This window comes from Ischnura elegans, chromosome 8, assembly GCF_921293095.1.
Source record: "Ischnura elegans chromosome 8, ioIscEleg1.1, whole genome shotgun sequence".
In the NCBI taxonomy this organism is placed as follows: Eukaryota; Metazoa; Arthropoda; class Insecta; order Odonata; family Coenagrionidae; genus Ischnura; species Ischnura elegans.
Window position 1 is genome coordinate 18,738,297 of NC_060253.1, and position 130,432 is coordinate 18,868,728.

A 130,432-nucleotide genomic window follows, 5' to 3' on the forward strand; every position below is an offset into this window, starting at 1 on the left:
GAAAGTTTGTCATTATATGTAAGAAAAAGGTGCGTACGGGCCAAATTAATTAATTGTAATTTTCTTTTCATGCTCTTTCGCGCATACCCAGCAGGCGACGATGTAAATACCTTGGCCTGGACAAGAGGAGAATGGATTACGGAAAAAAACGACGAAGCAAAGCCAGAAGACCAGGTGGAATTGTTAATACCGAGGTAAGCTTTGAGGGAAAATTTTTTTTTAACCATAATGGAGAGGTTTCTTAAAGTTAAGCCTGAAATTATCTATTATGTATGAAATTTATTTGTTTGAAAATTTGATATCACAAGTTTATATTTTTTCTGTGTGAGTCATCCGCTACTAAATCATGGTACTAATATATTAGTATCATGTACTAAATAAGCATACCAATGGATTCACGTTTTCCTAGTTAATTTATATTTAAAAGTAGTCATATGATCTTTTCTCATATTTCTCATTCTTCTTAAGAGAAAGGCTATTCATTTTGTAAAATGAAAGCATTTCCCCAAAATATATGATTTCTCAAAGGACAAGGTCAAATCTGTGCTAGCTGGGACCTCGACATAATTGGTAAATGAAAAAATTTAAAACTTATGTCTGGAATCTAGCAGAGAAGCCAAACTTTCATTTGCATTCAGAATACAGAATTAGTACTAAAATTACAGACCTCACAGAATACTGACTGCCTATATGAATTGAAAAAAAAAATAAAATTGAAAGGCCTTGAGCTCCTATTCAGATCTTACAAAAAGATATATTTTTGCATGACTTTTAAACTTGACTTCTTTTTTTCTCCTTTCAGAAAGTGGCTAATTGTGCAGAGTTGGTTTCCTGAATTCAGGTTTCTTCTTGTGCAATGGGTTACAACGCTTGTTCCGTGCTAACATTTTTTTCTATTTTCCAACTCAAACCATTGTTTGTACTTGTGCCATTTGTTTTAACTAAGTTTCACCTACTGTTTGCTGGCCCTTAATGCTTGTTAGCAATATTCATGGCCACACTTGTTATTTGTGTGTATTATTTTATTTTTCTCTTTGAATAAATGTTTTATTATCTGTATGTTCTGGTTTCCTTATTCATCCGTTTGATCCATATTGATATTAAGTGGATGTGGGTCAGAAAATCAATATGTATAATTCGTGTACGAGGGCCTGCAGATACATATGTATATTACATGTAAGGATATTCAGATATCTAATTTGTAATACGCATGTATACATACATCCTGAGGGACTTTTGAGCCACTTTTACGTGAAATATACAGACGTAATACGATTGTATTCCATTGTATACATATGTATAATTCATGTATGGGTATTCAGATTTCCAATTTGTAATACGCACGAATACATACATCCATAGGGACTTTTGAACCACTTCTACGTGAAATATACCGATGTAATACGATCGTATTCCATCTTATACATATGTATTTGGGCACGTATTTTTTGTGTATTATTGATGTAATACAGATGTAATACAAATGCCGTGTTATCTGGGTTTATGGTATCGAATATTATTTCTTAGCTTGCCCTTTGGTGTGTTATGCGTCTGAAACTCAGTACTCAGTTAAAAATACTTATTTAACTTAGATTTGAAAAGCTGTTTGAATTATTTACGCCCTAAGTTATATACTAGGGTATTTTTGATGAGGCTTCCTGAGTCATTGTATTTTTGGCGTAGTACCGTATATTACGGGGGAAAGCACATACCTTTTAAGGTATTCATGCTTTCGAATTAATTTGAGCTTATGTATCATTTCGCAAGACCAGTGATACTCAATTAATAAGTTGCATGGAAAGCAATGCTGAGACATTCATTGAGTCTCGTCAGAAACTTCTATACTATTAGTGTGTATGAACCGCCGTGAATGGAAATATGCGTTTTTCTCTTACAATCGTGAGTGGTGCAATGAACCGGAATTTAACTGTGTCCGGCTTTTATCAGCTCAAATTATCTTATGCTTATATCTAGTTTTTTATAAAAAAATCATTGAGGTATATAGTTATCTCCTGTATTTACCAGCCAAGTCATTAGATATATTTCTCATTCAGAAATGCCTTAAATTGAAAATGAAATGACTAAGTAATTTACTTGGTATTTTCTCATTTATTAATTTTAGGTGTGTGAGCTGCACTTCACATCGATTGATATCAGAAAAGAATCTGTGGCCTTGCACGAGAAGATGGGGAGATAATTCGTGTTGAATTAAAGGTGCCGAGACTGGAGGAAGGTGCCATTTCTTCAGTTACCAAACTATCATTCAGAAGACAGAAAGACAGTGGTATTAGTGACGTATAGAACTATGGTGGATGTGGATTTTTTTTTAAGTGGATGATGTGACAATAGACATTCGTTGGAGAAACTATTGAAGATAGTATGGCTTCTGTCAATGCACTTAAAAATAATTTTTGTTCAAAGAGAATGACAGTATTTGTTTCAGCAAAGTATTTCATGGTAACAAGAGAGGATTGCAGCTATTATTGTGATTGAATAATGAAAATAAAAAATATATATTTTAATTGTTTTTTTCTTTCCTGCCACTAAAATTCATTATGGTGATGTCCTCATGCATGCTAAGAGCTGAGATGTGATTTAAGAGATATCATATTCTTTATACATATTTTTATGCTGGTGGTTTGGCAGGACTTTCAAATTTTTATTAGATTGATACATCTACTGAAGTGACATTGAAACTTTTGCTCATCCCATACAATATTTCAAATACATATCCGCCTGGGACTGGTACGTTTTAGTAGCTGAGGTTGGACTAGTAGTTGAGGTTTGGATTGATCTATGCTTTTGCTGGCATAGTGGAAGTACAATCCTTTCAGACATATTTAGTTGAAAATATTATTTTTCTCGCGAATTTTACATTGTCAATAGTTCTTTGTGGCAAGTATAGTCTCTCTCTATTATCTCGTAGGTATATGGAGGGTTAATATATATTGTAACCAGACTCCTCTCTCTCTCTCTCGGGTTGGGTTCGTGGGTTGCCTGCCGGTCGTTGGTGAGAAAATTGTGGAATGAAAGAGACTCCTTTTCAATTTGGATATATTAAATTGAACACTGAATACAAGCAACCAGACTTATAAGCCTGAAAAAACGAAAGACAAGAACAAAATCCCGGGATGTGGTTCCCCAGGTGAGGCCGACTCTTCCGTGAAAAAAAGCCTCTTCTCCGTCTGTCCGCGTGCACCTTCCCCGTCCGCCGGCGTGCACCTCCTCCGTCTGACTGCGTGCACCTTCTCCGTCCGCCTTCGTGCACCTCCTCCGTCTGACTGCCCGTTCTCTCCGTCCGCCCTCTCTTGGTTTTCTGAACTGCTCTTAGTTCCGATCCCGGCCGCTGGCGCTAGCAGTACCGGGGCGAACACCGGATTGGTCACATGGCTCCCTCAACAAAAGGGAAATTTCTAGACCAAAATAAATTTACTCTTTTGTTGACCACTGGAATTAAAGAAAAATGCTTTAACATGAGGGTAATAGCAAAAAAAAAATAAACTTCTCGTTTTATTTTTCTTCGACGATGTACGGTTTCAAATTGTAGAAATTAAAAATCCCTATTTTATCCCCTTCTTCATTTGTAAGTTCACTTGCATTCCCACCAACAATGCGCGCAATTCTGTATAGCCCAGTGTATAGGTGAAAGAACTTGTGAAATAGCTTCAACTTCGTGTCAGAGGCTCTTGGGCATCGCAATAAAACGCGATCACCCTCACGAAAACGGTGTGTCCTCCCTCTTTGACCGTTTCTCCTTTTCGAACCGGCGGCCTTCAATTTTCGGAAAGCACACGCGACTAATGCCTCGTGGGTAAAAACATTTGTTTCTGGAATGACTAACAGTTCGCTGAAATCGCGCCGCGGTTGCCTGCCAAAATGCAAGGCAAACGGGGTTGTACCCGTGCTCTCATGAGTTACTTCATTAAACCATTTGTTTATGAACGGGACCACTGCTTGCCAATTCACATGATTATCACTGCAATACGTTCTAAAAACTCTCGACAGCTCCCTCATTATCCGCTCACACGGGTTCGATATCGGGTGGCGTATAGACGAAAAGGCAACATCTACTCCCACGACCTTCAACTCGTCCTTCCATTTGGCACTTGTGAACTGCGTCCCATGGTCGCTAAGAACACACTTAGGCCGACCACACAATGCAAAGTACTTATCTTTAAGGCACCTTAAACAAGAGTTGGTATTGGGCTTATTGATGGGATACACCTGAACATATTTCGAAAAAACATCAACTACCACAAATGCAAATTTATTTCCACGTTCACCATTGGGAACCAACCCCGGTTTTTCTGAAAATAGATTTTCGAACTCCTCGAGGAGTTCATTGAGCGTTCCTTCAACACGGCCGTCCCAGCTAGGCTTCGGATTTTTTGTATTCAACGGCATCCCTTCGTCTTGAATGACGTTGAGCTTTTCCTTAAATGATTCGACAGTTTTTACGGCGCATGCCTCTGCGAACTCGTCAGACGGGATTTTAATGTCTACCCCATTATCCTGGAAATCAATTCCAACGCGAAACTTGGACAAAAAATCTACTCCCAAAATTAAAGGTCGTATCAAGTGATTGATTACTAAACAAACAACTTCGATTTCTCGGTTTTCAACCCGCAATGGGAGTAACACCTGTTTTCGAATCGGCATCGATTTTTTACCGTTCGCGCAAATTATGTGCGACTTACACATGGGAAAGAGAGGAATGTCGTTTCTTTTTGACGAGAGTTCCACCCATAACTCCTCTGATATTGCGGAGATCGAACTACCCGTGTCTAACAAAGCTTCTACGTTCGTTCCATCGCATTCAACTTCCATCGTAGGACATTTAAGCACTTCAGGTTCGCGTTCTCTCTCCCATATTAAATCATCGTAGGGGTCTCCCTCCAGCTGAAAAGATAGCACGGTTGGTAGATCCGCCTTTAAGTCATCGTTTGGCATTGGGGATCTGGGCAATCCAAACGGGTTAAGTTTAAATCTACAGGGTCCCTCACGCCACTACCCCGTGTTGAAATGTCATTCTGCCGAGGAACACACCCAATTTCACCGCGCGGGCGGTTTGGGTCGTCCTCGCGAGCGGTGAAACGGTTGTTTCCCCTCGCACCCTCGCCCATTCGCGTATTATACCAATTGCGGGATGGATTTGAATGAGCCTCGCTCGTTTGAAGTGATCCACGATATGGCTGATGGCCGTCCGACCCACGTGGCCCCTCGCGTTGCATTGCACTTGTGGTATCATAATAGCTTAAGAGATCCCTCATTTTATTAATGGTCAACTCTCCTGCCGTGTATATCAAATTTTGAATTGTGGGGTGGAAATGCCTTGCGACAGAATAAATGATTTCGTCGTCCTCCATCGGCGGTTCACAAAGTTTAGCAGCTCTAACCTGTTCCATAAAATAATCAGACATTCGGCCATGTCGATGTATGTCGAATGATCCAGTTAACAGCTTTAATTTATGCTGAAATTGAGCTTCCCGATTCCAAAATCGTTCCAAAAACCTCGTTTTGAAATCATGAAAATCTTCTAGCGGAGGATATAGCGTATCTACCCAGTCTTTCGCGGCTCCCTCAAGCATATTTGTTGCCAGAATCACACTTTGCCGCGTAGGAATGGAATAAAAACATATGTATTCCTCAACTTTGCGAATAAAACTTACGGGATGCTCAAAATGCCGGGCTCGAAACGTGGGTCTAGAGAGACAGTTCGGTGGAGGCACAAATAAGGGCTGATTCAAATTCCGTCCTATCTCGTTCCTATTCTCTCCCTCTACTACATTCCCACGGTCCGTCTCATTCAATCGCATGCTAATACCGTGCAACCTCTCACTTTGCGAGACCATTTCGGACGTGACTCTATCAGAACTTCTTATCACTTCATCCCTGATACCCCGGATTAATGTGGTCTGATTATTCAATATACTTACGAGTAAATCTTTTAGTTCGCGGTCTACGCCTTGTGCGTGGATGGCCTGTTGCCCGTCCTCGACGCGCGTGCCCGTGACCACGGGGGTAGACACGTGGTCTTCAAGTGACATCTTTTTTAACGCCGTACTGATTTGGTGCGGTGAACTAAAAGTATCATCGTCCGATGATTCCTCCCTTCTTCCCCGATACGTGGCCATTGCCAGCACTGAATAACACTAACGGAACGGCACGACTACGCACGAATCTCAGCCTAATCTAATTTACCCCACCAAAATAAAAAGGATAGGTAAAACAATTACTTCACTCCCAGAGGCCCGTCAGGGAGACTTCACTACAGGTTATGGGTTTGGGCCGTGGAAAAAGGTAGCATTTGGATGGGACATTCAAATCCTATGCTAATTGGTGCCTACACCACCGATGAGCCAAAATTTCGTGCCGTTTTCACAGTAAATTAAAGAAGATTTCACAAAATAAAGATTTAGAAACGTACCGGTTTCGGCCGCGAGTTGGGCGCCAAATGTAACCAGACTCCTCTCTCTCTCTCTCGGGTTGGGTTCGTGGGTTGCCTGCCGGTCGTTGGTGAGAAAATTGTGGAATGAAAGAGACTCCTTTTCAATTTGGATATATTAAATTGAACACTGAATACAAGCAACCAGACTTATAAGCCTGAAAAAACGAAAGACAAGAACAAAATCCCGGGATGTGGTTCCCCAGGTGAGGCCGACTCTTCCGTGAAAAAAAGCCTCTTCTCCGTCTGTCCGCGTGCACCTTCCCCGTCCGCCGGCGTGCACCTCCTCCGTCTGACTGCGTGCACCTTCTCCGTCCGCCTTCGTGCACCTCCTCCGTCTGACTGCCCGTTCTCTCCGTCCGCCCTCTCTTGGTTTTCTGAACTGCTCTTAGTTCCGATCCCGGCCGCTGGCGCTAGCAGTACCGGGGCGAACACCGGATTGGTCACAATATTATCTTATTATATTATGGATTATATTTTGAATATATATTATGGAGGGTTATATTATGTCACATATTTAATCTGTATAAAATCCATATTATTGCAGCAGATATAATACGTATAATATCTAGATATTATATGCGTGGTAGAGGACATTTGCATGGATTTTATACAGATATAATCTGTATACAGTGTATACAATGATACGTATTATATCTAGATATAATCCTTTTTGTGCTACTAGGGAAAAGCCTTCAATAAAAACTTCATAATAATAGGACCTCAGGTCGCAGGCCCTTTAATAGCAAAGTTTTTTTCTCCTTCACTTCGATTATTATGGCCTGTTTTCAATTAATATAGTTGAAAGTATTTTCAAGTAGTATAGTTTCAAATTCAATGATAGCACGCCTAGGAATAAGGAATGTTTGTACGAAAGATGTCGCGTTGCGAACCAGGGCCATATGAAAGTGGGAGGATAAGGGCTCCGGGCCACTCACCAAGCATGAGCCTACCTCAAATATAGAGATAACACTGAAAATCAGAAAAAAAAACAAAAAACATCATGTATGAGGGAATTTGAAGCGAAGCTGGGTTGTTTATTGGTTAACACATAGTCGTCCATAATGATTTTTCCACGATAAATAGGATATATTATAACGGCAGCGTTGGAACTCACAAGTAGATTGTATGACTTGTAGTGTAGCCTACTAACTTATGTATGATTTAATGTATGTTACTGAAATTTATTATTATCTCTAACATGTGGAGGTTTAATTGGTTAGTGTGCGTGACATTTTTTTTACCGTGTGGAGTGCATGAGGGAGTCCAATTGTATGCTGCATGCTGGTGATTGACAACCCCCTGCAAAACACCCTATAGGTAGCTCGCAGGGTACATCTATATCTACATAATACCCCACAAGCCGCCTAAAAGACGTGTGGTAGGGGGTGTTAGGACACCAGCCGTTTACAGCTAAAAAACACAAAATGAAGTGCTCTAACGAAGTTGGGACTAGTGTTTATTAAAGTCCTTTATGGTTCGGGGGAAAAACGAATTCCCAAATCTATTCGCTCGGCAAAATATCTCTCTTAATTTATCGCTTCTATCGGACCTGGAAATATGTATAGTGTGGCTATATTATTATGTTCTCTGTGTCGCTCTTAAAGAAATCCATCCTCAATTGTTCAAGCAATTTAAGCCAATCGCGCAGCCTCCGAGTCTCCAACGGCTCCCAGCCTAATTCTCTTAACATCTGAATAACACTGTCTGTACGCCCGTAGCAGTTTTTGACGAAACGCGCAGCCTTCCTTTGTATTTTATTCAGTTCGCGGATTAAGTCTTTCTGCACCGGATCCCATACGCTCGCTGCATATTCAAGGTGCGGTCGGACGAGAGCGAAATAGCACCTTTCTTTCACTTTCTCATCCGAAAATCTTCCCACAATACGCTTGACGAATCCCAATTTCTTCAGGGCTATGCCGCATACATTCTTTATATGTGCTCCCCACGTGAGGTTCGAGGTTATCGTAACTCCCAGTTATTTCACTTCGTCTGTTGCCTTTATGTTAATACCATCCACTGCATAAACATGGTTAGAGTTAGACGAATTCCGCAAGAAATGTACCGCCATGTATTTGCTTAGATTAAGTTCGAGTCCCCGTTCTTGGCTCCACAAATGAACGTTAAGTCAGATGATAGAATTTCATAGTCAGAGTGATCATTAATTTCGCGATAGATGACAACGTCGTCAGCAAATAAACGTATTTTACTCCTAATGCGGGAGCATAGATCATTAATGTATATAATGAACAACAGGGGGTTGATTACGCTTCCTTGTAGAACACCTGATGTAACTTTTAAAATATCAGAGCTAATTCCGTCAAGAACTACTTTTGGTTTACGATCTCTGAGGAAGTCGCGTATCCAGTTTACAACTGTTTCGTTTAATCCGCATGACTGTAATTTGTATAAAAGTTTGTTGTGAGGTACAGTGTCGAAAGCTTTCTTAAAATCTAGAAATAGTGCGTCAACTTGTCTTTTCGATTCACCAGATTTTATTACGTCGTGAAGAAAGACCGCGAGCTGTATTTCGCATGATTCACATTTTCGGAATCCGTGCTGACAGTCATGGAGGAGGTTACGTCTGACTAAGAAAGTCATGATATTGCTAACGATGATATGCTCAAGTATCTTGCCTATAATCGATGTTAATGAAATCGGACGGTAGTTGCCTGGGTCATGTCTGTTTCCCTTTTTGAATATGGGTGTAACGCTTGCAATTTTCCAGTCTGGCGGTAACTTCCCTTCGGAGAGTGACTTCTTGAATATGATCTCTAAATAAGGTGCGATCTGTGGAGCTAACCCCTTGAGGACACGCGCGGGTATTCCCTCCGGACCCGGAGATTTACTATTCTTAATCGATTGTAGTTGTTTAGTTATCCCATCACGTTGTATAGATATTTCTTCCATCGATTCGTCAGTATATTGGGTGTCTAAATTGAAATAAGTATCGTCACTAGTGTATACACTTTCGAAGTGGTAATTTAAAGTGTTAGCTTTATCAATATTTTCGGTGACAAGATTACCATCTTTATCAAATAACGAATCTATGGTTGAATGGTTTCCCTGAAGCTCTCTCGCGTACGACCAAAAGGAATTCGGAATTTCTTCGAGTAATTCACCGAGTACTTTTTTCTTAAACTTTCGCATTGATTTCTTGGTTAATGAGGGTTGTGCAGCGTAAATTTCTTTAGCTTCAAGTTCCTTTGATTTATTACGTGACGTAACGGACTTTCTGTACAAGTTGTATAGTTTTCTCTGTTTCCTAAGTTCCCTTCTGACATCGTTGTTGTACCAGCGAGGTTCCTTATTATCACATTTCAGTTTCTTCGGAATATGTTCGTTGATTCCCTGGCGCAGAATTTCTAAGAAATGTGTCCATGTTACATTTGTGCTTTGATCCTTTGATGTAACTTCGAATATTTTGTAGGAGTCATTAAGCATCTCGCCAAATTTAGTGAAGTTACATTTATCAAATAAGTAAATATTGCGTTTTGGTTTTAAGGCTGACACTACATCAATTTTTAACGTTGCAAGGATTGCTCTGTGATCGCTTATACCGTCAATAATATCGACTTGTTTTATCAACTCAGGATGGCTTACTGCTAAAAGGTCTAATATCATTTTTCCTCTCGTACGCTTATCAACTAATTGTGCGACAGAGTAATTTGCAAGAATAATGAGTAATACCGCGCTGATTTCTCTATTCCTTTAATTCGGTTTTACAGCGTAAGTATCCCAGTTTATGGATGGAAGATTAAAATCTCCCCCGATTACTATTACACTTTTACTGTCTCTCTGAGTAAATGCAGATATTTGATTTTCTAGAACGTACATAATATGGACTTCGGAGTTCGGCGGTCTATAAAAAGAGCAAACATCAATACTCCTTTTGTTTCGTTGTTTAATTGTACACCATACGCTTTCTACTTCGTTGTCAATTATTTCGTGGGCGGCGCTGTGTAAATGTGATTTAATGGCTATAAAAACTCCACCACCAGTTCTATTGCGAAGATCGCATCTGTAAATTTTATATTCTGGAGGAAAAACTTCGCTGTCGCTTATATCTTCCGTAAGCCACCTCTGTCCCCACGACCACGTCTGCGTCATGAAATATATATGCTCCATTTCGGCGCGCTTGTTTTTTTTTACGCTACGGCAATCAACTATATATGCACAAAGAGTGAGAATATTATATTAATTATTTTTGATGCGATTAGATCAATCCATTCCTGTTTAATTCTCTACAAAAACGATATCACGATTCATGAAAACACTTACGATGTAAAAAAATTGTGTATTTAAAATTTGATAAACCAAGTCAGTTATTGCAAATTGCCAGAAAAATGATGCAGTAGACCACTGAATCAAATGGAAAAACAATATGAAATGATTTAAATAGTACAATCTTCGAAGTACTAAAACTCAGATTTACTTCCAACCATTAAGACGATGAATGTTCGTCTTTCCGCTGTGATTTTCCATATGGCTTCACGGATTTCGACCACAGGTAGTGAGTATATGCATTTCATGCTCCCAAAACCCGCAGTGCTACTTTTGGTTGGGCCTGGCGCTTCCTTTGCATTGTTTACTCATTAGCATTAGTTACGTCACATCATACAACTTCTGCGATTGGACATCCTGATGGGTAGTCACACCTCTTCACATGTCAAAGGGAAAACGTAACTCAAACGATTCGACACATAGTTCTCAATCCTCTCAGTGCAAACCTTTCTCCTGGGGAATGCGTTCACTCAACGCTTTAGGCCTAAGTACGTACGGTTACACATAATGTTGTGGAGTGGGGTATAATCTGATCCCGTGCGTGGTATACAGTTTTCTCCATTTTTTGCTGTTTCATTTATTTACCAGTATCATACTTGCTTCGTTCCTTTACCTAAAAATCCTTCAATATGACCTTAAATAGCTTGCTTTCCTATTTTCCTATTACTTTTTTATTGCCTTAATTGAAAGATTGTTACTCCTGGAGTTCATATTTCATACTTCTAGATTTTTAAATGACGATATCTATTTTTCCCGATTAAATGAAAAGTGAAAATTTTACAAGCATGCGAAAACATGATGGTTAAGTATGAATGCTGGGAAAAGCCCATGTGAGCTCTGGCTGCTGCTGTGTGAGGCCACCTGGATGCAAGGCTATGAGCACGGCTACGATGCAGGCATCTTGCTGCCCAGCATAGTGGTAGCGCAGAGTACCCTGTTAGCAGGTAGTGCTCGGCTTGAATAAGGATTATTTTTGCCTTATCAAATGAAGGAAACTTTCCGACCATAGGCACTTTTAATAGGTGATTATTAAGAAATGATTCCCTGAGCTCTGTGCCTCATGCATGCATTGGTAATCTCAGACGATGTAAAACTCCTGACTACTCGTTTAGAATCTAGGTGATGTGATGTCACATGGAGTGGCATCGCATGGCCTTTTTTCAAATGGGGTTAAAATTGACAATTAACATTCATCTAAACTAGGATTTGTAAAATCAAATAACTAGTATATTATGAATACACTTATGGTGGGTAATGAATCGCAATTAAGCCTTTCGTTTTCTTTGATGAAGGAAACTATCCTATTCTAATTTCCAAATTTCCCAATTATCTGGGTACTATCCTTCCCGAGCAATGCCAGGTGGCCTGCTAGTAAACTAATTAGTTACTAATTAATCAATTAATATAAGGGACGTTAGCCAAAATTTATATGTATTCAAGTTGGTATCAACATCAAATTCATTTCCTATGCAAACTATTCACCCTGAAGGTGGAAAAAGTAGAGCCATAGCTGGCTTTCTAAAACAGAATTTCCTCTGATATTAAATACAATTTATTGGGTACAGAAGAAAATCATTGAAATAACTAGCCTGCAGAGGATGAGCTATACAATTTGACTATTTATTTCAAGAACAGAATGGTATGTACAATAGAAAAAATATATAAAGTATGAAGACTAAATCATAAAGAAAATGAAAATTGTAGGACTTTCAAAGCTAACCTTTTGGCTTCTTAATATTCACTCCTTGAATGACATTTGTTGAACTATTTTTATTGAACCCATATTTTATGTTTAAATTTAACCGATCACATAATTTTTATGAAGAGAAGATAATTCGCTCTAAAATGGAATTTTTTAAAAATATTTTAAATAATAAACACTATATGTACAGTAATAAAATTTATTGTTTTGTTAAAGCTATGCAATTAGGTCAAGACCATAAACTTTTATATGGTCCCCGAACAGTGGGTGAATGTGAGGAATTGGTGGCCAAAGAGAAATTTGCATTCCGCCCCCATATATCTCTAGGCAACCCATCAAAAAGGAATGCTAGATTTAAAAAAAAACTTTGAAAAGTAGGAATGGCTTAAACCAGTATGAAACTTGAGCCTAGTAAGCAAGGTGTATGACTAGAGAGCTAAAATACCAAACACTGTCGGTGAGTTCTGATATATGTGCAACAGAGTTCATTTTTTTGATCTTGAAAAAAAATTGATTTTTATCAACCCTGATTGGTGTTTGTAGTGGTATCGAGGGAAAGACAAATGGTATCAGAATCAATAGTAACAATTTCTGGGAATTCTTCTTTCCTGAATAAAAAGTTAATAACTTCAGAGTTTTCTCTTTCATGAATTCTCCCCCGGGGAAAAATCTCAAAACACATTACAATTCAGGATCATTTGCTGGATCAAGGAGACTGTTTCTTCAGCATTAGAAAATTTTATATAATTTTTTTCAATTCATAATACTGAGTCTCTAACGAATCAAAACTCCCACACTACCATAGCTCCTTCCACGACTAGGATGTCCTTGGAGGAAAATGCTGGTGGTAAAACCAGTGACGGAAATCACTCAAAAGAGGCATGTTCTATTTCTTGCTCCTGATCTTCATGGGCCGTTGTTGCACATTCCGCTAAAGTCTGGAAAGAGAGAGAAAAAATTTACATTTTGCTTCCTTTGCTGATTACAAAAGTCATAATATAGCTATAGAGTCAACAATAATACAGTCAACCAATACAGTCATAGTCAAAAGAATCATAATAAAGTCACATAATGAGGAATGACTTGCATAGAAATGAATTTGATGTATGATACCATCTCGAATAAAATTTTGGCTACATACGATGAAAAATAAAATTTCAAGGAATAAATGGCTTGTCAAACAGAACTACCTTCAAAAATTGAAATATCTATTCACACGATATGTAGTGATTTTACTATGCTAACAGATTTAAATTCCTCACAAAAACAATTTTTTCACCATGGCTCAAATATGAAACCCAAGAAGAGTTGCAATCACTTTTAAAATGCCAAACTCTATTCTTTTAGACTCTGCCTTTGACTGGCGTGGATTTTTCAAAATCTTTTTCTTTGTTATTAGATGCAAGTTACCAACCTTTCTCTTCAGTGACTTCAATTCTTGCTTCTTTTTTCTTTCAAAGAATCCAGCCTGAAAAAAATCACAATAAATTTACTCTTTTTCAATGATTAAATATGGCTTACTATTGACATATTTGAAAAGGAATACTCCTAAGTATGTACCACATTTACAAATTTGACAAATACAGGCATCCCCCGAGTTACGTATGTCTCGACTTACGTAAATCCGTACTTACGTAAGCGATAACCGTATTTCAAATGATTACGTTAATTTTCGAATGCGAGCGCGAAGAAGTATATATTTGCTTGTACAACCTATGGTAGAAAAAATATCGAATAGTTATAGAGTTTTTTACGTGCTAAAAATAACAAAGTGACCCGTTTCTGTCATTCCTCGAAGGAAATTTCATTAATTTCTGTAGAAAAATCGCTTATAAATCCCAAGTCAATGATCAACGTGAAAATTTGCAGTTCTAGCGATGGATGTGGTGGCGTATGTGGTTGCGCTCATTCCTGTACGATACAACTTGTTATGCAGCAATCTCTGAAGCGCCAACGCAAAGGTTCGACTTACGTAAATTTCGACTTACGCATAGTCTGCCGGAACGCATCTCTTACGTAACTCGGGGGATGCCTGTATCCTCCAACCAGACTTAAACCCATATTACACCCTCATGCAACCACAAATCAAATTTATAAGGTCAATATCAGCTCACTCCATTCCCAAAGTTATTTAGATAATCTTTCCAAGCATTTTCACTCAATATTTATGCTAAAAAATTAGTAGCATTGATAAGAATGTACAGAATTTATATCTGAATCATTTTGTCATGCTTTTTACCGAACTAATGTGCATGCATGCTATTTAAAGAGTAAAATGAGGTAATAACTCACCTTGTGCATGGCCATTGCTACAAAAGCAAAGAGCATGATACCTCCTCCAATAGCTAATGCCAAAACCCAGGATTCGACCGGCTTTTTAGGAATATCTCCGATAAAACGTGTGGATGCCCATGATATATCTGGCCTGGAGAATGAAATTAAAGAGTTTCACCTAGATACAATAGCAATTGCCACTATTCAAATGTGGGCTTAGCATGTCTTTCATACATTACGCTGACAATCTATTAAATATGGCAATTTTTTAACAATAGTATATGTAACCCAAGAAAGCCAAATGTTTCATCTCCTCAACGGCCATAAATTTGAAATCAACAAATACGGCAACTTCTAAGGGGATTTCATTTTAATCACTTATTCCATCAATCACTCACTCTAGACTATTTAGAGTGATTAAGACTTAAAGTATTCATCAACATAAGTATGACAAATCTGGGCATGTTTTGTTCCCAAATTCGTGTTCAATATGGCACCCATAAGAGTACTCCAGTTTAATACTCGATCTAAAATTTTGCATAAGCTATGTTTTATAGGCAGACTGAGAGGCATTGCACACCAACAAGGAGCCGTAGAAAGTAATGGAACCCCCTCTCAAAAACAACAACCTTCATGGGCCCCTGTCCTTTCCCTGCCCTTTGTCTTGCATTTAAAACTGTTTTGGGGGGTCTGAAGGCTTCTCTCCCAAGACTCTGTGGTCGCAAGCAGGGGAGGTCTGAGGGGAATAGGGGCCCTCGGCTGGGGCTCATGAAGGGATCCATCTTACAGGGAGATTTAGGGGCTTTCCTAACTAGGGAATCTGGGGTCTATCCCGGAAAAATTTTAGAAATTGGCATGCCCAGATATAGATTTTGATGCTATTCTGGCTGTTAAAAACCAGGTAAAAGTTAATAAAAAAAGCAATTGGCAAAAAATACTACGAATCGATATAATTTCACAGCTTATAAAATTTAATTATGTATTGAATTTAATTATGTAGTGAATTTTCTCTTTGACACTGGACTGAAATCTAAAAAAAATGTACTTCTAAAATAACCTTCCCTGATAACCCTTTCAGAAAAGCATCAGGTTCTCTTTCATCTTCTAACAACTTTAATTTATTTATTTTCATATATTCAATTTTAACACTGAGTATGTAGTAAATAATGCAACTGATGAAAATTTAGAATTTTCTAATTGCAAAAGATATTTGGTCCAAGTAATCTGAGTCTATTTTTATTCCAAATTTCATGTACACTTCGCGATAGATGCGAGCGTTGTTGGGGCCCCCTCGTGGCCCTTGACAATTGCCGACCAGCAGACCTAGCCAGACCGCCCCTGGTAAGAAGCCAAAGGCTACATGCACTGGTCTACCATGCTCACCCTTCCCCTAAAAGGCCACCGATATTCAACTGGGCAATCACTACATTTCAAAAGCCTCCAACTTTGATTTCTCCCTTGCTGCCACTGCCCATGCCTCACTTCCATACAGAAGCATACTCCAAATGTAAGTTCTGTCAAATTGTTTCCTTAATTCTATGATAAAATTCCCAATGAAAGTAGATCTTCCTATAAAAAGAATACTCTGATATACTTTGCATTCATTCAGGAATAGCAGTTTAAAGTTGTATTTCATATCTTGCGCTGAAACAAATGATTGCAATCATTCTCATTTCGTGATGTAAGCAATCCTTGTCTGCACTCACTGTTATCTGTGTTGACATTAGTTTGTACATAAGTTAAAGTATTGAGTGCTTTCAAAATTAAAGTAGTATTCTGCAATCACGTTACTACATGCAATTTGGAAAGCTCTGATAGCCTACAACACCAAATTAAGATAATTAAGATGAGCCTGAAGGAAAACTTTCTCCTGGAGATTGAGCAGACAGACCAAGACCTAAAGATATTGGGTGAATTTCATTAAACAAAGAAGTTGTTTTGAAAGAAATTTTCATGTTTCAAGCATCTGCATTTGCAATAGGTGGTGGGCTAAGTGATCCTTTGTTCTATGACTGGTGAAAACTAGTATGAAAAAATAACATCATCAAAGTCGTAGGCAGAACAGAAAAGTAACATAAAATATGAAAAAGGCAGACAAAGAAAAAATAAGGTGAGCATAAATTTCTGGTTAAAAAAAACTTTTTATAGAGAAAGTCTAAAGGCCATTGTAGAATGTCATTTCATTGAAAAAAATTATTTTTCTGTCCATTGTGTATGACAGCTTACATTTAGTCTCTCCCATATCAATGTACAGCTTTTTAAAAGTTGCTTTACTGACTGCGATTACATTGCATTGCGTTATAAAAGAATGTACTCCATCATGCAAAAGTTACTTATATCTTACCTCCCATGTATAGGTTGTATCAAAGTCTTTGGCTCAACAACCTCAATGAAACCTTGGGATTCCAGTAAAATGATGTCACGGAGTCCCATTATCTTTTCTGAAAGAGAAATTCACCATTACTCATGATAACTATATTTATCATTTATTTCACCACTTCCCCAACAACACACATTTGGATATACATATGTATATATATTGTATTTTCATGGGTCACATACATATATATTTTTGTTATGTATTACATCTGTAGTACATATGTATTATTGAATGTATTTCCTTTGTATTCATACATATGTAAAAGTGGCACTTGTTACACGATAAATACATTTGTATTTTTTGTGTATTTTGAAATTTGGATACTTATGTAAATGTGGTCAAAAATACACAAAAATACAAATGTATTTATCGTGTAACACGTACCACTTTTACATATGTATGAATACAGAGGAAATACATATGTAAATGTGGCCAAAAATACACAAAATATACATTATGTATATTTCCTGTAATACTTGGGAGGTAGATTTTCGTGGCGTCTTGCGAAACGTTCATAAACATTTTTTCCAGAAATAATATGTTCACAGCAAACGCCAGATTTCCCTATTTTAATGATCATTCATCCATTCGAATTTATACCCAGAAAGCTTAAAAATAAATCATATACTAGTCGATGTGAGCAAGGGTAGTAAATATGGCGGCTATTTATGTTAATTTGTAAATGCACGCGAAATACAGACGTATTACATATGTAAAATTCAGTTTCTATCCGCGAAATATACACATGGAAAAATGGTTCACAATACATGAAAAATACAAAACATAGTACTTGCACAGATCAAAAGTAAAAGCGAAGTTTGATTTTTTAAACAATATTTTAATGTAACTGTTTAGACAAAAAATTAAATTCTCAATTCCGCGGCTCACTGTCGCTAGGGAAGTGAGTGGGAGTGATACAGTTATAATCTCGTTGACAGTAAACCTCGGCCTCGGCATTTCGTTCGAGACTACGAGAACGTGCTGTAGGAGGAACTCCGGCATCTACGCTAATAAACAAAAGGAAATCCGTTATTAACTAGCTACTGATGTATAGTTAATTTTATATTTGTTTGTATTATTATACTAATTGGAAGAATTGACATAGTGTTTTAATCCTCGATAACCGGTGCGTGTGGATGGTGTGCTCAACCCGAAGCTATGTTTTGCTGGAAATGTGCTTCAATCCCACACGTTATTGCGATTCGTGCAAGCCAGCTCCAGCAGTTTCCTGTCACTGGATTATTAAGGTAAGGTATGATTTATCTTTTATTGTATTGTACGCCTACATAGACTACATTAATTATGTTATTTGAGTATATTTGGATACAACTATTGGCGCAATGTGTTGACCACATTGCGCCAATAGAGGTAATTATATTGTTTATGTTTGGCTATTGTTTTCCTTTTTTGTTGAGTTATGTATCGAGGAGACTGGTCTCCATTGAAGTTATATGGTAAAACATAGTAATGTCAATCTTGTACGTATAAATTAATAGATTATGCGTCGTATAGTAATTCCGTGCTTCGCGGCTGAAGTTAAATTTCTTCTTCTCTTAATTAAGAGCAGAAAAAATTGTTTAAGGAATGTTTTCGTTCACGTGTAAGTTGTTTTATCGCTGTTTATTACCACAACCTACTGTATTGTAGTTCTTGCATTCCTAGTTATCCTATGCTTTAGTCGTAACATCTTTGACCGTAGACTTATCAACGTAGCCTTGTCACTAATAGATTCCTAGAGGTTCCGAGCGGTTTTGCCCTCTACTTCTAATTATTTAACGAACAAGAAGTATTGGTCGTGTAATATCGGTTCCCTTAAAGCAAAATGTAATATTTCTTTCATCTTGAAATGCAGTCAATCAAGGTGCATTTCGTCATTATTATTAACACAAGATAAATACGTAATTTTCATGCGAAAGTTTGTCATTATATGTAAGAAAAAGGTGCGTACGGGCCAAATTAATTACTTATAATTTTCTTTTCGTGCTCTTTCGCGCATACCCAGCAGGCGACGATGTAAATAGCTTGGCCTGGACAAGAGGAGAATGGATTACGGAAAAGACGACGAAGCAAAGCCAGAAGACCAGGTGGAATTGTTAATACCGAGGTAAGCTTTGAGGGAAATTTTTTTTTTACCATAATGGAGAGGTTTCTTAAAGTTAAGCCTGAAATTATCGGTTATGTATGAAATTTATTTGTTTGAAAATTTGATATCACAAGTTTATATTTTTTCTGTGTGAGTCATCCGCTACTAAATCATGGTAGTAATATATTAGTATCATGTAATAAATAAGCATACCAATGGATTCACGTTTTCCTAGTTAATTTATATTTAAAAGTAGTCATATGATCTTTTCTCATATTTCTCATTCTTCTTAAGAGAAAGGCTATTAATTTTGTAAAATGAAAGCATATCCCCAAAATATATGACTTCTCAAAGGACAAGGTCAAATCTGTGCTAGTTGGGACCTCGACATAATTGGTAAATGAAGAAATTTAAAACTTATGTCTGGAATCTATCAGAGAAGCCAAACTTTCATTTGCATTCAGAATACAGAATTAGTACTAAAATTACAGACTTCACAGAATACTGACTGCCTATATGAATTGATAAAAATAAAATTGAAAGGCCTTGAGCTCCTATTCAGATCTTACAAAAAGATATATTTTTGCATGACTTTTAAACTTGACTTCTTCTTTTCTCCTTTCAGAAAGTGGCTAATTGTGCAGAGTTGGTTTCCTGAATTCAGGTTTCTTCTTGTGCAATGGGTTACAACGCTTGTTCCGTGCTAACATTTTTTTCTATTTTCCAACTCAAACCATTGTTTGTACTTGATTTATCTTTGTGCCATTTTTTTTTAACTAAGTTTCACCTACTGTTTGCTGGCCCTTAATTCTTGTTAGCTATATTCATGGCCACACTTGTTATTTGTGTGTATTATTTTATTTTTCTCTTTGAATAAATGTTTTATTATCTGTACGTTCTGGTTTCCTTATATTTATTCATCCGTTTGATCGATATTGATATTAAGTGGATGTGGGTCAGAAAATCAATATGTATAATTCGTGTACGAGGGCCTGCAGATACATATGTATATTACATGTAAGGATATTCAGATTTCCAATTTGTAATACGCATGTATACATACATCCTGAGGGACTTTTGAGCCACTTTTACGTGAAATATACAGACGTAATACGATTGTATTCCATTGTATACATATGTATAATTCATGTATGGGTATTCAGATTTCCAATTTGTAATACGCACGAATACATACATCCATAGGGACTTTTGAACCACTTCTACGTGAAATATACCGATGTAATACGATCGTATTCCATCTTATACATATGTATTTGGTCACGTTTTTTGTGTGTATTATTGATGTAATACAAATTCCGTGTTATCTGGGTTACCCTCTAAATTAATACAATTCAGGCACACTTCCTTGAAAATAATAGTAGAATGCATTTGCAACAATGCCCCTGACTCTTATGATACCGTTCAGTGCCTTTGAAGGCAATGTTACCATGAATTATTCCATTTTGCTTTTTTCTATGATGTATCTTGTTCTACAAGTGGGAAGGCCCATCGAGACAAGGCTCAAAAAACATGAGCGCTTTGCTCAGCTGATGGAGTGCGACTTTTAAAGCAGCAAAAATCAGGTTATATTCATTTTTAGTTTGCTTGATGATATGCAACAACAATCTCTGATGGTAATTTACGAAATACCTTCAAAGTTAAAACGAAACTTGAAGCTTTTACGTGGTGGAAGGGCTCCATATTAATAATAAAAAACACTTTGTTACTTTCACAAAATTCACAGAGTTTCTATTTTATTACCAGTTTCGGCTATTACACCATTTTCAAATACATCTGTACTGTATTTGAAAATGGTGTAATAGCCAAAACCGGTAATAAAATAGAAACTCTGTGAATTTTGTGGAAGTAACAAATTGTTTTTCATTATTAATACCTTCAAAGGACATCTAGTGGTTATCATTAGCAGCCAGTGTTAACGTTAATGATTCTGGTAGTGTAGATACTATTGAAAATTCAATCCATACTTATTTTTCAACTTAGCGATGACTGCTAGATGCCTCCTCTATTGGAGGTACATAGGTCATAAATTGTCAATTGAGATCATTGTCCTTCATCATCAAGTAAACTTGATTAATGTTGTAATTATTAACTAATTTCTTCCTTCTTAGTTAATCACACCGACAGCAGAGCTTATAAAAGGAGCTCGAACGTCTTTCTTTTCACTTACTTTACTTATAACGCACAAAACAAGGCATAGCTACATGTGGCAAAAACATAGCAACAAACAAAGACAACAATGGTAAACCAAACAGACTACTCGCAGAATTAATATGGACCATATATATGAAACATAAACAATAAAATCACACACTCCAACAATTAAAGGTGCTTTTTTACAAATGAATGAAACCTAATTTACCCTCTCGTTTAATTTGCAATGGTCACTTCAGACTAACATCAGCAGCCTTGATAATGAGTGACTTGTCGAAGATCATGGCATTGAGTGCTTTTAATGTTCTCACCCAATGGCCAGCCCGAGAAGTGTTCATTAATGACTGATACTTTCAAGATAAAAGTGACATCAGTTTTTTAATTAAGTCATATTAGATGCTCTGTTGTGCTATACTATCAATATAATTTTCACTTGATGATGCTTAAAAGAATGCAAGAGAATAAAATGGAGGTCGGTAGAGTGAACAACCAGCTCACAGATTTTTGGCCTAAACCAAGGAAAAATAGTAGACTGACGAAAATATACAAGTTAACGCTATTTGATTTGGTTCATAATAAAATTTTCATTAGGCTAGTTGAGTATATAATGCATAGGGAAATTTGGGTAATGGTACAGATTTTATAAATCTGAAGACCCTTTCACCATACTGAAATAAAAACAGTTTATTTCACAACATTTAGTAAACTGCAGTCAACCAATTTCAGCCATATGTGGTACCCTACCATCAAAAGGAGGAATTAACAAATTATTTTAATAATTATTCCTTTGGAGGTAAAATGTAAATTGCCATATGAGATCATTGTACTGTGGCATCAAGTGAATTTGGAATCAGGTTAACTTGACCATTGGTGCTTTCAAAAATAAATGGCAATCAGCAGCGGTCAACCACAGCCTTCTTCAAAACCAGAAAGTCCACTTGGAGAGACTTGGGATTTAGGCCGTTTTCCAATTTGCAATTATTCACCCTTTGCGCACTTTTCAATCGTCAACTTACAGATGTGACGACAGCAAGGGTGGATCCAATCGGCGAGGGCGCAAGGGAACGAAGGGTAAGTGAACAAGGGATCACGGATGCTCCCTCCTTAACTTACCCTCGTAGTAAGTGGACGTGAAAATGGCGGCAATGGAAAACTGAGAAATCTTGAACTGGAGTTTTAAGTAATTTTGTGTTTAAGAGAGTGTCCAATGGGTTTCAGAAAAGTCAAAATACTAAACAGTCTAAATTACAAACGTAAACAAACTGAGAAGCAGGGTTAAATTGATTCTTAAATCAACTATCTGATGTCCTAACACTGCCTTGCGCTTCACATTTCGTTACTGTCAATAGTTCACATTGTTTCTGTTCACACTTTATGGCACCAGTAGAGCATTGGTGAGGGAGCAGGGTGCAAGAGAGACAGGGAACAAGGGAATGAGTGCATACTACGTGGATTGGAAAACGGCCTTAAGTTTATAAATTGTTTGAAATTATAACTGTATCTAGCTCAAGAAATTTTCTGCCGGGAAATTATGTACAGCAGTCTCCCGATTATCCGGCTGCGGTACATCCGTGTTGCGGATTATCCGTGCATGATTTTCACTTTGGCTCATTTTCCGTGATCTTTACAAAAAATAAAATGGACGCAAAATTGCCGGAACTACTGCATTAATGCTAGGATACACCGCACTTATTACTTCCGTTAGAATCCCCAACGTAAAACGGAAGCGATTGCGCACTAGCTGCATTCACGGGAGCCCCATGTTCCTCTTTTCCAAGCCTCGCAGTGCGCGACCGCGCTCCGTGATGACGGATGCACGTCCCACAGCAGTTGCAACCCGGGCAACTTGTGCGAGACGCAAATGCATGGCGTGGTGCCTGACAGTGTAGTTTCCGATATCGATCAGTGGTTTTGAAGCACTCGTGCAAACCACTTTTCTGCATCCGTGATCACACAGCCACAGATGTGTGGTTTTCGAAACCGGGCCTTACATGGTGCATTAATAATACGAGTACAACCATGTTATTACCACTAAAAAGATTGCAAACTGGCAAAGAAAGCTCTCATTGAGTCCAGGAAGCACTCTAAAATAACAGAATAACTGCATACATAATAATACGTTGTTTGTTTTAGGTAAATTATGAATATTGCAAGACATTCAATTGTCAGTTTGGGTTAATCCGTGTTTTCCGATTATTCGTGCCATCTCTCCCCATCATTAGCCATTGGGATAATCAGGAGTCTACCGTATAACTGTGTCTAGCTCAAGAAATTTTCTGCCAGCAAATTATGTATATTGATGTCAGGAAGACTTAACCCATTCTTATCATTGTTTAAAAAAGTAGTTTCATTATCTCTTTTGCTTCTCTCAAGTAACGGACAATTGGCATAATCTATTATGGGAGAAAGAAACAGTCTCTCTCAACAAACAACAGCTGTAGTCATCATCACAGTCAGACCCTGGATAAAATTATTGTACCACAATAACAGCTTCTGGTTATTGATAACAATAAATCTTATCAACTCAGTATCCTACATCTACATACTACCCCACAAGCCATCTCAATAGTGGGGAGAGTTAGGACATCATCACCAGTTAACAAATAAAAACAAAATTTTCTAACAAAGTTCCACCTAGCAATACCTCTCAAATACATATAATGCATCTGACGACTGATATGCATAGGCAAGGGACTTATAGAAAACTCGTTGGAGAGCGACCATAAATATTACCTTCTTTTAAACTTTTCCATTATTTATTTGCCTTCCTCTTGCCATAACTGACTAACCTAATTGAAAGTAGTGTGTCATTCAAAATTTAAGAAGGACCAACTCTGTGCCTGTGACACAGTTTTTATCTATATGTACCCTATTCAGTGGTTGGTGAGTTTTGGATTTTAATTTAACCATACAAACCTAGAGATGACACATTGATTTCCATTTCCAGGAGGATTTTAGCCATTGTCTGTGAGAGCGAGAAAGGACCAGCAGGGCAACGGATGGACATGCATTGAAAAGCTTGTTCTTCCTTCTGGGCCAATGACGAGCAATTGAGGTAGAGGGTTCGATTGCTTGGCACCTAGATATGCGCAGAGAGAAAATGGAAATATTAAAAGGACTATTTTCTCTAGTTTTGAGAGTGGCATTGAAATAAATTCAACTTAAATAAGACTTATTAACACCAGTAATGAAGCTTGTACTGTCATAGACTGACAATATCCAAAACGATTTCAGCAAAACATTAGTCATATATATAAACAGCAGGGAACAGTCGTTTGATACTCTTAGTAGTCTGGCTGCTGGTTGATTCATGAGTAGAGATACGTGAAAATCGCTTTTTCATTTTTATTTTATCGCACTTTCAATAACAGTTTATCGCATTTTGTAGCGTATATTTTTTTATTTTCAGAATGAGGTAGATAACGATAAAATGGAGTGAAACACATTTATAAGGCAAAATACAGAATATTTTAAATAATTATGTTGTAGAACAATAATAAATTAAGGAATAAGACATATAGTGGCGGAGGCGTAGCTTGCCCACGCCCACTTGTAGTTCGTGGCCACGTAGAGTCCCAGGCAACTAGCAGCTGGCCAGTCGCTTACATGCTTCAAGCGGCGAGTGTCAGTGGAGCAATTAAACTGCACTCTGCACAAAATGTACAATTTTTCTGTCGAAAAGGCAAATTTTGTAATAATATCCAGTCATCGCATCTATGTCGCATTTATTTGTGCACATCGCATCTATATCGCATTTATCGCATTTGCTATTTTCACGCATCTCTACTCATGAGACTGGCAACTCTATTTTTCAAACACTATCACAATCAGCATTTATTAAAAATTGGTGAATGAGTTCATTTGTCTAGTTCCATGGAGGGAGTTGTATTGGAGTGTTTCGGAGGTTTGGGAGTCCAGCTGCCTATAGACTCCCAGAGGAACAAATAGTGCATGAGCAAATAACAATCTGCCACAGCCACTTAAATTTAACGCAGCAATTCTTGAGCACCAAAAGACTTGTCCCTTGAATGCACACAAGTCTTGGTTAATGCCTCCGACAAGGGAGATTAGGTCAAGAAAATCAGCTTATTCAAGACTTATGAAACAGTATCACTTGGTTAGTGGTGAATTGCTTCATCATCAACATACTTGAACAATCTGAAGGTTGGTTTGTCATTTCTCCCAAATTCACCATCCTATCTGCCAACATTTTTACATTTATTTTCTTTTACATCCATTATTACTTTTCCTATGCAGCTCAATCAGGGCATTCTTTAGTCTTTCATCCCATCTGCACATTTTGAATACCTCCACTCCTGATCTCTCTGCTTTTGCCATGACCATGCCTTGGTCACATACATAAACGTACTCCATAAGTAGCATTTGATGAACTGATTAACACATTCGATGCAGGCCTGATTTTCATGGAAGTCGTCAGAATTGGGGGATAATATTAGGTGTGCAACTAAGTTTCCGCTGTTTGTTCACATATGGCTCTAGTAGATTTTGATGTATCAGAAGCATCACAAATTAAGCTTAGACATTTGGTTAACAAACTGCTCGATAACAATGGCGAGTTTTATTTGGCGTCATATTCTTATTGCAGCATGAAAATGTCCGAGTTTGTGCCAGGTAACCGTCATTTGCGGGAAGTGTTTATTTTCTTCTTTCATTCGAAGAAAACAGAGGCTGAAGTGCATCCATCGAGACCTCAAACAAGTTTACAGGGATGCTGCTCTAAGTGAAACAACGTGCCGTGATTGCTTCCATCGCTTCAAAGACCAATATTCCAATGCTGACGTGAAGGATGACCAAAAACCTTCAAAGATGCTGAATTAGAAGATAACTTGATGATGATCAGTACCAAACTCAAGAAGAGCTTGCTTATGCAGGAGGAGTTACCCACCAATTCATTTCCAAGAGATTGGATGCGTTGGGATTTATGCAAAAGCAAGGAACTTGGATTCCTTGTGATTCTAGGTGATTCTACCGCTTGACAATGCTCGACCCCACGTTGCAAAACCTGTTAAAAACTACCTGTAAACTCTCAAATGGGAAATTCTGACCCCTGTACCCCCCAGACTGTAACCCCCAGATATTATGCCGTCTGATTACTACTTTTTATTCTTTACGGCACATGGCCTGGCTGATCTGCAGATGATCTCATATGAAGACACCAAAAAATGACATGAGTCGTGAGTAGCCTCAAAAAATGAACACTTTTACCATTACGGTATTGGCCTCTGCCACATTGATGGAGAAAAGTTGTAGCTAGTGATGGACAATACTTAGAATTATTCATTTATAACCATTTTTACACAATAAAGTTGCATTTTCATTCAAAAAACAGCGGGAACTTAGTTGCGGACCTAATATTTTTTTTGTTTTGCTTAGTTTATGTTAAGTACAGTTCCTCATACATGTTATACATGATTTGAGCAAAATTTTTAATTATTTTTGCAAAAATTGGCACCACGTCAATTGGCGTGTTCCGTATTTCAATGTCGTCCAGCTTAAAAAAATGTGCGCGTTGACTAGGTATATTTCAGGATAAGTACAAATGTTCACGAAGTTTGCAATAAAGCTATTTGTGTCAATTTGGCACTGGGTGTTCGTCATTAGTGTCAGGGATTATCATAAGTAAAAGGAAAGACATTGACTGTGCTATGGGGCCGCATTGCTCTGAGTTATAAAATCAACATACGACATCACAGATTCACCTATGGCAGGCGTTCACAGTTAGTGAATGCATGCCATCTGGCAATCTATACCACACTTCTTTCAGGAGGCTTGCTGGATAACATGCGCACGTAGATAGACCAAAATGGGCAGATATTATGGCTACTGGATAATACACGACATTGAAAGTCAGATCATACACTAAGGTCATGGTAAAGATAACACATACGTTTGCAAATTTTTCATAAACAGGCATGCATAATAAATCTTCATTACGTATAATTCTTTTGATGCAACACCTACATCTAAATTTATAAACTTTTTTGCCACTTTTCCGTGCATCAGTATAAAAACAAAAGCAATCGAATAGATAAAATAAAATATATAACATTCAAACAAAGTCAGAACAAAAATTTACTGCCACGCTTGCCAGGTGCTACCGAATGTTTTTCTCTTTCCCAGAGAGAATTTTTTGTAGAAAAATGAAATATCCTAATATGTTAGTTAACATAGGCAGCAATACGAAATTTATAATTTTGGGGCTCAAAGAATGAAGAGCTACCCCTCTTCAGAGGTCTTTGTATTCTACAAATAAAATAAGCAATAATTAGACAAAGTATTGGAAACATTTAACATACAATACAAATTATGGTCTAAAAAATGTGTATTTAATGTAATTTGGTGTGAAAAAAATGAAAACACTGAAAAAGATAAAATGGTACATATAAACTACATTATTATAAGTTTCTCATTCATAAATATTGATATAAAATAATGACATATACCGTAAACCGGTTTTTTTGCAAACAACACTGCCACTTTTTTTTTCTTTTTCAACTGCATTCTTGTAAGTTCATGTACGACAATGATTTAAAACTATCATCAGCCATTGGTCTCTTCTGTCAAAATGTGTGAAAAAATTACAACTTGAGTAAAATTTTATACGTTAAAAAATTGAAAATAGAGCTGGCAAAGATTTTCTGGAACTGGGACAACTTTGCCAATGGACTTATATCCAACAGAAAACTCAATAAAACAATTCAATAAATAATTTTAATTTTGAAAACTCTTAAATGTAGAATGTTACACACAGATACACAAAACACTGAATATAATATACTATGGTTATTCCTCTAATTTTTCTTCTATTAACATGTTCCGCCGATATAATTCTGTGTGGATGTGCTTGGAAGTGATCAAGTATGATTTTTCCATGGTTTCTCCTGGGGCCACATTAATTTTCCGTCTTCTTCTCTGTGGCGAACTTTTGTTTGGATTACGATGAGAGGCTTGAAGATAATTAAAAAAATGAAGCACTTACTCTTGTAGGAGTGTCATTACGATCAGTTTTCCATGCATCCGGAATTCAAGACTAAACTTCTTTGAGATTGAGTGGCACAGTGCCACATTTCTCCAACCCTGATATGATGTTTGAGTTCATTTTACTTCCTTCATCCAAAGCACTGAGAAGTTTTGCCAAAAGTATTGGAAATGCTTTATTTTCGAGAGTTTTATAACCAGTAAAGTTCCACAATTTATGATCTGTCAGTATCGCTCTCCATTTATATATATACAAGGAGCGAAGACTGAAACATCAAAAGGTTTTCATAAATGATTGGACGATGGTGTAAGAACACAATACGAATCAATCATCAATCAATGGGATTAAAAGGCATTCCCCGGTCTGCATAAACAAGTACATGTTCGAGGATCTCCTTTTCCTTACCCTTGCTCAATCCCATCTGGCACCCTGGATTCTTTGAATGGCAACACTTCACCTTACTGTCAATTGTCCTATGTGGAATATTATATTTCAGGACTGCCTTCCACTGCTCATTTTATTATTAATCACTGCAGTGACAGCAAGTTGCAGCGTAGCGTCATCATAATTTCGAAACCTGCGGCCTCCCAACTTTGCATTAAAGCGCCTTGGCATCTGAACGGTCCATAAAAAGAATATGAAAAACGCACCCTAAGGAAAAAATGTACTAGAATTTGAGATATAACAATATTGTCAGTTGGCAAGTTGTCCCATTTCCACCAAGCTTCCTGTTGCAGCATTGCCAAGTTATATTAATACACCTAGGTACAACATACATTTTACCATTTAAAGCGATCCTGAAAGTAAATTACATACTCTATTGAATCATACTAGAAGTTTTTATTTACGTTTGATAAAATGGGCAGGACGAGACACTTAAATAGCCTACCAAAATAATCAGTTTGGCACGACGAAAACAAAACACTTATAAAGACCTGCAAATAAGTCGTGAGACTACAAGTATTTGGAAAGCATATCACTCAATATCTTTCATCACTGTGTGATGAAAACATAGGCCCTTTCTTGGATAATTAGGGAACTTAATAGGGCACCAAAGATAATATTATTCAAAACCTGGCAAAGTCGTCCCACTTGGCAAAATTGACCCGGTTTACGGTACTGACGTGAAGTGCAAAATATGGATGAAAAAGAGAGAAAGGTTTCCGTACCATAACTTCTGTTTATATACTGCTATTTACAAACGGCGAACATGGCTTGAAAGAGGGAAGCTTGCCGAAGGCTATACACACAATCAGATCACTTGGAAGTGGATATTACTTGCGTACGGAGGCGGAGAAGTGGTCTCCCAGACAGACCAGAAGAGTACGTCAAGTGACGTGCTCCGTGCTGAATGTGTTAACCCTTTTGCAGCTGTGAACATAGTGCACGTAGGAGCGTAGGAACGTAGGAGCTGCATTCACTGCTTCCATTGCAAAGTGGTCATTCCTACCCTGGTTATTTTTAAACATTTTTCTTAGGACATTATGAATAAAAACTTTTGGGCTATGTCGCCACGTCAATTCTTGGGTGGCCCCAACATTTCCTGACTGATGCTGGTTGATTCTGAAGAGAATCTCTTGAGAAAGCGACCAGCATTGGTCAGGAAACGTTGGGGCCACCCAAGAATTTATGCGGCGACATAGCCCAAAAGTTTTTATTCATAATGACGAGCACCTGCGAAAGTTTTAATGAAGAATTTTTCTTAGGAGTTAAATCAAGCTAAATATATTTTGATTTAGGATATGTATGTCATAAAACTCTGTCAAAATGTTCTCGCGATAAGAAGTCCAAAATAAGCGACAAACTTTCTCTGCTGATGTGGGTAACCATTCACTCTTTCGCCAAACAGGGCTTGAAATGTATCAAAAGTTTAACCACACGTAAAGGGTTAAAGAACACAATATCACGTCACTTTAATTCCACGGTTATAATTTTCACACATTCTGATTCACTGTGCATACGGACATTATTTTAAAAGACAACCAATTTTGGCTGTGCGTGTGGGAAATGTCCAATCAGACTGTTAGTTCATACCTGTGTGGTGGAGTAGTTTGAAACTAATGTTACTTCTTGTCCACCATGATATGCCTTTGAATGTATGCCCTCAGACCCATCTTTGACTTCTTCATCCACTATGGTACAGGGATAAGTCTGCCCACTTTGGCTAACCTTCATCAATGAGAATATCAAATATCAGGAAGAGATGCACATGATCATACAAAAACATTTCATCAATCGTATTCATGAGATAAGCTACACAAATACATTATCAAAGATGATATTACTATATAACAGAATTACATGACCACAAAAGCATTTTTCCAAAACACAGCTGTTATCATTTTATCTATTTCCTCCTGAATTTGAAAATGATACACAAAACATAACACCCAAAGTTTTTCCAATAATCATACACATTTTCATTAATGACAATGACATAAATTAACATCTCGATATATCCTGAAAATTCCTCCAACAGTTTTTTGACATTTTTTTATTGTACATTTGGCAAGAATAGACTGAAAAAACATTACTCCTTTCATGAAACAAACCAAGGAACACCAACCACAGAGAATAATTTTTTTTCAGTACCACATAGTGCAGCATTTCAGTGATAAACTATTAACACTGCAAAGCAGGCATTAGCCCGTGACTGCTGACAGTTATTTTTCTCCCTTTTTGCAACTTCAATACTGCTTCCCAAGGGGTTGCAATGTTTACATCTGTCTGCAGTCTGTGCTTCAGCCCAAAACTCAAGTGTTTCCTGACACAGAAACTGTACAATTTATTGGATTGATCAAAAATGCATTTTTGAGTTGCCAAATTATGGACATAAACTGCCAGAAATTTTATAAAAGTCACTTCTTTGCATCACTAGTGAGTGCTTCATTGAAAGACTCATCAAGTGAACATTTCTAGAGTTCAAACATATTTTTAAAACTTAAAAAGACTAATTTATATTATGTACTTATTTTTGCCTTACATACCTTAGTAAATCCTACCATCAAAATTGCTCAAAGGGTCAATAGTAAATTTTACAGAATCTAATCTTTAACATCACAGCTCACCTGTATAGAGATGAGTCTAAGAAAATTTATATCATCACTAACACTTTTTCCTTTAACGGATACTGGAACCTGAAAGATAATGTTTACTTTTTCCACTGGACTAGATCCATGCCGTTGAACCTGCATGAAAAAAAAATCAAATAAAAATTTATGAAAATACACTAATGCTTTCATATTTCACTGGCAGGAATATTTTTTTATGGTTTTTATTTTAGTTTAACAAATCAAAAAGGATTTACTAGCCTCATAAATGTGGTTAAATATCATTTTGGTTTCACTATCATTTTTATTATCCTTGAAGAATGTAAAGAGGTCATTCCTTGAAGCCCTCCTGCAAAATAAGACAAACAGGTTAAGACTGCTTACTCAGCAATTATTATTATATCCACATTAATTATTAAGATATCCACAGATTCCTAGGATACACCAAACAAAGGAAGCTCTGTGAGTGTTTGGGTACTTGAAATACATAGTAGCCATTAAATTCTTACTACCAGTGCATATTTTAAGGAATCTCAGTCAAGGAATTTTCATTGGGGGACACTGAATCTGCTTGAACCCCCTCCATCACCCTATAAATAGCAACAATTTTTTACTGACAATTTGTATGTTATTTTATGCACTGCTTACTAATAGCAAGCAGCCTGGAGCTAAGGGCATGTTTACACAACTGTTTGCTCAGATGATGATCATGTGAAGAGTGTATATAAATTCAAGCTCCATCCTTACATTCAAAATCACCAAAATAGCTGAAGTACATTTTCAAGGAGCTGCAATGACTTCAATAATGACTTTACACCGCTAAAATTTGAAACATATACTTAAACATTTAAAAAAAACTTGGAACCATATCTTACTTTTGATAGTTGTGCATAAAAGTGAAATACTGACCCTGAGCCCTGTTGTTCATTATATGGGACACATTTATTAATAGTAAACAAAAAACTTTCAGGCTGTAGTTGACAATGCTAAATGACATATACAACCTGAGATGTGTGCATAAGATTTTAACGTAGCATATCGATACCTCCACTGCACAAACGCTCAACAATCGCCCACTGAATGAAATCCACTCATCTATTACTACATGAAAAAATAGGCAAAATTTTAAGCTTTTTAACTACATGTAAATTAATAATTATTCACAATGTTTTCTATTTGTTAAAAATGGGAACCTTACTTTTGGTACAACCCTCACACATTATCCTTGGAACTATGCAACACGTGCATCACACAGGTAATCCTGAGAGCATAGATTCAGGGAGTTTCGGAAATATGTATTCACTTATTCCAATTAGCAGCTTTGACTCACAATGGCGGATCCAGGATTTTTTCTGGAGGAGGGGGGGCACAAGGATCTGACAGGCATATGGTCTTCTCATATTAGGGATTAAAAACAATATTCTAACACTTCCCATCCTATTTCGATTGACATCTGTGTAACTTACTGTATACTTGACGAATCACGCAGCTTTCCTTTTTATTTTATTAAGTTCACAGATTAAGTCTTTCTGCACCGGATCCTACATGCTCAGTGCATATTCAAGGTGTGGTCAAATGAGTGCAAAATAGCATCTCTCTTTCACTTTTACATCTGAAAATAATTTTCCCAAAATACGCCTGACAAATGCTAGCTTCTTCAGGGTTTGACCACAAATTTCTTATGTGTGTTGCCCACGATAGGTTTGAAATTATAGTTTCTCCCAGATACTTCACTTCATCTGTTGCTTTCATGTTAATGCCATACACAGCATAAACATGGTTATTGTAGGTAGCCGAACACGCAGCGCTGGGCCATACAATCAACCTTAAGGAATTAAAAATTTTTGCCAAAGTGAAAGGTGTCAAACAGAGACTGGTCAGAGAGGCCATAGAAATAATTAAAGAGGAGAGGAACAATTTTAACAGGGACACCGGCCTTAAAACAAGTCGTACTTGGCAACCCGTAATCTGGAAAAACAATCAACAACCTACTCCTCCAACCTCCCGCACCCCTCCCCTACCCCCTGACACGGATCCCTACATATATATGGTTATAAATTCCCACCTCTCCAGAATCCCTTGAGAAAGCGACCAGCATCGGTCGGGAAACATTAATGCCACCCAAAAATCGACATGGCGGCATAGCCCCAAAAGTTTTTATTTAACATGATGAGTACCCATGAAAGTTTTAATGAAGAGTTTACATGTGGTATATCTGTTTCTTTTATTTTTCCTACCGAAGGTGTCCATTACTTCATTAATGTTTATTTTTGACACAATGTCCCGATGGGTATGCATTAAAGCCAGTCCATTCAAACAATCTTCTGTCATTCTGTCAGCGAAGATATGTTTTTTACCGACATAAGGCGGAGAAAGATTGCAGAGCTCAGGGCTAAACTGTTTGCAAATATGTATTTCTACAGACAGGCATACACGGAGAGAAAGAAAAGAACCTTCTACAGGTGGAATGTCACCGAGTTGCAAGGGATGGTTTGTACTCAAAGACATTAAGGCCATTAACAGTGATGAGCCCCCCCCCCTTGACCCCTCTCCATGAGCCCCTTCCCTACTTGGGCAATGTTTTCTCATCAAGCACTGACTAGCAAATGACCAATGGCCAGCAAATCTGTCTCCTCGAGTTGGGCTCAAGGCTCAAATGATTGAGGCTCCATAATACACAAAACAAAATGAACGTAGTGAGAACAGGACATTATTACAAATCTTGTCTATTTTTTAAGCATCAGGGGGGACACACATTCCCCCTCCCCTAAATTCGCCTATGCTGGCCCACACAAGTTAATGCGCAAATGCATGAACGATTTTTGTGGGATGAAGTGGAACAAATGCGAATGTGATTAATTTCAGTGTCTTCTCTTAAAGAGTTTCTCACTTTCTTCAGCTCATACAACCCTGGGGAAACTTATGTCGTGGCCTACTTGTGATGGGTAAAAAATATTACACCCCCTGTGCCATAATCGAATAACACAAGGGGTGTCATATTTAACAAATTAAATTTTTTCACATTCCTTGTCAGCACTTTAATAAAATAATTCCATTTTATGAATGGAATTCTTATGGAAATACTGGGTCCGGTGTAGCCATGCATTAAAATCATCCAAAAAGCCATCCTGCTGCTTTTGCGTCCAATTTAATTTTTTTTTAAAAGGATCGTGGAAAACATCAAATGAGTGTGAAATCATGCACGGATAATCTGCAACACTAATAAACAACACCTGGATAATCGGAAGTCTGCTGCAAATGTAATTCAAAACTAAAGGGTTGAACAGATTTTCTTTAAAACCAAGAAAAGTGATATTAGTATAAAACATGTGATTAATTTCAGCTTCCTTAACCTTTTCTGCGTAACAACTTGAACAACCACATCTTGACCTCCTCTAGTTTTGATCCTGGGTATGCTTTTGCCACTTAAGAATTTATTATATGAATTTTAGTCTTCTAAAATGAAATATAAGGAAGAAAGCACTCACCCAATTATTTCCATGTCTGCTTTGTAGGTGAATGGTATAATAGCAGCCCAATAATTATCTTTGAGATTATTTTCTTTGCTTATGGTGGTCACGTAGGAGTATAGACTCATTCCCATACTGCCATGCACATTCTTCATATCAATTTCTACCAATTGGCTCCTCTGTAATAAATAAATAATACAAACTCATTATGAAGAGCATAAGTAGAGGATAAATTAACAGACCTGTTCATACAGTAATTCAAAAGGTAAAATCTAAAATTATACTTCTTTACACCACCAACACCAAACATAAATGTATAGAGTATTCCTTATTTGAATAACATCAAGATCAATATTGAAAAAAAGTAAAAAATATTGAACTGATCAAATGGATAAAATAAATTTGTCATCTACATGAAAAATTACCCTAAACACATTTTGAAAATATATACTTTAACTCTTAAGCACGTAGAGCAACAAATTGAGTGAAACCATTTACATCAGAGTCCAAAACGGTAATCATATCTGTTTGAAAGGGGGAGCATGGTAGCCTACAGGGTAGAGCACTTATGGTTGCCAAATCAAGGGTCTACAGTTCAAATCCTAGGTGAAGGAATCCTGGAATTAAATATAATTTTTATTAATAATTTCGTCCACTGGTCTCTCAACATACTTCTTCATTGGGGGGAACCTTATGCTCCTTCTTGCACTTACACGCTAAAATATCGCATAATTTCAAATGTTCTTTCGAAAGTGCTTGAGTTTTGCACTTCAGCAAAAACCCTACTTTTGACCTATTCGCATTTTCCGTAAGTTTTAGTACTTCCTGTTGTACCACTAAATCCATTTAGTCACACACATAATGGAAGGGAAGCGTCACCATAGTTCGCACACCTTTATAGCCTCTCGAGAGGCCTTTTCAAGGACCGTAGGCTCCATTCCTGCGTTATCGTATCTAAAACTATTTCATCACTTCTCTAAAAGTTGGTAACATCGATTTGTTTAACCCCGAGGAGGCGCCTAATAAGGGACAAGTCGTCTCACTAAGCTTCCTTTATTACCTTCTACCATCTTCCGATTTATATTATCAAAGATAAACGACCTCCTAGCAGCATACGCGGGATGAATTTCGCTGTATTGGAGGCGTGGGAGGGGAGGGGATCGGCCTGCGGCTCTTGTATCCGCGACGCTGCGTGGGCGTTGGAATATTTTCTTCGAGGACGCGGACTCAAATTAGGCATTTTGTGGCTAAACGGTGGCAGATATGTCAAAATGCATGTAATATTTGTCCTAAAGGACAGTAACTCGGCAAAATCTATAGCAAATGACCATAAAATACTATATTTTTCGAATTTCGACCTTCCCCCCCTAAATTGCATTTGAGCGAGGGTCAGGGGTTCACCTAGAGGTCTCAAATTTTTCAGGCCTTATTTTTGATCGGTCCCACAACTTTTTTTCATTGGGCCAGATGGATTTGAAAAAAATCGATTTTTCCGATCCGCCCTAACATACAGGTCTGGGAAATATTTCAAATACAAATATTTTAAAATATGTATTTGTAATACATTTTTAATTTGCATTATTATGTATATCAAATGCACAAACTGAATGCATCTAGTATTTTGCATTTCTAATACAGATTGGAAGTAAGGAAATAAAACTTTGTAAGGTTCACTGTTATGGGCATGTTTTAATTTTTTTGTTTTAATTATGGGCACGACCGGGGTTTCGTAACTTGGTTACATCATCAGGTGACTGATCTTGCATGCATCATACATTTATACACAAAGTACACAAGTGACTGTGAGGACATCTATCGGAAAGGATAAGGACTGGTTGAAAGAGCGGGGGTGAGGGTTAAAGACGGACTGAAATAGGGAGAGGGGGTGGGGGAAAGCGAGAAAGGGGCAGCCTTGATTTGGGACGAGGGTTTTTCCTGTGAGGATAGGTGTCTGACCAGCCAGGGGAGGGCGGGGTTAAAGTGGGTGAGGAGATGAGAGCTAAAGAAGGTGGTGGTGTTGGGGAAGAAAGAGAGGATTAGCGGGGTACATTGAGTTTTCTAAATCACAATAGTCTATGGAAGGTCGTTGAGTCCGGCTGTGGAAGGTGCTGGTATGGGTTAATGATTTCCCCGAAGGACATGGGTCACTGGGAGAATTTTGGTAAAGGCACTGCTTAGTATTCGTTCTTGGAAAGTTTAACGGCACACAGGTGGATAGGCACTTGAAAATTTAAAGGTTGTCACTGTAGGAGTTCACTGATGGGGATGGAAAAGAGAGGAGAGTGGGAGGGGAGCACTTGTTTGTTGGCAAGGGGGGTGTTGTTCTTTAAATGTTGTATAACCTCCAACGTTTCCAGGGCATCAAGTGTCCTCCTGTTTCCTTCTGAGTGTAGGATATCCGGCTTAATATCACTATTGTGTTTGCCATCCATTAAATGATTGGCGAAGTTGGATTGATCTTTCTTCTTTTTGAAGCAGTTGCGATGCTCACTCACTCTGATATTAACACTTCTTTCCGTTCTGCCGATGTATTTCATGCCACAATCATCGCACTTAAGGCAGTAAATTCCACTTCTTCTTTCTGGTGGGAAACGATCTTTGCAGTTGGGCAGCAATGTTTTGAGAGTTGAGAGGGTGTAATAGGCGATTCTGTATTTTTCTTTTGGGAAGCAAGAGGTAACGGAATGAGAAATTTTCCCTAGGAATGGAATCCTGCACCAATTTTTTGGGGTGTTGATGGGGGAGAGAGAGGACACCATTGATAAGGCCTGTTTCTTCCGCACTTTTTTGAGGATGTTAACAATTACTGCTGGTTGATAGCCATTAACCTTTGCAATGTGCTGAATGATTTTCCATTCCTTGTTGTAATTCTGTTCATTGAGAGGAATTTTGATGAGTCTATTGATTAAATGATGGAACGCTGCTGTCTTGTGTTATTATAATAATTATTATCAAATAGGAAGTAGTTTTGTTTGAGGCATGTGTTAGTAAGTTCCAATATTTCTTCAATTACTACGGGATTGACATGGTTATTTTGTAGGTGGTCTCTAATGGTTGATGGAACTTCATTCTTTGGGACATTCGTGAATAAACTGTTGATATCAAAGGAGATCAGTTTGGCATTGTGTGGTACTTTTACATCCTTGATTCTCTCAATTAAGTCTAATGAATTTTTTATGCCATACTTTGGGATGAATTTCGTGTAATCTTTAATCAGGTGGTTCAGTTTTGCTGCTAGTTTATGTGTAGGTGAAGGAGTACTTGAGTTCACTGGCCGGACTGGGAAGTTAGCTTTGTGTAATTTGATCAAACCATACAACTGGGGCGGGAGAGGATTTTTTTGCAATAGCCAAATCTTTTCTTTGTAGCTGAACAATCCGTCGCTCCTGTGGATCACGTCGTGGGTTTCCTTTTGGAATGAGTTCGTGGGATCTTTGTGTAGAAGTTTGAATTCGTTGCCTCTAATGAAATCTAGACACTTATCGACATAAACATTTCTATCCAATATCACTATGGAGTTCCCTTTATCTGATTTTGTGATCACTAGGTTTTTACTTCCCGGGTCGTGCCCATAATTAAATAACAGTGAACCTTACAAAGTTTTATTTCCTTACTTCCAATATGGAGAGGTTTCACAAAGTAAAGCCTGAAGTTATTAGTTATCTAATACAGATATTTGATATTTTCCCATTCTAAAATAAAATATACATTAGTGGAATACTTTTGAAGTAGCTCTGATAACTCTTCCGGAGCATTTAGCTTCAGAGATTACCTTGTTATTGTTAGAATCGTTTTCATCATGTTTGCAACTACATATTCATAATGTGCCATGGCAGGCTATATTTTTTAAGATCTCTTCCGTTCCATACAAGTGTAGTTTGTTCTTTAAAAGGTATTTAAAATATTATTTTGAAGTTTGTTTTTCAAATTCCTGAGTCAAAGGTATTTTTTTATATTTCAAATATTTCTCCGCCAGTATTTTGCCCAGACCTGCTTGATTTCTCCACTGCTATATTTGCCTATGCCTCATCATCATAAAGAAGCAAATTACAAATGTTAGGCTCAGTTAATTTCTTTTTAGCTTCATCAATTATATTCTCAGTTGTAAGGAGACTCCATTTTTGTTAGAAATGTCCTCTTTCCTTGGACAATACCACTGACAAAATATACTCACCGATAAATTACTAGGCAATGGGTTATCCATGTCACATCTAATGTAAATGGAACTACTGTTCATCCTAGGATTTGGGCCAGAGGCTCCTGAGGATTCTTCACTGTCATGGGTTTCATAGAATCCACTTGAGACATTAACACTAGCTTTTTCCTCCAAGGATTCTTCAGTGAGACTTGCAAAAGTCAAAGCTGGAATCTCATAGCATTCCGGTGGTATCTTTGCTATTTTCCCTGGTGATCCAAGCTCTATGACCAGTTGTGTTAGATATGCAGGCTCACCTTTATTCGATACATGAATTTTCAACTTCAGCGTTTTACTTGAACCAATCACAAATTCTGGATGTTCGTCACTCCCACTGAAATCAGATATGAAAAGAAAATGCAGGTAAAAACAACAAAAAACAATGATCGTTTGACATAATTCCATGCTAACACAAGCGATGAGATTCCATGTAGTCCAGTCAATATGTCGTCAAAGAGGGCCTTTGGAGGGAATTTTTGGGGTAGTTTTGATTTATCTGTCTTATATGTATTTTGGGCTGCTATTTAAGTCCAATAATGAGGTTTACTAACAACATTTCATGATGCAATATTGCAATAACTGGCTAAAAGTCCAAACATTATAACTTTTTTTTGTTACTTTGAATTTAGCAGCTTTTACAGAAAAAGTTTTCAGTTCCAAAGTTAACGACGTAAAATTTCCTTCAAATTTAATCCTTTAATTTTTTTCTCTGAAAAACCATTTAGACTACTATGAATAAAAAAAACACCCATTTGAACATTAGTGTTTTTTGCTAATCTCTACAAAAAAATATATGTATTCAATTAAACAGGCCGAATATGACTATTTTTATAGTTTTAAATACTTGATTACTATGTGTTTTTTGATGCTGATTCTGAATAAAACCTTTATTTTCATCCATCTATTCAAATACTTTGCAAATTTCAAATTATTACATTTGAGGAAGTTGAAAATTCAATAAACTACGCAACTTCCAAAAGTGCTCAAAACATTTTACTTTTAACCCTTTCGCGCCGAATTCCGCACCTGTGCGGCGAGGATTTTTTTTCCTCAACTACGAATGCCACACCAGTGCGTCCTGAATGTTCTTATCCTAACCAACGAATGCTGCGCCTGTGCGGCACAGGTCAAAAAAAGTGACCGTGGCGGACACAATAGACCCACGGACGCGGTCGCCCCTCACGATCCGCCTTAGCGCGAGCCCAGCCCCTTCTTCGGCCGCTCAGGTCGGCCTTTTCCTATCCTCTCCACGCGGTCAACTACTGTTATTTGCAGTGTGTTTTCCAAAACTATATTTGTTGCTTACTTTTGACCACATGGAAATTTCAAACGAAATTCTAACGTTAATATCAACAGAGTTATAGAACAACAAGTAAATATACTAAATCCGTCCTTATAAACGTTAGAACTTCGGTTAAAATTTCTGCACACTCAGAAAAAAACACGAAAATCATTTTGAATTAAAAAAAATCGATACGAACAACAAGTATTTGCATATATTCTGCGTTAATATTTTAGCTAGTTGACCGCGGACTCGTGTTAGGAAGGGGCTTTTAATCCCTCTAGGGTCTGGGACAGAGGCCGAGGAAATAGATCAGTGCCCCACCGAGTTGGGTCCAAAAATTTTTCGAGAGGGACCCACTGCCTTTAGTCGACGCGGAAAGGCTTCGTACAGAGGAGTAAAGAAAACTTTCAAGAGACTCGTATTGAGGAAGAATTTCCTTCAACGAAGGTCCAGCACGAAAGGGTTAACAATATGTGTTTTTGGCAGTTCCCTTATGAATAGCTTCTTATTGTCAAATGTTTTTATAAGCCTTAAGAAAGTGGGGAACGGGATTGGTTGAAGAAATTCGTGGCTAACTGAAACCTATATGCAAATAAACTGCCAAAGTATGTAGTGGGAACTTGTTTTCAAGCATAAATTTCAATTAATTCATTTTTATTCGAAATTAATTGTTATCATTAATATTGTGTCTTTAGAAAACCACTCACCTATTTTATTCACCCTTTATAATGAAGAATGTAAATTATTTATAACATGTTGAGAAAATAAGTTTTCAAGTTTATTGTACCACTTGTGCTCTGCTTCAGGCAACATTTTCCTTTTATGCTCACTTGGGACCCATTTTGGTGCGACACCAAACAAATCATCTTAACGAAAGAAACCCAGGTTCTTTTGAAAATATGGCGAATCTTCCCTGTACACAGATGTCACAATCTGCTGTGATACTATTACATCAATCACTATTATATAATCAATTGCCTGCCTCTATAAAATGTGAAGATAGAATACTTGTGTTTTAAAAAAAATTGTATTTACTTACCTCGTCGAAAAGTGCTTCTATAGTATTAATGAGTATTTGAGTCTGTTGGAAGGCCTCACATTGTAACATTTTACATTTGATGTGTATATCATACTTTAAATTAATATTTGATATCTTGACGTGTCCTATATACCTGCCTAGTATGTGACTAGTGCAATGTATCATGCGGACAAATAAAACATTCCAATTCTAATTCAATCATGCTTCAGGAATAAGGGACCGGCATCTCTCTTTGCCAAACATCTGATGGATGAGAGCCATATGAGTGACTTTACACCAGATATTCTACATTTAGATAAATAGGGACCAAGACTCGATGCATTAGAGCAGTTTCAAATGCTAAGAAGTGCTGAAAATAAGAAACATGTTGTAAAAGAAATTTTGTATCCATTCCACTCCCCCCCTTCCATACCTTCTGTTCTTACACACTTTACCCATTTGCATCCACAAGCGTAATGGTACACGGACTGAAGCTGGCCACAAACAACACAAGCATACCAGTGCGCAGAATGCATAGTGATACGTATCTATCAGTTGATCCAGTGGCTATCTTATGAGTTATTTTGTAAGTTTTTGGCCAGATAGCAAACCTGATAGAAGCTGCCATCTGGTGGCTATTTAGAAAAATTTTCCATAGCATATCACCGTATAAATATTTATACTTCAACCAAATGTAAGAGCAGCTAACTCTTAACAACATATCAAAATTTGGTGAAATTCAGTTGACAAAAACTCTATTAAATGTCTTAACCCTATTGGAAAAAATCTGCCAATTCAATTGAAAATTTCAAAATTAAGAAAAAACTGAAAATTAAGCCCAATTAAAGATTTTATCACACTGCTCCCAAAAATATTTCAACTTTAATTTCTGTTCACATATTTTATTTATTCAGAATTCGGGATTCATGAAATTTAGATTTTAATTTTATCCCACCTTATAATAAGTTTATCATATTGGATGAATTTGTATATTTGTAAATTTTTTCAGTTAAAAAAAATTCGATTGGAATATTTCCAATAGGGTACCTCCCCTTCCTTTTGGAGACAATGTGAGTATGGAAATCCCAAATCCTCTCCATATGCTCTTACGCCCATTGACCACCTCTTTAGCCAAACTCCACCCCTGGGAATTACACCTCTTGCCCATATCCTCAGACTGTTGTGTTTTTTAGATTTTTAAAAACAGTTCTGTGTTTATTCTCTGTCTTCAGTTCATCTGTACCAGATGATGGCAAGCCACATTGAAACCTAGGTCTCACATTAAATATTTATGAGGAATTACAAAGTTTTTCTTTACTTTTGATTATGTAATCAACTGCTTCAAACATACCTTTTGCTCAGTTGCGGAAGGATTCCTTTGATTGCCAAGTCAGAATGACAGATGTCATCTGTTCCACAACCAACTTCAAAAGGAACATACATCACAGAGTCTGTTGACTCTCTGGATATTGGGCAGCTTTGGCAGAATCCATAGCTAGTATCTGAGGACAAAACAATTTCAAATTTAGTCGTGGGTTGAAATGAAAAAAACTTTGTGATTACAAATATAAAACTTCAATCAACTAGTTCTGTTTCACAGAGACATCATCCAGTTCAGATACACAATTCAAAGCAACTTTACGTGTTGGTTTTTCCTGACTTTTCCCTGATTTGCAGTCCAAATTTTTTAGTACCTGACTTAATATCAGTCACAATGTCTCAATATCAGCAGAGCGGTTGCATATTTTGGAATTTTATAGAAAAATGTAGCAGGATATGTATATTATGGGAAATAAATCTATTGTAATAATAAAGACACTTTGTACTTTCCACACTGGTTTAATTACTCGGCAACCGGCTTCCATGTATTCTACATCATTATCAAGCACGACTGCTTGATAATGACGAAGAATACATCGAAACCAGTTTCTAAGCAATTAAACCACTGTGGAAAGTACAAGTGCCTTTCATTATTACTATGCATAACTTCCACAAAGTGAATTCAACCACTATTAACTTAAAAAAATCTATTTATTTTCAGAGTGTAATACCACTCACTCAGTGATTCAACCATAAGGTTGGTTTCAATAGATGATGGTAGAGCTCACCCCATACAAAGCCACAGGCATGTAATTTATCACATTCAAGGTAGGGAGGCTGTTCTTTTCACTCACACTTTGAGGATTCTGTCTTAGGGTGTTCGAAGGCTTCTCCTGGGATTTAAACCCGGGGACCCTTAAGCAGCACAGTCAAACCCTTAACTCACTGAAATCCTTTCCAAATATCTTTGCAACTAGCCAGTCATGCAAGCTGAGGATATTTAGAGTGGCAATACGTCACGGTAGGTGGTGGGACCTGTGGCACTGTGGAAGTGGAATGAGGAGGGAAAGACACGGGCATTGCCATGTTTCCTAAAATAATAATAATTTATTTACTCCTACATTTTGTTTTTACATCTGAATACAAAAATATCAAAGGGAAGGAGCTTGAGGTGGTCTCCAAGGTCATAGGACCAGAATTGAGCCACCATCAAATAACAAAAAGACTTTGTCCATGCATGGTAACGAAAAACTGTCTCAAAAACCACGTATCTACAGAAAACTGTAGTGTTTTTCTTCTTCTTTACTTTCCTAAGGAGGAGAAATTAAATTATGTTTTCACCAGTAGAAGCCCATGTTGCCCTAATGATAGCGTGGGTTTTCCGTATTTCCTCCCTTCTAACCTTATCCTCACCCTGGAGGTGTTGGTACGCTCCTTATCACAGTGGCACTTCTTTCCCTTTTTCCTTCCCCACCAAACCCCTCCCCAAGATAACTAGGCGAATAAGTTTCGGACTTGGTTCCTGGCCCTGGTGATTGTATCCTTCTAAAGGCCCATCCAGGGTTCTCATCTGCTGTCACCAAAACCCTCTTCCCACTGGGCAACACCTAACTCAAGGCTACCCAGGTAACTCAAGAAGCATACATCATGGAGGTCTGAAAGGGACTGAATTTCCCGGATCATAGGCTACACCTATTGCATTTTGGTTGGTTTTCAGGAAGTTACATGCTTTCTGCTCTCAACCCCCCAAAAAAACTTGGGCCTGCCTCTCAGTTGCAAAGATATTTGAAATGAACGGTAGGCTACCATGCTCCCACCAGAAAAACATATTCCAGCCCAAATTAAAAGACAAATAACATGTAAAATCTGAGCTGTCTTTGCTTAAAAATCTGAGTGTGTAAAATATTGACACAATCATCATAAAAAAACTAAACTAATCCTGAGCTTGCCATTATTGCAGTAGAATACCAAATACGACCATCTATTACCCTTGATTCCACACCCTTCTCAATTGCTAACTTAGCCCTTACTTTGTTGGCCTACAGATTAGCCAAATTTTCTGCCAGTGACCTCTTCTTTGGCTTCTCCTCTCTCTCTTTCCGAGTGCAAAAAAACAAAAGAACCAACTCACAGCTCAAATAAAACAATGCTCCACTCGTTCAGCCTCTATTTTCACCTTTTTTATACGCCTCTGTAATTTTTCCCGGACCGCTATCTAAATTCCCTAACATTTCCAGTTCTAATTATGGTTTACTTGATATTTCCATGAGTTCCCTGACCAGTACAAAACCTAAAATACAGGAAATTCACAATCTTCACTCTTTCCTGCCAGTGACTAAATGCAACCAACAACCATTTACCATACAATAACATGAGAATATTTTAAACCTCTCTCTAAGGAGCTCCTTTTTTAGGTGGAGTTACCCTGATATTCTCATCCCTCCGATTTGGGACCCAATTCAACGAGGAACCCAGCTATTACCCCGACCACTGGACTAGATCCTCTAACCCTTTCTTAGCTCAATGCACAGTCAGCCTATTATATTGGCATTGTTTTTTAAAACAAATATGTATTGCTTTTGAATTTCAATAATTTACACTTCAAGGAAAATAACTTGTTGCCTCGTTGGTTGCTCATCACATGTTTTCCCCATCTTTTTAAAAGCAATAGAAGTAAATCAAAACTTGAAGCATTTACGTGGTGGAAGGGTTCCATATTAACAATGAAAACACTTTGTTACTTCCACAAAATACACAGTTTCTATTTATTACCGGTTTCGGCTATTACACCATTTTCAAATACTATGTATCTGTATTTGAAAATGGTGTAATAGCCGAAACCGGTAATAAATAGAAACTGTGTATTTTGTGGAAGTAACAACGTGTTTTCATTGGCAATAGAAGTATTTACCAGGGAAAAATATCCAAATATAATTTCAAGATTCAAAAACTTGATGAACTTGTAGCCATGAGAAATATAGTTAAATTCAACACGCTGTACTTTGAGGAACCCTAGTTGTAACAATATGAACACATGTTAATAAATAATAACTGGCTAACTTGTTTGGCAAATTTTCTCATTTGAAGAATAAACCATCAATTTGATTCAAACTGAGCTTTATAGTTTCTTTTCAACTGTTAGCATTTTAGCTGAAAAAAAAAATACTGAGTTAATGCCAAGGCTGAGATCAGTTGCCATCTGAGAACAATTATTCACAAAGTCCAGGAGAGATCCATGAATCCTACAACCCAGGCTAGCACTTCCTATTGTACACAAATACATATGATGTTTTTTTTAGTGTGTAGTTTGATATTTGCCTCTAATGGACGTTATTTTCAAAAACCTTCACAGAGCTTTCAATCTATGGTGTTTGAGTCATCAAGAAATAAAATGAAAGTTGCCTGTGGGGTGAGTAGAATCATGACATAGAGTAATTACTCTGTGATCACGATGATTGGTTCTCATCGATTCCAAAGAGATATTGCATATCATTTTCAATGTCAAAGTGTCATTGTTACTTTGTCATGGATTCCTCGTAAACAACTGACATCGACCAGTTTTGATACCATCATCATAGATATTAATGGATCAATGCCGATTAAAATAGAAATTCATGCCTTCAGAAACCTTATTCAGGCAATTGCATTGTGTGGAGTTTTCCATTTAAAAAACTTGTTACTAATGTACATTAAATGCAATTTATAAATTTTCAATTAATCCAATTTAAAAACAGCAGTTGTAGGTGGGTATAATGCACACTCAACATGCATTGGCATGACTTGTGCTTCTTCTCATTATGGCACCAAGTATATATTTGCTGAAACAAATGTACATAAGTGTACATTTAAATCGATATTTGAATTCATTTCATCTGAATACTAGTCATCAAAATTGATGGTCTTCTTTCTTTGCTGACTACATAGGTACATTACCAACGAATTTCAATTCCTTAGACTACAGTATGAATTGCATTGTCTTAGAGAATTGATGACATACATCATATGTTATTTTCACTATTCCACTCCATATGAAATAGAGCCAAAAGTAATTACAGAAATTAATTTTTTTATTCAAGGCAAAATCAGACAAGAGCGACCGCCTCTATGTGGTCAAAGTTCGGGCTTTGCTCTTCGGCTGTGGTGCTGTGCTGCTGTGATTGTACTGCTTGTGGCATCATATGCTCAGCAGTCCATAACACCTTGTCCAGTATAGTCCCCAAATTTCCACTGGGGAGAATGATGCCTCAATAGCTTAATTGGATGAAGCACAAGACCGAAAATTAGGTGATCCAGGTTCGAATCCCGGTCAAGGCGGTCAAGGTGAATGATTTTTTCCCTGGAGATTTTTCGCATAATTACAGAAACCCATGGCCTGTGGGCTTCGTGGAGCTCCCACAATGATTTTGAGCGACTCATAAAGCTATTAATAGTTGATTATCTTCATGTTTTGGAAAAAAATAATTATTTTTGTTACAAATTAAGCCTTACTATGAACCTCCATGGTACTGGATCCATTGACTTTGACGAGCACTGGATGAATTTCCAACCCTTCTTCTCTCCGGCTGCTACCAATTTCTGCATGCAATCGATATCTCATCCTAATCTCAATTGGTTCAATGAGGTTTTTTGTTTTGACCTGTTCAATAGAATAATAAATTAAGATCCTCATTAAATAATAATGATAACCAATTATAATAGTAACTAATATTACTTAATTATACTAATACATTATCATAATGACCAATTCATCCATTATTTACACCAATACATACATTTTTTAACTTGATCATGACTGGGATGGAAAAATGCACTCAAAACAGTTATATGTATGTATTCTTGTTGGCCTACCACCCATTACTTGCTAAATAAAATTATCATTTGATCAATTATTCCTCATTAAGCATGAAATATTCTTTCTTGGACTCACATCTGTTAAACTGATTAAAATATCCTCACAATGTTCTATTCCTCTCGTCAGGTTTAGCTCTTCTTCATAAATCATCTGGTTATTTATGTGACATCTTTTAAGAATAGGATCCAAATCCAAAACCCTCCACACAGCTGAAAAATAGAAATTACACACATAAGTATTATAACAATTAGAGATGGGTCGAATAGCAGATTTCTCCAACTCGAATATCAAATTCGAATATTAAATAGTTGCGCGAATATTCGAATACCTCGAATGCTAAACGATGAATGCGGGAATGTTTGACTCGGTGTCATATGCAGCAGAAGACACAAGATTTTGGTGAGTAATTGTGATTTCCTTTGAAGGATTCAAACAAGAATTTAGCTGATTAATGCAATATTTTAATTGTATGGAAACAATTGGGCATGTAGTTGATTTAACTAACATCTCTCTCAAATATCCTAAGGGGACACACCACCTCGCAAAAAAATGATTTCATGCCATCTCGGCATTTACACTGCTACGATGGATTTCTGTCTGATGTATACATTCTTATCTACCAAACGCCATTTCAGCAGCACGTCCAGCTGATACTCAGCTCCATCCAACTTCTTATTTTCAGCAGGCGCACAGTGGGCTGAAATCGAAAAAAGCTGGACAAAACCTCGAAAATGGTTTTTTTGAGTATGGACGTTGAAACTTTGCACAGTTGTTGCCAACACATTAGTGCATTTTTTGACGCAAAATATTTTTCCTAGGCTAATTTTTTATATAAAATACACAGCCTCAAAGTTGGACAAATTTGGCGCAAATTGCCCTCTTTGAATTTTTTTCGAAATTCAGCATATTTAAGCTAATGTCACACCTTAAGTAGTCATTCAATAGCAACAAAAATTTATAAAATTGTTAAACGGTTTGTTATCATCGATTACCATCATCTTTCACGACTTAGTTGTTGTATTTGTGACCAATACAATACAAAATGGCGGACCCTGTTTTTCGTCAAATTTTTGTGTTTATGTAGGATTTTAAAAAAAGGATCACCGAGTTACCTCGAGATATTTACACCACATATACAACAAAGTATATAGATTATGATAATCGGAAGTACAGCTGCGACCACCAGCGACGCCGAAATTAAGATCGATTTTTCGAACGTGCGGCACCGCCCGGAGCTGGCTGCTGGCCGCGGGAATTGCCGTACTCGACTGGATGTTGGATAGTGAATCATTTTAAGCACATTTATTGAATAAATGCTATGATATATTATTACTACATTTATTTTCCTTTTGTTGTAACCTGATTTCTTTACTGTCTCGCAATATTTATCGTCGATGCAGTACAAAATGGCGGACGCTAATTTCAGTAACATTTTTGCCCGTGTGTGGCTGTATAAAAAGGATGACACCGAGTTGCTCTCAGATATTTACATCGTAATTACATCAAGCCTTTCAGAGTCTTCATCCACGGAAATAATCTGCGACCGTTAGCAACAAACTAAATAAAATCGATGTTTTTACCGTGCCGCGCAGTCCGCGGCTACTCCCTGGGCTCATGGAATGTCGTGACGCATCGTACTTCATAAAGCGCTATGAAGTCTTTGCTGTGGGTATGTTTTATTCCAACATAATTATTATCAATTTATATAAAACAAAATAGATTTTGGGGGTCAAACGTGGGGTCATAAAAAGCCCCTTTTCGCGACTACCGCATGGGGTGGACGGGCAAATACCAACCAGCTGCAGGCTGGTGGCCTGGTTGTAAAATCTATTTTGTCTTTGAGGTTAGAAGCAGGCTAATAGAGCCGTTTTACCCATCCAAGGGGTAAAATGCACGAGCGGAATCGTCAGAATTTCAAGTCAGCTAGTTTGCATTCGGAAATTTGGTAAATAGTCACTAGTCAGTAAAAATGGATAGAGGAATGAATTCATTTTCCTAAAGTGACAACAAACCAACTTGAAATAAATGTGCTTAAAATGATTCACTATCCAACATCCAGTCGAGTACGGCAATTCCCGCGGCCAGCAGCCAGCTCCGGGCGGTGCCGCCCGTTCGAAAAATCGATCTTAATGTGTAACGACAAGTGTATCGCTTACCATCTCAATAAACGTGGTCGAAAATACTTTAGTGTGTTAATTGAGGCGAGGTTAATATCGCAACCCTAACCTTCCCTTCAGTGGTGACCCCCGGCGCGAATTATTTTCTCGAAAAAAAAAACATTTTTTTTTCGTACCATGTGCGCGACCACGCCGAGTTCCGTTAGCCATGCCGCCGACATCGCGCGAATCCTTGGCCATCAAGTCTCTAAGTTGATATTTTTATTGTGATCCTGTGCTATGTGCGTGTGTAAATAGTTTTCCTTATTTTTTGTTTATTATATTGTGTTTGCGAAGATGCCCGATCCACCAGCATCGCAACCCGGCGCGGACCGCATCGCCGTTCGAGCACCACCATTTTGGCCGGAGGAGCCTTCTCTATGGTTTTCCCAGCTAGAAGGACAATTTTATCTTGCTGGCGTCAAGGAGGACGAAACCAAATTTTGGTTCGTGGTTTCGCAGCTAGATCACCGCTACGCGCAGGAGGTATACCTCCTGCGCGTAGCGGTTTTATAAAAGACATTATATCGTGCCCTCCGACCTCTGATAAGTACAATACTTTAAAAAGTGAATTAATTAAAAGACTCTCCGCATCGCAGGAGCATAAATTAAAACTCCTCTTGGAGCATGAGGAGATGGGGGATAGGAAACCATCCCAGTTTTTGAGACATTTGCGGGATTTAGCGGGTAACTCCGTCACGGACGATTTCCTAAGATCGCTGTGGCTTTCACGTCTACCGAGCCATTTGCACGCTATTTTAGCGGCTCACGATGCCCCAGACCTCAACGCCCTTGGGTCCTTAGCGGACCGCATAAACGAAGTGGTCCCTCGTGCAACGCCTCCCCCTTCCCTCAGTGTAAGTGAAGTTGCCCCCACCTCCCAAACCTGTGCCGCAGGCTGTTCGCAGATAATGGCCTCCCTCATCGCCAGAATGGACGAGCTCACCCGGCAGGTAGGCGCACTCTCCGTCTCGGGGCACCCTCATTATCGCCGTCACAGATCCCGTTCCCGCTCCCGAAAAAGTGCCTCACGCCCTACATCACCAGGCCCTCGCGACCCGAATGTCTGCTGGTACCACTGGCGCTTCGGCGAGGACGCTCACAAGTGCATTCCCCCCTGCTCCTACACTCCGGAAAACATCCCGGGCAGGTTGTAAATGCGGCTGCCGACCCTTGCCCTACTTCCAGCCGCCTTTTCATGACCGACGTGTGCACTAAGGTGCAATTCCTGGTGGACACCGGAGCGGACCTATCAGTGTATCCGCGCTCATATGTAAAAGGACCACGGACGCGGACAGATTATCAATTGTTCGCCGCGAACGACTCAATTATTCACACTTACGGCTGGGAAACTTTAAATTTGAATTTTAACCTTCGTCGTGATTTCACTTGGCGTTTTGTGGTTGCCGACGTATCGAAGCCAATCATTGGCGTCGACTTTTTAACTCATTTTGGACTTTTGGTGGACGTGAGAAACGCCAAACTTATCGATGGCACCACCTCACTGCATGCCATCGGTAGCATCGGCGTCCACTCCGGGGACCAAATAAAAGCGGTTGTTGGTGAGTCCCGTTTCCACACCCTTTTGTCCCATTTCCCAGAGATTACTCGCCCGGCAGGAACCCCCGGGAAGACAAAACATTCAACCGTGCACTTCATACGCACCACTCCCGGCCAGCCCGTATGCAGTAAACCCCGACGCCTGGCCTCGGATAAGCTCGAAGCAGCCAAGAGGGAATTCGAGTTGATGGTGCGAATGGGTACCGCCCGCCGTTCAGACAGCAGCTGGTCGTCAGCCCTCCACCTCGTCCCGAAAAAAGGTAACGAGTGGCGCCCCTGCGGTGACTACCGCGCTTTGAACGCCCGCACTATACCCGATTGTTACCCCGTCCCTCACATAGAAGACTTTTCCTCTTCCCTTAGTGGAGCCCGAATTTTTTCAACTATAGATTTAGTAAGGGCATATAACCAGATTCCTGTGCACAAGGAAGATATTCCCAAAACCGCCATCACCACACCCTTTGGACTTTTTGAATTTCCTTTTATGTCATATGGACTCCGCAATGCGGCGCAAACATTCCAAAGGTTTATTGACGAGGTGCTCAGAGGCCTAGATTTCACTTACGCCTATCTGGACGACATTTTGATCGCCTCTAAAGACGAGGACGAGCACGAGCGCCACCTAAGCGAACTTTTCCTTAGGCTTAGTGATTACGGTGTCGTTATCAATCCCTCCAAGTGTGTTTTTGGTGTGTCACAAGTGACATTTTTAGGTTATAGCGTAAGTGTTGACGGTACAAAGCCATTAAAAGACAAGGTTAGTGCCATTCAAGAATTTCCTGAGCCGGTGACTATCAAACAGTTACGTCAGTTTTTGGGTATGGTCAACTTTTATAGACGTTTCCTACCCAACGCGGCGTCATTACAGGCGCCACTCAATGATTTATTACGTGGTGGAGTGCGAGGAAATGACGAGATCACATGGACGCCCGAATTGCGCCTCTCATTTCAAAAGTGCAAAGACGCCCTTTCCAACTTTGCCCTCCTCGCCCACCCAGTTCCCTCCCTCCCCCTAGGCCTTTTCACCGACGCCTCGGATTTTACCCTGGGGGCAGTTCTGCAACAACAGACAGACACCGGTTGGAAACCCTTGGGTTTCTTCTCTAAAAAACTCAATGCTGCAGAAAAGAAGTATAGCCCATACGATAGGGAATTATTGGCCATTTACCGTGGAGTTCGCTACTTCCGACATATGCTCGAAGGGCGAACTTTCACGATTTTCACGGACCACAAACCAATAACATATGCATTTAAACAAAAGTCCGACAAGTGCTCACCCCGGCAATTCCGCTACCTTGACCTGATAGGCCAATTTTCAACGGATATCCGTCATGTAGCGGGGGCCGACAATATCGTTGCGGACGCCTTGTCCCGAATTGAGGAAGTGACTCGTGGTATTGATTTTGAGGCACTAGGCCGTTCCCAGGAGACTGACGAGGAACTGGCCTCCCTTATCAAATCTGAAACAACTTTAATTCTCAAGAAAGTGCCAATCCCCGGGTGCAGTGTACAAATAATGTGTGATACATCTACCTCAAACATTAGACCATATGTCACACCAGCTTTCCGTCGCCAAGCATTCGACTCGATACACAACCTTTCACACCCTGGAGTGAGAGCCACCACCAAATTAGTGACTTCTCGTTTTGTGTGGCCATCAATTAACAAGGACTGCAAAGAATGGGCCCGGAATTGCGTGCCGTGTCAAAAGAATAAGGTGACGAGGCACGTTAACTCCCCGATAGGTGATTTTCCTACCCCCAGCCACAGGTTCGAGCATGTACATATGGACCTGGTGGGCCCCCTGCCATACTCCGGTGGTTTTCAATATTGCCTCACCTTGGTCGACCGATACACCCGTTGGCCGGAAGCTATTCCCATTCCTGATATCTCTGCGGAGACGGTAGCCAAAACATTCTTTCGAGAATGGATTTCGCGTTTTGGCACCCCCCGCCGAATCACCACAGATCAAGGCCGCCAGTTTGAGAGCCTCCTTTTCCGGAAGCTGGCCGACCTCTCAGGAGCAACACACCTGAGGACAACTGCCTACCATCCTGCTGCCAATGGGCTAGTTGAGCGTCTTCACCGCCAACTGAAGGCAGCCATACGCTGCCACGAATCTCAAGGATGGACGGATTTCCTGCCAGCGATCCTATTGGGCCTCCGCTCAGCATTTAAGGATGACCTCGGCGCCACCTCCGCGGAGTTGGTGTACGGAGAACCGCTGAGACTCCCTGGCGAGTTTCTATCGCCATCGACTGGCCACACAATGGAGGACCAGTCTAGTTACGTGGTGCAGCTGCGGCGGCACATGTCTAAATTGAGCCCCCGGCCTGCATCTCGCCATGGTGAAAGAGCTGTTTTTATTTACAAAACCTTGGCTTCCTCCCCTTCTGTCTTTGTCAGAGATGACAGATTCCGCGGCGCCTTACAGCCGCCTTACGAGGGTCCGTTCGAGGTGCTTCAGCGAGGCAGCAAAGGATACGTGCTGCGCATTCGTGGGCGAGAGGTGATGGTCTCCATCGACCGCCTCAAACCCGCTTTCACCGCCGCTGAGGACATCCCTTCAACGCCTGCAGCTCCACCCATGACCATTCTTCGGCCACTCCGGGAGGCCGCAACTCCGACGCCTGCCGAGACGACCGAGCAGCCACCATTACCCCAGCCTGACGGGAGGGCGCCGGCTGCCGATGGCCGCAGAATTAGATCAACTCCGACGCCTGCCGAGACGACCGAGCAGCCACCATTACCCCAGCCTGACGGGAGGGCGCCGGCTGCCGATGGCCGCAGCACTAGATCTGGTCGAAGAGTCCATTTCCCAGCACACCTTCGCGACTTCGCTACCTAACTCCCCATGACCACCCAACGTTCAATCCCCTTTCCGTTCCTTTTTTTTTCTTTTCTCTTTCTGTATCATTCCAGATCTCCAGAGCTCTGTCACTGGTGAGGGGGTGATGTGGCGGGCGTTCAAACCACAGCGCGCCACTGCCGGAAGGCAGCACCGCCTGGAGGGAGACGGGCGGAAGGCCCTTGGCGCCGGCAGGGTAACGGGACCCGCAGGATTTGGCGCCCTTTCACAGAGTAGCGTCCTGACCAGCTCGAGAAAGAGACGCTTACGAGAGGGCAATGGAGATGGACTATCTCGCGTGAGAGACATTGGACAAGTGTATCGCTTACCATCTCAATAAACGTGGTCGAAAATACTTTAGTGTGTTAATTGAGGCGAGGTTAATATCGCAACCCTAACCTTCCCTTTAATGAGTATATTTGTATTTAATAAATTTCTTTTATTTCCATATCTTATTGTCATTTATTGTGCTCCACGGCGTTAGTACTGAAACTTCATCAACAAAAACTATCGAGGTGGGCATATTTGTGGCAACTAGACAAATAGCACTGAAGTAAATTTGGGTGGTTTTTATGTTGAGTGCCCGTTGATGTGCAGAATAGGATTTGTCAATTTTTCTCATAGAACCTAAGGGCTTCGATAGCAATATTTTAGTACCATAAACTTTGTTCATATTAAGGAAGTGGAACGTAACAAATTCAGTGCGTGTCTGTTAGGAATATGGTTTATCTTTCCTTAGACTAGTCAACATTCGAATGAGTGTAGTCGTTTTGGCCACTGTTATCTCTTTGCGGTTTTCTGATTGGATCAGGCAACCAATCTTCAAACACCTAAAAAGGGAACTATGTATCTCTGCTAATTGGCCTATCTTGATTTAATTCTGCTTCTTGTTTTCAATAAGATATACAGGAATTGCAATAGCCACATCAAGACTCAATTATTGATTCATGGACAGAGTATTACAATAAAAACTGTGCTATGGCAGCTGCACTGTGGCTGTGCTATGGCAACTGCACTATGACTGTGCTAAGGCAACTGTACTCTGACTGTGCTATGGCAACTCCACTGTGACTGTGCTATGACAACTCCACTGTGACTGTGCTATGGCAACTGCACTCTGACCGTGCTATAACTGTACTGCGATGTTTCAATTCAAGTGCAGTTTAAGTAGAGTCACAGTACAGCCCTTTTAGCACAGTTACAGTGCAGCTTTAGTACAGCCAAGCACAGATTTTTTTTTGTATGGGTGGGCACCTTCAATTCAGCAAGAATTTTCTCCTCGTCTTCTCGTCCAAGGCCACAGATTATTTTCTGATATCACAAGGTGCGATGTGAAGCTCACACACCTAAAATTAATAAATAATAAAATACCATGTAACTTATTAGGTCAAATCATTTCCAATTTTTGGTATTTCTGCATGAGAAATCAAATTACTAGGCTCGTAAATATAGTAAATATTTGTATGCCTGATATTTTTATTGTTTTAAACTATAGCCTAAGATAATTTGAAATGATGAAAGCCGACGTGTAATACACCATAGGGCAAGCTAAGAAGCAATATTCGATCCTATAAACTTGGCAGCTTATTCCTAGTTTCTCCTTTAACCACACGTTCACCAAATGAATTAATACAAAAAAGACAACTAAAATGCAAGAATTTTCAAAAGAATTGCTGCTACAATATTTTGAATCACCATTTTTAGTACTGAATAGTACTATAGTACTTCAGTACTGAATAGTTCGGGATGTTGATGCATCAACATCCCGAAGCCACTTCTAACTTAAAATTACATCCAAATAATTACAGCGAGAAAGAGTACATACCTCACAGTTTTTCGTAGGGGTGAAATGTTTTCTTCTTATCGCCCAAATGCACTTCTTCTTCAACTCAGGATCTTTTGGAAAGCTAAAAACTTGAGCCATGTCCCGGAGTTTCCATTACATCCCGACATTACACACACGGAAGGCATTTTTAACAAAAATATCTCACAAACACGTTTCTGAAGCCCAGTGAATGAAATTAAAGAATAAGGGAAACTTCACCATTACCAGACACTCTATTTTTCACAAACTTAACCACAAAAATCCCTGAAATGTGGTGAGACGTGACGTAAACGAAGCGATCTCCAACGGCTGGTGCCAGCTTGTGAAGGCATGTGATCTTTCTAGGAGGATATGGCACGATGGCACCACCCGCGAAAGAAAATAGTCCCAGACCGAATACAGTTTTATCGATGAGATACAATTTTATCGATGCATATGAATTTGCCAGTCCTCTTGCATCTTTTTTCGTCATTAAAGGAAATAAAGAAACAAAACCTTTTTAGTAACTTCCTAAGCGCGATTTTTGTATCTTGATGGTCCACCCTCGTATTCAGGTACGAAAACTTCCTGTGCCGTCTGGGTAGAGTTCTCTACATTTTTCCGAGTCAACTACCAGCGAGGTGCATGTAACAGAGTATGACGCAAAATTCAAAGTATTCGAGGTATTCGAGACGGTACCTTTGGCATAACTATTCGAGACCTCGAATATCTAATAATTTCTAGTATTCAAGGTATTCCAGTATTCGTGGACACTATTCGCACATCTCTAATAACAATTCATTATTTGAGGGGGGGGTTTGTGGGATTAAACCCCCTTGCAGTGCTCAGAGAAATTTTTAAGTTTAATCCATTTTACTCAATGGATTAGTATTACTTATAGAATAGAGTTAGGATTGATCAAATATCTCTCATAAAGCGGTAAATTAGTCATTTTGAACCATTAATCTTAAAATTTTCGGGAGGAGGGTCCCTGCAACTCCTGCTTACCCTGGCGGGTATACAATACCCCCGCACCCCAAAGTATTAGTTGTGCCTAAAAACCCCCCAGGCCTTAATTCTTGGCTGCGCCCCTGGAGAGGCCCTATGGGGTTAGCCTCCCCTTGGCTAGCCCCATCTTTGATTTGGCCCTGGTCTGAGGCAATTTGACCAAACATATATATATTTCCAAAAATTTTCACGTGATGTGTACTTACTAAGATGGTTTGGTACATGGTTTCCCAAGTAAGTGACACATGCTGCAAAGATAGTAAATTGGGTAGCATTCCTGAGGATATGAGATTTGTGATGTGGCGGAGATATCTTCCATCTAACCACAGGACGTCCTCTGAAAACGACCGCATGGCCAGATTTATAGGCACCCACAGCAACATCTGGTCATAAAAGGAACACAAAATTATCAAATATTTTTTAAGCTTTTTATCTGCAGTGTGAGGAAGTCCTTCAAAGAGTGAGAGAAGAGGGAAGCCTTCTAAAAACACAAAGAAAATGATGGAACAACTTAATTGGCCACATCATGTGGCGTGATGAAGAAAAATGTCAATGGACAACTGGTGAAGGAAACTACTCTATTAGAATTTGGTAAGGTTACCATTTGACTAACGTGGTTTTATTCAAAGTATCCTTAAGATTATGCAAAAAGTGAATCAGATGTGTTATCCGGGGAGTAGACATTCCGAGAGTTAAACCGTATGCCCTTCTATGAGCTGTGAGATTTTTTCACGGTTGAAACTATTATGTAGCTCCATTTCCAACTCACTCTTCTATTGAGTTGTGAAACTTCAACGTAGGCATAATGTAGGTCTAATAGAGTAGTTTCCTTCACCATAGAAAACGAAAGGCATTGATTACGATTCGTTACCCACCATTAGTTATTCATGCTCGTGCATATTCATATTCGTGCTCCTACGATATTTTGTAATCATTGTAGCACCTTGAAATAAAATATGGTTATTAACCCTTAACCAGTGACGTGCAATTCTTGTTACACTACCAGTGACGTGAATTTTTGATTTATTGCGGTCTAGGAGACCGCAATAAATCAAAAATTCATAAAATATTGCTTTGCCATTTTTATTGTTTTGTTTAATTTTTCTTTGAATGCTTAAATATTTTAAAACTTGTATTAAAATTTTTACACTCCCAATACCAACCAATTTTTCATAAAAAATTGTGATTTGAAGCAGGATCAAAAAACTGATGCCCAAAACACTTGAGTTATAATTACATATTATATTTATGCGTCAATATTTCGCCAGGTTCAAAAAAGGCCTTAAATGTTAAAGTTGGAAGGCTAAGTAGTAAGTAGCCATGAAATTTATCCCGCTTATTCCTTTTCTTGATGCATTCTTAGTAAGTGACGTGCAGTCTAACAGACCACTAATCGAGTTCAAATGAAATTTACAGAAATTCATAAAAGGAACGATAAATTTTAAGAGTGAGATGTCCTTGCTATGCAAAAACATGAAGCTAACAAGAATTATAGATATTTTGAAATCTTAATTTTGAAAATATTCATAATTTTAGAAACGCAGTGGTCTCTCAGACCGCACGTCACCGGTTAAGGGTTAAACAAGGAGAACACAGCTACCGCTACTCCAATAAAATCATTTTTATCCTTCCAATGCATCATGTTTCATGAAATATTAATTATTAGTGTATACTTCAGCTGCATTCATGGGAACTCCATGTTCCTGTTTTCCAAGCCTCGCAGTGCGCGACCTCGCTCCGTGATCATGGATACACGTCCCGCAGCAGTTGCTACCCGGGCAGCTTGTGCGAGATGCGACTAAGTGGCGTGGTGCCTGACAGTGCAGTTTTTGACGTCGAGCAGTGGTTTAGAAGCATTGGTGCAAACCACTTTCTTGTCTCTATGATAACATAGGTATCGATGTGTGGTTTTCTAAACCAGGCTTTACATGGAGCATTACTAATATGAGTACAACCTTGTGGTTGAGAACTGGCAAAGAAAGCCCTAAATGAGTCCGGGAAGCATTCTAAAATAGCAGAATAACTGCATAAATGATAATTTATTGTTTGTTTTACATGGATGATGAATGTTACAAGACATTAAAGTGAAAGTTTGGGTTATCCGTGTTCACGTAGAGGTCTCAAATTTTTCAGGCCTTATTTTTGGTCGGTCCCACAACTTTTTTTTCATTGGGCCAGATGGATTTGAAAAAAATTGATTTTTGCGATCCGCCCTAGTGCCCATGCAATGCTACTCCACGTGATGTCACAGGGACCCAAATGCTATACGAGTAGTCAGAATTTTTTCATCGTCTGAGATTACCAATGCATGTATGAGGCACAGAGCTCATGGAAACATTTCTTAATAACCACCAATTGAAATTGCATATGGTCGGAAAGTTTCCTTCGTTTGAATGGGTATTAACTATCCTTATTTAAGCCAAGCGCTACATGCTAGCAGGGTATTCTGCTACCTGCTATCAACCTGCATCATGGCGGCACTCATAGCCTTGCACCAAGTTGGCTTCACATGGCACCAGCCGGAACCAGAATGACGTCACACAGGTTTTCCCAGCATTCATACTTAGCCATTACATTTTCAAGAGGTTGAAAATTTTCACTTTTCATTTAAACACGAAAAATAGGTATTTTCATTTTAAAATGTGTGAAATATGTATTCCAGGAGTAATAATCTCTTGATTTAGGAATTAAAAAAATAGGAAACCACCCTAACGTCAATTGTAATAGTTCCAAAAATATTGAGATGCATGTTCTTTTTCCTCTTTTACGATTCATCGCCTACTTCCCGAGATATTCACAAAGAAAATTTGATGGCCTTGCCCCTTTCACTAATGAGTTGATGATGTCACAAACTCCTTGTGAGCAGGTCTATGCCACTCTGCCACCCCTTTAATCTTGCCCATTTGTGTCAAGTAGTTCATTTCTGTTTACATTCCTACTATTGATTCCTTCCCATAATGAGTGGTATTCCCTGAGCGAGTTAATGACTCTCACATATGGCTGAAGTAGATAAAATGTTGTAGCAATATGTAATAGACATACCCATATTCCCAAAAGCTATTATTTGAGGACATTTTGCCCTAAATTAAAGGAACAATTACCTTTTCTAACCTTAAAAAATGTAAATAAATTTTTTGGATTCATGGAAATTTAAGTCATATTAGATAAAAATATTTCATCCCTGGTACATAAAGGTAATTTTCTCATTCAGAACTAGGGATTGATTTTTTCCAATATTTTCAGAAATAAAAACATGGCTATTAAGTGGTATCAGATTTTTAAAAAACTTTTTAAAGTATGATTTTTGGCAACACCAAAAGAAAATGCATAAAATGCAGAGCTTACCATAGCAGCCATTTCCATCAATATCAGCTGGATGAGGGCTAATGCTGCTTCCAAAACCTCTCAATGGTATACCTGTGTAATACCGGGCATCCAGCTTTTGAGTAGGTTCGGTAATTATGCCATTTTTACTTCCTGAGTATATGTAAACTGCACCACGACCATCATTTTCATATGGTGCCCCGACAGCAATCTCTGTAAATAAAATGCACAAAAAAGCCTTATAATAAGAGCACACACTGAGAAAGTAACAAATCTTCTGCTGGTTTAAAAAAGTGTCTATGACGCAAAGTTCGTGAAGTCTCCAGACACTAATGTTCCTCTGTTTTAAATATTTCAAAACCTATGGAGAATAAATCACTAAGCCCAAATACTTGTACGTTTTGGCAATAAACAGTGATAAATATAGCATCCAAGGTTATATTGATGAAGTTTAAAGTTCATCTAAAGAATTTTATGATTTTACGATGAGTGAGAATGATCAACAAATATTGAGAATATCGATGGCTAAGTTCTAACAACACGTATCTCAAAAATACGAACTTTTCAGGAGAGCAAAAAACGATTGAAAACAAATGACTGAAATTACAAACCAAAAGTTCATAAAACTGAAAAAGAAGCATTAATTTGCAAACAATGAGTTGATTTTTGCTTGTATTTTATTTTTTTTGTTATTACACTTTGCTTAAGATACCTATCTCAAACCAGTCGAATTTGAGATATGTGCTGTTAGAACTTAACCATTGTAATGCAACCCTCGTGCCATCCTAAATGTCTGCCTGGGGTGGCATGGGCTCACTCTTGCGGCCTTACCTCGAGATGCACTGGTTACAATTGGGAAATATTTTAGATGCAGAACGTAAAATATCCAATGTATCGTTTGTTACCATAGAAATTCAGTTGAAAAATACCAGTGCCTTCTTATCGCCATTCATATCCAAAAAACAGCCAAAAATGCCAAAATTTCTCAACTTTGAGTGCAATACGTCTTCCCATTATCCAATTGCAATAATATTTTACAGTCCGGTAGTGTCCAAAAATATCCACAGGGGAGAATGATGCCTCGGTAGCTTACCTGGCTTAAGCACCCGACCGGAAATCGGGGGATCCGGGTTCGAACCCCGGTCAAGGCGGATAATTTTTTTCTCTGCGGATCTTTCACACGAAATGTTTTTACACCAATTGGGATAAAATGAGGGGGTGTCCCGAAAGAAATTCGAAAAATCGAAGAATAAGTACCACCCTAATGAGCACGTAAGCAAAAAAGAATGAGATCAAACACGACTTATTCCTGAAATTATTTAAGCAGGGAAATAGTTGGCAAAATACAATGGAGACCTAGCAATCCGGCAAAACTCGATATCCTTGCAGCAGAGCTTTATGGAAGTTGATGCTGCATTTTTTTTCCCAATACAGGTATCAGGTTACAATTTATGATTTATGCTATAAATCTCTCTTGTCGCAGTCACTGAGGAAGGGATGTCTTCTTAGGATATTTTTTCTCCCTACTAGCATTCGAAATCATCGGCTAATCTGGTTCTGCACAACTTAGAAGTGAGAGGGTAAGTTGCAATTTTATCGTGCAGGAAGTGTTTTCAGTTTGGGTTTAACGAAGTCAGGTTTCATTTTTATTAATTCTATTTGCACTCGCCTTGGAGCCATGGCCCTTCCGAAGAAACAAGTGAGAACTTTAAAAGATGAACTAAAAATAATTGAAGAAGGGGAGAAGAATTGGGGGAAGAAGCACATGAATATTGCAAAGTGCCTCAGGTTGTCCAGTAAGACATGACGATAGGAGTGGGAGTAGAGCAAGCTACCAGCTGAAAAAAGGAAGTTGGATGAACCCGAGTATCAGGTGGGCATGCTGCTGAAATGGCGTTTGATGGATAAAAATTTTTACGTCAGAGAGAAATCCATCTTGGCAGTATAAATGGCAAGACTGCGTGCAAATATTTTTCAATGAGGTGGCGTGTTTCATTAGGATATTTGAAAGAGATATTAGTCAAATCAACAATGTGCCCAAAAAGTTACCATAAAATTAAAATATTCTTGAAAACATGCAAATTCCTTTAAAGAATTTCAAAATTACTCGCCCTAGTGCTATGTTTCCTGCAACATAAGCAACCCAGTCGAACATTCCTGCATTGCCCGTTTTCCTACATTCATCGTTTTATATTTTGTCCATCCCCTTGAAAACTGATACATCGCGGTCCCACTGTATTCATGTGTTGATTACACTATGCCAATTGCTTTATCCTATGCAATTATTTTATTTATGATTTGTTACATTGTTTCATTTTCTTAACAAGGATGAGTAATGCATGATTTTACACTTTCCCAGCGAATAAAATATTTAAATTTTTCTCAAGTTTCTGGCGCTTACCTTTCCAGTTTCCGGGAAACATAAGCGCTGTGAAAAATTCCCAATTGCCATTCAAGTTACATATATAAATTAAAACATCACATATTTCGTTCTTGTACACATAAAATAGGATTATTGACTATCTAAACTGACCTATTTTAAATGGATTTTAAAAATGCAGCTTATTAGCATCTCCAACATAATTTTTGTTACAGAAAACATCTAATGGATCGTCTAGGATAATTTTCCTCAAAGTGGGTGCTAATAATTACAGTAGATCTTGGGTGCAGCGCTTACCACAGTGGCAGATACATATGGGGGGGTACAGGAGGGTGCCCCCCACTTGCGGGACTGCCTGCATTGCCGAACATTGCAGAACCACATTTGTAACTTTTTTATATCATAAGATAGCATTGTCTTATGTTTGGGTATTATCAGTTTAAATAAAACCATCCTAAATTTTGCATGTAACTTGATTATTTTTCATTACAATGAAAGTATAGGTAGCTGAAAATATCTTTTGCAACCCCTCCCATCGAGTTGAGATTTTTCTGTATCCGTTGCTAGCTTACCATAAGTGACATACCCAAAGCTAATTAAATAGGCTTTCCCAGCCACAAACACAGGAAAAAATTGAGCAATGCAAATGCTAATAATTTTGTACTCAGTCATACAAACGCAAGAATGAAAATATTTTAACACCATAGTAAGAAATTATAGCAAAGAAGTCATCTGATTTGGCCAGTATTTGAAACGGCATTGGTTTTACTGAATCCTAAATACATATAACAATAATGGAGTCAAAGCTTCACGAAAGAGGAAATTTACATAAAAAATTGGTCAAAATGTCTGCATATTATAATTAGCAATTTTCAAATGTTTATCAGCACTCAATCACTGCATAAATATGACAATGCACTGAATCATGCATGAATCATATTACGCATAAATGATTATGCCTGGGTAAAAATTAATCATTCTTGCAAAGGCTTCCTTGGTGACTAGCTGATGAAAGCATGTTTTCTGTGCATCTAATGTGATTTTTGTATGTCTGATGATTTCTAATGATGATGATGATGATGATACAACTTCTGACCTGAAGGATTACCAGAAAAACTGTCCTCATCAGGCATGAAGCAACATGGTGGAAGCCCAGGATAATAAAAAACGCTTCACGACGGATTCAGATTCATTAGAGAGGAAAAGTTGATATTATCAAAATGCCACTTCATATATATTTTATAACATCATTCCTCACCACTAGAAATGGGCGAATAGCGGAATTCTCGAACCCAAATATCAAATTCAAATATTAAATTATTGTTCGAATATTCGAATACCTCGAATTTCAAATGCTTCAAATACTTGCATTGCGCAAAGCATATTAAATGTACGTTTCTTCCTCTATTTCACTTGATGAATGTTTAAATAAAAAGGTATATAGAAGAACCTCGATCTATTGTTTTTCAAGGGGATGGACGAAATAAAACGAAGAATGTGTGAATGTTTGACTAGGTTGCCTATGCAGCAGGAAACCCAAGGTTTTGGCGAGTAATTGTGATTTCCTTCAAAGGATTCAAACAGGAATTTAGCTGATTAATGGCATATTTTAATTTTATGGAAACAATTTGGGCATATAGTTGATTCAACTAACATCTCTTTTAAAATTCTAAGGGGGCACACCACCTCGCGAAAAATGATTGCATGCCATCTTGGCATTTACACTGCTACGATGGATTTCTATCTGAGGCATACAATCTTATCTACCAAATGCTATTTCCGCGGCAACGCCCATCTGATACTCGTCTTCATCCAGCTTCTTATTTTCAACAGGTAGCTCGCTTTACCCCCACTCCCTCTGTCAAGTGCTAGCAGACAATCCGAGACGTTTTGCAAAATACACGCACTTCTCCACCAGATTTTGTTCAATTATTTTCAGTCCATCTTTGGAAGTTCTCACAAGATAGCAGATGAATTCGAATTGCTAGCAGGGAGAAACCAAATATCCTGAGAAAATATCCCTTCGTCTGTGACTATGACAATAGAGATTTATAGCATAACTCATAAATTGTAACTTGATATATGTTTTCAGAAAAAAATACTGCCTCAACTTCCGAGAAGCTCAGAATTGTATTTTGACATTTATTTCTTTGCATAAAACGCCTAAATTAAGTCAGAAATAAGTTGTGTTTGGTCTTATTCTTTTTTAAATTATGCGCACTTTACTAATATTTCAATCCAATAAACGAGTAATATATCAATTGCTGAAAGTCATTGTTAGACACTCTTGGGCTAATAGATGACTCATGCAGTAGTTGACCTCCAGAAATGGGGAACTTCGAAGCAAGTAGGCAGGAAAAGGTCAGTGGGAGAGAAAGAGGGAAGAGTGAAACACGATTCCATTATTCTCCTACAACTTGATATGTACATATTTTCTTTTGAAGCTTTTCATTTATGGCCTTCGTAATAGGAACCCTGCACGAGCTGGGGTTTTGTTTGATTTTGGAGAGGATGAAAGCGTGGGAGGAGGGGCAGAGGGCTGATGGATGGAGGGGGTAGAGGATTTTGGGAATTGTGCTACGTAGTTACTACCCCAAGGCACTGAGGTTCCTCTGGTGGTGGAAAACGGGGATTTTTGGATTTTCTACCCGATCATTTTTGGATCCCCACGTTGAACTCATTTCACCGCTCTAATCTGCAAATTTTATGTAGTTCGTCAACTAGCCTAAAACAGCACTGCATGCACTAAACGACTAGAGTTACTACATTTTTCCGAGTCAACTACCAACGACGTGCGCACGACAGTGTATGACACAAAATTCAAAGTATTTAAGGTATTCAAGATTGTAACTTTAACATAATTAATCGAGATCTCGAATATTGAATACTCTCTAGTATTCGAGGTATTCGAGTATTCATGGATACTATTCGCACATCTCTACTTACCACCGATCCCATCTGAGTCTAGATCATCTAGGTATGACACAGCTGATCCAAATCTTGCTTTCCTGACTTTGCCAAATATCTTGATCTCTTGCATCTGCTTCTGTAAAATGTATAAAAGGATAATTCATACCTTTACATACCGCTTTCCATGCCAGACATTGTGACTAAAAGACATCGTGAAGTCAAAAATTGTCTAAGTACTTCTTTTGTGGAGAGTTTTCCGTTACAGAAGAAAATTTATTCAGCATTCTTGCTTCAATGCACTGCACAAGTTAGTTATATGATAAATGCTCCATATGTAAAGAAAGTGCTTCATGAGATCTTAAAACCCTCTTAAAAAATCAACAGAAGGCAGTAGTATTTGGAGATGTCGCTCCTGCAGCATTATAAAAGATAGGCATGTAAACAACTAAAAATTGAATTGGAGTAGGATTAAAATAGGCAGACTCCCGATTATCCGGCCATGGTTTATCCATGTTGTGGCTTATCCGTGCGTGAGTTTTACGCTTCTTTGATATTTTCCACAATCTTTATAAAAAAATTAATCGGACTCAAAAGCACCAGGATATTTTCATTTTAACACAAGGCTACACCGGAATTAATATTCCCACTATAATTCTCTTCATAATAGGGAATTATTTTATTTTCTTTTGGGCTAGGAATGTTTCATGTTTAAATCAACTCTTGATTAATTTTAGATGATCCTTCAATTGTTAACCAATCGCAAATAAAGAGATACGTTGTCTATGATAAATAATTGTATATTTCATATCGCAAATGTGCAGTCATTGCCATGGTCTCACATTCAGTTGAGTATGGCCCAAAGGAACCAGAGATTTCGTTTCACTTGGACATAATCACGCTGTGACTAGTCAAGATGAAACTGGAAAAAAGGGAATAGTAGAAGTGAAGGCAGCAAGGGAAGTGGGAGTAGAGATTAGTTACAGCCAGGCACAAGCCTGCATAGACAAACTGTCAAAATTCCTGGTTTCCCATAACCGCTGTTGCATGATGGGGTGATCGTGCACCCATTACCTTCACGGAAGCTCTGTGTTACTGTTATCTAAACATCAAGGTGCACGATCGCATTCAGTGATCACGGAGCCGCATCCCACTGCAATTGTGCAAACTTGCACGAGACACGACTACACAGCGTTGTGCCTAACAGTGTAGTTCCAGATGTCTTGCTGCGGTTTTGAAGCAGTCGTTCCAAATCAATTTTATGAATCCCTGATCTCGCAGACACGGGTGCACAGTTTTCGGAAACCAGATATTACATGGATCAGTAGGAATACAGGTGCAACCACATTATTGCCACTAAAAAGATTATGGCCAGGAAAAGATAGCCGTGATTAATTCCAGAAAGTAACCTAAAATAACAGATTATGTGTACAAATAATAAATCATTTGTTTGATTTGTAGAAAAGAAATACTCAATTGGCCGTATAATTCTCCCACTGCTTGTCCACCTTGCAAGACGGAAAAATTGTGCTGCATTGGTGTGCGGGAAGGGGGGAGAAATCCACCGCAGGGACCAAACACCAGCCTCTCAACAGGATAGCCCAAAAAACACACACATTCACTAACAACAAACACACACGACAAACATACACAAGATCCTTTGTGGGGGCTTTAGGGACCTCCACTAAGGATTCTTACTCCAAAAAAACCAGGAATCTTGACAGGATGTGCCTGCTAGGGATAGCAAGTGATTTGTGAAAACACACACACTCAATAAGCAATCAATCACACATTCACACAGATGGCTTCAATTTTCCGGGAGAAAAAATATTGCTTTAAGAAAGCATCCTCGGGGGATTTGATGTCTGATTTACATAAATAATGAAAATTACATGAAATTAAAGCAAAAGTTTGGATTAATTATGTTTTCCGATTGTTCGTGCCGCCTCTCTCCATCATTGGCGTGGATAATCGAGAGTATGCTGTATTTGTGAAGGCCTTTATGTATGTACTCACTGTTTTGCTGCCAAAAAATATTGATATCCTCCCCTCATCTTGCCCTAACCCTTCAGCGGAATAGAGGGGTGCACCGACAACCAAGTCTTCGTAATCATCATCATTTATTTTACCAGCAGCTAAACTGGCTCCAAAATATTCTCCACCTTGTATTCCAATCAAGTGTTGATTGTCATCCATCCTGATTTCCCTATTGGTAAAGTCCTTCTTCACCTTGTATATAAACACCTAGGGTACAAAAATGAAACATAAATTAAATTTAGAGCCCTATTTTTTATTTGAGATTAGAATTCTCGACATATTGAAACCGCCTAAAGAGCTGGAGGGCATCATTTTGACAAACAACTGTTTTGACATCATTTTTACTGGTAGACGGAGGAATTTTTCATGTTTTATGACTGTTAATGTACATGGGGAAAATTTGGTGTTTTCTTACTTTCAATTGTGCAATTGATTTTGTAAACATCAGTATAAAACTGGTTAAACTTTGGAAAATTGTTATGATCAAGAAATTTCCTTAGATGGCACTATTTTTGAAGGAAATGCTGGGTCCAAACATGGACTTAATATAACAAGCTACATAGTCCTGATTTTTTCTTTGAGTTGTCACGTAATCAGCACCAATATCAGGTGCACCACAACCATACTTGCTTGATTTTGCCTTGATAAATTGCTAGTGCTATGTCACCATTTATGCATTCTTTGATGGAGTGAAATTCTTCCTGATAAGCTTTTTTTCCAGCAGATAGTTCTCCTCTTTACTTATCTACAGTTCTCACTTGGGTTGAACGCATTTTGTTCAACTTTTTAGCGAGCAAAAGTGATGTATAATAATTTTCATTAAGTAAATTTCTTCAAGCTATTACTTTGGTATCAAAATTAAGTATGATGTCATAACAAACTGAAATTAGAAAAAAGTATTACTGCATGGCTATTATTTAATTAACTTGTATGGATGAGGGAGGAGAGGATGTGGGATGTTGAACTCTGAGCCAGTCAAGAAATTCACCATGCAACATAACGAAGACATGGCCATGTGGTAGTTTTATCTCCCCTTGTGGGAGAGAGAGTAAAATTCCAAAGAGAAAAATCATTCGCCTTAACCGGGTTTCAAACCCAGATACCTCAATGTCCAGCTGAGTGCTTTAGCCGGTTAAGCTATCAAGGCATCAATTCCCTCTGTGGAAATTTGAACCAGCCTATTTTTCTGCTATATTTATTTATTCTCATTCCGCAGAAAACAGCACATTATACGAGGGTGGTCTGAAAAGTTTTCAACCTAACAAAAATACAAAATATTTTATTTTTTTAAATTTTTTTTTTCAACAGTCTCCTTTTAATTCTATACACTTCTCCCAGCGATGCTCCCTCTCTGCAACCCGTCCAAATAGTACTCGGCGCTTTTCTGTGCAAAATAATTGTCTACGAAGGTGATTGCCTCTTCATTGGATGAAAATCTCTGTCCTCCGAGAGCAATTTTTAGATTGGGGAACAGAAAAAAGTCACTTGGGGATAGATCTGGTGAGTAAGGTGGATGGTCAAGCAGTTCAAACCGTAATTCGTGGATTTTAGCTATTGCAATCGCTGAGGTGTGAGACGGTGCGTTGTCTTAATGGTGAAACAGGATTTTCTTTTTCTGCAAATGTGGCCGATTTTCCACAAGTTCTGCCTTCAGCTAGTCAAGTAATGATGCGTAGTATTTTCCAGAAAAAAAAAACAGTTTTAGCTTTTAGTATGCGTAGTAAAAACAGTTTTAGCTTTTTTTGGAGCCGGTTCCCCCTGTGCAGTCCACTGTTTGGACTGTATTTTTGATTCGGGCGTATGGTGGTGTATCCAAGTTTCATCAACAGTAATTAGTCGGCGCCAAAACTCGGATTTATTGCGTTTAAACTTCGCCAATAGAGCGTTGGAAATGTTCATTCGAACAAGTTTTTGCTCTAACGTGAGCAAACGCGGCACCCAACGCGCGGACAGCTTTCTCATTCCATAAATGTTGATGTAAGATGTTACAAACACGTTCTTTTGACATGTTCATGACCTCTGCTATCTCTCTCACTTTAATTCGGCGGTCTTCTAGCACTATTTGGTGAACTTTGGCGATATTTTCGTCTGTACTTGCAGTTTTTGGACGTCCCGAACGTTCATCGTCTCCCAAGCTCTTACGGCCACGTTTCAATTCAGCTGCCCAAAACTTCACTGTTGTAAATGATGGTGAAGAGTCTCCATACACAGAATCTAACTCATCCTTGATTTGCGTAGGCGTTTTGCCTTTCAGAAACAAATATTTAATGACAGCTCGATACTCGAGTTTGTCCATTATCACAAAATCACTCACATCAACTCACTAAAATGACTGTTACATAAAAACTGCGCGTCCAAAATGGCTGAAACTTTGGTTGGTAACAGTAAACAAATAAACAATTAAATTTCATAGCTTTTATTTACTAGTGTTGCCATCTTCACGTTGAGGTCGGAAACTTTTCAGACCACCCTCGTATAGGCATTTTACATCAGCATTTTCAACAAGATTATAATTAAATATGCACGAACAATCATGCCTTGGTCCAACCCAGGTAGGATTTGAACTTGAGTGCATTACAATGGAAATTGATGAAATTACATACTTATTAGAAGGAAATTGACGATGCTAAAATTTATGAATGAAAACCTAGAAATTTTGCAATGAATCTCTCAAAGTTCATTAGTTACCTTTCCCAAAACATCAAAAGCCCTTGGAGCACTGGCGACATACCACAGTTCATCCTCACCAAAGAAGTAGCCAGAACTCACAGCATACCCTGCAAAGTAATGAAATTACATGATAACTAATACCGGTGGCGTGCTGTGACAGTTTCCGTTGGTGAAGCAAAGGACAAAGGGCACTTGGAGGGAAATGGGGGAAGAGGGGTAAGGATGAGGAGGGAGGGTAAGGAGCAAATGACTCATGTAGATGACCCACAAAACCCCAGTCAGGAGAGGCAAAGGTTTCCCTAACTAGGCATCCTTTCCACAGTTTTCAACATCTGGAACTCACTCCATTTCTCACCCTATGGAAAGGGATACAGCAACATTGGGTGAAACTGAGTTCAGGGAGGAATTTTTTTCGATAGAACAGCAAAGTCTTAAAAATTTTGTACCGCCATTGAGGATAATAGGGATAATACATAGGGATAATAGTTCGAAAAAAGTAATTGAAGGAGCAAAGAGAAAATTCTACTAAAAACAAAATGAATTCATTCACTGTAGCTCTTGCTCTTGATAAAGGGCCGAGTATGATTTCCTGAAATTTACAACATGGTTTTTATCCTACAGCATTGAGATTTCCCTTATTGTTGTTGAATCTCTTGGGAAGGATAATGCTATGTGCCTGTTGTATTTTGCCTTAAAATTTTCATGGCTGCAATTCTATTGCAATACTCTGAGAGCTTTTAAACAAAATTGTTCATGAGTAGGATAAGCATCGTAGAGCAATGGCATATACAAAGAGAGGATCGCAACTCTTTCTGCTCCCTCTTCTAAGACATTGCATTCACGAAAGCATTGATTTAAAATCTCGGATTCAGATTCAATTTCTTCGACGAATTTGGATTCGGAGTATAAGTTGAAGAGCATTATCCATGGATATTTGGATCCAAGGTATCCGATCTGACCATCCCTAGAAATCATCATAAAGTTAAGACCACAAGTGAATACCTACATAGCTTCGAGTGCCATACATATTTTTGAATTCATTCATTGAAATATTTGAGGCATTTTCTAAGTTGGAAAATAAAGTTTGAACAATGTGTCAAAATAAAAGAAGATTGTTTTAAATGCTTATAAGATAAATGTAAGGAAAGCGGAAATTTAATTCTGCACTTTATAAAAATATCCCATAATTTCTGTGCGCCACCTTGGGCACTGACCAGAATGATTTAATTTCAGGAGAAGAAAATGTAATTACACTTACCAAAATAATCCCACCAACTCAAATAATTTTTTGGTGATGGTTTACTTGGAGGAACAAAATAATAGAAAAAAGGTTCAATATCAGCCAATCTTTTGTTGAACCCATTTTTTGGAACCACCTTCCTATCCTCAAATAACACTGTCCCACCTGTCCGAATGAAATAAGATAAAAAAATATTTGAACACAGAAATCAATATCAATAAACAAAAGTTGTGCTCATTTTTCCCCTGGTTTCATTGTTCTGACTAAGGATCAATGTATCTCAGTGTAACTCAGATATATGTATCATTTTCCAGCAATTAAGCCTCGAGGGCTGTGTCTGGCTTTACATATTAAGTACTGTGGTTGCCAGCAGTCCCCAGGTACCCACCCCTGTTTAAACATGATTGGGGAGGGCTCTTAACACTCGAAGAACCAGGTTCATACGGCTACCTAGAAAGACGCTTACTCGTCATTTTGATATCCATCCAATGATTACATGAGGTGATTTTGGTCATTTTTGCCCCCCCCCCCCACTTCCTCTCTCGTGAGATATCATGAGATTTGGCTCAACCCCTTTCGAATAATCTCACCTGAGATTTTTCAAAATGTGCATTCTCAGTTAAATATGTTATCTATGCTTCACTGCATTGAATTCATTGAAAAACATTTTGTTTGATTATTTTTATTTAATATTAGTCAAGACTCACACTTAAGGATTACTAAAAATCTCACTTTTACACTGTTTTTTGCGGACAAAAATTATGTGATACTTGCCAGGACCCCCACTCTCCCCCACGTGAGATTGGTTAAGGATTGGCTTGACCTCTTTCCTCTGCTAAATGCCTCACGTAATTAATGGGTGCCCCCTTGTAGTTATTCTAAATATTTCTTCGTTTGTGTTAAAACTGATTTATAACTTTATTAAATATAACATTTTTCTTTATTTGCCAATACAACTGAGCCTAAATTGTTTACTAATCATTTTACAATAAAATTTTTTAAATGAACAGCAGTCACATGGCTCCTGCTTCCCCTATCCTGGCCTACTACATGCCACTTGGAATGGCAGATATACTCCTTATTTCCATACTGTTGACTAAAACATCTAAATGGCCAGATGTAGAACGGTGATGGGATTTCCTGAATAAAACATGTGTTACAGTACAAATAAAATAGTTACTCTTAAATACTTACAATACCTACCCCTCATCATGATGGGTTAGCCTTTTAACAGTGTAGTTGGGAAAAAAATTTAGGCAGCACTCACCAAAATTTCCCAACAGCTGAATATTTATTATACATCCAGCCATAATTGAAATGTTTACTTCGAACTCTTACATTAGTTCCAAGTTGTGCCATGAGATAACTCTGAACAAGTAAATAATCATTTCCGATTTTTCTTTCTGAAATCCATTGGACAATTTACAGTAGGGCTATTTTTTACAGATTTAAAAAGGTAGTTTAACCGCTACACTTATAACAAGTTTGGATTTTAAGGGGTACGCTGCACCGGCTCATACTAGCCCAACTACAGCACTGCCTTTTAAGATAGACAGGTGGCATATCTCCATTTCTATGTGAAAAAAATCTAATCATATTCTAACAGAATAAGTATCATACAATGGGTAACACCGTTTGCTGATTTTTTTAGATGTTTTTGATGAGCTACTGAATTTGATAACACTGATAATTTTACCAGAGTTATTTTAAATTTTCCCTGATGAAATTCCATGACTCTCTGAACAAAACGGAATTCTGCATCTTTCCATACTTTCCATAAGAAAGCACAGTGTTACAGCCACCCATTTTTATCTCAATATTCAAAAGAAGTTTTGCAATCTTACCTCTCCAGCCTAATATTCCTGGGGCTCCCACTAATAGTTCAGAACCTTTCTGAAAGTAAATATAAATAACATGGCTGTTACGGAAAATACTTGAATGACTTTTAATGCTTCATTAAACAAAATATTTTTTTAGTACCTGCCTTAAAATTTCCAATCCATGAAATAAGGGAAAGGATTGATACCCCAGGTGTCACAGAAATTTAACACGTTCTCTGCCGCTTCAGTCGTAATGACTGAAACTTGTACTTCATCTTTGGTAATTGTTGTAATTTGTTAATATTCTTATTATTTTATTGTAGAAGAAGTCATACGGACACAATCGATACAAGAACTTAATCAATCAACAACTCACATTATGATACCGTAACATAGTAACCTATAAACATTGATCATATGAGTCCTCAAATTCTCATTCATCTCCACCCTTATCTTTTAACTTTATTCATTTAACACAATATACAATTTTACGTCATTAACCTTCAGTTAGACCAAGTTCTGCTCTGTGTTTTGAAAATGATGTATATGGTAACTAGAGATGTGCGAATGGTATCCATGAATACTCGAATACTAGAAAGTATTTGATATTCGAGATCTCGAATAGTTATGCCAAAAGTACCGTCTCGAATACCTCGAATACTTTGAATTTCGCGTCACACACTGTCGCTCGCACGTCGTTGGTAGTTGACTCGGAAAAATGAAGAGAACTCGAGTCGTTTAGTGCATGCAGCACCATATTAGGCAAGCTGACGAACTACATCAAATTCGATGGCTAGAGCCGTTAGAGCAGTGAAAAGAGTTCGACGTGGGGAACTGAAATTGATCGGGTGAAAAAATACCGAAAATCCCAGGTGTCCCGCATCAGGAGAACCTCAGTGCCGTGGGATAGCAACATTGGCGCATTTCCCACGATCCACTATTCCCCTCCATTCAGCATTCACCCCACCCAATCTGACGATTTCCTCTTCTCCGAAATCAAACATAAGGTCCCAGCTCGTGCAGGAATCGAATTACGAAGACCTTAGCTTCAAAAAAATATTAAGTTACCGGAAAATAATAGAATCGCGTTTCACTCTTTCTCCCCCACTGACCATTTTCCCGCATCCATCTTTTGATAAATGGAAGGAGGAGTTTACTAGGTGCACTTTGTGGCTAATAACGACAGGCACTTTTGAATCTTCCCCAGGAGATGAAACTACCATAGGGAGAAACTCACTGCCGAGCGATAGCGACATTGGCGCATTTCCCACAATCTGCAATCCCCCTCCATTCAGCGTTCGCCCCACCCCCTCCGACGATTTCCTCTCCTCCGAAATCAAACAAAAGGTCCCAGCTCGCGCAGAGATCGTATTACGAAGACCTTAGCTTCAAAAAAAATCAAGTAACTCGAGAGAAATAAAAACGTGTCTCATGCCCCCCTACTCTACTCACCCACTGCCCTTTTCTGCTTACCTGCTTCAACGTTCCCCATTTATGGAGGTCAACTGCTGCATGAGTCATCTACTAGCCCAAAAGTTGTCTAACAATGACTTTCGGCAATTGATGTTACACTGTTATTGTATTGAAGTATGAGTAATATGCGCGTACCTTAAAAAAGAATAAGACCAAACACGACATATTTCTGACTTTATTTAAGCATTTTACAGAGGAAAATAATGCCGGAGAGACAAAGAAATACGACGGAGGCTTAGCATTTTGGCATAATTCTCAAATAGGGTGGTTTCCTATTATTTTTTATTGCCTAAATCGAAAGATTATTACACCTGGAGTACGTATTTCACGCTTTTAGATTTTTAAATGACGATATCTATTTTTCGCGATTAAATGAAAAGTGAAAAATTTCAAGCACGCGAAAACGAGACGGGTAATTATGATTGCCAGGAAAAACTCCACGTGATGTTGTTCTGCTTCTGCTGCCGCGAGTGAGGTGACCTTGGGGCGAGGCTCTGAGCACTGATACGATGCAGGATGCTAGCAGGTAGCTGAGTACCATGCTAGTTAGTAGCGGTTGGCTTAAATAAGGATTATTAATAGCTCATCAAACGAAGAAAACTTTCCAACCTTAGCCAGTTTTAATAAGTGATTATTAAGATATGTTTCCCTGAGCTCTGCGCCTCATGCATGCATTGGTAACCTCAGACGATGAAAAACTCCTATCCTCACGTATAGAAACTAGGTCCCTGTGACGTCACGTGGAGTGGCATCGCATGGGCGCCAATCTGGCCATTTTCAAATGAGGATAAAATTGACCATTGCCATTCATTTAAACCGGTATTTCTAAAACCAAATAATTTGTATATTATTAATACACTAATGGTGGATAACGAATCACAATCAATGTCTTTCGTTTTCTTTAATGAAGGAAACTACCCTATTGTTTACATAAAATTAAAATATTCCATCAATCAGCTAAATTCCTGTTTGAATCATTTAAAGAAAATCACAATTACTCGCCAAAATCTTGGGTTTCCTGCTGCATAGGCGACCTAGTCAAACGTTCCCGCATTCATCGTTTAGTATTCGAGGTATTCGAATATTCAAGCAATGATTTGATATTCAAATTCGATATTCAGGTTCGAGAAATCTGCTATTCGATCCATCCCTAATGGTAACCCTTAGGTGAAAATGTCTGGTACTTGACAATCAGTAGGTATATATTGAACATCTAACAACTTCTTATGACTAATTCTCTTATAAAATTATATTTTACATCAATATGCTTCATTCTCTTTTGATCCCATTTTGACAAAGAATTAATACAAGCTTGATTCCTTGTATATAAAGATTAGATGTTTCACCTGAATTTTCAATTTAACTAGTAAATTATACAACCAAAGCAGTTCTGCAGTAGCTGAAGCTAGGGCATAAAACTCAGCTTCAGTAGATGAAAGTGCAAGTGTGCACTGTTTTCTTGAAGCCCAAACAACTGCATCTCCATAAACTTTGAAAACATAGCCTGACACAAACTTTCTATCATTATGATTATCATAGTCTGCATCAGCATATCCAACAAAATTGCTATTATTAAGACCTTTGAAGAACAACCCATAGTTCTTAGTTCCTTTTAAATAACACAGAACTCTTTTTAAACCAGTCCAAAGAGCTTTAAAGGGTTTGGTCCGATATTAACCATAAAAACTAATTGATGGCAAAATATCTGGCCTTGTTGCTACACATGCATACATAAGTCCTCCTATCAACTCTCTATATCTATTACTAGCTGACCCGACGAACTTCATACCACCTAACAATCAATAAACTTACAGTTTATTTACACCATTTATGAATCAAGAGTGGCTGTATCGTTTTTAATCATATTTGATTAATTACAAAAAAATAAGGATACAAATTCAAAAAATATGTAAATGAGTATCAAAATTGATCTTTCCATTCTATTCGGGTTTTTCACCGCGTTTGTTGTTTTTTAATGACAACGGTTTCGCTGGCGTAACAGTCAGCGTCTTCAGGTTGAAGGTATGTGACGACCTGAAGACGCTGACTGTAACGCCAGCAAAACCGTTGTCATTAAAAAACAACAAAGGCGGTGAGAAACCCGCATAGAATGGAAAGATCATCTAATCAACGCCGCGAAAATCTTCAAACCTACGAGTATCAAAATTGTTTGCCAGGAAGACATTTTCTTTATTGAATCTACATAGGCCTAGATTTGTAATGTTCTATATTTCCGTCTGCATCAATTTTGACAGTGAACTACTATTTATGGTTGATAGATACTCTCTTTTCTGGAAGTGTTCCCAAGCTCCATTAGCTGTTCACCGTGTTCACTGTCCTCCCTGATCTCTATTTCCTGAAAACACTGGAGAAAATAATAAAAGCCTTTAAAGCACTACACATTACATACACAAAATTTGATGTCCTCCTAACACAAGAGATTTCGCTCTAGGCCATTTATAATATCTAAATTGTTCTTTAGTACCATGTTCACTACTGCTTCATTTGCCTCATCAACAGCCCTGTTAGGACATACAAATGCAGTTTAACCTAAGAGATGGGTAAACTCTTCTTGGGATTCCCACAGGGTTAAAATCGCTGGGAAGCATCAAATCATAACTAACCTTGGAGACCTTTTGGTCTCATTATGATTCTACTTGATTTTCTTGAAAGAACAACTTTTCCTTCCTCCATTCCTTTCCATTGGTCGAGCTTCTTCGGTGCCACATATATTGTTGTAGTGAAAAGTTGTTCCTTAAAAGACATTATCTATCAACCGTAAATAGCAGTTCACTGTCAAAATTGATGCAGACGGAAATATAGAACATTACAAATCTAGGCCATTAGTAAGAGGATGCTGTCATAGAAAAGGTATCGACTATGAGGAGACTTATGCTCCTGACGATCCCTTACCGGCATTTAAAGCTCTTATCAGTGTTATGAGAGGTGGGAAATATACATTTCGAATGTATTTACTTCAAATGCAAAATACAATTGAAATATATATAGCATTATGTTGGAATTGCTCCTTATAATTATTATTCAAATACAAATTAAAATTAGGAAAACAAAACTTTTCCAGATTTTAAAATATAAGGGCTGGACTAGGTTGCCCTCCTGTGACAAGAGACTGCGGTTGTGTTAAGAGAGAAAGAGGGACAGAAGAAATGTAAGATTTTGAGGTGCATAAATTATTTCTGATTAAAAGTGAATATTAAAATGTGTTGTTGGTTTCAATAACTCTTTTATATACCAAATACTGTTAAGTAGTATAGTTAATCTATATTTCCGTTGTTTTTCTGCTGGTTAATTTCATGTGTATTTTGTTTTGTTTTTTTGTCTTATGCATTTGGCGCACTCTGATATGTATTCGTGCGCACTAACGGTACTCTGTATGTCTTCCATGATGCGATGGTGCGATTAAAGGCGAGTGCGCAAGTATCTGCAAATATCTCATTTCTACGATGATAACCTTGCCTGAATTATCCATATTCCAACAAATACCCTTTTGTGACACAAGCGAAATGTGGGGTTCAGGGCTTTGATGAATTCAGAAGCAATACAATTTTACCAACTTGCTGTGTAAATCATGACTATACAACTGTTTAGAGGAAAAATTACTTCCAATAAATCCTGCTGGTTAATCAAAAAATAATCAGAGAATTTTTCACAGAGATAGATAAAAATCTAAATTCTTATTTATTTTCAGCTGAAATCACTCACCTCATTTCCCTTTATTAGAGGCATATGAACAGAAATTCCTGCTTCTCCAACTGCTAAATCAAGGATATAATATCCAAGGTAGTTGGTGCGAAATCGATCTGAAAAAATATTAACTCTTAAGCAAAAATTGAATTGCTTTCTCAGGTCACATATTTAAATATACAAAACTATGATGTTATTTCTACAGAGTTATATAAAATTGTTAAATGATTTGCTGCCCTTATGCCTAGAATAAGCTGTGAGTTGTTCTATCACAATGCATATAATCAATATATCATATCTCAATGGGATAAACTTCAAATAGCCCTGAATTTGAAATTCTTAACAATACCTCTAGGAAAAATGGACATATCAGAGACAGCTAGAGAAACTCATCTTTCTTTTTCAATGCAAAGCACACTATAGTGCCTTGTTACTTATGTATTCTGTTACGACGCGACAATCACCTGGGAATGATACTTGTCTGACTTGCTTAGAAGTAGGACTACCACACACAATTTTCCTATGTAAAATAAGCACAGTAGTTGGGTTATTAGGAAGAAAATAACCTTGGCAAAGGAGAATTAAAAATTAAGAATAGGCTAATCAGATGATCATTGGGTAAGAGCCAGTGGCGTAGCGATGAGGGAGGTCAGAGAGGTCCAGACCCTCCCTCCCCCAAAATGTATAAACACAAATATGAACACACATACTTTGCTTCATAAAAGAGAACAAAGTATTGAAAAATCATGAATTTACAAAAGAATTTGAAAAATGAGTTTTTTTCAATCAAGAAAAGCATTCAAATTCATTTAAAACTTTCTACTTAGTACTCAGGTTTTAGCTGTAGAATAGTCTGAACTGGAGTGTAGCACTTTACCGTGCAGAAATGTGGATGGCCCTGGTTTCCAAGAACCTTTGGCTACAAGATGCGCAATGTTGGTGGTGTGACCACAGAGCAGAGTAAGTAGTCAGCAAGGATGCATAATAGGGCAAGGCTAGAAACAACAATGTTAAACACCACACCAAGCGGTTGCACCGCACAGAAATTGCCCTGGAGGCCACTGTTGAGTGGGATGTGGTTTCGTGATCACGCAACAAAGATCTCGCCCCCTCACTATCTGCAATGCTTGGAAACCAGAAACACTGAGCTCCCATAAAGGCAACCAGGGCACGATCATGCTGTCCAACATCACTCAGCCGTGGAGGTGTGGTTCATAGAAATCAGGGCTTTAGAGGAGAGAATGGTACACTAGAGGAGAAGCGGAAGTAACAGATATGTATTTATATATAAAATGAAAGCAAATGGCTTTTATCAAAAATAGAAACAGTAAAGGAATAGAAATTGCTGACAGCATTAATTTACCTAATATTAGCATGCATGCCTGCAATCGAATATCCCAATGAAAAGATTACAAAAGAGCAAAACCTACTAATTTTAAGTATAATGCACAATAATTATCCCAGTCTTCCCAATGAGGTGCGGAAATTTTGATAATGGGCCAGTGGGAAAAATAGGAAGAAGGATGTAAGGTTGTGTTCATAAAATGATCCTGTGGTAGATCTTAGACTCCACGAAAGAAAATGACACCTGAAGGATGAAAATGAAAAAGGGGAAAAAAATTCTTCACAAAGAAAATTATGTATTATCACGTGTCAGGGCAAATCAAATGAGATGGTTTGGAGACATAGCAGCCCTACCATTACAGGGCTTCTGTAGAATATAGCATTCACCTTTTGCCAAGTCTTCCAACTGCATACCTATTTCTGAGAAAACTGTCACAACTTCGGCATCACACCTTGACCATTGTCGGACAGAGCTACATAGGAAGTGGCACCCAGGTGGTTCAAATCCAATTTTTTTTCAACTTAGGTGGCTAACCTCCATTCTGAATCGACCCCAGGCTAGCGGGGTAGTGTAACACATTGAAAATATGCATTTAATGCAGAGTAGGTAGTACACCGATGGGTTTTACTCTCATCATTAAGTAGTGGGCTGAGTTGTGAAGGGTCGGCCATTCCGCATAGTGCCATTTAGGGCCTCCGCGCACTGTCAACTTTTTCAAAGCAACTATGTATTCAGTTGCTTTGAGAAAGGTTCAAAGAAGCACATGGCATAGACTGTCACCCCATGCATGGGTGACTCTTTAGTTGCTGCAACAAAATAATTGCATCCTGACCTATTCTGAGGGTGAGTAAACTGTTGCCGGCAATAATAGATGGTGCAGGTTTTTGCCCGGCCTTGCGCTCGATCAACTATTCAGTTGCTTGATGCCTGCTGTTCGGAGCTCATCTTGGGAGGTTTTATTGTCATTTGTGTTATCTAATGGTCTGATTATTGGATTATTCTTCCTCATAGAATAATCCTCCAAGGTTGTTAGAACATTAATTGCATATGCTTGGTTTCGCTGATAGTAGGGCCCCCTTCGCTTCAATAGCCTTGAGGTGTCTTCCCTCCTCCCGTCCTATTCGCACCTATCCTTTGCCAGGGCTCCTATCGCACTGGTGCCTCTTTCCTTTTTCCTTCCTCTCCAGCCCCTCCCCGGGGGATCGGAACGTATAAGCCACTGGCTTGGTTACCGGCCCCGGTGCGTTGTATCCTTTGAAGGGTTCACCCAAAACCCTCATGATCTCTGCCATTTGTGTTTTGAAAAGGTGTCATAGTTTTAAAGTAATGGCGCGTAGACATTGAAAAGTCTATTTTGCTTATTGAGAAGCGAGCAACTCAAGTAGCCTCCACGAAATCTATTGTAAACTGATCTATGAGGCAACTAATAAATTGCCAGTGCGCAGTAGCGAGCTGCAAACTTAGGGTGAGTAAATTGTTTCGTGGCCGGTGATTAAAGTTGCCAGTGTGCGGATGCCCTTAGTCCAGTGTGACCGATCAGTTGGTCAATCTTTGCCCTTGAGTGTGGAAGTTTCATTTTGAGTGGCATGACCCCTCATTAGGTTTCACTTACCTTCTGATTGCACCTCATAAGTCCCCATCCACAGTATTTACACACCAAGTTATATGCTACCAACCTCTCATTTTGCTAAATACTATAACCACAAAATGAAGGAAGATGCAAGACTGTTGTAAATAGTTACTGGGGGGACGATGGTTTTAGATTCAGGAGGAGTGGTAAATGAACACGACCACACGTGTTGAATAACATGGCGAAACTGCAATTTATTAAAAGAACCAACTTCCGGTGAAGAACAAAAAACAAATGAATACAGTAATACGATAGTTGGGAGATTACCAGCCATATTCAAACAAAAACAATCACAACACTCTCCCTTAATCTACCAACTTTACATTGCATTTTTACAATTAACCATACCCAGAGGAATAATGCACTTGCGGTGTGCAGTCACATTAAGTGCCTTAGTAAACACATCGGCAATCATTTTTTTAGATTCCATGTAATTGAGGACAACCTTCTTATGCTTAACAAGTTCCCTGATGTGATGAAACTTCACTTCTATATGCTGAGTGCGAGCATGCAATCCATTGTCAGAGGCTAATTTTAGTGCACTCTGGTTATCATTCCATAAAAGAATTGGCCCCTTCCTACCACATAACTCAGAGAGTAACCCCTTCAAGTAAGTGGCCTTCCTACCTGCAGAGTCAATGGCAATATACTCTGCCTCGGTTGAAGACAAGGCAGTTACACTTTGTTTTTTACTCTCCCAGCAGATTGGTCCACCAGCAGACACAAAAACATACCCAGTCACTGATTTTCTGTTGACGTCATTAGCAAATGACGCATCAACAAAACCACAAACATCCGGATTATTCTCAGTCCTTCGGAATTCTATTCCTGCATCTATTGTTCCTTTTAAATACCTTAACACTCTTTTCACACACTGCCAGTGTTCATTTCCATAGCAGTTGTTGAACTGGCTGAGGTAATTGGTAGCATAGGATATATCAGGCCTGGTACACACTGATAAATACAGTAAACTTCCAATCACTTGTTGGTAAGGTACACTATCACACGTTATCGATTCACCCTTGGTCAGTCGAGTGCCAGGAACCATAGGGGTTGACACAGATTTACATTCTGCCATCCCCACCTTACTCAGCAAGTTCAAAATTACCTGTTTTTGGTTCAACTTTACTTTACCATTACCCATTTCTACCCTCATTCCCAGGCAATCCACGACTGATCCTAAGTCTTTTACCTTAAAACAAGAGTGGAGCTTTTGTTTCAGTTTCTCAGCTTGAACTTCATCATTAAAGAATACAAAAAAGTCATCAACATAAACACATATTATAACCATGGATGCACCATCTCTCCAAAAATAAACACAAGGCTCATGTTGAGATTTCTTAAAACCAACACTTAATACGACTTCATCCATTCTCTCATACCAGGAACGCGAAGCCTGTTTCAGGCCATAAATGGCCTTCTTTAACTTATACACTTTACTTGCATCTGAAACAAAACCTTCCGGTTGGTACATGAAAATGTCTTCACTTAGTGAACCATTCAAAAAGGCTGTGGAAACATCCAAGTGATGTACATGCAAACCATGAGCAACAGCAATTGAAAAACACAATCGTAAGGTATCATGTCTCACCACAGGAGCAAAAGTGTCAAGATAATCAATACCATAACGCTGAGAGAAACCCTTAGCTACCAGGCGAGCCTTATACTTGTCCACTTCTCCCTCCCCATTCCGCTTCAATTTAAAAACCCATTTGCATTGCACTATATTTCCACCCTTAGGTCTGTCTACAAGATCCCACACATCGTTTTCCTGAAAAGAACTGATCTCTCTTTCCATAGCTTCTTTCCAATGAATTTTATCAGTACCATTTAATGCCTCGGTAACTGATGTAGGTTCTACCTTTTCATCACATGCTAAATATAACTCAAAACCAGGAAATTCCTTCCTTTGCCTTTCCCTCATAGGATACCTCCTTTCACCTTCATCGACATTATTTCCAGGATTTATTTGCACCTCATTTGCATCCGCAAAAGACAGATTTTCAATATCATTCTCTGCTCCATGAATGTGATTGACATTGGCATTTGTTTCACTCTGACAATGAACATCATCACTGACATTACACACTGAAGTAAATGGCAAATCATCATCTAAGTTTACAGGCACAGGCATACTGAAAGAACCCTTCTTCCCTTTACCAATAGCCTTAATTGCAGTGAAACTATTTTCAATGAATTTAACATCACGAGCAACAAGAATTTCTCTCGGGTTTTCAGGATTAAGCAAACGATACCCCTTGGAAGCTGAAGAGTAACCCACAAAGACCATTTTCTTGCTCCTAGGATTTAGTTTATCCCCCCTTATTTCCTCAGGGATTAGAGCATATGCATCAGAACCAAACACCCTGAGCTGATCATAGCTGACTTTCTTACCTGACCACAGGACCTCAGGGACATTGTCAGGGACACTCCTGTGGGGGCTTCTGTTTAATAAGTACACAGCAGTGTTAGCTGCTTCTGCCCACATCTCCTTAGGACTTCCTGCGTGAAAGAGCATGCATCGCACTTTCTCCAGAATGGTGCGATTCAGTCTCTCTGCTACACCATTTTGCTGTGGAGTATACCTTACAGTTCTCTGATGTGTGATTCCTCTGCTTTTAAAGAAATTCTGTAACTCATCACTCAAGAACTCAGTTCCATTATCAGACCTGAAAATTTTCAACCTTTTACCAGTTACATTTTCAGCCATATTTACAAAATCAATCACTCTCTGCTTGGTTTCAGACTTGCTCTTTAAGAAATAAACAGTCGTTCTGCGAGAGAAATCATCTATCAAAGTAAGAATGTACCTTGACCCACTCCATGACTTTACATTAGAACCAAAATCACACAGATCAGAGTGAACAAGACCTAGTACCTCATCTGCCCTAGTACCTCCTTCCTTAGGAAAAGGATTTCTGTGCTGTTTTCCAAGAACACAAGCATTACAATCATCAGCAGGTTCATACTTGAAATCAATGCAATCACTTAATTTATCCCGCAACAATATCATATTTTGCATACCCAAATGACCCATTCTTTGATGCCACAATTCATAATCATTAATATTGCACACAAATGCCTGCTTTGATTTAACATCCAAACGGTATAACCCATTACTCGTTCTACTTGCAGTAGCTAGTTCTGTACCATTACAGACAAAGTCATCATCATACATTTTACAACCCTTTTTATCATAAACAACAGTGATCCCTTTGTCGGCAACTTGACTTACAGAAATCAAATTTTCTTTCAATCCAGGAACATGCACAACATGTTTAAATTCACAAATGTGATCACTTACATTTAGGTTCACAGATCCAACACCTCTGCTTTTAAGCTTACCGTTATTTCCGACAGTAATCTCAATATGACTGTCAACGTCACGACAATAATCATGCATACGGTCTTCATGGGGTGACATATGCACGGATGCTCCGGAATCTACAAACCAATCTGAGTCACACGATGCAGCCGACAGGGCACACAGAAGACTTCTCAGCGGTTTCCTATTTTCTCCTTTCTTCTCTCCCTTAACCTCGGCTCTGTTCTCGTTCGGATCCCTCTTCTTCTGCGACTGCGGGCATTGTGTTTTAAGATGCCCCTTTTCACCACAGTTCCAGCACTTCCACGCCTTCACAACTGATGAACTCCCAGCCATGGTCGAAGAGTTGTACTTCTTGCCCTTGGAATACAGGGCAGTGGTTTCGGGAACACTCGCATTTTGACCGGCACTCACGCTCTTCCGGTAGCTTTCGTCTAGCAAAATCGTCTTCACACGATCCAAATTTAAGACATTCTCCCCACTCGTGATGGCCATGACAAGATTGTCATACGAATTTGGCAGCCCCTGAAGCAACATTGCTGCAACAAAGTTTTCCGCCATCGGCTCACCGATACCCTCGAGCTTGTGTGCCAACATTATCACCTCGCTGATATAAGTGTCCATGGTTTCAAACTTTTCGAGCCTCATTTGGCACATAGAACGAAGCAGGGATACATACCGCCACTTGCCTTTATCCTCATATGCCTTGGATAAAGCATTCCAGGCATCCTTTGCCGTTTTAGCTGGCCTTACATGGGGATATACCACAGGCTGCACCATAAGGCAAATGTCTGCTAAAGCTTTCTCGTCCCTACGTTCTTTACCTTCGCCATTATCACTTCCCTGGACACAACTCCACAATCCATTACGACGTAAATAGTTCGTCATCGCGAACGACCAGTCATAATAGTTTTCCCGCCCAACGAGTTTTTCGAAACCATACGCCTGCGAAGTGACCTGAGATTCTTGCATCTTTGCTACCACACGGTTTACCACAAAAATAAAGAAATCTGAATTCAGCAGCGCAGTGGAAGCGTACTGGGCCCATAACCTGTTGTAAATAGTTACTGGGGGGACGATGGTTTTAGATTCAGGAGGAGTGGTAAATGAACACGACCACACGTGTTGAATAACATGGCGAAACTGCAATTTATTAAAAGAACCAACTTCCGGTGAAGAACAAAAAACAAATGAATACAGTAATACGATAGTTGGGAGATTACCAGCCATATTCAAACAAAAACAATCACAACAAAGACCCACCAGTGGCTTAATAGCAGCAAACATGTTAAATGGAGATAAAGGCTAATAATTATTACAAAATCTCATAATACCTTTATTCAGTAGAGGCAAGAGCTTGATAAAATTTCCATCAGTTGCTTCATCCTCCGCATTCATCCAGTAACAAACTCCTAATTGATAGTACTCATAATTACTTTGAGCATATATCTGGTTTATCCACCTAGGGCCACATATCTATGATTGAGGAGAGATAGTTTTAAATTATTGCATAGTCATAATATTGGAATTTTAATTATCTACATATTAAATATACAAATATTAGAGTAAATCTAGAGGACAAATTCTTGAATCAAAGGAATACCAATTTTAATAGACTCTTTGGTCAGTGAAATTTTCACAAATTCATAGGAAATATACTGGTTTATTACATTGTATTTTTAAAGAAATGATACTTACGCCTTGATGGGCAAAACCTAACTGTATTCCACAGGACATAATCTATCATTGGTTCCAAAACCTTGTATACATGAGTGATATATCATTGGTTCCAAAATCTTGTATACATCTACATATTGCTTGTTCTCATCCAGTATTATGCACCTATAGTTTATGCTGTGGATTTGACATACATATATTGCATTAAAATTATCAATAAGAGGTGAACCGCTTTTACCGCATGCTGAAGAACAGAAATCCTGAAACCCTTTGGTCCCAAGCTTTCCCGATTTGAGGTCCTCAACTGTGACACCAGGTAATGATTTTCAGCATATGGCCTGTTTATGGTCATACTTTCAATTCATTCTAAGTAATTGTTATCTATGACCATTTTTCAAGTTCTGTACATTCTATCAGTTAGCAGACTTTTGAAGATGCAAATGTTATTGGCCAGAATTTTTTTCCTCAATTTGAAGATGCATGTGTGTGTGTCTAACAATCTGCCTTTTCTTCTCCCATACTAGATAAAATATCTACTACATCAGTGGGGATTGGTAAGGAAGACAGCATTTAAGAGCTTTATTGAGCAAGATCCTCCCCTCATGGCATTAAATTAAATTGGCATTCGTAATTCCCGTTTTGGGACAAAGCCAATGCCATTAAAACTAAATAAAAATGTGTTTAGAGCTTAGCTTACAACAACTCGGCCACCAGGTCCAGGCTGAACATCCATAGCTGCTCCAATCCAAGCTCCATCTTTTAGATCCCAGTAGGCAACCTGCTGTTCCTTATACATGTCATTTCCTAGAAAGAAAAGTCAACAGTCCATGAGCTGCATGCTTAATCATAATATAGATAGTGGAGAGCCATCTCAGAGAGAGCAATTATTTCTTTGTTTTCCATAGAATATTCTGGCAAAAGCAAGTTTTGTTATCAATGAACACCATTGCCACGTTAAATTTTCTTTTACATTCATCAGAAAATATATGTACACTGGAACTTGTTTATAACGGCATCGGCTGTAACATCAACTCGGGTTTAACGTCACATTTTATACAGACCAGCCAAAATTGAACATTTTATGTTGCACAAAAACCCATTTATATCGTCAACAAATATTGCGATGCTCGGGCTCAATATCGGGATGCTCATCAAAAATTTTGTGATTCTTAGGTTGCAAAAGTGATAGTGTGATTGTATTATTCCCAAAGTTCATAGGAACCGTGTGTAGAAACATCAAAAGCAAAAGCACGTCACAAGCTGGACGTTGAGCCAGTGACGGGATGCAACTCTTTTGTTTAATTGGTGTCTGGAGGGAGCGGGGGCTGTCCCGCATACCTGGGTCTTATCCCTTCCCACCCCTACCTTCTACATGGTCACTGACACAGGCACACTGTATTGTATTGTTTGTTTCATTAGTTACGGTAGATCATCAGTTATATCACTACCTACCTCCATGAGAGCAGCGCATCATTCAGTAAACAGTGTTGTATATAGCAGAAGATTTGGGTTTTTACTTTGTCCTTCCACTCAGATTTAAGGCTGCTGTTTTTATAACGTCACTCGGATATAACGTTAAAAATCTTCTGGCCCCTTTGATGACGTTATAACCAAGTTCCCCTGTATTTCATTTGCTTTTCATCCATCTTCCCTTAATATGTATGTAACTTTTGACATCCCCATAAGTAACTTAACAATAAAATTGTAGAGAGAGAATCAGGTGAATCGCCACAAATACTGCACTCTACTAGCACTAAATAGATGTTGAGGGAGGGTAAATCTGCTGGAGGAGTATTTAAGCAACAGCTATGGAGCAACATTATATCCCTCCAGCGAAACCTTTCGAGACGATGGAGTTCTCTCCTTAGCATGACTGCTAGACTGAGCCCTAAGAGACTCTTCCATCCCCTCTGTGGGGGACATTTGTTAAGAAGGGTCTCGCAGATAGTCTCACACTCTCAGGGCTGAAAATGTTGGTGCTCACCAATATTTTTCGACCCTTCCTAGCAGGGACTCCGGATTATCTCGGACTCTGACGGTAGTTGGGCTCCCTCCTATTGGGGTTTACAACCCTACCGGTGGCATTGGTTCGCGGTCAACTCATGCTTCGTTTAGATGAAGTATTTATATGGACAATTGTTTGCTAGTATGTAAATTGCATATTTCGAATAGAATTCTTCGTTTTATTCTGAGAATATTCAAATGTTGAAGGAAGCTCTACCATCAGTATTAATGCATTTATTGCAGCAACAATTTCCTTGTTGATGTTTTATACTGAAATCAAGATTTAAGTTAATATTTATCATAGAATTTTGTTTAAGAATTGTAAATGCTGCTCAAAAGACAAAGAAATCAATTCTTAGTTTACATTTTTGAGAAAGGAACAAATATTTATTTTGAAAACTGCCTGAATGAACAATTGCACGTTCCTTTCCACAAAGTGGGGTAATGTAAGACGAGGGGTCCGGGTACCTGCTCCCTGAATTCGAAGGTACGGCTTAAGTCCCGCTTTGTTGGGTACCGAAACTAAGACTTTGTGGACCCGCAACCATCATAAAAGGGGGAGAGCGAGGAAAAGTATATTTTCGGAATTTGTTCGCCTCCGTTGAAAAATATCCAATGAAAAATTTGTGTCTTTTGTCTCCCTGGTCACGAAACGTCCTGCAGCATATTTTTGTCATTAGTAGCGATAGGGTTAAAAGAAGATAAATTTTGGAGAAGTTGACTCCCTAAGAACCTTAAGATCACTCCTAAAGTGCTGGTTGTTTCTGAACTCACACAACATAAAGCTGGACTGAATTCATCGTCAAATTCAAGAAGCTATTGTTGAAATGCAATGAGAAATGGAATCAATGGAGGATCCAGGATAGGGACAAGGGGATAAACCTTCCAGCAGCAGTGGGGGTCCGATCAAAATTAGCATTCAACCTAGTGTAAATTGGATATCTAAGGTGGGCTTTATCCCCCTCTCCACATCTGAAAATAAAAAATATATCATATTTTGAAAAATAAAAAATATACACTTGAATTTCATCCAAAATTAAGTGTTTTCCCAAGGTTTCCAGCCTTAACAAAGGATGATAACACCAAAAAAAATATTGAAACATATTTTTTTATACCATATTTCCAGTTTTTATATTTGTAAAATTGTTATTTTGATTTAAAATGTAAATACAATTACATTCTACCATCCTGATTTTTTTTCAAAATTTTTTGTTGGAAAACTAAACTTTAACATAAGTTTGAAGTTTTCAAAATTAAATTAAAAAATTTAGGAAACAATAGACACGCTGAAAAAATATATGTTGTTACCCCTATCTTGAAGTATAATCTTAATTTTTTTCAGATTTTTAAATAGGTGGAACAAGGTCAAAAACACGAATAACTGCTTTCCGCCATTTACATCTATGTTTCCAGGAGGAATTTTGATGTGATTGTTGAGAGCAACTAATTTTGACCACTTTCTAATATTATTGATTAAAAATAAACATTAACTTAAGCATTGCCTATCACACTTAGATTAATCATAATTATTTCTTTATAACCATTCTTTTAAGCTTTAATTTCCTAATTACTGCGCCAATATGATAGAAGCCGTGATAATTGGTATATGTATTCATAAAGGCCGTTTTACATGAGGCAAATCATTTAGCAGGTAAGTATTGAAAACATTTGTTGAAATTGCAAGCATTCGAGCCTGCAATTAGAGGAGACCCTATTTTCCCGTCTAGCAGTAGTACATTCTCTCATGCCTTGTAGCAATTCACTGCTTTACACTAAGCAATTCTGATTCCGCTTTCGTGCATACATAAGATTGCGCAAAGATGTAACGGGAGTAAAACGGCCTAAGTCACACTGGTGCACCATTTACGGCACAAACCATCATTGATCAAGACCACGTCATTAATTTCCTTAGAAATTCCTTCATAAACTAAGCTGTGTTAAGTAACTTTTTGCCTGGGATTATTTCCATGCAGCGAATGCCATGCCTTACGCATTTTTATCCATATTCTGTCTCCTTGTAGACATTGGCTTTAATGTAATACTCTACCAATGAAGCTATGAACGGTATATTTGTAAAACCAAGAAATAGAATGGGTACGCAATTTAAAAATTAATTCATATGTTGCGCAATAGTTGCTCTCAACAATCAAATCAAATATACTTCTGGAATACATAGATGCAAATGGCGCAAAGCAGTTATTTGTGTTTTTGACCGTGTTCCACCAATTTTAAAAATCTGAAAAAAATTAAGATTATACTTCAAGATAGGGGTAACAACATATATTTTTTGGCGTGTCTATTGCATCCTAAATTTTTTAATTCAATTTTGAAAACTTCAAACTTACGTAAAACTTTAGTTTTCAATCAAAAACTTTTGAAAAAAAATCGGGATGGTAGAACATAATAATAATTATAATAATAATACATTTATTTGTCCAGAGATTTGTGGTAGTACATATACAAATATAGGACACGCCAAGACAAAAAATTAAAAATTTTTTGAACATAGGTTTCTTTGCTTCATGTTTAATATCCTTTGGTAAGCTATTATAAAGCCTTAATCCCGCCTTAAAATAAATAAAGCCTTAAAATAAATAATAATTAATAAACATAATTTGTATTTACATTTTAAAATCAAGATAACGATTTTATAAAAATAAAAACTGGAGATATGTTTAAAAAACTAAAAATCATGTTTCAATTTTTTTTTTTTTTTTGTGTTATCATCCATTGGTAAGGCCTGAAACCTTGGGAGAAGACATAATTTTGGATGCAATTTTAATGTATATTTTTTATTTTTTTAAATTTCTGGGGGCACTTTTCACCATCTTAACCTGCTAGACCCTTTTCCTTTTAAAGAAAAATGATACATATGTACTAGCATAAGACATGAAACTGAAAAAAAACATTATTTTTTCAAGCAAATTTGTAATTATAAAAACATAAGTAACTGTCATAATGTCCTTAAAATTTTGGTTTTATTAACATTTCCTGTGCGAAAAAGTTACAACTTGAACGACCACAGCTATTTTTGCCTCCCTCACCCCTAGTTTTGATTCCTCTCCCCATGTTGTGATTGCCGGCAGGCAACACATTTTTGACCTAAGCATCATTCTTATTTTTGGCTAATGCTGGCATCAGCTACCAAGGGTTAAAGTTCATGACACAAATTTTCTCCATCCTGAATACCTACATATGTGCCAAACATTTTATCCCGCAGTGTAATGAGAAGCCATATGAGACATATGGTGGCAGTTGGCAGGGAGCGTGTTATTTGCCAAATTGAGAGACTTATTTCTCGTTGATTTCAGCATCATAAAATTGTTTCTGAATACATGCATAAATGCTCCATGTTACCTGTCAAATCCACAACTAGGGGCTTGCATTTCCCAGGAGGCCAAAATGGACACTGATAAACAACTCCTGGCTCATGAACTTGCCGGTGTCTTCTATATGTTGAGTTGGCTCTTGGTGCTCCAACCATTATCCTGTATTGAAGTGATATATTATTATTATAGGCCAGTTGATTCTTATGTTGATGCATGATTTACTTTGAAAATGAGAGAACTGTTTCTTAAATCAAGGGTAGATTTCACCATGTAAAAATCATTTGCCTTTGCTGGAATTCAAATCTGGATCTCAAGATTACCGATCAGGTGAATGTTTGTCGGATATTTGTCTGGATGTTTGTCGGACTGGCCGTAAGAAACCCATAACAAGCTAACTTTATAAGCACCTTCCTTATTTCTTCCTTTCACCTTATCTCAATGACTTAAAATGTGCCGGCTGGGTTACTTTAGGGTGTGCAGAGTTTGTTATTTGATTGATAACAGGTATTTTGAATCAATCATAAGCATAAGCACATGTATCATCAATGCAAATAAAATTACTCTTAAAAGGCCAACACTTTATGACAGTACCATGCCAATTAGCCACAATATATACCAAAGTTTAAAGTACAGAAGGACATCATTTTACCAGCAGCAGTAGGTTTTAGCCTTTAGTATTTGTGATTGGTTGTTGTGGCGGGCACTCAAATCGTAGCACGCCACTGCCAGAGGGCAGCACCGCCTGGAGGGAGACAGGCGGAAGGCCCTTGGCGCCGGCACGGTAACGGGACCCTGAGGATTTGGCGCCCTTGCACCAGAGTAGCATCCCTACAGTTTGAGGAGAGAGACCTGCCGATCCCGCGACCGTGATTTTCAATCCGCGAACATCCGTGCGAAACAATCGCCTGTGTGTGGCATGTAATTTTATCCCGCAAACAAACGGGTTAATTCATAATTTATAGAGGGCGTAGTTATTTCGCCGCCTGCCGAGATAACCCTTAAAGACCTTTAAAGTTGTCATAATATAGGGTATTAAACTAAAACAGGGAGAAGTGTATACATAATACTAGAAATATGAAAGCAGACAGAATTGATGACTTTACTCACCATGATTTTGAGTTTCTCGAAGCATACAAGAGCACACTGTGACCAAAATATGTGTCACGTTCACGATTGATGGTGGGATCCTCAAAAACAATTGGGTACTGGTAGTCCAAGTTGTAGGGGTATGTTCTTTCTAAAAAAACACTCAACAGCACCAATACCTGAAAAAGTAGTATGCATGAAAAAGTAATTGTGAAAAATGGGAACAAATCAAGGGTGAAACCAGCACGAGTAGAGAAGATGAGACGGTGAAGGGATTCTATGACACCTGACTTTTCTAACATATTAATATGATTATGTACTTCATAGGGCTTCTCAAAAATGAGCCCCTAATTCAATATTAAAATTAGTTTGGTGCAGCTTTCAACTCTGTTTTCCTTTCAGCAAACATTTTTATATTAATATATATCATCATTGTGGCGGAGCCCTTCGTTTCGAGCGCCGTCACTAAGGTCAGCCTCCTGGCTGAGGTCGTTGCCCTGGGATCCTGAGGTCCCTGCCGCTGCCGCCAGGGTACGCGAAACATAGCGCCAGCAAGGCGCCGCGAGAGAGATGCGAGAGAGACGCTTACGGAACGGCAAGGGAGAAGGACTTGAGACTAGAGATGTGCGAATAGTATCCGCGAATACTCGAATACCTCGAATATTATAAAGTATTCGATATTCGAGGTTTCGAATAGTTATGCGAAAAGTACCGCCTCGAATACCTCGAATACTTTGAATTTCGCGTCATACACTGTCGCTCGCACGTCGTTGGTAGTTGACTCGGAAAAATGAAGAGAACTCTAATCGTTTAGTGCTCGCTGCGCCGTTTTACGCAAGTTGACGAATTACATCAAATTCGTGGATTTTAGCGGAGAAAAGAGTTCGACGAGGGGAACCGAAAATGGTCGGGTAAAAAATCCGAAAATCCCCGATTCCCCCCACCAGGAGAACCTCAGTGCCGTGGGATAGCAACCTTAGGGCATTTCCCACGATCAGCTATCCCCCTCCATTCAGCACTTGCCTCACCCACTCTGACGCTTTCCTCTTCTCCGAAATCAAACAAAAGGCCCCAGATCGCGCAGGGATCGCATTACGAAGACACCTGCTTCGAAAAAAATATCGAGTTACGAGAACAATAAAAAAGAGTTTCACGCCCTCCCCCCTTTTCTCACCCACTGACCTTTTTCTGGCTACCTGCTTCGAAGTTCCCCATTTCTGGAGGTCAACAGCTGTGTGAGTAACGTGGGATACTTACATTAGCGCATTTCCCAAGATCCAGTATCACTCTCCATTCAGCACTAGCCCCCCCTCTGAGGCTTTCCTCTTCTTGGAAATAAAAAAAAGGTCACAGCTCGCGCAGGGATCATATTACGAAGACCTTAGCTCCGAAAAAATACCAAGTTACACGAGAACAATAGAAACGTCTTTCGGGCCCTCCCTTTTCTCCCCCACTGACCTTTTTTTCCTACCAGCTTGGAAGTTCCCCATTTCTGTGGAGGTCAACCGCTGCATGAGTCATCTTTTAGCACAAAAGGTGTCTAAGAATGACTTTCGTCAATTGATGTTACACCTTTATTGAATTGAAATATTAGTAATGTGCGCGTAATTTCAAAAAGAATAAGACCAAACACGACGTATTTCTGAGTTTATTTAAGCATTTTACGCAGAGAAATAAATGTGAAAACACGACGGAGACTTAGCATTCTGGCGAAACTCGATATGAGCAGCAGAGCTTCTCCGGAGTTGATGCCGTATTTTTTTCCGAAAACATATATAAAGTTACAAATTATGAGTGGTGCGATAAATCTTTATTGTTACAGTCCCAGACAAAGGGATATTTTCTCAGAATATTTGGTTTCTCCCTGATAGCAATTCCAATTCATCTTCTTATCTCGTGAAAACTCCCAAAGATGGACTAATAATAATAACTAACAAAAAAACTAACAAAATAATTGAAGAAAATCCGGTGGAAAAGAGCTTGTATTTTGCAAAATGCAAAATTAAAATATTCATTAATCAGCTAAATTCCTGTTCGAATCATTTAGAGGAAATCAAAATTACTCCCCAAAATCTTCTGTTTCCTGCTTCATAGGCAACCGAGTCAAACATACCAGCATTCATCATTTAGTATTCGAGGTATTCGAAATTCGAGGTATTCGAATATTCGAGCAATGATTTAATATTTGAATTCGATATTCGAATTCGAGAAATTTGTTATTCGACCCATCTCTACTTGAGACATAGACGAACTGTATCGCTAACCATCCAAATAAACGTGGTCGGATTTACTTCCGTTTAATTTATTGAAGTGAGGTTAATCACCTACATATCCCTTAACCCTTTCAAGTGGTGACGACAACGTGATGTTATTTTCGCGAAAAAAACAATTTTTTCGAACCATGTGCGCGACCACGCCGAGTTCCTGTTAGTCATGCCGCCGACATCGCGCGAATCCTTCGCCATCACATCTCGAAGTTAATCTTTTATTGTGGTCCTGTGTTATACGTGCGTATGTAAATAGTATTCTTTATTTTATGTGCGTTATATTGTGTTTGTCAAGATGTCTAACCCACCAGCATCACAACCCTGAGCGGACCGCATCACTGTTCGTGCCCCACCATTTTGGCCAGAGGAACCTTCTCTTTGGTTTTCTCAGCTAGAAAGACAATTTTATCTTGCTGGCGTCAAGGAGGACGACACGAAATTCTGGTTCGTGGTGTCGAAGCTGGATCACTGCTACGCACAGGAGGTGAAAGACATAATATCGTGCCCTCCTGCCTCAGATTAGTACAACACCTTGAAGTGCGAATTAATTAAAAGGCTCTCTGCCTCACAGGAGCATAAACTAAAACTCCTTTTAGAACACGAAGAGATGGGGGACAGGAAACCATCCCAGTTTTTATGACATTTAAAGGATTTGGCGGGTAATTCCGTCACGGACGATTTTTTAAGATCGCTGTGGCTTTCAAGGCTTCCAAGCCATTTGCACGCCATATTAGCGGCACACGATGCCCCAGACCTCAACACCCTTGGGTCCTTAGCGGACCGCATAAACGAAGTGGTCCCTTGTGCAACGGCTCCTCCTTCCCCCAGTGTAAGTGAAGTTGCCCCCACCTCCCAAACCTGTGCAGCAGGCTGTTCGCAGATAATGGCCTCCTTCATCGCGAGAATAGACGAACTCACCCGGCATATAGGCACGCTCTCCCCTTTATTTGTAGTTCATACTGCATAACCTATTTGAAGTCATATATGCACACAAAGGATGACATTCACCATGAAAAAATCATTTGCATTGGCTGGGTTCCACACCTAGGTATGCTGGCAGGCAGTTGGGAGATCCAGGTTTAAATCCCAGCTAAGCCGAATAATTTTTTCATGCCTAATGTCATCCTCGGCGTACATATATGTATGTGTGTATAATTTGGAACTAAAGAGTGTGACTGCACACAAAGTCACTTGTTCTTCGCAGCTATTTGATGAGGTCTTCCTTTACCTTTCTTTCCGTCCACTTGTCCTTCAATGCATATTTTCATCAGACCACCATGTCTTACAATGCTGCTGGTCAGGCTTTACTGTCTAATTCTTAAGGTGTTCAGCATTATTCTATTTACCCCTGTAATGTTGCAGTCAACAATGTGTTGAGAACATTACAAGAAAAAAACAATAACAGTTTCAAAGCAGCCTCTGTCCAAATTTAAATCACATGTGCCAATAACAAAAAATTAATTTAGCTTTCTGCATTATGCAAATTAGATGAATAACGGATTTTATGGAATGTATGGTTTTCCATTGTGTGCAAACTGGCAGCAAAAGCTAGAATGAGCAACTTTCATACTACCGAAGTTCCCCCAAAGCAAATTTCTGGCTGTTGGCCTATCTCTCAGCTTGAAACCCTTCATAAATGTGCTCTCAACTGGTAAGGATCATTATCAAGGATTTAAGGGGTTCACTATGTTGAAATTCCACTCACAAACTCACACAAAGAAGAGCAGTCACACGCGCGGTAGTCTCGACTCCAAGAGAACATCCTCGAACTCAAAGGATGCTAGAGTACCAAAGATACCAAAGGATGGGTTCAAAATGGAAGCAATCGAAGAAGAGAGCTGCTTGTAAGCAAAACCATTGGATTCAGACGAGTGAGCATTTTTCTTGGAGTGGAGAGTGATCAATGTCGCCAAAGACATGCACCAGGGGGTGTAGGAAAACATTTCAGGGAGGACCAGAGTCCCCAAAATTAACCCTCCCTCCCAACTGGCTGTAGCCATATATGTGCCTGGCCAAAGGGGAAGGTTTCATCAGACGTCAAGGTCTAGAATGAATATTTAACTCAACTTTAAATTAAAAAAAGAAAAAAAACAAATAAATTCCACAATGGTCTATGAGGAAATTCAAAACATATTTGTGGTCATCACTTAAGGTGCCAGGAGTAGCACAAAAGAGAATATGCACAGTTTCAAATTTTCACTGAAAAAAACAACCTTGATTGTCACGATCCTCAATCCATGCTTTATGCCATGATGAATTTTGGATAAATTGAAAGCAATATCATAATATTTAAAAAGCAAAGATTGTCAAAGAACTAAACATCAAAAAGTTTATGCCAGTCTTCATTCACCAATAAATAATTACAGCTATAAATCAATATATATTTAGATGAGTTAAATTTAATGGAATCTGTGTCTTGAATTGGCAAACCATCAATGCTGTCAAATGTGGCAAATTTTACCATGGCTGCGGCATTTAACACAATTTTATGATTCAATTGCCCAAAAAAATGAGGATTTCATACCAATTATATATGCCTACTCTCCAGAATATAGGCATGAATTACATTTAAATAACAGCTACAGTCAAAATTTCAGGGATAATAATATTTAGAATGACCATTCAGATTTCTTACCACAATAGTATTTCGTCTCATGGCTGCCATAATCAGAAGGATATCCCCGTTAAGCAACAATGTCTTTTTCTGTAAGGCCTAGCTGAACAGACTTTTTGACAGCTGAACATCGGCACCTGTTTTATGATGGAAATAAGAAAAAATGTAGTAGGAATCAAGGAAGACAGTCCTGGAAAAAAGTCTTGAATTAGTCTAAAGCATGATTCACTTCTTGAATGCTGAAATATTCAACCAATCTCACCTTGTTCCCCATTTTTTTCTGTTACCTAATGGGACAGAGTTTGAAAAATATATAACACCTGTAACACTGTTCTGCAAAAAAATAGTTCAGAAAATGCCTGGCTACAATTTAGGGTGTTTCTGGCTAATTTTGGGTCGCTGAATCCGAAAATGACCTCCGATTTTTTCTATCACCCTCCAATTTTATGCAACCCCTAGACTGGGGAAAACAACCCCTTACCTAAACTTATCGCTTTTCAAGGAACTTTTACTAATGTTATCTGCTTCTGCTTGAAGAAAACTGACATTTTAACGCTATCAGGGTCAAGAGAGAGACAAACTTCACTGGGGTTGAAAAGACTTAGAGGGTGAAAATTAAAAAAAAAACTTTAAAATACATTAGAATAACCATTTCTCTTTGTTTTTTATGGCATATGATATGGTAGCTAATGGAAAAGTTTTTAAGGGATGAATTTATCTCATAGATGAACATCAGCAAGTGTGACTGCCAAGACACATGACATTTGTTTTGACATTCTTGGACACGTTAAAATGTATCCAAGAATGTCAAAACATGTGGCGAGTAACTTTTACAGTGTATTTCCAAATTTTTCCCAATGTATTTACAATGTATTTCTCAACGTTTTCCAATGTATTAATGGAATGGTCTCAGCTCTTACTTTAAAAGTTAGGAGATCAACGAAGTCAAATCATGAGCCCCCAAACGCTGTTACAATAATATTTTGACAAATTTGATTTGTGTTCAGATATTTTGGCAGCTCTTTATACCACTTCCTAGAGGGAAGGGGGGTATAGGAGTGGTAGGTATCACTCGTATCCCCCCCTTCCCCTCTTATGTTATATTAATCCATTACAAAATACAGGGGATGTACAGTGTATTCATCCCTTAAAAACTTTTCCATTAGCTACCATATTTTATGTCATAAAAAACAAAGAGAAATGGTTATTTTAAAGTTTTTTTTTTTTCAATTTTCACCCCCAAAATCTATTCAACCCCAGTGAAGTTTGTCTCACTCTTGCCCTGATAGCGTTAAAACGTCAGTTTTTTCAATCAGAGACAGATAACAATAGTAAAAGTTCCTTGAAAAGCGATAAGTTTAGGTAAGGGGTTGTTTTCCCCAGTTTAGGGGTTGCATAAAAATGGAGGGTGTTAGAAAAAATCGGAGGTCATTTTCTGGATTCAGCGACCCAAAATTAGCCAGAAACACCATCAATTGTAGCCAGGCATTTTTTGCAGAACAGTGTAATTTGTCTTTTTTTTGCCAGTTGCCTATTTCTTGAGTTATTTACAGTTAAATATAGGTGGCCTTAAAGCTTTAGCAGATAAGTTGATTACGTCACTGCCTCCTGCCAAACGGGAAACCATGTCTCAACTACTCTGCGCCCTGCATTGTCCGTGTTGTTTGTACTCTTACAAGCCATTCCTTCCCTCAGTGTTAAATGTTCACCCTGAATGCATTAACCTTCGGGCTGCGGGAGTTCACGATTTAAGCTGCCAGCCAGTGAAGAAAAGACCCCCTGTGCAGGAGGCAACCCCTCCCATGAGGACTGCTCTGGTAGAGTTAGCGATCCTTAAGGTGAGAGAAAGTGCCCAAATGCATGATATCCTGGTAGCAATAAACATTTTGGGTAAATGCCGCATCCAGTGTAATAAACGTATTAAAAAATTCCCGCACTCTAAGGGTTAACTCTTTTGCGACTGCAAAATTTGCTACCCACTTTTCATGAGTTAGTACAACATTTAGAGTTTTGATTCACATTCTCGTTCAGGGGCAAGCCCTCACTGAGGGAAAGAATCACTGTGTGCATTCAGGAAAGGGGTTCAGAGCACTTTCACAGCAGCAGCGGAATTTCCCACTAAACATGACTGCTACTAAGCAGCTCAGTCATTTCTCAAAGTGAACTTTTCTGCTGCTACTTGTTGCTGATTGGTGGGAGCTCAAATATTAGCTCTAAGAACAATTGGAGCGATGAGGGAGGGGGGGAATTGAGCTGTGTGGGCTCAAAGATGCAATATAAAATGAAATACTCCCTCGTCCCTGCCGGCCATCAAATACGCTCTTCTTAGAGTTCATTTCTCTTGGAGTGTTGACAAGGGTGGATCCAGGATTTTTTCCAGGAGGGGGTTTAAGGTTCTGACAGGCAGGCAGTCTTCTCATACATACTTGACATTAAAACACATACAAAAATTATTGTACAAAGTATTCTCTTAATTTTAATATGATGATATTAATAAGCTACATATGTATTAGTGTCAGTTTTTTGGCCCCTTCTCCACTATGAATCTTTTAAGTGCTGACTAGCGAATGACCAATGACAGGCAAATCTCTCTTCTGTCTTCCTGACTTGGGCTCAAGGCTTAAATGATTTAGGCTCCTTAATACATTTAAAAAAATGAGCATAATGACAAACATGCTGAATATCTTGTCCATTTTTTAAGCGTCGGGGGAGGGAATTAAGGGGGAGGGAACAGAGGGGGCACGTGCCCCATGCTCCAACCCCCGAAATCCGCCTACATGGAGTGTTGAAGCTATCTGTTAGTGGTTGTTTTCCAAGCGCTTGATTGCTTTCATCTACTGACATCCATCTGGGATGTCGACCAGTAAGCTATACATTATAGTTTGCATCCCTTCAGCACAATGGATCTTGGTTTGGCTTGCATGAGTGCGTGTGCATGTGTTTGTAAATGAGTTTGGCTACTCCAGTTGAGAGGCTAAGGTTTGGTCCCTGTGGTGAAACCAGGGGCGGTCTGGCCAGATCAGCGATCACCAAGGGCCCCAAGATTAGAAGGCCCCACAACACATGTCTATCATGAAGCGTACATGCACGTATAATTAGAAAATTACAGAGATTATTTGAAGTAAAGTTATTTTGCAATTAAATTTATCTTTTTTCATGAGTTACTTCATTTACAACATACTCATTTTCAGTGTAAAAAGATTGTATAAAATAAAATTAAATAAAGGTGTCAGCAGATAAAATAGAATCTGATGCTTTTTTGAGAGGGTTATTCAAAAAGGTTGTTTTTGAGGTATTTTTTTTAGATAACAGCGCAGTTCCATGGAAGAAATTCACTTTATAGATAATAGAAACTTAATACATTTTAAAAATTATAAGCTATGCCGTGTGCTTTCAATTTTTTAATCAAAATCGAATGCGGAACATTATCGAATGCTTCCTGAAGTCTAAAAATACGGCGTCGAACATATAACAATATGGCGTCTGTCGCCCGCAGCAAATAGCAGCTAAGATATTATGAACAAAGAGAGATAACTGGGTTTCACAAGACTGAAACGGGGCTGTTCTTCAGATGGACTATTATCGAACTGAAAATAGTATGTTCCAAGATTTTTCAAGAAATGGAAGGGATATAGGCCAGTAATTACTAGAATTTTTCCTACCCTCAACCTTAAATATTCGCGTGACTTGCGCGGTTTTCCGGTATTATCATCGCAGCTTGGGTATTAGAGCTATCTCTAAAGGAGATAGGTTTAAATAGTAGTCGTCTCTCTGAACTATCTCTTCTCCCGTTTCAAACTCTTGTTTCCACCCTCTGCTCTCAAAGTATTTTCGAAACCTACTCTAGCTTTCATTGCATTTATAACTTACTCACTGATTTTAACATCTCGATCAAGCCGCTTCCCAATTACATTATTGAGAAAGCATGCTATTCTGCAATATTTTCCTGTTTTGGGTAGTATTTCATTATCCAACTTCTTATCTAGTAAGTGATATTTTCCTTGATATTACCATTGCCCATCTTAATTTAATCATGACTCACGATTGATTAGATTATTTAGTCTTTAACTGAGCTCGCTTGCATTCCAACGCCGGTTTAGCACACTGAACACTGGACTCTAAATCAACATCTATTTATGACATAACATCCCGAAATCCTCCATCCAGAATCTAAATGTCACCCTTTTCTATGAAGGAATTGAATGGATGGGCCGATTGCAAGATTAATTTTAGAGAGTTGGCATCATTTTATTTGGCCAAATAAATGCGGTATATCAACCACAAACCGTAAGTGGTAAAAATAATGAATGTTTTATAAAGGGGAACTAGTACTGATCAAGTTACCGGTTTGCTGCTCGAAAAGAATAACTATCAGCCTTTGAGTAACTAATCTAACATCGGAATTTCTCGTCGACATTAACATACTACGTAACTCAGTTATTCGTTCCCATGAAAAATCTGTAAAAGTTCGCAGCCAAAATCTGTAAAAGTTCTATGAAAAATTGAAGTCGCAAAGTTGCGAGTGCGGTCTGACAAATCTGTATTTCGTCAGTAAGTATATACGAATTTTAGAAACACGCAAGGAAGGTGGGACTTTCATTGGTATAAATCCGCTTATTGCAGATGATCTTTACAGACCACATTTTTTAAGGGAATAATGAACCCCCACTCTGTTAAGACCTGCAATTTAGCTTCCAAGGGTGCGGGGTGGAGATATTTAGTAGCGGTATATCCACAAATGAAACAAAACTTATGCGTAGATAAAACACGAGGAAAACTCAAATTGAGCTCATATTCATAATCTACATTCTCACAAAATCCGGCGGTTTTCGGAGCCATTTTCGCGATAAGTTTCCACAAATATCAGTCCCTGTGGTGGATATTACAATCGGTATGAGCGTTCGCGTTCGTGATAGAACGAGGTGTTTGTAAAATGGTCTGTAAAGGGTATCATGGAGGGCCAGAACCGCCGGAACATAGAGAAAACAGGAAAAATTGACCAAAATCGCATATTCTTCTTTGTTGCGCGATGTTCCATCACCTAAAAAAATTTCCGGTGTCACTATCCGAAAGGTATTCAAAAACGCTCCCGGGAAACATTTTCTCTTTGTGGCCCTCTAAAAAATATTTCATGAAAACATACGCTAGACATTTTCAAATTGACTCCATTTTTCCTTTTTCCGCTGAATATTCTCGAAAATAATTGGGCATTTGCTCCATTAAATAACCTTTTAAATGCCGCAAACCGCATAAAAATGTCAGCTTTATTGACCGAGATATCGCAAAAAGAGTGAAAATCGTATTTTCGAGCTAGCCGGCCCTGGTGGGCCTCTAGCGGCCTGGAAGTGTGGGGAGGTTAGTCCTATTTGATCTGAAATCGCATATATAAGTACGAAAAGAATACCGGATTTGATCCCAAATTGCATGCCCTAAGTACGGAAAAAATCCCGGAGGGGGGAATTTTCACCCTCTTATTCAGTTATGCCCTTAGGGTACAACCGGACATCCTTTAGAGGTCGTGCATCGGATTGAAATTATGACATATAATTTGATTTCCCTGGGAAAACACGAGTTTTCCTGCTATTTAGAGGGACCTTGGGCTTGGTTTGGTGGAATTTCCACACGCAAGAATATTCTGCAGTTTATAAGATGTAATATGACACAAATTAAGAACTTAACAGGGGCGTGGCAGTTTGGTGATGTGTTTTCCGCTAAGAGGATGATTCATCATGGCACCCATTTCGTGCGATCAGTAAGCGGCAGAGGAGACGGGTTCCTGGATATACCGGTAGCCTGTCACTCCACGCCGCACCTCCGCCATACTACTATAAATTTAATTTAATGCTATGTTCGGTATATTTACACAAAACTATGCAAGGATCGATTTTTTCTGGGGAGGGCGCACAAGGCTGTGAAAGGTACACGGTCTTCTCATATTTGAGATTAAAAACAACATGCAACAATTACTGTACGAAATAATATCTTTATTTCAACACGAAAGTTATCAATACGAAATTAAATAATTGTGCCTCCGTTATACGCAAAACAAAGCGAAAGTAATGATAACCGTATCAAAATCTTGTCTATATTTAAAGCGTCTGGGGGTTCCCCCGTGCCCCCGAGCCCCTCCCCTAAATCAGCCTATGAGATTATGTATCTGTATTAGTTTATATATTTATATGAAATGAATGTAATTTAATGCATTGTACAAACGGCACATTGTTGAAAAATTGTTTCTGTAATAGTTTATTACTGTTGTCTTTTTGATTTGCTTGTATCACTTTATCTTTTCTTGTTTTGATTGTAGGTATTACTTCTAAAATGGTGCTCTAAATGATGTTGCATTTGCGCAATACGGACGATTATTCACTTGTTAATTTATAAAATGCTCATATGAGGCTGAGTAGCCTCCGAGTGTGCGATAAATTTTTGTTCAATGTTCTGTGTCAGGATTACGAAATAAGATGTTTACTCCCTCTCTCTCTGCCAACAACGCAGCGATGATTATAAAGGTTTTTCTTCCCTGCTTGGAATGTAATCATTTATTCTTCTAATTCGTGGAAAAGAGCTCGTGGCGGCAAGTGGCGCTAAAAACGACATTGTAATTTGTATAGACAATTCGGAAAAAAATGCTTACAAAATTTGAAACCTTAAATAAAATTATGTTAAGTAAAACCTGAACGAAATTTTAGATATTATAAAACTATAATTTTTATATCTGATTGTAAAACGATAGATAGCTAAATGCACTGTCTCAAATTTGCCCCCCTGGAAGATGAACATGTTTAAGATTTTTTCCGGCTATAATTTTTAGACTCATTGCTCTATTCTTGACGAGTTCCAGAAGATGCAAAGATCGCCACGCTAATAGAATTGTAGCGGTGTAAATTGTAGACCATATACCGCAAAATCCGATTACATTTCATCCGATCTTCCTCGAACAAATTGCTATTGGCAGACATATTTTGATTTGGGACACCTTACACCCAATTATAAGGTATGAGAGGGATGGGAATGGTGGGAACGAAGGGAAAGAATTCGAATGAAAGGGACTAACAATTAGTATTGCGAATCGAGGAGAGAAGTCCAATTTCGGAGGGAAGACAGCCTGGGTTAATCTGCAATCTTACCTCAACCAGTAAAATACTCAATAACAACGCTCCGTAAATAAAGAGATAAAGCTTGCTCCAAACATGCTGCGGCGATTAGTAGGGGAAATTAAAAATTACTGAAAGCACAAAACTAATTTCTAAGCTAGCGATTCAAATCGTAAAAGAGCGAACACCACAGTTCTGCCCTCGACTTGCGGAATGAACTATTCCAAACTCAAAATTATCTACTCCTATACACGAAGAAACTCTTTCCTGGCGAATGCGAGCACTAAATCTTTATCGGGTTTCAGCTCGGGTTAAAAACACCATCGCACAGTGGGCGGAAATCGGAAAAAGCCGGACAAAATTACAAAATGGCTTTTTTTGAGTTATAAACTTGAAACTTCGCAGTTATACTAAACACTGATTGAAATTTATTGATATGTACTTCATTTGACATAGATCCTACCCGTTAGTGAGATACAGAGGCTCAAACGTGAGCAAATTTCCATAAAAACGCCCGTCTTCAATTTTCTCTGAAAATCTTCCAAAGTAAGTGAATGGTGAAGTTATGGGTGGATTCTTGCCGAATAAAAAACCACATAATCTGTTAGCATGGTGTTTTTTCTTTAATTTTCCGTAATCTTAAAGAATACAGCCCATAAATTCTTACCGTGCAGTAACAAAATGGCGGATACTGTTTTTCGACGAAGTTTTACATTTAGGTAGAGTTTCAAATAGGTTTTCGGCAAGGTCGCGCAGAGTAACTTATATGAGAGCATTGTTTGAAGACTTCTTGAGGTCTTTATGCAGTTTTCTTTGAAATAAGTTTGCGTCGCCGGAAATTACATTGATTTTTCGATCGCGCGGCAGGGTTCTTCTCCGCGCGTCGGGAGTTGGATTAGCCGCGCCGCGGTAAGGTTATTGAAGCTGTATGGGTTTTAACGCTCAACATTCACCGTTTTTATGTTTTGCTTCAAGACACCGATTCTCAAATGGTCTATGGTGAAGACAGTGGAGGTTTTTCATGCGATGTACTTGCACGTTTCATCGAAGTTCATTTCGTTATCTTTGGATACGATCGAAGACCATGCTTCTATTAAAAGCGTTCAAACCTCGACAAAGTGAGTTGTTTTCCTGGGACTCATACAAAAAGACCTACCAGAAAGATACCAGCTGAGACCCTTATACCTTCTTCAATCACCGATCCCTGACCCTCAGGATTCTAATTTCGAAAACGGTCGTTTTATGACACCCTGGAGCGGAGCCCTTGGCCGTCTTAACGGAGGTATTTCCATGGGAACTTCTAGCTTTTTTTTAATGTGCATCATACCCTCAGTTCTACTTTGACATACAGATTACCATGTCTTTACACGTTTTTACATACGTTCCTCCCCGTGTACGCATTAGGGCATTGGATAACCATAGGTTCGACAAATTTATTATTTCTAAATTTTACATAGGCTCCATCCGCCATTCCATAGAAAATGCCACCTCACATTATTACATGACTTGATATCTACAAAATAATATTGGAATTGGTAAAAAAAATCATTCACTCGGTAAAACATATTTGCTCCATTATTTATCGCGGAGGCTGAATTTAAGACAAGGCCCTGATGCTCTGAAATTTCTCAATGACTTCCTGACAAAACGCATCCTATGGCCATACCTTAAGAAATGGGTATAGAGTTCTCGAAATAATGAATGATTTTTGTGTCGATACAAAAGTTGGCTCGCTGACTCTATAACATTTCCAGAATTTGTTATGCATCACTTTCCCGATACTTCAACGACAGCCGGTTGAGTATTGTATTTTTGTAAAAATCTATTCCTCTCAAATTGATTGACTAAGTAAAATTCCCCCTTTAGCTTCATGCTACAAAATTCATATTATATTTGCCAGGCATTCCAGGGCGACCAAAAAAATGTCGCAACTAATGTGTTTTATCACGCAGAAGAAAATTCAAACTTTAAAAACTACTGCTACTACTGCTGAGCCTGCTCTCGCGGCATCTGTGAGTTTGAGAGAGAGGGGAGACACTGCAGCAGCTCACCTAATTGCAGAAATAACAACTACGACCCCTACTCGGGCTAAGAGAGTTCTTTCAAAGTGGAGGACGAGTGAAAAGGTCCACCCTGAGATGACAGTGGAAGAGGCACTGTCATTGATGATTGCCTCTGATTTGACCAAGCGTCAACATCGGTCTTTTCGTAGGACACTTCTGAGCCATGGACACGAATTGTATCCCAGTTATGATAGCATAGCGATAGCAAAAAAAGGCAGCTTATAACGAAGGAATTAAAATAACTGAGACCATGTGCGAAGTAAACCTTCAAGCACCACTGAACCACACCATATTGGGAACAATAGCCTGCTTAGCCACCACTTCCACCTCTCAAGAATTAAAATGTGTGGTGAACTACAGATTCATCTCAAAGTACGGTTTTGATGGAAGTTCGGGCCACTCTCAATATAAGCAAATGTGGCAACAAGTGGATGCTTCAGATAAATTCCTAGTCATGAGTTCCCTTGTATCTCTTAGTTTGATTAAAAAGCAGCAGGTAACAAAGGCGCCACAGGTAACGGCTTAAGTTTCCACTTTCTCTTGGTTAATTACATTTATCTCTAAACTTTTGATAAAGAATTTAAATTGCATCGGAGGCACTTCTCACATATAGGCTCTACAATTTTAGTTGACACTATCTGGGAAAATCCACTGCCGACGTCGACACGATTTTGTCATCCCATCCGCTTTAGGTGCAAAAAAGAGACAAAAGAAGTTACAAAATCAGAAAGATATTACCTATATCGAAATGCAGGTGGATGGCCTTAATGATTTCAACTCTGGATTTTACACGATCAAGTTCTGTTTACTACTGACCATAATCAACGGAAAAGTAATGCTTACATTGCTTACCTTATTTTCCTATTTTTTTCTTAATCTTAAAACCCATATAATTTATTATCCTGCAGGGAAGTATAGTCATTTCGAAATTAAGAAAAACGATAGTTTTCAGTTTGCAACACACTGAAGGACAGCTGAATCATGGGGTTCTAAATCTGCGGTGCAATAGCGTCGGGTATGAATAACTTAGGAGATGTAAAATATCGTTCACCTAATATCGATAAATATTCTGTTGGTTTGTGTACGCTGCACTGCCACATATGATTTTCTGAATGCATATTGGATATGTCGTATCGATTGGAATTTAAACAGTGGCATTTAATAATTTAAATTTTAATTTATTTTAGTTAGGAAAGGAATGCTAAGAAAATTTTCAGCTAAAATTGATAATATAAATAAAAATAACTATTTTGAAAAAGATGTTCGGGGATTTATTCAAAAACGTACTTACAGGCAAGTGGAAGTTTGAAATTTCTACGCTCCACAAGCAAATTAAAATCACTTTCAGAAATTCTGCGCACTCAAGAGAACTTAACTTTCCTTCACCACAGTTAAAGTAGAACTGAGGGTATGATACACGTTTTTAAAATCTAAGTTCCCGTGGAATTGTCTACCTAAACTACCCTGTATTCATCGTATCTGCTTCAACAACTTTCTAGTGCTTACTGTAGGTGCAGAACATGAGATTGTCACGCGATCCATAATTTTCGTCCATAAAATTTTGATTATTTACTTGCCATCAGTAATCTATGTTCATGATTAGTAATGTTAAGTCACTGAACACTGCATTATTAGCCATCTTCTTGAACATTATTCTCTTCATCTCAAGAGTAAAACATTAGATTTAATGACGCTTTTTGCAGTTCGTTATTTGTTCAATTTTCCGACTTGGGTGGCGGCGGGGTAAAATGCTCGCCTGTCAAAGAAGTGTCGGGTTCGAGTCCCGCATGGGTAAGTTTCCTTTATCAAGCGCAACGATGACGCAGAATAATATATTCACGCCATGCCAATATTGATCCGTCGGTACGTATGAATAAAGTATGAATTTTGTAACGTAAAGCTAAATGTGGAATAGTATTTATTCAATAAATTTGAAAGAAATAGATTTTTACAAAAATACCAACTCCCGTAGAAGTATTGAGAAAGTAATGCAAAGCATATTCCGGAAATGTTATGGATTCAGCGAGCCAATTTTTGAAGCGACACAAAAATCGTTCATTTTTTCGTTCCCATGGAAATACCTCCGTTAAGACGGCCAAGGGCTCCGCTCCAGGGTGTCATAAAACGACCGTTTTCGAAATTAGAATCCTGAGGGTCAGGGATCGGTGATTGAAGAAGGTATAAGGGTCTCAGCTGGTATCTTTCTGGTAGGTCTTTTTGTATGAGTCCCAGGAAAACAACTCACTTTGTCGAGGTTTGAACGCTTTTAATAGAAGCATGGTCTTCGATCGTATCCAAAGATAACGAAATGAACTTCGATGAAACGTGCAAGTACATCGCATGAAAAACCTCCACTGTCTTCACCATAGACCATTTGAGAATCGGTGTCTTGAAGCAAAACATAAAAACGGTGAATGTTGAGCGTTAAAACCCATACAGCTTCAATAACCTTACCGCGGCGCGGCTAATCCAACTCCCGACGCGCGGAGAAGAACCCTGCCGCGCGATCGAAAAATCAATGTAATTTCCGGCGACGCAAACTTATTTCAAAGAAAACTGCATAAAGACCTCAAGAAGTCTTCAAACAATGCTCTCATATAAGTTACTCTGCGCGACCTTGCCGAAAACCTATTTGAAACTCTACCTAAATGTAAAACTTCGTCGAAAAACAGTATCCGCCATTTTGTTACTGCACGGTAAGAATTTATGGGCTGTATTCTTTAAGATTACGGAAAATTAAAGAAAAAACACCATGCTAACAGATTATGTGGTTTTTTATTCGGCAAGAATCCACCCATAACTTCACCATTCACTTACTTTGGAAGATTTTCAGAGAAAATTGAAGACGGGCGTTTTTATGGAAATTTGCTCACGTTTGAGCCTCTGTATCTCACTAACGGGTAGGATCTATGTCAAATGAAGTACATATCAATAAATTTCAATCAGTGTTTAGTATAACTGCGAAGTTTCAAGTTTATAACTCAAAAAAAGCCATTTTGTAATTTTGTCCGGCTTTTTCCGATTTCCGCCCACTGTGCATCGTCGCCAACTTTTCGAAGAGCGCGTAGCCCATCGTCTTCAGGGCGGTTTTTAACCCGATCGGAAGGCCGAGAAACGCTCAGTGCCCTTCTACTCCGCATAAAATCATGCGTCCCATAGCATTACTGCACCGTTTTTATCACGTCTGTTACTAATTAAGAGGATTCACAAATCGATCTCTTAATGTGATGTGCCCCACCGTGCATTTAAATGGGTTTACAAAAGTCGCCACTCGCGTCGCTGACGAACGAAGTGATCCGATTTTCATAGGGAAATAAGTTATTATTGGGAGAGTTAACCGAAATTTATAAACATGATGATGTGATATATCAAAGAAATAACTTTTCAGTACTATCCCTCGCAATTACGAATACTTTACTGCAAGATATTGGAAAATAGTGGATCTCATTTCACTGATCACCGCGCCGCGGACATTTTCGAAAGCCAATGAAAATGCGACCGAAGTGGCAACATAAATCTGCCATCTATGGGATGGAATTGGGTCTCCCATATGTAGTCCTCTTGGTTTTTATATCGAAACACTTTCAACTATTCACTTTCACCCACCTGCAACAGGAATGCCTAGGATATCCCCTTGATTTCAATTCGATCGATTGTTGCTTGACACTCGATGAGAAAAGGCGTCCGTACACAGACGGTCGGTGCGAAGATAATATCGCATTCCTGGATGTGCAATGGATCTCCAACCGCTTTCATCGAAGGCTCATCCTTGTGAGACGAAGGAGAGGTCTTCAAAAATCGAATTACTTTTCTTTCCGTTGCCCCTGGACAGTCACTAAACTAAATGCATCTCTGGAAGACGCTATGTGTTAGCTTCGAAAAATGAGTTCGTTCCTGTTTCGCCGAGGCTGTGAACAAACACAGCACAAGTTGGGTAGGAGGGAGCTCATACACTCCTCTGGTGAGTTCTTTGACGAGAGTAAGAAGATATGTTGGGTCTTGCGACAAAGACTGGAAGCCGCAAACCACGTGACTTACCTCATCCCCCCGTGCGCGCAGCGTGAAAACGCGGGCATGCTGTGAAAAAGTTGTTTCTATATTGGTTTGAACCAAGTGATGGGTTGGATATGAATATGTTTGGTGCATTTATTTATATTTTATTTCATTTTTATTTTGAAGAAAACGGTCGAAACACAGCAAGAATGACAATTTACAGTCCACTCAAAAAAATTAAAATTAGCGGCTAAAATTAAAAATCAAACTGTAAATAAAAACAAAACGACAAACCGATACGGTGGCCATATCTTGAGTATTTAGCATATAACTTTGTTATTTTACATTAAATGAGATATTGCCAAATCAATGAAATTTTTTAGATTCGACGAAATTAAGAGGCGACAGACAGCTGAGCTTATTTCCGCCATGGACGCAGGTTATGGAAGGAGGGGAGGAGAGAAACCCGGCGTCGGAATTACCCTCCTCTTAACGAAAGGCACCGAGGGGACCACGGCTGAACGTCCCATCCGACGGACGGAATGGTGTGCTTGCAATGCACTCCACACAACATTCAAGCACGGCAATCTCCGAAAACTCTACGCTACCGCCGCACAGTGGGCTGAAATCGAAAAAAAAACTTGCCAAAAATCGCTGTGGTCTAAACTTTTGCTTAATTAATGTAACCTTTTGCGATCTAGCGATTTGATCGTTGGATTATACTTCTTCATAATATAATCCTCTAAAATCGCTGGCACAGTAATGGCTGACGGCTGGTTTCGCTATTTAGTTTGGCCCTTTTCGCTTCTATAGCGATTAGGTGTTTTTCCCCTTTCCATCCCTTCCAACCCTTTCGCTACCCCAGAGGCGTCGCCGGGCTCCTATCGCGGCGGCGCCTCTTTCCTTTATCCTTCCTCTCCCACCCTCCCCGTGTGATCGGGCGTATCAGCACGATTGCTGGGTTCCGGCCCCGGTGTGTTGTACCCTCGCAGGGCTCCCCTGAGCCGTCATTACTTCTTCTGTACTTTAAGGATACAATTAAACTTATTTAGGATTATGTAGTCCACAATATTGTTTAGGAGGGCAATGGGGATCTTGCATGGGTCGTCGATTGCTCTAAAAACTATTTTGAATAAGTAAAGTGGATACATTAGCTCTCAAAAATACCTAAAGTTTCTCCATTCATCATCAAAAGAAATAAAAAAAATTGCATTTAAAATCGATAAAAATTACTCTGAGCCGACCACTAAGCGAAGACACCCGAGCGTTGCCGAGGCCAGGTGTGACGTCATAGTTGCCTAAACAACCATAGGGAGATGGGAAATAACTAAGCGCATGCTGTAAAATGTGTTTTCAGGGAATATTTAGCCGCTCATCGTCGCTTTATTTTGGTCTGTTATTCTTGGGCAAGTTTTCCTATTGCTATTGTGCCACGATTATTACTTGGGATATTAATAATGCGACATCGGGATGATGGAGTACAAGCGCTTCACTTCGTATATCTTAGTTATCATAAAAATGGATGATAACGTTGCCACTCGTTCGAATGGTACACCTGAAATTCATCTACATCTACATAATACCCCGCAAGCCGCCTAAAAGGTGTGTGGCAGGGGGTGTTAACACGAGCCTTTTTTTAGACACGAAAAATTGATGCCACGGCCCTGATGGAATTAGTTAAGACAAATTATGGCTATAAGTCAGCGGTAAATCGAGATGTAAAAGAAACTTGTAATAATGGAGTATAACGATCGCAAGCTATGCTGTTGAATTTGGCAACGCCGTATTAGCGGATAAGATAGTCCTATCCGTCCTAGGGTAAGAATTCACAGCAAAACAGTCTGCACACAATCCACATGTGAGATCGCGAATCGGTTCCGCTGCCAAGACACACACAAACTACAACCTATTTCAATAATATAGGTAAATACATAAACAATATACTAGCATGTACTATAAACATATAGTGGGAAATAGGCAAATACTCCTATCAAAAACTGGAAGTCACTGTCACATTCTTATATTCATCACGTACAACTTACAATAACAGTGCTCGTTATGATGAAAACAAATACTTATTCACTGATTTACAGCCTTAAATTAGCCCACGAAAGTGATACAGGTACTACTATTCGTTGAAATAATGGAATAACACACTTCACACACAGTTTTTATTCTAATAGTTTGATCGTGAAATGTCATATCTACGGTGAACAACGGAGGTTAACACGCCACTGACAATTTTCACACTACTGTTAGACATTTATCGATAGCGTAATAGCACTTTTTACAATTCTATCACGATGGAATACCAACCGATTGGGATGAATGGATTTCGGCTGGCGTATTGAAAATATAACTTTTAGGTGGTGGAACATCGCGAAATAGGCGATTAAAAATAAGCGATTTCGGCCATTTGGGTATATGCTCTGGCCCTCCATAACACCACTTTTTATTTATTGTAGTATTCTACCGATTAAAGTGCCCTCCACAGGGACAGAAGTTTATGGATACTGGTGCCGAAAATGGCTTATGGGCCTCCGAAAACTGCCGGAATGTAAGAATATAGATTAATAAAAATCCCGGACTTTTCACCTTCTTATCCGGCTATGCCCTTTGAGGACTATACCAGACAAGGTGGAATGGACTGTTGAGCTTATGATGAGCCAAGCAGTTCAAATCGTACGCACAACGCCACAGCCGGAGATCAAAGCTCAGAGAATGCTTGACTATTAGTAGCCTAGGTATTGACGTGTGCAGTTCGAACGTGTGTGGTGGGCGGCGGATCCAGGATTTCTTTCTGGGGGGCACAAGCAAGGCCGTACCCAAGATTTCGTTCTGGGGGGTGACACAAGGATACCTCGTAATACAAAACGAGCGCAATGATAATGGGACCGTATTAAAAATTTTGCATATTTTTTAAGGGTCTGGGGGGGTGGGGCACGTGCCCCCTACATCCGCCTATGATTTTACTCGCACAATTTTTGTGAAAAAAGTCAACTCACAAATACAGGAGCGTCTGAAATTGACAGTCCTCGCTTGGAAGTATGCAAACTACAAAGAAAGCACGACTATAGAAAGAAATTTCGGTCAATAGGCGTGCACTTCACCATTTCCTACCGGCGGCGCCTACGAGAGGACAACGTTTTGCGTGCTGCGAGCAGCATTAGAATATTTTATGCCTCTCTGCAGGGAGATCTTGTTTGGGTAGGAGTTACCCTGAGATCCTGGTCCCTTCGATTTGAGACCTAAATAAACGGGGGCCCAACCTTTACCCCGGCCTCTGGACTAGACCCTCTAACCATGTGTTAGCACGACCCAACGGTCAACTTATTGCGTGTTATCAATAACAGACACTTTTGTTAATTCCAAAAAATTATTATACATTTTTTTAATATGAACGATTTCGGCTATTACACAATTATCAAATACATCAAATATATATTCGATAATGGTGTAATAGCCGGAACCGGTCATAGAAAAAAAATATTTAATGGAAGTAACAAAGTGTCCGTTATCGATAATATGGAGGATAATATCGATAATATAATCCCTTCCACAACGTCCAAGCTTCAAGTTTCGATTTAAATTATTGCGTTACCAGTATTTTTTTAACAAAATATTGCTTTTGATTTTCAATGATTTACACTTCTATAAGAATGAATAACATTTTTTTAAGCATAGTGGAATTTCAAACGATTTTCCAGCGTTGATAATAACAAGGTTATTAAACATAAGGTACTAGGGCTCTATATCCAGTAGTTCGTTATTAGGACCCCAAAAATTCCGCTTAAAAATTGCTACCGCACAGAACAAAACGTAATTCTTAAGCGAGGTATTCGAGTGAATTCCTGGTACTTGAACTTTCGAACGCTGAACGTATGCTGTTATTCACTACGGAATTGGTGTACATTCCGACACCGATATTCTTATTATCTGACCAGGAAGACTATCCATTTACTAAGTCTCCTCGTTTCCGTGATTTCGGAATCGAGCATTCCGTTTCCGTCTCTCGGAAGCTCTGATAAGATATTCATAAAAGCATAGTGGATTATAGTCCACTATGCTTTGAGGAATATTGTTTATTTTTGAATTATTTAATTAGAATTATTAATTTGTGACTTATTTAAAAATATTTATAAAAATTCTAAATAGCAAATATACAATGTGTAATTTCAACTACGGCATCTGAAAAAAATAGCTGACGGATGTATTATATTTTAGTGGTGGCGTACGTATGGAGCGAGGAAGGATCAGGAAAACTAATCTTGGCCACCCCTGACAAAAGTTACAGCTCCGGCCCTGAGAGGATATAAAAGCCGGACTTTGCACCAATTTCGGCGTAAATGTCGGCGTACGTTCTGCGGAAGTTCCTTCACGAGGAATTTAGAAGAATATTTTTCGTAAGACTCAATATCGAGCTAAAACTGCTCAAGTAGCGAGTAGGAAATCGCTGCCGCCGCAGGGAAAAGGAAGCGGCAGGAGTCATGGGAGAGACCGCAAAGTTTCCGACCAAATCCTACCAATCACTCCTTCGAATCAGACTGATTGAAACCCCAGACACAAAGAAAAAAGGCCAGAGATAAGATGAATTTTTTGTAAGTTTCGAACTCTAGCACCATAAAATAAAATAGTTTACAATAGGGTGGTTTCCTATTATTTTTTTATTGCCTAAATCGAAAGATTATTACTCCTGGAGTACGATTTTCACACTTTTAGATTTTCAAATTACGATATCTATTTTTTCCGATTAAATGAAAAGTGAAAATTTTCAATCGCGCGAAAACGCGACGGCTTAGTATGAATAATGGGAAAATCCCGTGTGACGTCATTCTGGTTCCCGCTGTCGCAAAGTGAGGTGACCTTGGGGCGACTTGACTTGACTTGTTATTTATTTTACCTGGCCCGGATTGGACAACAATCCTGTCCACTCTTCCCCCGGGCCAGGGCTGTGTGCGCCGCTGAGATGCAGGCTGCTAGCAGGTAGCAGAGTACCCTGCTAGCAGGTAGCGCTTGGCTTAAATAAGGATTATTAATACCTTATCAAACGAAGGAAAATTTCCGACCATAGGCAGTTTTAATAAGTGATTATTAACAGATGTTTCCCTGAGCTCTGTGCCTCATGCATACATTGGTAATCTCAGACGATGTAAAATCCCTTTCTACTCGTACAGAAACTAGGTCCCTGTGACGTCACTTGGAGTGGCATCACATGGGCGCCAAACTGGCCTTTTTCAAATGCGGTTGAAATTGACCATCGCCATTCGTCTACACTAAACCAAATAATTTGTATATAATGAATACACTAATGGTGGCTAGCGAATCGCAATCAATGTCTTTTGCTTTCTTTGATGAAGGAAACTACCCTACTAGATACGTGATGCAAAGACGGCGCACAGTGGGCGGAAATCGAAAAAAGCTTGACAAAACTAATATCTCCGTTATTATTCAACGTAGATCAACGATGCCTTCGATTTGTAATAATTTTTACCTCCTTAATCCGAATCTAATATTATTTTTGCTCTAGAAAAATCAGATGCCTCTCTAAAATAAAATGGCGGAAACAGTAAAAATTCCCTAATTTTCATATTAAAAGCGCTGCATGTTAGATGCTTATTATATTCATACAAGTACTATCAATGACTCAGAAATTTCGATACATAACCCTAAACAACTTTAGCGTGATGTATCGGTACATCACAGAATATGTATCGATGCGCGGTATCTATATAATATTAAGGACATGGATTTTATTAATGTATTACACGGAAATTAATGCAAGTATTTTTCGATTATTTTCATTAAAATTTAAAATCATATTTCTGTATCTGAAATGAATGACTAATGAAATGGAAATAATGCATACCTGAGTAAATACAGTTATAGGTCTTCGTCATCTGAATCAATCTCGTCTCCATCCGACTCTGCGCTCTCGTCAATCAGAATGTAAGGAAATACTCGAGTATATCCAAATATCCAATAGCATTTTCACTCGAGTAATGTGTAAATGGTCAAAGCGGTCGATCCATAATCCTCGTTAATGTCATCAGTAATATGTTTTAGGTCAATGCAGACTAGGTTCCGCGCTTAAAATGACGATTTTCAAGAATAAAGTTCCAAAAAACTTGAAACATCGACCTTGGTTACCGAGCCTCAGGGTCCCGCGGCGTGTAGCTCAGCCTTGAATCGCGATCGAAAAATCGCTCTCATTTCCTCCGTCGCAACCTTTTTTCCAAGATTTCTGCTTAGTATTCTTTATAAATTTCTACTTTACACCGTGAAGCGAATTTTCCGAGTTATATATTCAGTAAACTAAAGATAATGCCTACTTTATGTCAAATTTCACTTTTGTTTTTGTTTATACTTTAACGAAGGAAAGAATTTAAAAAATATATTTCGGGGATGAGGGGGGGGGGGTAACCGGACCCCCTGGACCTCATTCCCTCGCTACGCCACTGGCCCGTTCACTAACCCACTCATCTAGGGTTGATGGAATTTCAAATTTCTTCATTCGTAAATTCCTCGAAAAATTGTCGTCATAACTGCTTGAAACATTCAACTATTCTGTATCCAACTCAGTTTTTCCTAGAAAATGGAAAACGTGTTCGTGAGACCCGTCAACAAAGTCCGAAAGCCGTCCTCCCCTGCTGATTTCCGCCCATTGTCTATTCTATGTGCATAACCTTGAGCCTTTGAGAAAATTGTTCATCGCGAAGTGACTGATTACCTTTCTGCCAAGGCAGCACATTCAATCTAGTTTTCATGAAGGCTTCAGTGCCAGGTGTGGTCCGGCAAGGCCAGCTGTTGGCAATATACGAGGGCCCCGAGCTAAGGAGGCCCCCCACAACGCTCACATTTATCGTGAAGCGTCGATATGAGAAAGGTGTTATAAAAATGACTCAGGTTACTTGAACGAAACATTTTTTTGCGTTCATTAAATTCTACATTGTCTTTAGTTGTCGTATTCACAAAAATATTCACTGTAAAAATATAACATAAAAATAAAATAAAGGAATCAGAAGATAAAAGAGAAGCTTATGCTTTTTTTTAATGAATTTTCGAAAAGGTTATTTTAGAGGCATTTTTTTTATTATTGTGCAGTTTCAAGGAAGAAGTTCATTAAATAGATATGAGAACCGTAATAAATTATTAAACTGGACTAGCTCTGAAATCATCACTTTTCATAGCATCTTCACTTAGGAAATTAATATTTTTTATTAACTTTTATCTAGTTTTAAAGAGCCAGAATAGCGTCAAAATCTAATTAAAACATTTTTAAAAAATTCCATTTTTGAGCGAATTATATTCTCTACATAAAAATTGTATGATCGGATAAATTTAAACATAAAATATGGGTTCAATAAAAATAGTTCAACAAATGTCATTCAGGGAGTAAATATTAAAAAGCGAAAGGGTTAGCTTTGACAGCCCTACAATTTTCACCTGGTGACTAGAATGGTTTCTTTTTAATGATTTAGTCTTCATATTTTGAATATTTTTTCTATTGTACGTATTATTCTGTTCTTGAAATAAATAGTCAAATTTTATAGCTCATCTTCTGCAGGCTAGTTATTTCAATGATTTTCTTCTGTACCTAATAAATTGTATATAATATCAGAGGAAATTCTGTTTTAGAGAGCCAACTATGGCTCTACTTTTTTCACCTTCAGGATGAGTATTTTGCATAGGAAATGAATTTCAAGTTATACCAACTTGAATATAAATATAGGCTAACGTCCCTTATATTAATTGATTAATTAGTAACTAATTAGTTTACTAGCAGACCACCCGGCATTGCTCGGGAAGGATAGTACCCAGATAAGAGGGAAATTCAGAAATTAGAATACGGTAGTTTCCTTCATCAAAGAAAACGAAAGGCATTGATTGCGATTCGTTACCCACCATAAGTGTATTCATGATATAAAAATTATTTGGTTTTACAAATCCCAGTTTAGACGAATGTTAATGGTCAGTTTTAAGAACAAATTTTAATACAAATTACAGTCATGCGGATTAAACGAAACAGCTGTAAACTGGATACGCGACTTTCTCAGATATCGTAAACAAAAAGTAGTTCTTGACGGAATTAGCTCTGATGTTGTAAAAGTTACATCAGGTGTTCCACAAGGAAGCGTAATCGGCCCCCTGTTGTTCATCATACACATTAATGATCTCTGCTCCCACATTAGCAGTAAAATACGTTTATTTGCCGACGACGCTGCCATCTATCGCGAAATTAATGATCACTCTGACTATGAAATTCTATCATCTGTATTAAACAACGTTCATTTGTGGAGCCAAGAGTGGGGACTTGAACTTAATCTGAGCAAATGCATGGCGGTACATTTCTTGCGGAATTCGTCCTACTTTAACCATGTTTATGCGGTGGATGGTATTAACATAAAGGCAACAGACGAAGTGAAGTACCTAGGAGTTACGATAACCTCGAACCTCACGTGGGGAACACATATAAAGAATATTTGCGGTATAGCCGTGAAGAAATTAGGATTCGTCAAGTGTATTGTGGAAAGATTTTCGGATGAGAAAGTAAAAGAAAGGTGCTATTTCACCCTCGTCCGACCGCCCCTTGAATATGCAGCGAGCGTATGGGATCCCGTGCAGAAAGACTCAATCCGCAAACTGAATAAAATACAAAGGAAGGCTGCGCGTTTCGTCAAAAACTGCCTCGGGCGTACAGACAGTGTTACCCAGATGTTAAGCGAATTAGGGTGGGAGCCATTGGAGACTCGGAGGCTGCACGCTAGGCTTAGATTGCTTGAAAAATTTGAGAATGGATATCTTTAAGAGCGACACAGAGAACATAATATTAGAGCCACACTATATTTCCAGGTCCAATAGAAGCGATAAATTAAGAGAGATGTTTTCCCGAACGGATAGATATGGGAATTCATTTTTCCCCCGAACCATAAAGGACTTTAATAAACGCTAGTCCCAACCTCGTTATGGCACTTCATTTTTTTTAGCTGTAAACGGCTGGTGTCCTTACACCCCCTGCAACACGCCTTTTAGGCGGCATGCGGGGTATTATGTAGATGTAGATGTGACGTCACGGGGACCTAGTTTCTATACGAGTAGACAGGAGTTTTGCATCGTCTGAGTTTAATAATGCATCCATGAGGCACAGAGCTCAGGGAAACATTTATTCATAATCACTTATTAAAATTGCCTATGGTCGGAAAGTTTCCTTCATTTGATGGGGCATAAATACATAATCCTTATTCAAGCCAAGCGCTACCTGCTAGCAGGGTACTCAACCCTACCACCATGCTGGGCAGTAAGCAGCCTGCATCGTAGCCACGTTCATAGCTTGGCCCCAAGGTTGCTTCACACAGCAGCAGCCAGACGTCACACGGGATTTTCCCAGCATTCATACTTAGCCGTCGCGTTTTCGTGGACTTGTAAAATTTTCACTTTTCATTTAATCGAGAAATTAGATATCATCATTTAAAAACCTATAAGCACGAAATAAGGCCCGGGGGCACGTGCCCCCCCCCCCCAGACCCTAAAAAATATGCAAGATTTTTAACACAGTCCCATTATCATTGCGTTCGTTTTTTATTACGAGGTATCCTTGTGCCTCACCCAGAAAAAAATCCTGGATCCGCCCCTGCCAGGAGTAATAATCTTTCGATTGAGGCAAAAAAAATAATAGGAGACCACCCCATTTTAGGTCAAATTGAAGGCTTTTTAGTTATAGGAACGAAGCAAGTATGATATTGGTAAACATATGAAACAGTAAAATATGGGAAAAACTGTATACCACGCAGTGGATCAGATTATACCCCACTCCACAACATTACGTGTAATGGTACGTACATGGACCGAAAAAGTTGTGTGAACGCATGCCCCAGGAAAAAGGTTCGCACCGAGAGGATTGATAACTATGTGTAGAATCCTTTGAGCTACGCTTTCCCTTTGAGATGTAAAGAGTTGTGCCTACCCGGCAGGATGTCCAGTCGCAGAAGTTGTATGATGTGACGTAACAAATGCTAACGAGAAAACAACGCGCCAGGCCCAACCAAAAGTAGCAATGCGGGTTGTGGTAGGGCCACTTTGGGAGCATGAATTGCATATACTCACTAACTGTGGTTGAAATCCATGCAGCCATATGGAAATTCACAGCGGACAGACAAACATTCATCGTCTTTTATGTATGTACTAGCAAGCCACTCGGCATTGCTTGTGGAGGATATTACCCTTAAAGTGGGTAACTTGAAATTTATGGTCACACAGTAGTTATTTTTAGTAAGTAGTAAAATTTAGGCAAAGGAACAACGCAGGTATTGTGTCGTTTTATATAGGTATGTATCGATTTCCTCATGTATGCGCATGTATCAATTTATAACCCGCTCCACAACATAGACTGTTATGTGTGTATCTCCGTCCTTCGAGTTTTCTTTCCATGCAAAAGTGTCAAGGTGTGCCTACCTGGCAGGATGCCCAACCGCAGGAGTTGCATGACGTGACGTAACAAACAGCAATGAGTAAATAACGCAAAGGATGCGTTGGGTGCAATCGAAATGAGCACAAATGCAGTGGCGTAGCCAGGGGGAGGTCTTGAGAGTCCGAACCCCCCCTCCTCCCCCCCGAAAATGAAAAACATAATTACTTTGCTTCAGAAAATATAGCAAAAAAAATGAAAAATTATGATTTAAAAAAGTATTTCTTTGAAAATTTTTTTTTTCGATTATCAAAAGCGTTAAAGTTAGTTTAAATCCCTCTAATTAGTGCCATATTTTTCAAAAAAATTTCCCTCTTGGTTTTGGACCCCCCCCCGTCGGACAAAATTCCTGGCTACCCCTCTACAATATGGGGTCCGGGAGGACGAGATGCATCTATATCAGGGACGGAAAAAATTAATGGACATCATTTTCACATCATTTCTTACTGTCGGCGTCAAAATGATGTGCCGTTGTACTTTGAAAATTTATATCTGGACTTCAGTGCATGCCATAATTATATATATTACGTCATTTTACAGGAAATTTTACTCTCAATTGTAATTTATTTTTTATTTAATGAAAAGTTTAAAAATGCTGACACGCGAGTGCGATAAACGACTCCGCGCACCATAAAATTAGCCGTTTTGTCAACTTCATGAACTTTATAACTCAACCTAGGGAAAACTACTTCGAAAGAGAAAATAAAATTGACAGAAAAACTCCTTAATTTATTCGAAAATTTTCTATGATCCGAAAATAAATTATTTTTATGTATTATAGATTATGCATGGGCATTAAAAAATTACGCCGGAGCGAACGAAAGCTGCGTTGCCACATTTTGCGCGCTAACTTTACTTCCTGGTAACCAGCATTGGCCTGGCACTGCCCCGTTCGGTAACGTGACATTAATAGAAGTTATTGACATTCACAAATATAAATATTGTTATAGATTATGGATCATAGAAATTTTTCAAATAAATTAAGGGGTGTTTCTATTAAATTCATTTTTTTCTTTCGGGGTAAACTGTAGGACTAGATAGTATTTAAACATTTTTGTTATTTTGCAACAAAATATGCGATATAAAAATACGCAAAAGCCATTTTATCAATTAAAATTAATTGTGACAACTTTTTGTAGAAGATGAATTTTGTAGACGTAGTAGTTTTCCCTAGGTTGAGTTACAAAGTTCATGAAGTTGACAAAACGGCTAATTTTATGGTGCGCGGAGTCATTTATTGCACTGGCGCGTCTACATTTTTGAATTTTTCATAAAACAAAAAATAAACAAGAATTAAGAATAAAATTTCCTGTAAAATGATTTATTATACATAATTATGGCATGCACTGAAGTCCAGATATAAATTTGCCAAGTACAGCGGCACATCATTTTGACGCCGACAGTAGGCATCTGGAATCGGCCAGTTCAGGATTTACTTGTCTTTAAAATTTATTTTAAGAATTTTAATCCTATATGCCCCTTAGGGAGCATAAAGGATTAAAATTCTCGGTTATTACGGATATTATTTTTTCCTCGCTACAATTGTATTAATACATATTGGGCATTGAAACTGCCTTAGAGCACAATGGCTCCGGTAGCATAGCGGGTAGAGTATCATGCAACTTATCAAAGATTCCACGGATCAAGTCTTAGTGACGCATGATTTGATGTTGCACACACACTGTGAACATTTTCCTGATCTTAAAACTTCGAAAAAACTATCACGAGTTCCAGAGGAGTTTACATGGCTGGTGAAATCCACGCGCTAATTTATTTATTGAAATTCAACTCATATCTTGCACAATCATTAATGCAGTTGACTGTGGAGTGAATTTTGACTACCTTTTCCAAGTCGTCCAGCCCCGCTTCAAGGCTCCTAACATTAGCTGCTGTGCGATGGGTCACGGAATGCTCTTCCTCGCTAATAGCAAGGAAAAGTTCCTCGGAAGTTCCGCAGAGCTGAGTGAAGGCAGAATATCGAGCCATTGACGAAGGAGTCTCCTCCTTCTTCCATGATCGAGCCGCCCAGCCTCAGTGGTTCTAAATCGGGCAATTTTGGGCGTCTGCGTGTGTATTTCATCAGAGACATTGAGCAAATGATTGAGCTAACAGAATTTTAGGCTTTCCCTTAAGTTTTACGATAAAATTTAATTTACGCGCACATTTTTAAAAAATGTCATCATTATCATGGAGTCTATGTTATTCCTAAGTCAACGACATATTTGATAGTTGGCATTTTACACTGTTTATTAAGTCCCTACTTACATTTTGTAATGACTTTAAATACTCATTATAGGTTTAGGAATGAAATAGAGCTTAATTATGCGTGGGAATTTCGCATTATAAATGCGGTTTTAAGACGGCTACGTTGATTTGCCTATTAATTGTTATGCGAATAATCTTATGCGAAATAGATGTTTGCCGTTAAAATTTCAAAAGAATTAGTTAAGGAACAAAATGTAGCAAATAAAAAATGAGTCGCTCTTTACCATAACCTATTTATGAAGAGATTTTGTTCTTGCGATTACATGAATGACCATTCATTGCGACATCTCCATTTTCTGGCTGAATATCCAATGTTCTCTATTCAATGAAGAGGTGCGATAGAGTTTTTTGACCGTGCCGTGAATTATAGTATTTGCTCCAATCTTGACATTATCTTAGCAAGAAAATATTTCCAGTAAGCCGCTGAATGTAAACTAAAAAGTTTCCTCAAATACAGCTGACTGTTTCCTTTTCACTTCCTTAGGAGGAATTTCCTTCCGTTATGGATAAGAGGAAAATCATTATTGATTCTTTCCTGATTATCATTTTATGTCAGGTAACAACATTAAAAAATTTAAACCCGAGCTCAGATACATATATTTTATAAATACGTAATTTTTTAAATTAATGTTCTTCATAATGTTTCCCCGGTATAAAGGTCATATAGCTTTTAAAATTTCCGGCTATTTGAGAGTATTACGAGGGCAAATTTTGGAATACAAATTAACTCGTCGCTTTCAGACTTCAATGAGCTGTACTATCCATAGGAAGAGGTCGTAACTGTGGACCTTCAGCATGACGCTATTCAGAGTTGAGTTGGGGGTGGAGAAAATTACGAATCGGCGCGAAGTTACCCAGCATATAGTTCGTTCGGTGACTGGGTAACCATGTTGTGGCTGGAGAGTGTTGAATTTTATTTTGGATTGCTTTGCCTATTCCGTCTTGTGAAGTAAATACTCCCAATTTCCAATCACATGAAGCAAAGGCGTACCCAGGGTCAAAACTGGGGTGGGAGAGCCATGGTTGGTCAAGGTGTAGGTAAGAGTGTAGCAGGTATTAAGTAGTAGTAGTGTAGTAGGTATTTAAGCAAGGAAAAGGTGAATGAAATCGACATTTTAAGGAAGCTGTAACAGCCCTTTATTAGTTTTTAAAAATATTTGCTTGAAAAACTATTATTTTTCTTAAAAACTTTTGCGATTTTTGCTTCTAGGGGGGGAGGGCAGCTGCCCCCTCCTGCCCCTCGCTGGGTACGCCCATGACATGAAGGAAGTGATTATTTTTGTGAGCAAGTAAACTGATCCTTGTTCATTGTGAAGAAGTGCATAGGTCTATTTAGGAGAAAGAAAAAAAATTAATTTGGAAATCACTGGGTAAGCACATGGCAGTCTCAAGTGTGTTCCTTGTTGTATGTGTAGAAGCTTCTAGTGGTGATTGTATTACATTGTGCAGCTTGTCGTGTTACCACCAGAGTCGCAAAATAGGAATGGCACATCAATCGACACTCGTATCTAAGGATTTGGCTTCGGCCTCGAGTAAAGAGTCAAATGACACCAAATCCATGGATATAACCAGGCAACGATAACTTTCGCTTTGAAAACTAATTATTATCTTCATCTAAGCAGCTGCTAATGAGAAAACAATTAAAATGGCTTTATTAATCACACTCAGTACCTATATTTAGAATTCTTTGCCATTGCGGTGCAGCTAAGTTGTGGTTACAAAAATCTTACTGGCCAGAATCCCAAAATTTTCTCAAGAAACGACACCTAATATGGAAAGTCGCTGATCCAATGCCGGAATTAGGAGTATTGTGAGGAAGGGGGCAAAAATCTATTTGCCGCCTTTATCTTAATCTATCTTTTTAAAATGCAGTTGATGGCATTACACATTGTATGTATGTTTGAAATCAAGAAGTTCTCTTAATTAATAAAAATGTTTTCTTAATAATTTATAAATTAATAATTATTGTTAGATTATTTTATTAGAAAAAACTAGCTTCCGGCGTTGCTCGGGAAGAATAGTGGAGGAGAGAAAACTTAGAACTTGGAATTATGGTCAGATAGACCTCTCAATGGGGAAAAATGTAAAAGAACGGAAGAAAAAACACGATATCGATGACTAAGTTCTAACAATACGTATATGAAAAATAGCAACTTCTCATGAGAGAAAATACCATTATTTATTTCTAATTGTACGCTAAATTTAAAAACCAAAAATTCATAAAACTGAAAAAGAAGCATACATTACCTTTAAATATAGTTCTTGGCACCCAAATGCGCGTAATGCTCCATGTCATGAATTACTATAATTTGTAAATGAAAGATTGCCATACTTATGAAGTAATCATGGGAACAGAACCCGGGAAATATGAACCGTGAAACAGCGAATTATAGAAAAGTAAGTATTCCACAAGCAATTTCATCGATAATTCAGAACTTTTGAACCAGTCTTGAACTTTTGAGTTAGGGAAGAGCGAAGGAGCACGCCGTTGAGTCCAGCCTTACACAGGCTGATAAAAGGCATGGTGGCGGGCGCTAAACAGCTTTCCAAGTAGCTGGGCTACTGCATTTGTCGCGGGATACCTTTTATTATTGGGCAAGGCGTATCAGGGAAGGCGACGAGCCGCTCATGTATAGGCGAACATTAGGGCGGATCGCAAAAATTGATTTTTTTCAAATCCATCTGGCCGAATGAAAAGAAGTTGTGGGACCGATCAAAAATAAGGCTTGAAAATTTTGAGACCTCTACGTGAACCCCTGACCATAAAACCACGCCTTGACCATAAAACCACGCCTCGAACGCAGCAAAATTCATCCCGCGTGTGCTGCTAGGAGGGCGTTCATCTTTGATAATATAAATTGGAAGATGGTAGAAGGTAAAAAACGGCGCGTAGGGAGACGACTTGTCCCTTATTTGGCGCCTCGTCGGCGTTAAACAAATCGATGTTCAATCGATCATAATCAAATCCTTTTTAATTTTGTGCATCTACTTTTCACTCGGAGAGGAATCTATAATCGCAAATTTTATAACTTTTGCTAATCCTCCGATGGGGGAGGCAAACCTCCAAAAGTGGGACCCTTTTCTTCAACTAACACCACACATTCCCCTCTTAACTTGTATTGATAAATCCTCTTGCCTTTTTTCATCGTACAAGAGTATAGTCTTTCATTCCAATAAAATATAGGCCTTTGATGACACCTCTATTTCCTTATTCACAGTAATTAGCATCTTTTTCTCTCTGCGTAAGTAATTCTGGCACACTAGCTCTGATGTATCTTACGAAGTTATAACTTTTGCGTCAGCTAAAGTTGCGGGAACGATCATTGCTGTTGCTTGGTTCTTGCATATTCCTCTATCCCAGTTGGCAGACGCAATTTTCCTGAAGAAGTTTCAATTTCAGTTTATAGTCCTTTATGTTCTTTTTATGAGGAAAGTAGAGATACAAATCGGCTAAATTCTCGCCAGTTAAATTTTCTTCGGATGAATTGATAAATAAAATTTTTGATATTTTTTCCTCAAACAAGAATTGACGATGTTGACTCAACGCTCTCCGATGATTCCCCTTTTTTCCTCAGTTGTCGAGTTTCTTTAGGATTCAATCCAGCAGCCATCATCTTTCTTTTCGTCTGCTTGTCTCACAAAATACTTCTTCATTAGAGGGAACCTTATGCTCCTCCTTGCACTTACACGCAAAAATATCGCATAATTTAAAATTTTCCTTTAAAATTGTCTAGGTTTCATTCTTCAATAGAACCCTACTTTTGAACTAGTCTGATTTTCCGTAAGTTTTAGTATTTCCTGTCGTACCGCCAAATCCATTTAGTCACATTCATTATGGAAGAGGTCACCATAGTACGCACTCCACCACTTAAAGCCACTCGAGAGGCGTCTTCATAGACCGTAGGCTCCTTTTGGTTGGGCCTGACCCGTCCTTTGCGTTGTTTTCTCGTTAGCATTTGTTATGTCACGTCATACAACTACCACGATCAGACATCCTGCCGGGTAGGCACACCTCTTTGCATGTCAAAGGGAAAGCGTAACTCAAAGGATTCTACACATAGTTATCAATCCTCTCGGAGCGAACCTTTTTCCTGGGGTGTGCGTTAACACAATGTTTTAGGCCTAAGTACGTACGGTTACACAGAATGTTGTGGAGTGGGGTATAATCTGATCCTGTGCGTGGTATACAGTTTTCTCCATTTTTTGCTGTTTCATTTATTTACCAATATCAAACTTGCTTCGTTCCTTTACCTAAAAATCCTTCAATGTGACCTTAAATGGGGTGGTTTCCGATTATTTTTTTGCCTCAATCGAAAGATTATTACTCCTGGAGTTCATATTTCATGCATATAGGTTTTTAAATGTTGATATCTAATTTCTCCATTAACCCCTCAAGCGCGGCAGGCATTTAATTAAATCCCATCTCAGCGGCCGGATGAGATTTAAAAATCTTCGCCTTTTTGGTATACTATCATTCAATAATTTATATCTTTCATAATATATGATCAGTATCGTTGAAAATTTTTGCAAACTTGCGTAATATAATGCGCTACTATATAATAATTTTTCGAGCGATTTGAAAAAATATTCATTGTTTTATGTATCTCCTTTTATGAACTAATAAATAAATTTTGAATTCTGAAAGATTTTTATTTGGTTTCGAATAAGCTACGAGATCTCTAACATTCCATGCATTAAAAAAATACAATTAAATGATGTAATTTAGTTATTTGGGGTTGAAAATTTCATAACAGATTGGATACTTTCGATAGGATTACCCGTTTCGCCTACTTGAAAATTTACCACTCCGCCCACTTCTTTGACTTTGTTCCATTATTACCGTATCATTTCATATAGGTAATCACATGCTAATGTTTCAAACGTCAATATGCAAATATTCAAATGATTTACCTTAGAAAATCTGCTTTGTGTGACATGATTTGAAGCAATCCAAACATAATCCCACAGCGCATTTCTCACACCAGTACACGCAAACTCTTCATTTCCCATGTTACGCACAAACTGCGCACCTCCTTTGAGACTTTGATTTCTTCCCAGCTGCAGAATTGTCTTTAGGAAATCTATTTTTGTGAGTCTTGGTTCTAAATTGTGTAATGAGTGACGGCCAAGTCCAAACAGTTCGTATGACGTTGGATATTTCAAAAAAATTACCTCGCCCAATGGCACGCGAAATGATAAGTCAAATTTTTATACGTGTTTTTCCTGTGAACAACATATGAATTTAGGACTGCCTCATTCAATAGTCTCCTGAATAACCTCATACATCACTTGTAATGGCGTTTTATTTACATTACGTACGAATGCAACAACAGCTCCTTGAAATTCACCCCACCAATGATTTTACTATAGCCTAACACACAAACTGACTTCCGAGTCTCTTTTTTGCCTTTCAATACTATTCCCATTTCGTAGGATCCCCAATTATAAAAAATACCACACACAGGAAGTACACCCGATGAGAATTTCAACACACTGCCTGAACGAACACCACACAGCATGAATGACTCTGGTGGACTGAAGCTCGTGGTTTAGAAGCTCCCTCAAGAGACGAGAAAATATCTCGAAGGGGCCCTGGTATACGCTGACTGTTTAGATGGAATCTTATCTTCGTTGATTACTGTCCAGAAAAAAAAATAAAAAAATAAATGCAGAGCGAAGCACATGGCCCCTTCGCTTAGGACGCTTAGGACTAATGAGGCGGACCAAACACATTTGGGGCTCGAGGTGACGACAAACAAGGAGAAGACGGAGAGATGGCATTGAGCTTAGAAGATACCGTATCTCAAGCTAAAGTAGCTGACCCTTGTTGACGTCTCTCAAGCAGAATAGGCGGAAGTTTTCATGATAGAACAGCTGAAAGAAGGCGTTGAGTTTTTGGACCGAAGTCGTCAAGGCGCTGGTTTAAAACGGAATTTTATCGAACCATTTTTAAAAAATCTTGAAGGCATAAAACCGCTATGAATATTTTATTGGAAAGGAAAAACATTTCTTCAAAAGATAGAGTAATTAGTTTTAATTTAACATACAATATCTGGCGGAGAAAAAATATTATAAACAGTAGGTCAGGAAGCGTACTGGGTACGCATGACGGCGGCATACGAAATTTAAAGGGCGCGTACTGGGTACGCATGACGGCGTTGAGGGGTTAAATGAAAAGTGAAAATTTTACAAGCCCACAAGGGCTAAGCATGAATGCTGGGAAAATCCCGTGTGACGTCTGGCTGCTGGTGTGTGAAGCAACCTTGGGGCCAAGCTATGAACGTGGATACGATGCAGGCTGCTTACTGCCCAGCATGATGGCAGGGTTGAGTACCCTGCTAGCAGGTAGCGCTTGGCTTGAATAAGGATTGTGTATTTATGCCCCATCAAATAAAGGAAACTTTCTGACCATAGGCAATTTTAATAAGTGATCATGAAGAAATGTTTCCCTGAGCTCTGTGCCTCATGCATGCATTGGTAATCTCAGACAATGTAAAACTCCTATCTACTCGTATAGAAACTAGGTCCCTGTGACGTCACATGGAGTGGCATCGCATGGGTGCCAATCTGGCCTTTTTCAAATGGGGTGAAAATTGACCATTAACATTCCTCTAAACTGGGATTTCTAAAACCGAAAATAATTTGTATATTATGAATAGTACACTAATGTTGGGTAACGAATCGCAATCAATGCCTTTCGTTTACTTTGATTAAGGAAACTACCCTATTCTAATTTCTGAATTTCCCTCTTATCTGGGTACTATCCTTCCCAAGCAATGCCGGGTCGCCTGCTAGTAAACTAATTAGTTACTA

The 130,432-nt window shown here is 38.6% G+C and overlaps 2 protein-coding genes across 2 annotated transcripts; both read right to left on the reverse strand.

Moving 5' to 3' along the window:
- Positions 1–12,328: 12,328 nt before the first annotated feature.
- LOC124163787 (integrin alpha-PS5-like) lies at positions 12,329–78,535 on the reverse strand. Its single transcript, XM_046540872.1, has 21 exons — positions 78,481–78,535; positions 73,309–73,357; positions 71,483–71,629; positions 70,243–70,331; positions 67,534–67,761; positions 65,557–65,656; positions 60,252–60,443; positions 57,113–57,289; positions 47,606–47,739; positions 47,167–47,314; positions 42,710–42,860; positions 39,035–39,389; positions 34,879–35,039; positions 31,652–31,739; positions 31,409–31,528; positions 30,375–30,509; positions 24,257–24,419; positions 17,050–17,146; positions 14,724–14,856; positions 13,846–13,899; positions 12,329–13,369 (listed from the first exon to the last, which is right to left on the reverse strand). The coding sequence occupies exons 1-21, from the start codon at positions 78,502–78,504 to the stop codon at positions 13,298–13,300; spliced, it is 2,817 nt and encodes a 938-aa protein (XP_046396828.1). The 5' UTR covers positions 78,505–78,535; the 3' UTR covers positions 12,329–13,297.
- An 800-nt stretch (positions 78,536–79,335) lies between these two features.
- LOC124163790 (integrin alpha-PS3-like) lies at positions 79,336–110,843 on the reverse strand. Its single transcript, XM_046540882.1, has 7 exons — positions 110,506–110,843; positions 97,761–97,876; positions 92,880–93,037; positions 91,801–91,931; positions 87,137–87,243; positions 86,097–86,238; positions 79,336–79,457 (listed from the first exon to the last, which is right to left on the reverse strand). Exons 2-7 carry the CDS (start codon positions 97,788–97,790, stop codon positions 79,336–79,338), a joined length of 690 nt encoding a protein of 229 aa, XP_046396838.1. The 5' UTR covers positions 97,791–97,876; positions 110,506–110,843.
- Positions 110,844–130,432: the final 19,589 nt, after the last annotated feature.

What these genes read in the sequence shown, in the direction of transcription:
- LOC124163787 (XM_046540872.1), bottom strand. Translation starts at nt 78,504, where the DNA reads ATGCCTCTAATAAAGGGAAATGAG. An exon ending in CTCTAATAAAGGGAAATGAG is followed by an intron (nt 73,358 to 78,480) that starts GTGAGTGATTTC and finishes ATTTACTTTCAG; the next exon opens with AAAGGTTCTGAACTATTAGT. An exon ending in TATTTAACCACATTTATGAG is followed by an intron (nt 31,529 to 31,651) that starts GCTAGTAAATCC and finishes TTTTTCATGCAG; the next exon opens with GTTCAACGGCATGGATCTAG.
- LOC124163790 (XM_046540882.1), bottom strand. Translation starts at nt 97,790, where the DNA reads ATGGCAGCCATGAGACGAAATACTATTGTG. An exon ending in CCTAGTTGTGGATTTGACAG is followed by an intron (nt 87,244 to 91,800) that starts GTAACATGGAGC and finishes TTTTCTTTCTAG; the next exon opens with GAAATGACATGTATAAGGAA. An exon ending in GACCTGGTGGCCGAGTTGTT is followed by an intron (nt 86,239 to 87,136) that starts GTAAGCTAAGCT and finishes CCTCAATCATAG; the next exon opens with ATATGTGGCCCTAGGTGGAT.